The 144179-nt window shown below is 45.5% G+C and overlaps 2 protein-coding genes and 1 long non-coding RNA gene across 3 annotated transcripts; 1 reads left to right on the top strand and 2 right to left on the bottom strand.

Moving 5' to 3' along the window:
- The first annotated feature begins 10183 nt into the window (after window positions 1-10183).
- On the top strand, window positions 10184-10645 carry LOC309390474. The gene is made up of 4 exons (XR_014175137.1): window positions 10184-10350; window positions 10435-10456; window positions 10542-10572; window positions 10604-10645. It is a non-coding gene; the product is annotated as an uncharacterized lncRNA (long non-coding RNA).
- Window positions 10646-11114: 469 nt separating this feature from the next.
- ANGPT4 (angiopoietin 4) lies at window positions 11115-52646 on the bottom strand. Its single transcript, XM_081949727.1, has 9 exons — window positions 52165-52646; window positions 31483-31638; window positions 28607-28728; window positions 23290-23522; window positions 20459-20574; window positions 19474-19575; window positions 18257-18423; window positions 16189-16319; window positions 11115-12624 (listed from the first exon to the last, which is right to left on the bottom strand). The coding sequence occupies exons 1-9, from the start codon at window positions 52477-52479 to the stop codon at window positions 12452-12454; spliced, it is 1515 nt and encodes a 504-aa protein (XP_081805853.1). The 5' UTR covers window positions 52480-52646; the 3' UTR covers window positions 11115-12451.
- An 11570-nt stretch (window positions 52647-64216) lies between these two features.
- RSPO4 (R-spondin 4) lies at window positions 64217-117248 on the bottom strand. The gene is made up of 5 exons (XM_081949803.1): window positions 116525-117248; window positions 72162-72350; window positions 70562-70705; window positions 68707-68892; window positions 64217-67212 (listed from the first exon to the last, which is right to left on the bottom strand). Exons 1-5 carry the CDS (start codon window positions 116613-116615, stop codon window positions 67130-67132), a joined length of 693 nt encoding a protein of 230 aa, XP_081805929.1. The 5' UTR covers window positions 116616-117248; the 3' UTR covers window positions 64217-67129.
- Between the last annotated feature and the right edge of the window lie 26931 nt (window positions 117249-144179).

Below are 144179 nucleotides of genomic sequence, written 5' to 3' on the forward strand. Positions count from 1 at the left end.
CCTCGGAGTTCTTCTAGTCCAGCCCCCTGCTCAAGCAGGAGACCCTATACCATTTGAGGCCAATGGCTGTGGGAACATGTGAGATATATTTGTCCCAGATTTGGGGGCAGGCAACAGAAGGCAGATTGTGTGTTCCCACAATCCTCGCCATCTCCCACTTGGCTCCCTTTATGACGCAAAAGCGTTGCAATCGTGGCAGCCTGTGAATGTTAGAAAGCTGGCTTTCAGACAGCCTGCGCACATGCGTGTATCTCAGTCCATCTGCTTCTCTGGCTGGCTGTGACAATGGTCCAGTCTCCGGCGAGCTGACTCTGCTCCTTGATCCAACAGGCCGTCACAAGTACAGGAAGTCCTCTACATACGACCACAATGGAGCCCAACATTCACATTGCTAAGCGAGACAGTCGTGAAGTGAGCTTTGCCCTGCTTTGCAACCTTTCTTGCCACCGTTGCTAAGCGAATCACCACCGTGGTTCAGACAACCACACGGTCGTTAAGTGAACCCTGCTTCCCCCATGGACTTGAGGATCACGTGAGCCCCGGGACTCAGCGACCGTCGTAAATATGAGTCATGGAGTTTGAATTTGAATCGCGCGGCCGTGGGGATGCTGCCACGGTCGTTAAGTGTGAAAAATGGTCGTAAGTCGCTTTTTTCAGTGCCCACTTGAGCAGTCGCTAAAAAGGAATAGTTATAAGTAGAGGATTGCCTGTATCCTTTTAAGAAGCATTCCGTTCTACCCAAAGGCTGGATTGGCAGTGTTTAGGAAAAAAATTGCCAGAGAGCTTCGAGATTTCTAAATTTCATAAGATATAATAATATTAAAATGGATTCCTTTCCTGGAAAATGCCTCTTTTGGCAGGGCATCTGTCTGTAGATCCAGGAAGAGAAAGCTCAATCTGCAGTCTGTATTCATTTGCAAATTTATGCTGATTTCATAGAGTAATGATGCCTCCTGGGAGGAGGGGGGGCGGTCAGGAGCAGGGGGAAGGGGCTTTAAGAGAGGGAGCGTGGGGGCGACTTCTGGCTCTCCCCCCTCCCGCCAAGGGCAAGGGCAGGGGGCTCTGCTGGGTGCCGGCCAGGCTCTCCCCAAAATGGCAATGGGGAATGCATAAAACGATATGCTGCCATCTTGATTTTTTTTTGTTATCCCACTGAAAAAATACTATTTTTTTTAATCTCCAAAAAGACACCCTTGCCCTATTCTATTCTATTCCATCCCATCCCATCCCATCCTATCTTATTTCATTCCATTCCATCCCATCCCATCTTTCTCCATTCCATTCCAAATCTATTCTATTCCATTCCATTCCATCCCATCTTATTCCATTCCATTCCAAATTTATTCTATTCTATTCCATCCCATCTCATCCCATCCTATCTTATTCCATTCCATCCCATCTTATTCCATTCCATTCCAAATTTATTCTATTCTATTCTTTTGTTCTTATTTCTATTCTATTCTATTCTATTCTATTCTATTCTATTCTATTCTATTCTATATTCATATTCTATTCCATTCCACTCCACTCCACTCCATTCCATTCCATTCCAATTAATTCTATTCTATACTATTCTATTCTGTTCCATTCTATTCTTTCATTCTTATTTCTATTGTATTCTATTCATATTCTATTCCATTCCATTCCAATTAATTCTATTTTAGTCTATTCTATTCCCTTCCCTTCCATTCCATTCTATTCTATTCTATACTCTTTTTAAATAAAATAGTTTGATGTGATTTTGAGGTGGGTTTGATGCGATTCTCCTGCTTGATCAGGGGGCTGGACTAGAAGACCTCCAAGGTCCCTTCCTGCTCTATTCTATTCTATTTGTAATGTCAGTTTGTAATGTCATGCAGCGAAAAAACTTAGAGAGATTCAGACAAGGATTCAAAAGAAGAAAAAAAAGCACCCAGCAACGGCAGCTCTGCTCGTAAACACCAGAAGGAGGGGGGGGGAAATATATCCAATAGGAAGAAAACATACGTAAACAAAAATGAAATCAAAAGAGAGAAAGAAAGAGAGAGAGACACACACATACACAGACTTGATAGATGAGAGAGAGAGAGAGAGAGAGAGAGAGAGAGAGAGAGAGAGAGATACTGCATAGATAGATAGATTAGAATTAGGAATATATATGTGAGTATATGCATAATATTTTATTTATTTTTATTTATTCATTCATATTTTTGTCATGTTTATGTAGTGAATATTGGAGGTGGTGACTCTTGAAGAGCTGTATGCAATGAAATTTCATGTTAACGTATACCAATTAGTGTTACATTCAAAGTGGCAATTAAGTTATTCTATTCTATTTTGTTCTGTTCTGTTCCATTCTATGTTCTATTCTCTTCTGTTCTGTTCCATTCTATTTTCTATTCTATTCTATTCTTACATACATATTCTCTCTATGCCAATTAGTCTAACAATAAAGTTAGGATAGAGATGGATAGATAACAAGCAATGATAGATAGATGAGAGAGAGAGAGAGAGAGGGAGGGAGGGAGGGAGAGAGAGAGAGAGGGAGGGAGGGAGGGAGGGAGATAGATAGATAGAGAGAGAGGGGGGGAGGGAGGGAGGGAGGGAGATAGATAGATAGATAGATAGATAGATAGATAGATAGATAGATAGATAGATGATAGAGAGATAGATAGATAGATAGATAAGTAGATAGATAGATAAGTAGATAGATAGATGATAGATAGATAGATGATAGATAGACAGACAGACAGACAGACAGACAGACAGACAGACAGACAGATGATAGAGAGAGATGATAGATCTGTGGACAGACAGACAGACAGACAGACAGACAGACAGACAGACAGACAGACAGACAGAGATGAGAGAGAGAGAGATATGTGTGTGAGAGAGAGGGGGGGAGAGAGAATAGGGATTGCCCAGCCAGGTGCCAACCTTGGTGCCTTCACCCCCATGCACCCCCTCTTTTATTCTGCCCTTCTCCCAGCCAGCTGCTTGCACAGAGCCCCTGGGGCAAAGGGGTGGGGGGGGTGGGAGGTTTTTTTTTGGGGGGGGAGAAACAAGCCCCGGATCTGGGCTAATGCGAAAGCAATTATGATCTGTCTGTTTCTGAGGCAGGTAATTGCGGGGCGAACAGCTGAGGGCCTCCCCCTCTTTTGTCTCGCTCTCCAGCCGCCCCTTCCCTCCCTCCTTCCCTCCCTCCCTCTCACAAGCTGGGAGGCGGCTCTCCCGCACACAGGCAGCTCGGCTGTGGGGGGAGGCAGGGATGGGGAGGCTGTTGCCATGGCAACCCACCGGGGGGGGGGAGGATGCGCGATGGGTAGGACCGTAGAAGCAGATGCCGAAAATCCATGTGGTTTCCCCAGAGGGCGCAGGCAGCCGGCAAGGCGTTATCTCGGCCTGGACCGGAGGCAACTTTTTGTCCAACGTTGTCCAGATGGAGATGAGATGATGGATCCAGTGGGGTGAAAAAAGTGGAGCAGGGGATGGAGGCCTTGAATTCCTCAGAGCATCTTTTTAGCTTTGGTCCTTTCCCCGTGCAGTTCTCCTCGCTTCACTTGGAATATTTGCATCCAGTTTTGGTCGCCGCAATGTGGAAAAGATGTGGAGACTCTAAAAAGAGTGCAGAGAAGAGCAACAAAGATGATTAGGGGACTGGAGACTAAAACATATGAAGAACGGTTGCAGGAACTGGGTATGTTTAGCTTAAGAGAAAGAAGGACTAGGGGAGACATGATAGCAGTCTTCCAATATCTCAGAGGTTGCCACAAAGAAGAGGGAGTCAAACTATTCTCCAAAGCACCTGAGGGTAGAACAAGAAGCAATGGGTGGAAACTAATCAAGGAGAGAAGCAACTTAGAACTGAGGAGAAATTTCCTGATAGTTAGAACAATTAATCAGTGGAACAGAAGTTGCCTCCAGAAGTTGTGAATGCCCCAACACTGGAAGTCTTTAAGAAGATGTTGGATAGCCATTGTCTGAAATGGTATAGGATTTCCTAACTAGGCAGGGGGTTGGACTAAAAGACCTCCAAGGTCCCTTTCAGCTCTATTCCATTCCATTCCTATTCCTACCCTACCCTGCCCTACTCTATTCTACAAGGCACCTGAAGGCAGGACAAGAAGCAATGGGTGGAAACTCATCAAGGAGAGAAGCAACTTAGAACTGAGGAGAAATTTCCTGACAGTCAGAACAATTAATCAGTGGAACAGAAGTTGCCTCCAGAAGTTGGAATGCCCCAACACTGGAGGTTTTAATACAATACAATACAATAGCAGAGTTGGAAGGGACCTTGGAGGTCTTCTAGTCCAACCCCCTGCCTAGGCAGGAAACCCTATACCGTTCCAGACAAATGGCTATCCAACATCTTCTTAAAGACTTCCAGTGTTGGGGCATTCACAACTTCTGGAGGCAACTTCTGTTCCACTGATTCATTGTTCTAACTGTCAGGAAATTTCTCCTCAGTTCTAAGTTGCTTCTCTCCTTGATTAGTTTCCACCCATTGCTTCTTGTCCTGCCCTCAGGTGCCTTGGAGAATAGCTTGACTCCCTCTTCTTTGTGGCAACCCCTGAGATATTGGAAGACTGCTATCATGTCTCCCCTAGTCCTTCTTTCCAATGTCTTAAAGAAGAGATTGGACAAACATTTGCCTAGAATGGTATAGGGTTTCTTGCCTGAGTAGGGGGTTGGACTAGAAGACCTCCAAGATCCCTTCCAGCTCTGTTATTCTAGTACTTTGTTAACTCGTAAACTCAGGTCAGCAGACTAATACTTTTGCTGTGCTAAGACCGTTTGCAGCAGAATCTCAGCAATGGGGAAAACGTCTCCTTGTTATTTTAAGCCTTTGCATTTCCGGATGATTAAAATGGGTTGCCGGGCAGAGCACCTGGGATCTGCAACGTTGGCAAAACTCCTGTTCAAACCTGCCTTAAGCAAAAACAGCTTGGCCATTCAGAAACAATTAATCACTGCCTTTTCCAGAGGCGTCTCTGAAATTATTTCTACTTCTCCTTATCTGGCCTAGAATTCTGGGATTTCCCGCACTGGCCACTTTTCCAAGCCAGTCATGATTGGCCAATGAAGCCAGGGCAGAGTGAATATAGTTGCATATAAACCCATAAGACACACAAACACACACACACACACACACATACACAGCTCACATTTTAAAAACAGAAATACCATAAAAATGCACCACGGAGAATGTGATGACCCTCATTTTTCATGGGGATTTGGTTAAAAATTTGAAGTTCTGCTTGTTTGCAAAATTGGGGGGGGGGATTTTGAGGGGAAAGGAAGGGAGGGAGAGAGGAAGAAAGACAGATAAGGAAGGAAAGAACGAAAGAAAGGACAGACAGGCAGATAGGGAAAGGAAGGAAGGAAAGAAAGAATAGGTAGGAAAGAAAGAAAGAGAAAGAAAGGGAAGGAGGGAGGGAGGGAGAGAAAGGAAGGAAGAATAGGTAGAAAGAAAGAATGAAAGGAAGATGAAGGAAGGAAGAAGAATGAAAGTGGAGGGAAAGAAGGAAAGAATAGGTAAAGGAAGGAAGGAAGGAAGGAAGGAAGGGGAAGGAAGAATATGTAGAAAGAAAGAAAGAATGAAAGGAAGATGAAGGAAGGAAGAAGAATGAAAGAGGAGGGAAGGAAGGAAGGAATGAATAGATAGATAGAAAGATAGATAGATAGATAGATAGATAGATAGATAGATAGATAGATAGATGATATAGATATAGAGATAGACAGACAGACAGACAGACAGACAGACAGACAGACAGACAGACAGAGGAAGGAAGAATAGGTATAAAGAAAGAAAGAATGGAAGGAAGGAAGGAGGGAGGGAAGAATAGGTGGAAAGAAAGAGGAAGGAAGGAAAGAAGGAAGAAAGAAAGAAAGAAAGAAGGAAGGAAAGAAGGAAGGAAAGAAAGAAAGAAAGAAAGAAAGAAAGAAAGAAAGAAAAAAAGAAAGAAGAAAGAAAGAAAGAAAGAAAGAAAGAAAGAAAGAAAGAAAGAAGCCTTTGCCCCAAGCAGGCAAGCAGGATCATTTTATTTCCCACACACTTTGCAAGGACAACTCCCCCCCCACCCCCCCACCCCTTAACCCTCATTCGGAGGCCTAATGGACAGGAAGCTGGTTTTAAAAGGTTGCCAAATGTTTCATCTGATGGATTTCAGAAAATCAGGGGCAGTTTGCCCTAGACCTGGCCTCTGGCGCCACCTAGGGGGCGAATATTCCCATGGCAACACTTTAATTTGCTTTTTCGGATTATTTCTTATTCCTACAACCAATTTGAGGGGAGCAAAGGATCATGGGCATTCCCTAAATAGTGTTTCTCAATATCCGCCACTTTAAAACACTTGTGGACTTCAACTCCCAGAATTCCCCATGTTGGGCTGAGGAACTCTGGAAGTTGAAGTCTAGATGTCTTAAACTTGCCAAGTTTGGAGATCCCTGCTCTAAAACAACCTGGGACCAACTGATTATCTTTCTGTCCTTCATCTCTGCAGAAATATGATTGGATTGTATCTTCCGGACATTGTAATTATTTATGGGCAATTCTTTAATAAACCTTTTAAAAGTTTCATTAAAGTCCCAGGTTCTCTCATCTTTGGTATATTCTAAATCAGGGGTGTCCAAACTTGGGAACTTTAAGACTTGTGGACTTCAACTCCCAGAATTCCCCAGCCAGCCATGCTGGCTGGGGAATTCTGGGAGTGGAAGTCCACAAGTCTTAAAGTTCTCAAGTTTGGACACCCCTGTTCTAAATTAAGTGTTGATGTGAAGATTGATGGAGATAGAGCGGTGCGGTGGCCTAGAGGTGCTGCTCTTGCCTCACAACCAGGAGGCTGTGAGTTCAATCCTAGGTGGTGGCAGAGATTTCTCTCTCTGGGCACAATGAGACTATATCTGCTGCACAAAACTCTGCATTGGCGACAGGAAAGGCATCCGGCCATCCAAACTCTCTGCTTTCTCCATTCAGTTGCCCAGAATCTGCCCTGACGCAAGGGATTATAGGGTCATTAAATGATGACGATGATGATGTGAAGATTAATAGAGATAGATCTCTTTTAACAAGGCCCCCTCTGATGATCCAGTAACTGCCCAGCTGTGGGAATCTTCTTATGGCTAGAGGTCGCTAAGGAAGTTTCCGGCCGTAGGTCAGGGTTAACTTTGGGGGCCTAGAGAGTTTAGAAGAGTCCAGATGCTACCCAGGTGCCAACCTGATCTCTTCTTTGCCCTCTCTCTCCAAACGCCCCTGAAGACTTCTCTACATTCAGAAATGATTGTGGTCAGTTCACGGTGCCCAAATCTAAAGACGTTGTGGGTTTTTTGGACGCCCACATCTGTTCTAACCAAGACTTCCCAAGAGCATGAAACAAACTCCTTATCCGGACAAAAAAAAACAGTTTATTAATTGGCTGTGAATTCTGCTCATTCACATCCAGCAAAGTCTCTCAAGGGAGGATTTACGGTCACAGACCTTCTCTGGCTTGGAGAGCTGCCAGGCCGATATCTGTAAAACTTGGCCAGGAGTCTGGGAGAGTCACGAACCAATGAAGCGAACTAATGGTCTCCTGCAAACTCCACTCCCCTGTTGCTCCTCTTTTGTTTCCTCTGGGGGGGGCCATTCATCGTCCACCTCTGGCCTTACTCCCAAGTCGACCCCTGTTCTTTAGCTGTTCCCTTCGTCTGGCAACTCTGAGCATGCGCACACTGGGAACAGGCTCCAGCTGTTCTTCTGCCCCACTGATGTCTCTGACTCTGAAGGCAGCTGATAACTGGCATACGGCCCTGGCCCCCTCTCTGCCTCCGACACAGAGCCCTCGTCCGAGCCTTCCCCAGACTCCAGGACTGGCCCATCTTCCTCCCCAACCTCCTCGCTGTCCGAATCTGCTGCCAGCTCTGATGGCTTCTGGCAGGCCACAACAAAATCTTGCCACATCCAATCCTCGGAGCTGCTTTTCATGCCAACTCAGATGGATGTTTTTTTTTTAAAAAGCAGGGAAAATAAAGAAAGTAACACCACGCTTCGAGGTTAACATTTATTTACACTTATCCGTGTGCAAAGTGCTGTACAGAATGTAACATCCACGGCAAGTAATATCGGTCAACCGTTTGGGGAAGTGATCGGTCTTCAGATATTGGTCATCGGCCCTTTCGTTCCACAAGAGGGCGCCCACGTCCTCTGCTAGCCCAAGTGGCTGGGGATGATGGGAGCGGCAGGTCAAATCAGAGGTGGGCAAAGCTTGGAGAATGTGACCCTACAATCTTGGCTTCTACTTCAAGGTGCTTTATTTAAGGTTGCGAATTTCGCCAAGGTCTTCTACAGTTAAAGCAGGAGTGTCCAAACTTGGGAACTTTTAAGACTTGTAGATTTCAACTCCCAGAATTCCCCAGCCAGCTGGCTGGGGAATTCTGGGAGTTGAAGTCCACAAGTCTTAAAAGTTCCCAAATTTGGACACCCCTGAGTTAAAGGAAGGAAGGGGGCGGGGGAAGTCCTACCTTGTCTGTCTGTTGTAGGCAGTTGGGCTCCCATCATACATTTGGAAATAAAATATATCTCGGGGAGGGCTACACAATAGCTGGGGAGACCCTAAGACACCCCCCCACCCTCCTGATAAGGAACAAACGTTTCTTGGTTTTGGTTTCATGCCAGAAGTGTTTCGAGAAGTCGGACATTTTACGAATCAGAGTTTAGCGAAAAGCTTAAGGTGTTTATCCATGGCTTAATGCTGTGTTTCTCAATCTTCACAACCTTTCAGTTGGGTGGACTTCGGTTCCCGGAATTCTACAGCCAGCATGCCTGGCTGAGGAATTCTGGGAGTGGAAGTCCACATATAGGCAGTCCTCAACTTACAACCCTTTGTTTAGTTCAAAGTTTAGAATGGCACTGAAAAAAGTGACCCGTGACTGTTTTTCACACTTGCAGCATCAGTCGTGGCCACGTGATCAAAATTGAGACACTTTTCTTTTGTTTTTTTACCCACCAACACTGACGAGGGAAGCCACTTGTCTATAAACAGAGAGCGCCTTTCCAGCATGGATATGATTACCTAGTTGGGTCGTGAAACGTCTGCAAGAAAACTACCAAGCTCAGAGGGCACCAATGACCCCACACTCCTCCTTCTCCTCCCCCCTCCTCCGCTTCCTCCTCCTCCTCACCTCCACTTCCTTCTGCTCCACAAACTCCACTCCCTTTTAGCACTGATGATGTTACCTAGTTGGGTAATGAAATGCCTACAAGAAAACCACCAAGCTCAGAGAGCACCAAGGACCCCACAGTCTCCCTCTCCCTCCTCTTCATCACCTTCTCTTCCTCCTCCTCCTCCTCCTCACCTCCTCTTCCTTCTGCTCCACAAACTCCACTCACTTGTAGCCCTGATGATGTTACCTAGTTGGGTAATGAAATGCCTACAAGAAAACCACCAAGCTCAGAGAACATTAAGGACTCCACATTCCCCTTCTCCCTCCTCATCTTCCTCCTCCTCCTCCTCTACTTCTTCTCCTTCTCCTTTTCCTTCTCCTCCACTGCACAAACCTCACTCCCTTCTACAGTGGCACTGATGATGCTACCGAGTTGGGTGATGAAACGTCTGTAAGAAAACCAAGCTGAAAGAGCACCAAGGACCCCACATTAAATTAAAGGCCTTTAGACTATTTTAACTGACCATGTCCTGAATTCTGATTTTTGTCTTGTGCAACACCAAACAAATACTCCTTATGATCACCACCCACAATGTTAAAAGACGACTCATGCCTTCGTACCTTGCACCGATCCAATATGCGCTGGCTTCGAACCTTGTGCTAAACCAGGTTGGGTTGCATAAACCACAATGGGTGGGCTCCTACCTAGCTGCACTAAAGTAAGGTTTGCAAACTGAGAAGCTGGTTTCAGGCAGCAGGGGGCCCTCAAACCATAGAAAACCCCATTGTTGTGTGTGTGAACTAAGTCTAGATGTGCTGTTTCAAATACATACTCTACCGAACAATGTGTGAAAAGCTGGCATTGCGTAGCATGCCCAGGAAGTCTATAGAACGTGTGACCTTTTCAGGCAAAGTAATGTTTGTGTTATTGTAATATGCCACATACTTTCCCAAGGCATCGTGTATAGAATATGTCTTATGCAGAATGACAAGTAGACAAAATAGGAAAAGAGGGTCATGAAAAGGGTAAGGATTGGGGTTAGGATTAAAGTTAGGAAGGGTTAGGTTTAGGATTAAGGTTAGGATTAGGATTAGGATTAGGGCTAGGATTAAGGGTTATGGTTAGGGTTAAAAGTTAGGAAGCAATAGGATTAGTATTAAGGTTAGGATTAGGGTTAAGATTAAGGTTAGGATTAGGGTTAGGATTAATGGTCAGGATTAAGGGTTAGGGTTAAAATTAAGAAGTGTTAGGTTTAGGATTAAGATTAGGATTAGGGTTAGGATCAAGGTTAGGATTAGGATTAGGTTTAGCAGTTAGGATTAAAAGTTAGGAAGTGTTAGGTTTAGGATTAGGGTTAGGGTTAGGGTTAAAAATTAATAAGAGGTTTAGGATTAAGGTTAGGATCAGGGTTAGGATCAAGGTTAGGATTAAGGTTAGGATTAGGATTAAGGGTTAGGATTAAGGGTTAGGGTTAAAAGTTAGGAAGTGTTAGGTTTAGGATTAAGGTTAGGATTAACGGTTAGGATTAACGGTTAGGATTAACGGTTAGGTTTAGGATTAAGGTTAGGATTAGGATTAAGGGTTAGGATTAAGGGTTATGACTAGGGTTAAAAATTAGGAAGTGTTAGGATTAGGATTCAGTTTGGGATTTGGATTATGGTTAGGATTAAGGCTGGGATTAGGATTAGGATTAAGGGTTAGGTTTAGGGTTAGGGATAGGATTATGGTTAAGGTTAAAAATTATGGATAGGGTTAAGAGTTAGAAAGAGTTAGGGTTAGAGTTAAAGCTAAAGTTAGAGTTAAGTTTCAGGGGTGAAATTCAGCAGGTTCTGACAGGTTCTGGAGAATCGGTATCAGAAATTTTGAGTAGTTCAGAGAACCGGCAAATACCAGCTCTGGCTGGCCCCAGAGTGGGGAGGGAATGGGGATTTTGCAGTATCCTTCCACTGCCATGCCAACAAAGCCACGCTCACAGAACAAGTAGTAAAAAAAAAAATTGAATTTCACCACTGGTTACACTTAGGGTTAGAATTAGGGTTAGGGTTAGGATCAGGGCTAAATTTAACCTAACTCTAGCCCTGGCCTTAACCCTAACTCTTGATCGAAAAGACGGATACGAAAATAAAAGAAGAATTGCAAAACAAAACACGGGATTTCCTTACAGAAAATAACAAGGGGAAAAGACCAGCATTGTCTGCAACAAGGAAGGCTAGAGGGACCCTTTAGCAGGCGTGTTTTATATTTTGCAGGTTTGCCTTTGGGCGTTGCATGGAACGCCTAGGAAAGGCATAAAATATTAACCGTTTCATACTTCGTTGTCCCATGGTTGGCGTTCTATAGATTTCCTGGGCATTCTGGGACCGTGATGGTGAATACATGGCACGATGCCAGAGGTGGCACTCAGAGACCTATCTGTGGGCACACTCACCGTTGCCAGTTGCTCCTCACGGGTGCTGGAGCAGCAGAAAACGGCCTGAAAATGGCCCAAACAACAGCCAAGAATCAAGTCATTTTTCAGGCTGTTTTCCACACCATTTTCGAGCTGTTTTTCGTGCCCTTTTCAGGTTGTTTTCAGGGCGTTTGGGGGGCAAAAGGACCCAAATAATAGCCTGAAAATGGCCCCCAAACGGCCTGAAAACGGCCCCCAAAATGCCCCCCAAAACAGGCATGTCTGTACTGGCCATCTGGCCTTTGGGTTTCTGGTTCTCCGGGGTGTGCACGCATATACATACACATATAATCTGGCACATACATTCGCCATCAGTGTTCTAGGACATGCCTAATTTCACACATTGACGGAAACATATACACGATCCATCTTGGCCGGCTGTTAGAAACAGATGTGACTTTCTAGATATTTTTTTCCTTTCTTTTGGGTTGGGCAGAAACACGTGTTTCTTGCAAGCCACCTCTGCCAAGGTTTAAATTACACAAGTCACTTTTGATCAGTTTGGAAGATGAGACTGCTATCTTCTCTTCCTTATAGGTCGCAGGCGGCGTCCAGAAACCACTTCGCTGATCTGAAATGTAATTTTCTTCTTGCCTGCTGGTGAGGTCTCCACCCTGGTGCAAAGCAACATGGGCCCTGAAGTCCAATCTTGTCCTCCCATGACAGTGAGAACAATGAACCGGTGGAACTGCTTGCCTCCAGAAGTTGTGGGCGCACCATCGCTGCAGGGTTCGAAGAAGAGATTGGACTGCCATTTGTCCAGAATTGTGTAGGGTCTCCTGCTTGAGCTGGGGTTTGGACTAGAAGACCTCCAAGGTCCCTTCCGACTCTTGTTATTCTGTGCAATCTGACTCGGAGGGAGAGCATCCTGGTTAGTCTCATCACGCCCCTTCGCGACCGCTGGAAGGCCTGATCATCATCCGTGTGGCTTTTAATGAGTATCCTGGGCCTTGGAAGTAATGCCAGCGGACTCCATTCAATTTCCGGATGTTGTGGCGAGCCGGATAATAAATCCCGTTTAGGTTGGATTGGCCGCAGGCGTCAAACCACCAACCTGTTTTACGGAAGGGTTGGAAAAGGGTCAGTCATGGATCGCATACCTACACCGTTATTACATTTTGCCTCCAGAAGATTTTGGGAGAACCCTTCCCATACTATCACCTCTTATAATACTAGACAACGTGGTATCAACAGTAGAGACCTTCAAAGTTCTAGGTTCTATCATATCTCAAGACCTAAAATGGACACCTAACATCAAAAGCGTCATCAAAAAAGCACAACAAAGAATGTTCTTTCTGCGCCAACTCAGGAAGCTCAAACTGCCCAAAGAGCTGCTGATTCTGTTCTGCAGAGGAAGGATTGAGTCTCTCGCCTGCACCTCCATAATTGTCTAATTTGGCTCTGCAACCCAACAAGGCAGACCGAGACTTCAGAAGGTAATCAGAACTGCAGAAAAAAACAATGGCTGCCAACCTGCCTTCCATTGAGGACCTGTGCACTGCACGAGTCAAAAAGAGGGCTGTGAAAATATCTACAGACCCTTCGCATCCTGGGCATAAATTGTTTCAACTCCCACCCTCAAAATGACGTTATAGATCACTGCATACCAAGACAACTAGACACAAGGACAGTTTTCCCCCAAACGCCATCACTCTGCTAAACAAATAATTCTTCATAATGATTCTTGATGAATATATTTTATTGTATTATTTTCTTTTCTTTATGTACACTGAGAGCATCTGCACCAAAGACAAATTCCTTGTGTGTCCAATCACGCTTGGTCAATAAAGGATTCTATTCTATTCTATTCTATTCTATTCTATTCCATTCTATTCCATTCTATTCCATTCTATTCCATTCCATTCCATTCCATTCCATTCTATTCTATTCCATTCCATTCCATTCCATTCCATTCTATTCCTATTCTATTCCTATTCTAGTCTATTCTATTCCTATTCCTATTCCTATTCCTATTCTATTCTATTCTATTCTATTGTTGTAAATGCTCGATTACTGGAAGTTTTTAAGAAGAGATTGGATAACCATTTGTCTAAAGTGGTGTACGGTTTCCTACCTAAACAGGGGGTTGGGCTAGAAGTCCTCCAAGGTCCCTTCTAACTCTGCTATTCTATTCTATTCTGTTCTGTTCTGTTCTGTTCTATTCTCCAAAGTACCTGAGGGTAGAACAAGAAGCAATGGATGGAAACTAACCAAGGAGAGAAGCAACCTAGAACTAAGGACAAATTTCCTGACACTTGGAACAATTAACCAGTGGAACTGCTTGCCACCAGAAGTTGTGGCTGCTCTATCACTGGAGGTTTTTAAGAAGAGATGGGACAACCATTTGTCTGAAATGGTATAGGTTCTCCTTCTTGAGCAGAGGGTTGGACTAGAAGACCTCCAAGGCCCCTTCCTACTCTGTTATTCTAATTCTAATACATCTTCTTCCAGATGAATGATTGGAGAGTTATGGAAATGGAAATGGCTTGCACCCCAAGCTTGTTTCAATTTAATTTCAGAATGTTTCGTTACCAGACAAGGTAACATCATCAGCAAAAAAAAAAAAATGTCCTATTCTCCTTAGTTTATAAATGTCTTGTGCGCCAATTTGGTCAGTTGGTTATGTGATTGGCTGTTCATTTGAAGCTACATTTAAAATTCTGAACAACCAATTGGTTCTCTCGTTAGGGAACTGATTTATAATAATCACAAGAAATTATAATAATTCCGCTTTATGCTGCATAATTGAGGCTGCACTTGGAATCCTGCGTCAAGTTTTGGTCTCCGTGATATTCAGAAAAAAGATGTTGAGATTTTAGAAAGAGTGCAGAGAAGAGCAACCAAGATGATTAGGGGACTGGAAGTTGAAATATATGAAGAACAATTGGAGGAATTGGATATGTCTAATTCAGGCGTGTCCAAACTTGGGAACTTTAAGACTTGTGGACTTCAACTCCCAGAATTCCCCAGCCAGCTGGCTGGGGAATTCTGGGAGTTAAAGTCCACAAGTCTTAAAGTTCCCAAGTTTGGACACCCCTGGTCTAGTTTGATGAAAAGTAGGACTAGGGGTGACATGATAGCAGTGTTCCAGTACAGGTACTCCTCAACTTACAACCAAAATACAGCCCAAAATTTATGTCGCTAAGTGAGAAATTTATTAAGTGAGTTTTGCTCCCTTTTAAGACTTTCCTTCACCCCATTTGTTAAGGGAATCACTACAGTGGGGAAATTAGTCACATGGCTGTTAAGTGGATCTGCCTTCCCTATGGACGTAGCTTGTCAGACGGTCGCAAAAGGGGATCGTGTGACCCCGAGACTCTGCGACCATCATAAAATGTGAGTCTGTTGTGAAGCATCCGAAGGGAAATCACGTGGGATTTTGCAACGGTCGTAAGTGTGAAAAATGGTCATAAGTCACTTTTTCCAGTGTCGTCGTAACTTCAAATGGCCACTAAGCAAACTGTTGTAAGTTTGTCACTTCAGTAACGGCCCTGGAAAAAGCGACTTATGACCATTTTTCACACTTACGACCGTTGGAGCACCAAGATTCAGATGCTTGGTAACTGGCTCATCTTTATGATGGTCGCAGGGTCCCTGGGGTCACACGATCCCCTTTTATGACCTCCCGACAAGCAAAGTCCAGGGGGAAATCTGGATTCACTTAACGACCGCGTTACTCATTTATCAACTCCAGTGATTCACTTAAGAAACGTGGCAAGGAAAGTCTAAAAAATGGGGCAAAACGCACTTAATGAATGTCTCACTTAGCCATAGACATTTTGGGCTGTCATTTGGTCATACGTTGAGGGCTACCTGTACTGGAAGATGGCCAACATGTCGAAAAATGGGAAGAAACTCACGGAACAAATAGCAACAGAAATTTTGCACTCAATTGTGATCATATGTATTCTCTCTGGGATGATTCCTCCCCTCCCTATCCCCCTATTCAGAGAATAGAACAGCATAGAACAGAACAGAACAGAACAGAATAGAATAGAATAGAATAGAATAGAATAGAATAGAATAGAATAGACAGGGTTGGAAGGGACCTTGGAGGTCTTCTAGTCCAACCCCCTGCCTAGGCAGGAAACCCTATACCGTTTCAGACAAATGGCTATCCAACATCTTCTTAAAGACTTCCAGTGTTGGGGCATTCACAACTTCTGGAGGCAACTTCTGTTCCACTGATTAATTGTTCTAACTGTCAGGAAGTTTCTCCTCAGTTCTAAGTTGCTTCTCTCCTTGATTAGTTTCCACCCATTGCTTCTTGTTCTACCCTCAGGTGCCTTGGAAAATAGTTTGACTCCCTCTTCTTTGGGGCAACCCCTGAGATATTGGAACAATGCTATCATGTCTCCCCTAGTCCTTCTTTCTATTGAACTAGACATGCCCAGTTCCCGCAACCATTGTTCGTATGTTTTAGTCTCCAGTCCCCTAATCCTCTTTGTTGCTCGTCTCTGCACTCTTTCCAGAGTCACATCTTTTCTACATCGTGGCGACCAAAACTGGATGCAGTATTCCAAGGGTGGCATTATTACCAAGGCCTTATAAAGTGGTATTAACCCTTCACGTGATCTTGATTCTCTCCCTCTGTTGATGCAGCCTAAAGCATACTTACCGCCAGAGAGCATTTGGGCACATTTGCACATGCAATTGTCGTTATCGGAGTCCCAGGTGCTGAAGGATGTTCCCTGGAATGGCAGCGCGCTTTGGAGACCGGCTGAGCCCTTGTAGCCTCTCAGAGCGAGCCTGAAACAAGAGCGAAAGCAGCGGGGGCTGAGATGAAGCCTTGGAAACGAACCTTTCAATAAGATTGCAATAACAGTAGCACTTAGGGTGCTATTGGGAGGGAAGGAAGGAAGGAAGGAAGGAAGGAAGGAAGGAAGGAAGGAAGGAAGGAGGGAGGGAGGGAGGGAAGGAAGGAAGGAAGGAAGGAAGGAAGGAAGGAAGGAAGGAAGGAAGGAAGGAAGGAGGGAGGGAAAGAAGAATGGAAGGAATAGCAATAGCCCTTAGACTTCTATACAGCTTCACAGTGTTTTCTAGCCCTCTCTAAGCAGTTTGCAGAGTCAGCCTCTTGCCCCAACAATCTGGGCCCTTATGTTACTGACTTTGGAAGGAGGGAAGACTGAGTCAACCTTGAGCCAGTTGGTCAGGATTGAACTGCTGGCAGTGGGCAGAGTTAGCCTGCAATACTGCAGGCAAAACACAAAGAGGGAGGGAGGGAGGGAGGGAGGGAGGGAGGGAGGGAGGGAGGGAGGGAGGGAAGGAAGGAAGGAAGGAAGGAATAGCAACAGCCATTAGACTTCTATACAGCTTCACAGTGCTTTCGAAGGAAGGAAGGAAGGAAGGAAGGAAGGAAGGAAGGAAGGAAGGAAGGAAGGAAGGAATAACAATAGCCCTTAGACTTCTATACAGCTTCACAATGCTTTCAAAGGAAGGAAGGAAGGAAGGAAGGAAGGAAGGAAGGAAGGAAGGAAGGAAGGAAGGAAGGAAGGAAGGAAGGAATAACAATAGCCCTTAGACTTCTATACAGCTTCACAATGCTTTCAAAGGAAGGAAGGAAAGAAGGAAGGAAGGAAGGAAGGAAGGAAGGAAGGAAGGAAGGAAGGAAGGAAGGAATAGCAATAGCCCTTAGACTTCTATACAGCTTCACAGTGTTTTCTAGCCCTCTCTAAATGGTTTGCTGAGTCAGCCTCTTGCCCCCAACAATTTGGGCCCTTACATTACCGACCTTGGAAGGACGGAAGGCTGACTCAACCTTGAGCCAGTCGATCAGGATTGAACTGCTGGCAGTGGGCAGAGTTAGCCTGCGATACTGCATTCTAACCACTGGGAGGGAGGGAGGGAGGGAGGGAGGGAGGGAAGGGAAGGAAGGAAGGAAGGAAGGAAGGAAGGAAGGAAGGAAGGAAGGAAGGAAAGGAAAGAAGGAATAGCATTTAAACCGCTTCACAGTGCTTTCCACCCCTCTCTAAGCGGTTTACAGAGTCAGCCTCTTGCCCCACAACAATCTGGGTCCTGATTTTACCCACCTCGGAAGGACGGAAGGCTGAGTCGAGCTTGAGCCTGGTGAGATTTGAACTGCCAAATTTCAGGCATCCGGCAGTCAGCAGAAGTCGCCTGCAGTGCGCTCTGACCAATGCGCCACCATGGCTCAAAGATTAGATCTGTCTTGTTTGCAGCTGTAACCCATTTCTGGCTGATGCTCCCTGTTAGGGATGTAACCCTAGGCTTGGCTTGGCAATGTATATAAGCTATGATTGTAACAAATGTATCTGTTACTTTAAATGCTTAAGGGATGTAATTGGTTTGTTACCTCAAGCAGCCATAAGAGGGAGCCAGAATGGCTGTTAGCTCTCTGTTTGTTAGACGCTGATTGGTGTATTGTGATGTACTGTGGTTTGCTACTGTTAGCTATAATTTTGTGTGCTAGACTGACTATTTTGATAACTGAATGACTGAACCGTGTATGACTTGGACTTTTAACCGGACTCTGAATACCTCTATATTTCTACATAGTAAACTACTATATTTTTATACTATTCAGTGTCTCTGTATGCTGGTTTGTGCGTGTTCTTCCATATCACTCTCATTGCGCTTCTCTGCATACTCGCTTTCCCAACGGGGAGCTTAATTACTTAACACTCCCTCTGGAATCCCGAACGTTTCCACCAGGAAAAGTGTCTCACCTGTAGCGCTGGCGCTCCCCTGCCAGCCGGACTTTGTCATACTGGGCATAAGCCTGGTTGCCTTCCCAGTCCAGAAGCTCCACCCGTAGAGCGGAGGCGGCCTGGCTGGTCAAGAGATGGATGGCCTCGTTCCCCAGCCAGTATTCCCCAGCTGCAACTCCAAAGCCCTGTGGGGAGAGGAACACAGGCATGGTCAAAGGGAAGTGGGAAGGATGGAAAGGAAGGAGGGAAGGAGGGGAGAGAGGGAAGAAAGAATAAACAGGAAAGAGGGAGGGAAAGTAGGGAGGGAAGCAAGAAAGGGGAGAGAAGCAGGGAGGGAAGAAGGGGAGAGAGGGAAGAAAAGGAGGGAGGGAGGAAGGAATTCTAATTCTATTCTAATTCTAATTCTAATTCTAATTCAATTCTATCTATTCTATTCTAATTATTTCAATTTCATTTCATTTCATTTCTATTCTGTTCTGTTCTATTCCATTCCATAGTCTATTCTATTCTGTTCTAATTCTTATTCTATTCTAATTCTTATTCTATTCTAATTCTAATTCTATTCTAATTCTAATTCTATTCTAATTCTAATTCTAATTCTAATCTTATTCTAATTCTTTCTATTCTAATTCTATTCTAATTCTATTCTAATTCTTATTCTATTCTATTCTAATTCTAATTCTAATTCTAATTCTAATCTTATTCTAATTCTAATTCTATTCTATTCTATTCTAATTCTATTCTATTCTATTCTATTCTAATTCTATTCTATTCTAATCTTATTCTAATTCTAATTCTATTCTATTCTAATTCTATTTCTATTCTATTCTAATTCTAATCTTATTCTAATTCTAATTCTAATTCTAATTCTAATTCTAATTCTATTCTATTCTATTCTAATTCTATTTCTAATTATTTCAATTTCATTTCATTTCATTTCTATTCTGTTCTGTTCTATTCCATTCCATAGTCTATTCTATTCTGTTCTAATTCTATCCTATTCTATCCTATCCTATCCTATTCTAATTCTAATTCTATTCTATTCTAATTCTGATTCTGATTCTGATTCTGATTCTAATCTTATTCTAATTCTAATTCTATTCTATTCTATTCTATTCTATTTCCTATTCCTATTCCTATTATTTCTATTTCCTATTTCCATCCCATCCCATCCTATCCTTGTCCTATCCACATCTGGACATAGCCGTGGTCACCAGAAAACACCAGTAGCAAACCTGTTTATATTCTTTCCAGGTTTTTTGGAAGCTGACACTGCCGTTGATCCGGCGTTGGATGACCGTCCAGCCTCCTCCATCGGTTTCCATGTCGCAAAAGGCCTGGAAAAGTAGAAAGAAGAAGTGATAAAGGGAGAAAAGGAAATAAGGCAAGAAGAAATAACCAGCTTGAAATGTATAGAGTGGTCAACAGGACCTTCGATCGATTGTTGGAAAGAAGGACAGGTCAGCCTGGAGAAGGTTGATCTATGTCAGTGTTTCCCAACTTTACGCATTTTAAGAGATGTGGACTTCAACTCCCAGAATACCCCTGCCGGATGGCTAAGGTAGCGAAATACTGGTCTATGTGGTTGCTCTGTGGTTACATCTCAAGTAGATTGGACAGGGATGGTATCAGGTCTCCTACATTGAGAAGAGGGTTGGACTAGAAGATCTCCAGGGTCCCTACCAGCTCTATGATTCTGTTTCTATGATTCTATGATTCTACAATTCTATGATTCTATGTTTCTGTGCCAGCATTGACCTGATGGCATATGATCATTCATCCATCCATCCATCTATCCATCCCAACTCAACCCAACCCAACCCAACCCAACCCAACCCAACCCAGCCGAGCCCAGCCCAGCCCAGCCCAGCCCAGCCCAGCTCAGCCCAGCCCAGCCAAGGCCAGGCCAGGCCAGGCCAGCCCAAACCAACCAACCAACCCAAACCAACCCAATCAACCAACCCAACTCAACCCAACCCAACCCACCAAACCCAACCCAACCCAACCAAACCAAACCCAAACCAACCAAGCCCAGCCCAGCTCAGTCCAGCCCAACCAAGCCCAGCCCAAACCATCCCAACCCAACCCAACCCAACCAACAAACCAACCAAACCAACCAACTAACCCAACCAATGAACGAACCAACCAACCCAACCATCCAACTAACCCAACCTAGCCCAACCAACCAACTAGATTCATCTAATCTTTGGGTCAACTGACCTTTTTGGGTTCAGTCAGATTGTTAATGTGGAGTGTGTAAACTCCACTGAGGTTGAATCCAGATTGAAGGATGTCCATGCAGTCATGGAACAGCCGGTCTTCTTTTTTCAGATGAACTGTTGAAGAAAAAAAAAACAAGCTCTCTGCAGATTTTTAGATTGAAGAAGGGGAGCATCCATTTTATTGAAACAAAAAGATGAGATGGGTGAGGGGAAAGTTCTGGAACTACTCTGAGGTGGACTATCAATTTAATAAAACCATCTCTTCCAAAGGAGGAGCCAACATCGCAACGGTACGGATGTGCGGTCTCGATGCTGCGAGACCGCCACTGATACTTTTGCCGCTGGGTGGTCCAATCGGACCTAAACTGTCCCGAAGAGACGGTGAACAGGAAGACTATGTCTTGCTGATCTCAGGGACCCCGCAAAGTCCCTGATTGACCCAAGAGAAGGTTTTCAAGCTGGCGACAAAAGGCAGCCTAGACTGATGAAGTTGGGACGGCTCCGGAACAGAAGGAAACGGAAAGAGAAAGTGTGTCCATCTGGTGCGGAATCCTTTCTGTTCTGAAAAAGACTGTCTCCCAAAAAACCTTCTTTTTTTATCCTAAATTAAATCCTTAAGCAGAAGAAGTAAGCTGCGCAATTGACATGCATTGGATTGTTTTGGATAGTATGCTTTTTTCCCCTTTTGTAATTACACTTTGTGGATTGAAGTGCTCGCAACTTTTTTTCTCTCTCCTCTTCTTAAAGTGAATGGACCGGTTTTTCTTCGTCGACTTTTTCTTGCTTTATTTTTTAACTTAAGGATTAATATCTCCTTCTCTATTCTAATAAAAATTTCTATTATTTGCTATTAAACTTCATTTAAGAACTTTGTTTCCCTTAAGCCTAAGACAACATCAGAGAGTGAAAGGAAGCAATACTGCTGCTTGGAGGCTAGAGTTTCTGAAACTATGCCTTCGTTCCTGTTTCTCCTTTGATTTCACTGTTTTTCTACTTCAAAGCTCTGAAATTAAAAGTGATAAGAGCCAAGGGCAGGAATTCAAAATTTATTGGAGGTAACTGGGAGAATTGAGAAGAAGATAGAGTTTATACTAGAAAAAAAACGATGGAGATGGAGCCCCAAAAATTGAAGAGAAAAATGAATACAAAGATAAGAAAACTGATGATTTGATTTGTGGAGTGAAAGTGGTGGAAAGCGAAAAAAATGGGAGTATGGAAAAGGGAATTTGATGGACTGGAACTCTACCCCAAATCTCAAGGCACAGAAGAAGAAAAAAGAGATGGTTTTAAGGAGAGAAATCTTATCAGAAGCACGATTGACAATCAAAGATAAATTAATTAAAGTAGCAAATGGAGGGTGCCGAGATTACCTGAGAGATGCAACAAGTAACAAGGTGTGGAGAGATGTCCATAAAAACTTTACCAAGAAAATAAACAGAAGATTAATTCCACAAATGGCAAAATAAATAAGACTATATGCCTTCTGGAAGGATGAAAGTTGATAATAAAAAAGTAGCTAAGTTTGGTGATTAGTAAGTAGGAATTTAGTAATTTTTAGATTGCTTTGTTAAATAAATAGTTGATAATGGTAACAAGGTACATATTTATGTTGGCTGGAGGTGAGGAATTGGGATACAAATAGCAAACAGTGACTTGGGGAAAAAAGGCTTAGAAATTTTGTTAATTCTTATTTGGAATATGTTATAAAGGTTTAATGTTATTGGATATCTGAAAGTTGATAACAAAAAATTAACTAAGTTTTATAATTAGTAAGTAGTAATTTAGAAACTTTTAGATTGTTATGTTAAATAAATAATCGACAATGGCAATAAGATACACATATGTGTTGGTTTGATGAGAAGAAAATGGATATCAACAATAAAGAATCTTCTGTTAACCAATATTAACTATAACAAATAATAATGGAATGATAATGATAAGGGATACAGTTAATTATATATATGATCATTCATTCATAACACAAATACATACCTATTTCCCTGGCTCAACTGATAAGGAAGAGAGCCCGTGGCTTAGTGGCTAAGACTCCTGCCTAAGATATATACAGCCCAGGTTCAAATCCCAGTAAGGGTATGGCTAGCTGATGAGAGCTAATTAGCTCGAAATAGATCTATACTAGTCTCCCTTTATTTATTTATCAGTACAAATACAACACAAATATAAAAAGGCAACATTAAAAATAAAAATATGGTTTTCTGCCTGCATGGTCTTCTGTGATAAGCCGAAGGACAGAAAGAGGGCGTAGTGACCTTCCTCCCATATTTAGGCATGCCAGGGGTTGTAACATAAATACATACATACATACATACATACATACATACATACATACATACATATATACGTACTACCATAACAAAAGGAACCTGGACAAAATTGTAAACAGTGACTTGGGAAAAAAAGGGGGCTTAGAAACTTTGTCAACTTACCTTTATTTAGAATATGTTATAAAGGCTTAAGGTTATTGGATGATTTTTGTAATAACTAATGAAATGCCATCAGGTGGTTGTGTTTTTAACTATGGATTATTTTAGGCAAAAGGACACTAAAACAACTTCAGTCAAACGAGAACTATGCTATGTTGCTAGTAAGACTCATTAAGAATCTTTGACATTTGATATGAATATAAGTAATGACTTTGGAAGAGATGCACGAAAGCTAATTGTAACCAATTGACACACTTTCTACAAGATGTAATGTAAGATGATGGGGTTTTTTTTTGTGTGTGTTGTTTGTTTAATAAAAATAAAAATTTCTTGCAAAAAAACCAACACAAAAACCACCTCTTCCTTTGGATGTTCAAGAAGGTACCTTTTCCTTCGGAGACTAAGGAGACCAAATTCTGGACGGATTCCAGGAGCTGCAGCTGCTGTTGCTGAAGAAGGCTGGCGTTACTGCTGGCCACATGAAGGGACTTCTCCAGACCTTCAATTGTGTTGCTCTGGTGACTCACCAGCTGGTGGAGCTGGTCCTTCTCGGTCCGAATGTCCTCCAGCTCCTTCAAGTGCTTCGTTTCCATCTGCCGGACTCGGGTTTCCAAGATGCTGCAGAGACAGGAAGATGGTCACCGAGAAAGCTGAGAATGACTAGTCCAGAGGTCTCCAAACCAGCATGGCTGACTGAGGAATTCTGGGAGTTGAAGTACACAAGCTTTGAAGTTGCCAAGTTTGGAGACTCCTTGTCTAGTCTAATGAAGAGAAGGACTAGAGGTGAAGTGATAGCCCAATATCTAAGGGGCTGCCGCAAGGAAGAGGGAATCAAGCTATTCTCCAAAGCACCAGAAGGCAAGAGAAGAAGCAACGGGTGGAAACTAATCAAGGAGAGAAGCAACCTGGAACGAAAATTCCTGACTGTCAGGACAATTCACCAGTGGAACTGCTTGCCTCCAGAAGTTGTGGGTGCTGTGTGTAAGTTTTTAAGAGGAGATTGGACAACAATTTGACCAGGATGGCGTAAGGCTCCTGTCTTGAGCAGAGGGCTGGACTAGAAGATCTCCAAGCTCCCTTCCAATTCTTATTCTCTATCCTAATCAGTGGTGGGTTGCGTACGGTATGCCCAGTTAGGGAAAATATAAATAATATAGATATAAATATAGATATAAATATAGATATAGATATAGATATAAATATAAATATAAATATAAATATAAATATAAATATAAATATAAATATAAATATAAATATAAATATAAATATAAATATAAATATAAATATAAATATAAATATAAATATAAATATAAATATAAATATAAATATAAATATAAATATAAATATAAATAAATATTTGTGTATATGTATGTATGTATGCTTGTGGAGACATTTGGAACTGAGTTTACAATAATTTTCCACGCTTCAATCCCTCCTGTTTTTGCGAATATTTCCAACATGGTTAAGATCGCAGTTCATGCCGGCCAACTAGCTCCGGGACCACAATCCTTGGGAGAAGAAGATTGCCGCTCTTCAGCGCCAGCACGATCTTGGCTTGTTTCACAAGGCCTCCTGCCTGTGCCAGGAAGATATTTTAGAAAGCCGCTGGATGGGGGACCTTCTTTCGCCAAGAGAAGGGAAGGTCAGCCGTGGACGGCAAGGTCTCTCGCCAGTGTCATGTCATTTGGTCGAGAATTCAAATGCCCCCCGAGGATTTTAGCATCCTTATTTTCGTTTCCATAAACAAACAACACTCCTGATTGCAAAGGCCGCCTTTCCCGCTTGTTACAAAGCCGTAACTAACTGCTGGGTGTTGATCAAAATACCGTTTCTTTCTCGGACGGCTAGAGTGACTCAAGGCTTCTCCCATGGATCATGGCCCCAAAACATTTGTTTCCGAGGGAAGGAAGCGGATTGGTAGGAACTGGAGCTCACTTCGTGCTCCAAAACATCACAAGCAAAGCGAACCAGGTTTGTTTACAAACCACCAGCCGGGTTCAGGCAATATGCTAAGTTTGGCCAGATTAAACAGGATGGTTGAGAACACTGTAGAAGCCATTCTGAAGAGTGTCTCTCTGTCTGTCTGTCTATCCATCTCTGTCTGTTTGTCGATCCATCCATCCATCCTTATCTATCTATCTATCTATCTATCTATCTATCTATCTATCTATCTATCTATCCATCTATCCATCTATCCATCTACCATCCATCCATCCATCCATCCATCCATCCATCCATCCTTCTTTATCTATCTTCCATCCATCCATCCTTCTTTCTATATCAATCTATTTTCCATCCATCCATCTATCCATCCATCCTTCTTTCTATATGTATCTATCTATCTACCATCCATCCATCCATCCATCTTTATCTATCTATCTATCTATCTATCTATCTATCTATCTATCTATCTATCTATTTATCTATCATCCATCCATCTATCCATCCATCCTTCCTTCTTTATCTATCTATCTTCCATCCATCCATCCAACCATCCTTCTTTCTATATCTATCTTTCATCCATCCATCCATCCTTCTTTCTCTATCTATCTATCCATCCATCCATCCATCCATCCATCCATCCATCTCCTATCTATCTATCTATCTATCTATCTATCTATCTATCTATCTATCTATCTATCACTTTCATCTATCTTTTTTCCATCCACCCACCCACCCATCTATCTAACCATTCTGTCTGTCTGTCTGTCTGTCTGTCTATCTACCTACCTACCTACCTACCTACCTACCTATCATCTACCTACCTACCTACCTACCTACCTACCTACCTACCTACCTATCTATCATCTATCTATCTATCTATCTATCTATCTATCTATCTATCTATCTATCTATATCTAGTCTTTCTAACATATCTATCTATCTATCTATCTATCTATCTATCTATCTATCTATCTATCTATCTATCTATCTATCCATCTATCTATCTATCATATTCTGTCTATCTATCCATCTGCCTGTCTCTCGATCTATCATTCTCTCTCTCTCTCATCTATCTATCTTTCTTCTATCTATTCTGTCTATCTACCCATCTCTGTCTGTCATCTGTCTATCTATCGATCTATCATCTATGTACCTACCAACCTACCTATCAAACACTGACCTTAGAAATGAGTCCTGTCATTTAAAAATAATAATAATGAAGAAGTTATTATCTGAGGACACTTTCCTAACTTCTAGGTCTTCTGGGAGCCTCTCCCAGACGGTTGAACCTTCCCCAAGGGATCCATTAGTGCAAGGAGCCGTCTCCATCCATAAAAGTGCCACGGCTGAAAGAAAAAACCCAGCAGCTTCACACTCCCGTAGGGAAACAGGTGTAGTGACCTGCTTGTGACCGACCACAGTGCAAATATGTTTGGCTTGTCATGGTTTGACTTTCTTCCGCTGTGTCCCCAAGATGCCTTCATGGCTTTTAGGGAGCACTTGGCTTGTCAAATGTTGAAATGAAACTTTAATTTTAAAAAATATGTTGAAATGAAGAGATTGGACAACCGTTTGTGTGAAAGGGTATAGGTCAGGGATGTCCAAACTTGGGAACTTTAAGACTTGTGGACTCCAACTTCCAGAATTCCCCAGCCAGCCATGCTGGCTGGGGAATTCTGGGAGTTGAAGTCCACAAGTCTTAAAGTTCCCAAGTTTGGACACCCCTGGTATAGGGTTTCCTGCTTGAGCAGGGGGTTGGACTAGAAGACCTCCAAGGTCCCTTCCCTTCTAATCATGTTAAATGTTGACTATATAAAAAATTGAAGGCGTATGTTGCTAATAGAAAACAGATGGAAAAGATAAGTTGGTTCGTTTTTAAAGAGAAGAAGGGAGGGAAATGATATTGTTAATATATATATTAAAAATTAGAAATTGGAAAATAGAAGAAGAAAAGTAATACGACTCAAATGGGAAATAATGTAGAATGAATTATGGGTTAGTGGAAATGTTAAAGGGCGAATCGGGACGACACTGTTCAGAAAAGAATTTTTCATGATGTAACAAAAATTTTAAAAAAACTTTTTATATTAAAAAAAGAAGAAGCATGAATTAGTTGCCAAACGTTCCCGTTCCTATTAGATGACCATGGAGATGCCGCAACAGACACAAGTCTAACAAAGGGTCTTCAGGGCTGCTTCTCCCAATGAATGGACTGCCTATATCAGGGATGGCTAACCTTTTTGTCATTGCAGGCCCACGCCCATAATGCAATGCGCGCATGAGAGACACCCCCTACGCATCCTGCCCCCTGCGCATACGGACACACAACCCCACCCCACACAGCCTGTTTTGGGCCCAGCAGGCCTCCCTGAAGCCTGCTGCAACCAAAAAAGGGGCGTGGGAGGCCTGCTGCCCCCCTGCATCCCCCCTATGCTTGTGCATGGGACCACCCCCCACCCCCCGCACGCATGCACAGACGTCTCCCACATGTGCCCAGCCCCTCACACATGCAGCAGAGACTCGAAAATCAGCTGGCCGGCTGCAGAGCAAGAGGGATGGATGGATGGATGGATGGATGGATGGATGGATGGATGGATAGATAGATGTAGGTAGGTAGGTAGATAGTTAATTAGATGAGGAAGAGAGGTAGGTAAGTAGATAGGTAGAGAGAGATAGAAAGAGAGAGAGAGATAATTAGATGAGGAAGAGAGGTAGCTGGTAGATAGGTGGATGGATGGATGGATGGATGGATGGATGGATGGATGGATGGATGGATAGATAGATAGATAAAAAGCGAGACAGAGAGAGAGAGAAAGAGACAGACAGACACACACATAGATAGATGGTAGGTAGGTAGGGGGAGAGAGAGAGAGAAAGAGAAAGAGAGAGAGATAATTAAATGAGGAAGAGAGGTAGGTAGGTAGATAGGTAGGTAGAGAGAGATAGAAAGAGAGAGAGATAGGTAGATAGGTGGATGGATGGATGGATAGATAGATAGATAGATAGATAGATAGATAGATAGATAGATAAAAAGAGAGAGAAAGAGAGACAGAGAGAGAGAGACAGACAGACACACAGACACACAGAGATAGATAGATAGATGGTAGGTAGGTAGAGAGAGAGAAATAATTAGATGAGGAAGAGAGGTAGATAGGTAGATAGATGGATTGATGGATAGCTAGGGAGGTAGGGAGGGAGAGAGAGAGATAATTAGATGAGGGAGAGAGGTAGCTGGTAGATAGATAGATAGATAGATAGATGGATGGATGGATGGATGGATGGATGGATGGATGGATGGATGGATGGATGGATAGATAGATGGATAGATAGATGGATACAGAGAGAGAGAGAGAGAGAGAGATGCAGAATAAGAACAGAGAGAGATTGTAAATGGTAGATAGTTGATAGAGACAGACAGACAAACAAACAGACATAGTTAGGTAGAAGGAGGGAGGGAGGTAGATGAGAGAAAGAGAGGGAGGCAGAGAGAAAAACAAAGAATATGTTTGGAAACTGTCCATGTGCAGGCGACCCCAACCCCCCTGTGAGCATGCACGCGCATCCCCCACATGTGTCCTGTCCCCGCCCATGCGGCAGAGACCCGAGAATCAGCTGGCTGGCGGGAGGCCTGCACGCATGCGCGGTGGGGCTGAGCTGGGGCAACCGCTTGCATGCCTGCCAAGAGGGCTCCGTGTGGCACCTGTGATACGTCACAGGTTCCCCATCACAGGCCTATATTTCTCCCGCCAGCAGCTCACCTGTTCTGATCCTGGAGTTTGTGGATCTCGCTGGTCTGCGCCAGGAGCTGCCGTTCCAACTTGTTCGTGGACAGCGAATTCTCCAGGAGTTGTATTTCGATGCGGGAGGTTTGGTTCAGCACCTGCGCATGGAGCAACAAAAGAAGCCAAGATCAGGCTTGGAAAGTGAGCTAGAGATCCGCGGTCCTTCCTGAACACCAGAGTAAAACCGGAGAGAAAGGAAGGTGGAGTTCAGCAGCAGAAGGGACTCAACCGTGCATTAAAACCATGGGTAGCAGCCAAACCCCAGCAGCAAAAACAGGAGTGGAATAGAATAACAGAGTTGGAAGGGACCTTGGAGGTCTTCTAGTCCAACCCCCTGCTTAGGCAGGAAACCCTACACCAGACAAAGGGTTGTCCAATCTCTTCTTAAAAACTTCACAACTTCTGGAGGCAAGTTGTTCCACTGATTCATTGTTCTCACTGTCAGGAAGTTTCTCCTCTGTTCTAAGTTGCTTCTCTCCTTGATTAGTTTCCATCCATTGCTTCTTGTTCTGTCCTCAGGTGCTTTGGAGACTAGCTTGACTCCCTCTTCTTTGTGGCAACCCCTGAGATATTGGAACACTGCTATCATGTCTCCCCTAGTCCTTCTTTCTCTTAAGCTAGGCATACCCAGTTCCTGCAACCGTTCTTCATATGTTTTAGTCTCCAGTCCCCTAATCCTCTTTGTTGCTCTTCTCTGCACTCTTTCTAGAGTCTCCGCATCTTTTCTACATCGTGGCGACCAGAACTGAATGTAGCATTGCTAGTGTGGCCTTACCAAGGCCTTATAAAGTGGTATTAACCCTTCACATGATCTTGATTCTATCCCTCTGTTGATGCAGCCTAGAACTGTGTTGGCTTTTTTGGCAGCTGCTGCACACGGCTGGCTCCTATTTAAATGGTTGTCCACCGGGACTCCAAGATCCCTCTCACAGTTACTACTACTGAGCAAGGTACCACCTATACTGTACCTGTGCATTTCGTTTTTGTTGCCTAAATTTCATTAATTGATGTAATTAATTGTTCTGTCAGGAAGTTTCTCCTCAGTTCTAAGTTGCTTCTCTCCTTGATTAGTTTCCACCCATTGCTTCTTGTTCTGCCCTCAGGTGCCTTGGAGAATAGCTTGACTCCCTCTTCTTTGTGGCAACCCCTGAGATATTGGAAGACTGCTATCATGTCTCCCCTAGTCCTTCTTTTCATTAAACTAGACATATTCCCAGTTCCTGCAACCGTTCTTCATATATTTCACTACCTTTTTCTAGGAGTCACCACCTACAAGAGACAGTGTAAGGACTGTAACAGTCCCTATGTAGTCTCAAAGTTGTTTTTCAACAGGAAAGTGAATTCTTTTCTTTTACTTTTGAAGACATTTTGCTTCTCATACGAGAAGCTTCTTCAGTTCTGACTGGAAGGTGGTAAAGGGAAGGATTGATGCTCCCTGCAGACAGCTGGACGTTTGCATCCTTTCAGAGGGTCGTTGAGGTCACTTGGAGCTTTACCTGTGTCCTCAGGGTCACCTGAGGGGTGCAAATGTTTCCTGCATTCTGCCCTTTTTTCCCCTCTGGAAATCCGTTCTTCCTCCCACAGCATTTGATGAGAAGTGAAATGTATTCAAAAAAGAAACAAACAAGAAAAGTCCAGTTGCCTCCTGAAAAAGCACCTTTGGGACAACTGTGACCTGGAGGACGGAAGATCTCCACGGACTTTTAGTCCCTGTGTAGGATAAAGACTGCAGGCCATGTTCATGGACAGTAACTGTCAGTCAGATGATGGAATGAAGTCTCCTTAATGGCACAAGAAGTGGACAGGCGTCACCATAGTTTCAGCTGGGAAACTGGGAGCATCGTAGACCAAGCCAAGGGCAAAAATGCTAGAGAATTCCTGGAAGCTCCATGGGCTTCCTCTTCCTCCTCCTCTTCCTCCCCTCCCTTCTCATTCTCCTCCACTCCACACACCTCACTTCCTTCTAGCACAGATGATGTTCCCTACCTGGGTCATGAATTGTCTGCAAGGAAACCACCAAGCTCAGAGACCACCAAGGACCCCGTACTCATAGTCTCCATCCCCCCTTATAGCACTGATGATGTTCCCTAGTTGGGTAATGAAACATCTGCAAGGAAACCACTAAGTTGAGAGAGCACCAAGTATCCCACAGTTCTCCTCCTCCTCCCTCCCTCCCTTCTAGCGCTGATGATGTTCCCTAGTTGGGTCATGAAATGTGTGAAACAAAACAACCAGGCTCAGAAAGCAACAAGGACCCCAAAGTCATCCTCCTCCTCCTCTTCCTCCTCCTCCTCCTCTTCCTCCTCCCCACAAACCCCCTTCTCTTCTAGCACTGATGGTGTTACTTAGCTGGGTCATGAAATGTCTGAGAGCAAATTACCAAGCTCAGAGAGCATCAAGGACCCCACGGTCCTCCTCCCCCTCCCCCACCCCCCTCCTCCTCTTCCTCCTCCCCACAAACCCCATTCTCTTCTAGCACTGATGATGTTATCTAGTTCGGTAGTGAAACATTTGCAAGAAAACAACCACGTTCAGAGAGCTCCAAGGACCACTCATTCTCCTCCTCCTCCTCCTCTTCCTCCTCCTCCTAACTTAACAAATTGTTGATTCATTCTATTCCAGTGACATTTTAAATACAGTAAATGTGAAGAACCAGAAAGTGCTCTTGTTTTGGTATAAGGGGAACTCTTTTTCCTTAAAGCCAATTCCAAAAACAAACGTCCAGAAATCCAAATGGAATATTGGGCAACGTTTCCTTCCTTGGCAGAGTCAGGCTGAAAATTAAATGCTTCTAAATATGTATAATTTCTCTTTCCCCCCCCTCAAACTGCCCCACCCATGTCATAAATCACCTGGGTCTCCACATCGGTCAGTTTTCGTGTCTGCTCAGCTGTTTGGCTCAAAAGATTGGTGCCAATCTCCAATATGGCAGCTGTCTGATTGTGTACCACATTCTGTTGGATGTGGGCCATTTCACTCTTCATATTCATATGGATGAAATTCTCCAGCTAAAAAGAAAACAGTCACCTCAATATGAGAAGGAAGGCGTATCGGATGCGTTAAGTCATTAAGAAGAAAAGGGGGGGGGGAATAGGGAAAATAATAATAATATATAAGTATACATTCAAAAGTAAGATACAAAGTGGGGGGGAAACATAATCAGGATAGATTTGGGGAAGGAAAGGGAACAAAGAAATGATATTCAATTATTTTTGGGTCTGCGGAAATACCACCCCAAGAAAATAAAAATTAAGAGCGGGAAGAGACAATTAAAAAACAACAGAAAAAGAAAGGAAGAAAGGAAGAGAGAAGAGGAAGAGAAGGAAGATAGAGGCGAGGAGGGGAAGATGGAAGGGAGAAGGAGAGAAGGAGAGAGGGTAGGAAGGGGATGAGGAAGAGAGGAGTAGGGGAGAGGGAAGGGAAGAAGGCAGGGAAAGGAGAGAGGAAGGAAGGAAGTAGAGAAGGGAGGGAGGGAGAAAAGAAGGGACCTACAACAATAGAAAAGGAAGAGAGGAGGAGAGGAGAGGAAGAGGAGGGAAGGAAGATAGAGGTGAGGAGAGGAGGAAGGGAGAAGGAGAGAAGGAGAGAGGGTAGGAAGGAGGAGAGGAAGAATAGGAGTAGGGGAGAGGTAAGGGAAGAAGAAAGGGGGAGGAGAGAGGAAGGAAGTAGAGAAGGGATGGAGGGAGAAAAGAAAGGATCTACAACAATAGAAAAAGAAAGGAAGAGGGGAGGAGGGGAGGGGAGGAAGATAGAGGTGAGGAGAGGAAGATGGGAGGGAGAAGGAGAGAGGGTAGGAAGGGGAAGAGGAAGAGAGGAGTAGGGGAGAGGTAAGGGAAGAAGGGAAGGGAAAGGAGAGGAGGAAGGAAGGAAGTAGAGAAGGGAGGGAGAAAAGAAAGGGAAAAGAAGATGGTGTTACAACAGGCGGAAGGGATGGTAAACGAAGCAGCCCAAAGAATATGTTATAACGCTGCAAATGGAATGACAAATGTATAAGAACGACGAATGTAAAAAAGAATAATAACTATGTGAATGTAGACCTATAATGGTATATAGAGAACAAAAAATAAAAAAAACCTTTCAGAAAAAGAAAATGAGAAGGCAGGGCTTCTGAACTGTCTCCCCCCCCCCCCTCCCGTTTTGGTGGCAACCAACAGTATCCCAATACTGAGAGCTAATTTGGTGCAGTGGCTATAGTGCTAGCTTAGAAACCAGGAGTCGGTGAGTTCTAGTCCACCTTAAGAAGGAAAGCCAGCTGGGTAACTTTGGCCCAATCACCTGGAGATGGAGATTTCTAGTTCTGCCTTGTCTAGCCTATCGAGGAGAAGGACTAGGGCTGACATGATAGCAGTCTTCCAATATTTGAGGGGCTGCCCCGTAGAAGAGGGAGTCAAGCTATTCTTCAAAGCACCAAGAAGCAATGGGTGGAAACTAATCAAGGAGAGAAGCAACCTGGGATTAAGGAGAAACTTCCTGACAGTGAGAAGAGTTGATCTGTGGAACAGAAGTTGCCTCCAGAACTTGTGAACGCTCCATGACGGGAGGTTTTTAATGTTGGGCAAATATTTGTCTGAAATGGTATATGGTCTCCTGTTGAGCAGGGGGTTGGGCTAGAGGACCTCCAAGATCCCTTCCAACTCTGTTATTTTGAGTAGGTGATAGATAGATGATAATTAGATGATAGATGATAGACAGACAGACAGACAGACAGACAAATAGGTGATAGGTGATAAGTAGGTAGATAGATAGATTAGATAGATAGATAGATAGATAGATAGATAGATAGATAGATAGATAGATAGATAGATAGATGATAGATAATAATAATAATAATAATAATAATAATAATAATAATAATAATAATAATAATAATTTATTAGATTTCTAGACCGCCCCCTCTCCCCGAAGGGACTTGGGGCGGTGTACAGGTATAAATTTAAAAAACCATACAAACAATAATATACATAGCTAAAATTAGATTAAACAACCCCTGTACGAATTTATAAAAATTAAAAACTAGACCATAAAACCAATCATAAAAATTTAAAAATGAAACTGAGGTGGGAAAGGTGGAATTAGGCCAGGCCGGCTAGCTGAAACAGGTGGGTTTTAAGTTTTTGACGGAAGGAGCGGAGCAGATAGATGGATGGATGGATGGATGGATGGATGGATGGATGGATGGATGGATAGATAGATAGATAGATAGATAGATAGATAGATAGATAGATAGATAGATAGATATGGTAGATAGATTCATGGATGGATGGACGGACGAATAGACAGATAGTCAGACTGAGAGGGATGGTAGGTAGATGAATGGATGGATGGATAGATAGATAGATAGATAGATAGATAGATAGATAGATAGATAGATAGATAGATAGATAGATAGATAGATAGATAGATAGCAGTGACGTGCGGTGAAGTTTATGACTGGTGAGGCACTGACACAGTGCTGGGTTTCAAATATTTTTAGACTTGTGGACTTCAACTCCCAGAATTCCACAGCCAGGCATGCTCAGTTCCAATTTAAAGCAACAGCATTTGTTTTTCTCCTTTGCTCCTTCTTTCTTTTTCTTTTTCTTCTCCTTCCCCTCCTTCCTCCCTCTCTCCCTTCCTCCCTGTCACGATGTTAAAAGGTTTGCTAGGCCTGAACTGCCTAAACTGACATTCAAGAGTTAAACTAAGAAAGTTTTATTGCGCAGGTCATAAAACAAAATGTTATCTGAAAGTGATTTATTGCGCACGCGTTACACATTCCAAAATTCCTTTCTTCTTTGTTCGGCTGCCAACTTGGCAGACGGAGCTTTCATTATCAAAATGTAACCATTAGTTATTTTCTGTTTCATTTACTTTTATTATTTTATTATTAAAGTTTGTTTATTAATTAGAATACTTTTAAAGACTTTTATTTTTCTCAACATCTCAAAAGATATGCGGAAGGGAATCAGCCACGGTCCATTGATCTCAGATTTCCCCAGGGCATTTTTTTCCCTGACACTCCCCCCCCACTCTCTCTCTCACACACACACACAGAGAGAGAGAGAGAGAGAGAGAGAGAGAGAGAGAGAGAGAAGTTGGATTGGACTATCTCTCCTACCCCTTCCCTCTCTCACTCACTCTCAAACAAACCCCCACACACACAAAAGTTGGATTGGATATCTTTTCCAGTGGCTTGAAAGCAGCTCCTCTGCCATCCCCCCCATTCCCCTGCTGCCTTTCCCAAACACCTCCACCATTGCAAATGCAGCCTGCTGTCTGGGTGGGAAATGCCTGGAACACAATAAAGCCCACCCACCACCTCCTGCTGACAGGCTGGGGTGAGAGGAGAGGCAGAGAAGCCGGAGGGGAGCCAAGCCGAGCCTTCCAAAAGAAAGAGGCTGGGGGGAAGTGTGTGTACTACAGCATGGCTCTTTGCCTGGCTTCCTGCCTCCTCCTGTGGTCTCCTCAGTGCTTGCTTGTGCTCTCCCTCCCCAAGTGTAGTTTGATTGCAGGCGGAGCCACGTTGCCTTTTCAAACTTGTGATAAGTGAAGCTGGGCTAGATTTTTATATAGTTTTATCCAGCTGTGTGTGTGAGAGAGAGAAATGAATGGGGGCCTGGGGAGGAAGTCACTACACTTGGGGAGGGAGAGCACCAGTGAGGAGACCACAGGAGGAGGCAGGAAGCCAGGCAAAGAGCCATGCTGTAGCACACACACCGGCCCCACAACGTGGCTCTGCCTGCAATCAAACTACTCTTGGGGAGGGAGAGCACAAGTGAGCCAGGGTCCTTCCCTCCAGCCTTTGCCCAAAGCCCTGCACAGCACCAGGAGGATGAAGTTTGAATTCCTCCCCCTCCCTCCAACCCACACATACCTTTTCCAGCTTTTTTTAACAGTTAAGCAGAGTCATCCACGGTGAAGCAGTAACTAGCTCAGCTTTTTCCTTTTACTTTTTTTTTTCATGATGAGAGTGGTGAGGCTGTGCCTCACTTGCCTCACCTGACTGCACGTCACTGATAGATAGATAGATAGATAGATGATAGATAGATAGATAGATAGATAGATAGATAGATAGATAGATAGATAGATAGATATGGTAGATAGATTCATGGATGGATGGACGGACGAATAGACAGATAGTCAGACTGAGAGGGATGGTAAGTAGATGAATGGATGGATGCATAGATAGATAGATAGATAGATAGATAGATAGATAGATAGATAGATAGATAGATAGATGATAGACAGACAGACAGACAGACAGACAGAGAAGGGGGGAGAGAGAGAGATGGTAGATAGATAGATAGATGATAGATAGATAGATGATAGATAGATGATAGATAGATAGATGATAGATAGATAGATAGATAGATAGATAGATAGATAGATAGACAGAGAGCGAGAGATGGAGGGAGGGAGAGAGAGAGAGATGGTAGATAGATAGATAGATAGATATATAGAGAGAAAGATAGCAGGGAGAGAGAGAGAGAGAGAGAGAGAGAGAGAGAGAGAGAGAGAGAGAGAGAGAGAGAGAGGGAGAGAGAGAGAATATGCGTGGAAACTATGTGACTCTCCTGGGCAAAACAACACAAGCCTTGATGTAAAAGCCCTCGGGGGGGGGGGGTGTCTCTGCCCTCCTCCGCCCCATTGCTCAACAACTTGGAAATGTCTGCCTGACTCTCCCCGGGGACCCAGCAGCACCCGCTGAAAATGAAAACACGCCGAATGCTTTATGCCCATGTAAGCGGAACCAGGCTGTCTTTCTGGTAAGTCGCTCTGCCCTCTCGGAGCTCTTGGCCAAAGCCTCTGTCGGAGAGTGCCAGTTTTAATCCTCTCCTGGCGGCGGGAGGACTTTGGAGACACACAGCTATGTCAGCCTTTCCCTCTTCGCTTTCCTTCTGGCTGACTAATTGAACAAATTGCCAGCTTCACGGATCTCCCTTCCTTTCCACTTCTCGGAGTCCCCGGCTACGAGCAAAACAGCACAAAGTTCATAGAAAGAACATGCTGTATTTGAGCCGCGGATATGCCACGCAACGGGCACGGGCTCTGCCCTCCAGACAAAACAACTTGCTGGGCAAAATTCTGCCAGCTGGGCTCAGAGGCTGTTGTGGCTTGAATATCACCTGCAGCTTTTCCTTGTGAAGGTTGCGGCCATCAAAACCTTAAAACTAAAATATTTTTTCCAGGTTTTTTTTTTTAATTGGGTATGTCTAGTTTAATGGGAAGAAGGACTAGGGGTGACATGATGGCATCTTCTAATATTTGAGGGGCTGAGACAAAGAAGAGGAGTCAACCTATTCTCCAAAGCACCTGAAGGCAGGACAAGAAGCAACGGGTGGAAACTAATCAAGGGGAGAAGCAACCTGGAACGAAGGAGAAATTTCCTGACAGTTCTAGTCCCGCCTTAGGCGTGAAAGACAGCTGGGTGACTTTGGGCCAATCGCCAGGAGACAGGGAGTTCTAGTCCCGCCTTAGGCGTTTAAGACAGCTGGGTAACTTTGGGCCAATCGCCAGGAGACAGGGAGTTCTAGTCCCGCCTTAGGCATGAAAGACAACTGGGTGACTTTGGGCCAATCGCCAGGAGACAGGGAGTTCTAGTCCCGCCTTAGGCGTGAAAGACAACTGGGTGACTTTGGGCCAATCGCCAGGAGACAGGGAGTTCTAGTCCCGCCTTAGGCATGAAAGACAACTGGGTGACTTTGGACCAATCGCCAGGAGACAGGGAGTTCTAGTCCCGCCTTAGGCATGAAAGACAACTGGGTGACTTTGGACTAATCGCCAGGAGACAGGGAGTTCTAGTCCCGCCTTAGGCATGAAAGACAATTGGGTGACTTTGGGCCAATCGCCAGGAGACAGGGAGTTCTAGTCCCGCCTTAGGCATGAAAGACAACTGGGTGACTTTGGACCAATCGCCAGGAGACAGGGAGTTCTAGTCCTGCCTTAGGCATGAAAGACAACTGGGTGACTTTGGGCCAATCGCCAGGAGACAGGGAGTTCTAGTCCCGCCTTAGGTGTGAAAGACAACTGGGTGACTTTGGACCAATCTCCAGGAGACAGGGAGTTCTAGTCCTGCCTTAGGCATGAAAGACAACTGGGTGACTTTGGGCCAATCGCCAGGAGACAGGGAGTTCTAGTCCCGCCTTAGGCGTGAAAGACAACTGGGTGACTTTGGACCAATCTCCAGGAGACAGGGAGTTCTAGTCCCGCCTTAGGCATGAAAGACAACTGGGTGACTTTGGGCCAATCGCCAGGAGACAGGGAGTTCTAGTCCCGCCTTAGGTGTGAAAGACAACTGGGTGATTTTGAGCCAGTTGCCAGGTGGTGAGTTCTAGTCCTGCCCCAGGCACAAAAGCAGGTGTGTGATTTTGTACCAGTCACCAGGAGACTGTGAGTTCTAGTCTTGCCTTAGGCACAGAAGCAATTAGGTGACTTTGAACCAATTGCCCGGAGATGGTAAGTTCTAGTCCCACCTCCCTTAGGCATGAAAGCTGATTGCGGAATTCTGGGAGTTGAAGTCCATCCATCTTAAAATGGCCAAAGTGGGGAAACACGGACCTACACAGACAGGCTGACTTTGCATCACACCCATATCAATAAAAAGGTAAAGGTAAAGGTTCCCCTCGCACATGTGTGCTATTCATTCCAGACTCTAGGGGGCAGTGCTCATCTCTGTTTCAAAGCCGAAGAGCCAGCACTGTCCGAACACGTCTCTGTTGTCATGTGGCCGGCATGACTCAACGCCGAAGGTGCACGGAGCGCTGTTACCTTCCCACCAAAGGTGGTTCCTATTTTACTACTTGCATTTTTAACATGCTTTCGAACTTGGCAGAAGCTGGGACAAGTCACGGGAGCTCACTCCATTACATGGTGCTAGGAATTTGAACTGCTGAACTGGCCACCTTCCTGATCGACAAGCTCAGCATCTTAGCCCCTGACCCACCGCATCCCGTACCAATACACAGACACCAATGCACACTCCCCGTGCTTGGCATGGCGGTTTAAATGCATGTGCTAGACTTCCAGCTCAGTTAATTCAGGGGGTTGTGTGAATGCAAAAAGGCTCTCTCAGCACTGGCCTGCTTCTCAGGGTTGTTGTTTCAAAAATCATTTCCGGAAGTCGTTTCGAGCTCTCAAAAGAAATAGGGGAAAAGAAATGAAATGAAGGGAGGAAAGAAAGAAAGAAAAAAACTGTGATGACATCTTTCACGAAAGCCATGTTAGGATTAATAAATAAGGTTCCAGGATCAACTGGATCCAGATGATTAAAATCCACCCCCCTCCCTCCTCCCCGGGGCCTTCACAGCCACTTCCTTGGGACAGTGTCCATGTTCCCGCAAGGCAGAAAGTAGACGCATGTTTAGATCAGTGATGAAGCGCAGATGTTCGTCTTTTGAAATCCCCAGGGGAGATGCGTTTCCTGAAGTCCTCTATTTTTAGGAGAGGTCCTTACAACAGATTTGTCTAATAAATTCCAGCATTTTGGAGAGGCTCTGGGAAGCTGGGGCTCCCAACGACAGGTCAGCCTGAGCCAAGGGCTCCCCTTCGGTGGCAGCACAGAAGCTAAGAGCTTCAGCATGAGCTGGGAAGTCAAAATTCAGCAAGGGTAGAAGTCTGTCTATGATTCTCCCATTCTACGATTCATACAATTGGAGAAACACAGAAACATAGAGTCACAGAATCACAGAAACATAGAAATGTAGAATCATGGAATCACAGAATCATAGAATCACAGATATCACAGAACCAGAATCATGGAATCACAGAAACATGGAATCACAGAAGCATAGAAACAGAATAATAGAATCACAGAATCATAGAAACAGAATCATAGAATCATAGAAACAATAATAGAATCGTGGAATTACAGAATCACAGAAACATAGTATCATAGAAACATGGAATCATGGAATCACAGAATCATACAAACATAGAATCATGAATCACGGAATCATAGAAACAGAAGCATAGAATCATGGAATCACAGAACCATAGAATCACGGGATCAAGAACCAGAATCATAGAATCACAGAATCATAGAAGCAGAATCATAGAATCATAGAAACAGAATAATAGAATCGTGGAATAACAGAATCACGGAATCACAGAAACATAGTATCATAGAAACATAGAATCATGGAATCACCGAATCATACAAACATAGAATCATAGAATCACGAATCATGGAATCATAGTAACAGAAGCATAGAATCAAGGGATCAAGAACCAGAATCATAGAATCACAGAATCACGGGATCAAGAACCAGAATCATAGAATTATGGAATCACAGAATCATAGAAACAGAATCATAGAATCGTGGAATCATGGAATCACAGAATCATAGAATCACAGAATCAGAAATATAGAATCATGGAATCAGAGAAACAGAATCACCGAATCGCAGAAACAGAATCATAGCGTTGGAAGGGATCTTGGAGGTCTTTCAATCAATCCCTCTGCTCAAGGCAGGAGACCTTATACCATCCCGGTCAAATGGATGTCCAATCTTGGAATCCTCCAGCGATGGAGGACTCTCAGCCCTATTTGTTTTCCTTTTAATGAAAGGCTCTGCAGGGGGGGCTAAGCTCTCCTCGTCCCGGCTGCCATCTTGACTTTTCTGACTCCCTTGGACAGTCCTGCCTTTGCTGGAATCCCGAGTGCCTGATACTCTCTGAGGGGGATGAATGTTCCCTTTAAGAAACTGCTGTTTAAAAAGAAGAAGGAATAATCCCCAGAATTGACACAGGAAGTGGGCGAAAACTATTAATAATTCTCTGATCTTTTTGGAAAAATAAGTGGAAAGCAGGCCCTTGGGAGGCTAGAACGAGAAGAGAAGAGAACAAAATGCACAAACAGATGCTTTTCTATTGAGGGAGAAGACGTGAAAATACGGGAAATAATTAGCAAACGTACCCTGATTTTGAGCTTAGACCAGTGTTTCTTAAACTCACCCATTTTAAGATCTGTGGACTTCAACACCCAGATTTCCCCAGCCAGCCATGCTGGTTGGAGAATTCTGGGAGTTGTCGTCTACATAACTTTAAATGGCCAAAGTTGAGAAACATTGGTTTTAGACACACGATACTCAGACTTTTCCGAGCTGATGCCCTCCAAGGTGTGTTGCACCACAAGTCCCATCATCCCTGGCTCGCCTCAAGAGACCACTGGATGGGTAAACACCTTCTAGAACAGGGTGGCCAATCCCCCACAAGCCCCCAGGACTGGATTCATTACTGCAGTATTGAGCTGTCTGAAGGACCTGCAACTTACTGAATACTGAATCCAGTTTGGTTGCCACGATGTAGAAAAGATGTGGAGACTCTAGAAAGAGTGCAGAGAAGAGCAACAAAGAGGATTAGGGGACTGGAGACTAAAACATATGAAGAACGGTTGCAGGAACTGGGTATGTCTAGTTTAATAGAAAGAAGGACCAGGGGAGACATGATAGCAGTCTTCCAATATCTCAGGGGTTGCCACAAAGAAGAGGGAGTCAAGCTATTCTCCAAAGCACCTGAGGGTAGAACAAGAAGCAATGGGTGGAAACTAATCAAGGAGAGAAGCAACTTAGAACTGAGGAGAAACTTCCTGACAGTTAGAACAATTAATCAGTGGAACTGTTTGCCACCAGAAGTTAGGAATGCTGCAACACTGGAAGTTTTTATGAAGATGTTGGATAACCATTCAACCGTAAAGTGGTGTAGGGTTTCCTGCCTAAGAAGAGGGTTGGACTAGAAGACCTCCAAGACTTCCAAGGTCCCTTCCAATTCTATTCCATTCTATTTCATTCCATTCCATTCTATTCTACCCCATCCCATCCCAATATTCTATTCCTATTCTTATTCCATTCTATTATTTCTATTTCTATTCTATTCCATATTTTCTCCTCTTCTCTTCTTATTCCTATTCCATATTTTCTATTCTATTCTATTTCATTCCATTCCATTCTATTCTACCCCATCCCATCCCAATATTCTATTCTATTCTATTCTGTTCCTATTCTTATTCCATTCTATTATTTTCTATTTCTATTCTATTCCATATTTTCTTCTCTTCTCTTCTTATTCCTATTCCATATTTTCTATTCTATTCTATTTCATTCCATTCCATTCTATTCTACACCATCCCATCCCAATATTCTATTCTATTCTATTCTATTCCTATTCTTATTCCATTCTATTATTTTCTATTTCTATTCTATTCCATATTTTCTCCTCTCCTCTTCTCTTCTTATTCCTATTCCATATTTTCTATTCTATTCTATTTCATTCCATTCCATTCTATTCTACCCCATCCCATCCCAATATTCTATTCTATTCTATTCTATTCCTATTCTTATTCCATTCTATTATTTTCTATTTCTATTCTATTCCATATTTTCTCCTCTTCTTATTCCTATTCCATATTTTCTATTCTATTCTATTTCATTCCATTCCATTCTATTCTACACCATCCCATCCCAATATTCTATTCTATTCTATTCTATTCTATTCCTATTCTTATTCCATTCTATTATTTTCTATTTCTATTCTATTCCATATTTTCTCCTCTCCTCTCCTCTTCTTATTCCTATTCCATATTTTCTATTCTATTCTATTTCATTCCATTCCATTCTATTCTACCCCATCCCATCCCAATATTCTATTCTATTCTATTCCTATTCTTATTCCATTCTATTATTTTCTATTTCTATTCTATTCCATATTTTCTCCTCTCCTCTTCTCTTCTTATTCCTATTCCATATTTTCTATTCTATTCTATTTCATTCCATTCCATTCTATTCTACCCCATCCCATCCCAATATTCTATTCTATTCTATTCCTATTCTTATTCCATTCTATTATTTTCTATTTCTATTCTATTCCATATTTTCTCCTCTCCTCTTCTCTTCTTATTCCTATTCCATATTTTCTATTCTATTCTATTTCATTCCATTCCATTCTATTCTACCCCATCCCATCCCAATATTCTATTCTATTCTATTCCTATTCTTATTCCATTCTATTATTTCTATTTCTATTCTATTCCATATTTTCTCCTCTTCTCTTCTTATTCCTATTCCATATTTTCTATTCTATTCTATTTCATTCCATTCCATTCTATTCTACACCATCCCATCCCAATATTCTATTCTATTCTATTCTATTCTATTCTATTCTATTCCTATTCTTATTCCATTCTATTATTTTCTATTTCTATTCTATTCCATATTTTCTCCTCTCCTCTTCTCTTCTTATTCCTATTCCATATTTTCTATTCTATTCTATTTCATTCCATTCCATTCTATTCTACCCCATCCCATCCCAATATTCTATTCTATTCTATTCCTATTCTTATTCCATTCTATTATTTTCTATTTCTATTCTATTCCATATTTTCTCCTCTCCTCTTCTCTTCTTATTCCTATTCCATATTTTCTATTCTATTCTATTTCATTCCATTCCATTCTATTCTACACCATCCCATCCCAATATTCTATTCTATTCTATTCCTATTCTTATTCCATTCTATTATTTTCTATTTCTATTCTATTCCATATTTTCTCCTCTCCTCTTCTCTCCTTATTCCTATTCCATATTTTCTATTCTATTCCTCCCTTTGAAGTCCTTGGGATTTTCGGAGCACCGCAAACCTCTTCTCCAGTAACTCTCGTCTAGCACCAGACGCCCAAAATATCCCACTTTGCAGCTTCCTGGGAACTGTCTGGTTTTAGTTGTCTAGGACAAAATGATTTAGCATTTGGGATTGTTCGTTCTTCATCATGGTACCTCACTCCCAAACTGGCCCTTGACGCAAACCCTCCTGGCTTCCGGCCACCCCTGCAAGCACTCACAATACTCCAAGTTCTCCTTCGGCCAAAATTCTTTTCCTCTGCGGTGAAAAACATAGCTGGGTTGCGAAGGACTCTCACCCTCAGTCCTATGGCTTCGTTTTGGATGGAGACAATCCTCGATTTACGACCGTTAAACGAGCCCGCCATTTTGGTCATAAGTCATGATTGTCGTAAATGTGACTGTGACTGATTTCCCAACCTGTATGCTGGTGGTCCTAGCATTACTGTGGCCTTAAGTAATTAAGCCCCTTCTTTCTTCGTCTTCCTCACCATCCAGATTTTCTCTTTTAACAGAAGAACACAGTTACAAGGGACCTTGGAGGTCTTCTAGTCCAACCCCCTGCTCAAGCAGAAAACCCTTAAGATTTCAGACAATCTCTTTTTATACTGACTGGCCCCTTGTTCTGAGTGAGGCTTCCCAAGAGCATGAAGCAAACTCCTATTCCCGACAAAAACCCCTTTTCTTAATTGACTGTGAATTCTGCTCATTCCTATCCAGCAAAGTCTCTCGAGGGAGGATTTACAGTCACAGACCTTCTCTGGCTTGGAGAGCTGCCAGGCCAATATCTGCAAAACTTGGCAAGGAGTCTTGGAGAGTCACAAACAAATTAAGTGAACTAATTGCCTCCTGCAAACTCCACTCCCCTTTCGCTCCTCTTTTATTTCCTCTGGGAGGGGCCCTTCATCGTCCACCTGTGGCCTTACTCCCAAGTTGTCCCTTGTTCTTTAGCTATTCCCTTCGTCTGGCAGCTCTGCGCATGCACACACTGGGAACAGGCTCCAGCTGTTCTTCTGCCCCACTGATGTCTGACTCTGAAGGCAGCTGATAACTGGCATACGGCCCTGGCCCCCTCTCTGCCTCTGACACAGAGCCCTCATCCGAGCCTTCCCCAGACTCCAGACTGGCCCATATTCCTCCCCAACCTCCTCCCCAGCTCCGATGACCACTGGTGGGCTACAACCCCCATGCTTTTTGTTTCATTTCCTCATTCTGTCCTTCTCTTTCTCTCTTCCCTTGTTTCCAGCCATCTCTTTCCTTCGGGATCTGAATCCAAAGAAAACAAGGTTTGTTAAGTGGTTCCAGATGAATTTGTGAAAAGCAGCCTATTTTGGGGAGGCAGAAAGGGGGGGGCGGGATGCAGTGTTTTCAGAGAGGCTCCAGAAAGACGTGGTGGTACCTTCTTCTCCTCCTAAAAGGGACCCGTCATCTTCAGAGGTGAGTCACGTCCCGTTGCAGAGTTGGAAGGGGAAAGCGTTGGCCAACAAGATCTCAAGGAAGAGAGCGGCAACTTAAAACTGATTAAAATAGAAACCCGGCCAAGACTCCAGCGTGGGCAGGATCCCAACTGCCCTGCAAAACTTTTGAATCCACTTCAAATGAGTGTTAGATTTCTCAACAACAAGAATCCAGGCACCCAAGTGCCATTAGACAGGGAGATTTTTCCGGCAAGATTTGAATAACAGAATAACAAGAGTTGGAAGGGACCTTGGAGGTCTTCTAGTCCAGCCCCCTGCTCAAGCAGGAGACCCTTACAGAATAACAAGAGTTGGAAGAGACCTCGGAGGTCTTCTAGTCCAGCCCCCTGCTCAAGCAGGAGACCCTTACAGAATTACAGAATAACAGAGTTGGAAGGGACCTTGGAGGTCTTCTAGTCCAGCCCCCTGCTCAAGCAGGAGACCCTTACTGAATTAGATAATAACAGAGTTGGAAGGGACCTCGGAGGTCTTCCAGTCCAACCCTCTGCTCAGATTATAAGTCGAGGACTGGCTGTAAAGATGCATCTCTCAATAACACATGCTGAACCAAGAGTCTAGAAAGGGAAAGGGAAATTTTTAAAAAATTGATATTCCCCCCCTTTCCCCTCCCCATATTCACAATTCTAACAACTGCTTGGTAGCTGCCTCCAAAGGTCTGCAGAAAATTCACATAAAGGTCAACGTTTCCTAAAATGCACAGCTCGTCAAACTTCTCAGTTGCCACTTCTAATTTTTTTTTTACAGTCATCCTCTTTTCAAGCAGGGCAGAAAGTGTAAACCGAATAACAAAATTGGAAGGGACCTTGGAGGTCTTCTAGCCCAACCCTATGCTTACGTAGGAAACCCTACACGACTTTAGACAAATGGATATCCAACATCTTCTTAAAAACCTCCAGTGATGGAGCATACGCAACTTCAGGTGGCAAACAGTTCCACTGGTTAATTGTCCTCACTGTCGGGAAGCTTCTCCTTAATTCCAGGTTGCTTCTCTCCTTCATTAGTTTCCCTCCATTGCTTCTTGTCCTACCTTCAGGTGCTCTGGAGAATAGATCTACCCTCTCTTTTCTGGGACAGATCCTCCTGGGAAAAGCGTGGTTACTAAGAGTTGACCCTGACTCCTAAGCAGCTAATCAATCAATCAACCAGTGTGAAGGGCTCCTTTGAGAAGTTCATAATATTGGGAAAACTGGAAGGAAAGGAGATGATAGAAGCAAAATAAAGAACAGTTGCTAGAACTGGGTATGTCTAGTCTGATGAAAAGAAGGACCAGGGGAGACATGAGTCTTCCGATATTTGAAGGGCTGCTCCAAAGAAGAGGGGGGGGTCAACCTATTCTCCCAAAGCCCCCGAGAGCAGGACAAGAAGCAATGGGTGGAAACTAATCAAGGAGAGAAGCAACCTGGAACTAAGGAGAAATTTCCTGACAGTGAGAACAATTAATCAGTGGAACAGAAGTTGCCTCCAGAGGTTGTGAAAGCTCCATAACCGGAAGTTTTTAAGAAGAGATTGGATAACCATCTGTCTGAGGTGGTGTAGGGTTTCCTGCGTAAGCAGGAGGTTGGACTAGAAGTCTTCCAAGATCCCTTCCAACCCTTCATAGTGCCTTCCAGCTTCTATTCTATTCTATTTTTCTGTTCTATATTCCTATTTTCTATTCTATTCTACTATACTCTACTGTACTTTATTCTAAATCAGGGGTGTCCAAACTTGGGAACTTTAAGACTTGTGGACTTCAACTCCCAGAATTCCTGAGCCAGCATGGCAGCATGCAATCATTCACATTCATATTCTCTCTCTCTGTCTCTCTCTCTGCATTCTGGGAGTTGAAGTCCACAAGTCTTAAAGTTCCCAAGTTTGGACACCCCTGTTCTAAATATTGTTAACATGAGTCAAAGTTTATGGACTCAGTTACAGCATCAATGAGGGCCTATTCAAAGAGCTAAAAGAACAGATAACCCTGGAGAACATTATTTGCTCTATTTGGTCACTAAATGTCAACAGAGACTTGATGATGCATAATCAATCTCCTTGACCAAGTCCACAATGCCAAGAAAAGTGGAAGGAAACAGAAGAAGACACCCAACAACAAGTCAATTGCAAGTCGATGGAGACACTGCTCAGCTTGGAAAAGTTGAGATTTATGGCTGCTAAGAGGAGACACTGAGTTGATGTTGCCTAATCAATCAATGTTGGGAAAGAGGAAAAGAAAAAGGATGAGCAGAATCAAGGCAGATCTCTCTAGCTACGGTGATGATGGGGACATTATTGGAAGAACTGAAAGACCTGTCCCCAGACCCTCCATCCTTAATCAACGCTTAAGTTGATTGTTAAGAGTCAACAATGAGCACCTAATCAATCATCTAGCTGAAGATAGGGATCCTTTCAGAAGTCCATAATGTTGGGGAAAGCAGAAGAGAAGAGGACAACCAGGAACAAGGGCAGGACAAGAAGAAGCAATGGGTGGAAGCTGCTCAGAGGAAGATCCAACCTCGAAATAAGGAAGAATTTCCTGGCAGGGAGAACAATTAATCAATGGAACAGTTTGCTTTTAGAAGTTATGGGTGTTCCATCATTGAAGGTTTTCAAAGAAACATTGGACAACCATTTGCCCAGGATGTCCCAAAGGTGCTTTTTCCCCAAAAAGACAAGTTAACTTCGTTTTTCCTTGAAGACCTCATTAATAACAACAGAGCTGGAAGGGATCTTGGAAGTCCTCAACCCCCTGACTAGGCAGGAAATCCTACATCACTTAAGACAGATAGTTATCCAATCTCTTCTTGCAAACTTCCGGTGTTGGAGCATTCACAACTTCTGGAGGCAACTTCCACTGATTAATTGTTCTGACTGTCAGGAAATTAATCCTTAGCTCTAAGTTGCTTCTCTCCTTGATTAGTTTCCACCCATTGCTTCTTGTTCTACCCTCAGGTGCCTTGGGGAATAGTTGACTCCCACTTCTTTGTGGCAACCCCTGAGATATTGGAAGACTGCTATCATGTCTCCCCTGGTCCTTCTTTTCATTAAACTAGACCTACCCAGTTCCTGCAACCGTTCTTCATATGTTTTAGTCTCCAGCCCTGTAAATCCTCTTTGTTGCTCTTCTCTGCACTCTTTCTAAAGTCTCCGCATCTTTTCTACATCGTGGCAACCAACACTGGATGCAAATATTCCAAGTGTGGCCTTATCAAGTGATGGATTCCACCATTCATTGGATGGATTCCACCATCCATTCAGAGCTGAAGAAGCTCCTTGGATGAAAAGGCAAAACGTCTTCAAAGAAAAACCCCAAAAGTCCAGTTGCCTCTTAAAAAAAGCAACTTTGGGACAACCACGACCTGGATGACGGAGAATCTCCCTAGACACTTTCTCTGCGGTCACTAAAAGTCAACTGGGAGTTGATGGTACAAAATCAAATCAACATTGTTTGTGTGATTGAGAACTTCCAAGGATGTCCTGAATGCAGCCAATATTTATTCCAGCAGTTGCCAGAAGCTGACATAAACATTTTGTTTTAAACTCTTGTTTCCCAGGATGGGATAAGTACCTTGTTTATATAAAGTGCCATGAGGGGGAAAAGAGGAACAGGCAAGGATGGGATTGCAGTGATCCCCAAATCTCTTCTCAAATTTTCACAAAGTTCCCTCAGGATCAAACCACTCTGTTTTGTGTATTGTTGCTGGACCATCATGTTGTTCTTGTTCTTGATTTATTTTATTTTTTTAAAAAAAAATGTTCTTATTTTTCCCCTGGTTATTCATCCAGGATTGTATTTTTACACTGTGCTTACATTGCGAGCCAACCAGAGCCGTTTGGAATCAGATGAGGCCTAAACTGAAGAATAAATAATAAAATCAAAATCAAATAAAAAATAAAGTGAAGTGAAGTGAGTAAAATAATATGAAATGAAATGAAATGAAGTAATAAAATAATATAAAATAAAATGAAATGAAGTAATATAACAAAATAAAATAAGGTCACTTATCTAAAATGATATGGGTTCTCCTGCTTGAGCAGGGGGCTGGACTAGAAGACCTCCAAGGTCCCTTCCAGTTCTATTCCTATTACTATTCCTATTGTATTGTATATTGTTCTATTCCATGTTTTCTTTTCTATTCTATTTTATTCCATGTTTTCTCTTCTCTTCTCTTCTCTTCTTTTCTCCTCTTCTATTCTATTCTATTCTATTCCATGTTTTCTCTTCTATTCCGTGTTTTCTCTTCTCCTCTTCTATTCTATTCTCTTCTATTCCATGTTTTCTCTTCTCTTCTATTCCATGTTTTCTCTTCTCTTCTCTTCTATGTTTTCTCTTCTCTTCTATTCTAAACTGACGTGAAGTGAAACAATAAAATTAAGTAAAATGATGTGACGCGACTTGACGTGATGTGATGAAGTAATAAAATAAAATGAAGTGAAATGAAATAATAAAATAATATAAAGTGAAGTGAAACGAAATAACGTGACGTGAAGTGAAATAATAAATGAAATGAAATAATAAGAAAAAAAATAAAAGAATACTGAGGGTCAAAAACATCAAAATGGCGGCCATAACCATGAGGCCAAACGTCCTCCAACCCTTTTTAACAGTTGGGGCTTCAATCGTGATTGTGGCTGCCATCTTGACTTTTTTGCACTCCCCTCTCTCTATGTACCCCTCTGGTTGGTTATCCTTCTTAAAAAAAAAAAAATCTAATCTTAGGCAGTAAAGTGATGAAGGCAAAAAGATATTAGGATCAGGAGTCCTTTACGTTTTTTGCCTCATGTCGTTCCCCTATCGTTCTTTTGACTTGAGTGGTCAAGTTGTGGTCAATCCTCCATTTCAGTTTCCCTCAATCTGGGCAATTAAAAAACGTGTGGCCTTCCAGCTCCCAGAATTGTGGTTATTATATTGTGAACTACCTGGATTTAATTGGAATTGAGTGAGGCTTAAACTGAATAAAATGATAAATAAAATAAAACAATAAAATAATAAGCAAAGCAAATAGGGATATTTTTGTCTGGGAGTAAAAAATATATATATCAAAAATCAAAATGGCAGCCAAATTGCTGGCTGGGGAATTCTGAGAATTGAAGTCCACCAACTTACAATACAATAATAATAATACAATAGTAGAGTTGGAAGGGACCTTGGAGGTCTTCTAGTCCAACCCCCTGCCTAGGCAGGAAACCCTTCCCCACTTCAGACAAATAGCTATCCAACATCTTCTTAAAGACTTCCAGTGTTGGAGCATTCACAACTTCTGGAGGCAACTTCTGTTCCACTGATTAATGGTTCTCACTGTCAGGAAGTTTCTCCTCAGTTCTAAGTTGCTTCTCTCCTTGAGGCGGCCAAGGTTAAGAACCATTTTCTCCATGCATTAACTAGGTCAGGAAGTAAATCGGAAGTAAACGCCAGTTCCCAAGCAAGGACATTGGAAATGGAGGCCACAGGATGGTGGGAAATTGCAAACAGCCATAAATGCAGGTGAAAAATGCGACCATGTGGCAAGGAAGGGGGGGGGGGACACTGGAGCCCTGGATACAGATCATCAAAAGCTGGAAAGGTCCGGATGGTTTGATGTTGGAGAAGATTTACGAGAAGACCACGGAGAGACAAAAGAAGGAAGCCATGGATCGTTGGATCAACTGTAAGTTCTCCCTTGAGGATCAACCCAAAGTTCTCACAAATGACAAGACTCATTTTGGACACCCGATGCTGAGGTTGCAAAAAGTGTGCAGAGAAGAACAACAAAGATAGAATAGAATGACAAGAGTTGTAAGGAACCTTAGAGGTCTTCTAGTCCAACCCCCTGCCTAGACAGGAAACCCTACACCACTTCAGTCAAGTGGTTGTCCAACCTCTTCTCAATGTTGGAGCATTCACAACTTCTGGAGGCAAGTTGTTCCACTGGTTAATTGTCCTCACAGTCAGGAAATTTCTCCTTAGTTCCTGGTTGCTTCTCTTCTTGATTAGTTTCCACTCATTGCTCCTTCAGGTGCCTTGGAGAATAGCTTGACTTCTTCTTCTTTGTGGCGTCCCCTGAGATATTGGAAGATGCTATCATGTCTCCCCTGGTCCTTCTTTTCATTAAACTAGACATTCCCAGTTCCTGCAGCCGTTCTTCATATGCTTTAGCCTCCAGGCCCCTAATCCTCTTGGTTGCTCTTCTCTGCACTCTTTCCAGAGTCTCCACATCTTTTCTACATCATGGCGACCAAAACTGGATGCAGTATTCCAAGTGTGGCCTTCCCAAGGCATTGTAAGTAAAGGTTCTCCTGGCACATGCGTGCTAATTGTTCCCAACCCTAGGGGGCGGTGCTCATCTCCATTTCGAAGCCGAAGAGCCAGCGCTGTCCGAAGACATCTCTGTGGTCATGTGGCCAGCATGACTCAATGCCAAAGGCGCATGGAACACTGTTTCCTTCCTACCAAAGGTGGTCCCTGTTTTTCTACTTGCATTTTTTACATGGTTTCGGACTGCTAGGTTGGCAGACGCTGGGACGAGTCACAGGAGCTCACTCGGTTACCCAGCACTAGGGATTCGAACTGCCAGACATTCTGATGGACAAGCTCAGCATCTGAGCCACGCTGTAAGGCATTATAAAGTGGTACTACTATTTCACTCCTCTTGATTCTGTCCCTCTCTTAATGCATCTGTTATCTCTCTGTTCATCCCACTTGTCCCCTTTCCTTTATTTTATTAATAAATAAATATTAATTTATTATAAATATTAATTTATTTTTATTATTTTATTAAATATTACAATACAATACAATAGCAGAGTTGGAAGGGACCTTGGAGGTCTTCTAGTCCAACCCCCTGCCTAGGCAGGAAACCCTATACCGTTCCAGACAAATGGCTATCCAACATCTTCTTAAAGACTTCCAGTGTTGGGGCATTTACAACTTCTGGAGGCAACTTCTGTTCCACTGATTAATTGTTCTAACTGTCAGGAAGTTTCTCCTCAGTTCTAAGTTGCTTCTCTCCTTGATGAGTTTCCACCCATTGCTTCTTGTTCTGCCCTCAGGGGATTTGGAAGATAGCTTGACTCCCTCTTCTTTGTGGCAACCCCTGAGATATTGGAACACTGCTATCATGTCTCCCCTAGTCCTTCTTTCTCTTAAGCTAAACATACCCAGTTCCTGCAAGCGTTCTTCATATGTTTTAGTCTCCAGTCCCCTAATCATCTTTGTTGCTCTTCTCTGCACTCTTTCTAGAGTCTCCACATCTTTTCTATATCAACCAAAACTGAATGCAGTGTTAATATTTATATATAAGTATAATATTATATTTATTATTTTAATAAATATCAATTTATATTTATTGTTTTAATAAATATTAATTTATATTTATTATTTTAATAAATATCAATTTATATTTATTATTTTAATAAATATCAATTTATATTTATTATTTTAATAAATATCAATTTATTGAAATAAATCATATGTATTTTAAATATTGTATAAAATAAAAAAATTATAAAAATTACCTTCAGGAGCCACTGAGTGTTATTTTCCAAAATCCTCTCCAGCTGTTGGACCTTGGGGGTGGGCTGCCCGTCGGGAAAAGGGTCCCCGGGAGAATCCCGCTGCAGGGCGTTGATGCCCAGAGGGTCTCCGGGGGATTGGCAGGGGGGAGGATCCGCTTCGGGGAGGACGAAGGTGTAACTGCAGCGCCCTTGCTGGACGCGGTGGGCGCGGCGGCGTAAGACCCCCTCGCTGGCCCTCCTCTGGCTGCCCTTCGCCCCCCGGGCTGCCATCAGGGCACCGAGGAGGGCAAGGAGAGCCAGGAGGGTGAACTGCATGGCGGCCAGGTGGGGGCCGGGAAAAGCCCACCCTCTCACCCTTATCCCCGGTCCTTAAAGTTGGGTTTTCTCGGCTAAAACTCTCCGCTTGCAGCCAGCGCCGGGGATGCAGGACTGGGGATGATGCCAGCGGGAAGGGCTGCTCTCTTCCTTCTCTGGGTCAGGCTGATTCTCTACCCCCCCCCCCCTTTCTCAATGCATTCACATTCTGTAAAATTAGAACTTCCTCTCTCCCTCTGCCCCTCCCCCTCTTTCTTTTGACAGCCCCCCTCCCCCCCTTCCTCAACCAGTCTGGGTTTTTTTTCTTTTTTCTTTTCTTTTTCGCTTTCTTTAATCATCCGCCTGGTTTCAGGAGGTATGAGGTCAGTCCTGCAAAGAGGAGGGGGGGGAGGAGGAGAATTTGAGGGGCTGCCCCAAGGAAGAGGGGGGCAAGAGGAGGAGGAAGAGGAGGAGGAGAATTTGAGGGGCTGCCCCCAAGAAGAAGGGGGCAAGAGGAGGAGGAGGAAGAGGAGGAGGAGAATTTGAGGGGCTGCCCCCAAGAAGAAGGGGGCAAGAGGAGGAGGAGGAAGAGGAGGAGGAGAATTTGGGGAGCTGCCCCAAAGAAGAGGGAGTCAAGCTATTCTCCAAGGCATCTGTGGGTAGAACAAGAAGCAAGGGATGGAAACTAAACAAGCAGAGAAGCAACTTAGAACTGAGGAGAAATTTCCTGACAGTGAGGACAATTATCCGGTGGAACTGCTTTCCACCAGAAGTTGTGAATGCTATGAAACACTGGAGGCTTTTAAGAAGAGATTAGACAACCATTTGTCTGAAAGGGTATAGGGCCTCCTGCTTGAGCAGGGGGCTGGACTAGAAGACCACCAAGGTCCCTTCCAGCTCGATTCTGATTCTCATTTCTGGTTTTGTAAATCTGGGGATCCTCTTTTCCACGAAATTTGGATGTTTGAGAAATTTCAACACTCAAAACCAAACAAGAATTATTTCCCCAAAGCACCAGAAGGCAGGACAACAAGCAACGGATGGAAACTAATCCGGGAGGGAAGCAACCTAGAATTAAGGAGATAGACAATCTCCTGGCAATTAGGACAATTAACCAGTGGAACCACTTGCCTCCAGAAGTTGTGGCTGCTCCATCACTGGAGGTTTTTAAGAAGAGACTGGACAGTCTGAAATGAAGTAGGGTCTCCTGCTTCAGTAGAGGGTTGGACTAGAAGACCTCCAAGGTCCCTACCAGCTCTATTCTGATTGAAGAGAAGGAGAAGGCGAATGAGAAGGGGAGAGGGGAGAAGTACTATGGGGTCTTGGGTGCTCTCTGAGCCTGGCTGTTTTCTTGCAGGCGTTTCATGACCCTACTAGGGAACATCATCAGTGCTAGAAGGGAGTGGGGTTTGCAGGGAGGGGGTTGGAGAAAATGGAGACAGAAGGAAAAGAAGGAAGGGAAGAGGAGGAAGAGAAGGAAGAAGGATGGGAACAGGAGGAGGAAGGAGGAGAAAAGGAACAGAAAGAAACACGAACTCCTTGGCAAGAATTACACACACACACACACACACACACACACACTCCAATCCTGTTACAAGAGCTCATATTTCAATCTGAAGGTTACACACTCACAACAGGGCAACCCAAAAGTGAGTGGGGTGATATGATTTTTAAAAATCCACATGGAGGGCTTTAAGTCAATGTACACCGTTGGTGGTTTTTGCAGGGAGGGGGAGTAAGAAGCCTGTCAATCTTTGCATGCTTTAGCTTTGAATCCAACTGACTTCTGCAACTGCAAGGAAACCCACCCACCCCACTCCCCACCTCCCTTTAAAAAAAAAGATTGGCTTAACGTTTCTTCGCATGACTTCATTAATGGAAGGAAATTGGTTCTGTTTTCTCTGCGTTTCCTCCCTCCCCCCCCCAATGTTTAAATTAGAAATTAACATTAGAGCAGGCCCCCCCTCCCTTCTAGCACGATGATGTCACCTATTTGGGTCATGAAACGTCTGCAGGAAAACCACCAAGCTCAGAGCTCTCCATGAACAACACCCTCCTCCTCTACTCCGGCACTGATGATGTTACCTAGTTGGGTCATGAAATGTCTGCAAAAAAACCACCAGACTCAGAGAGCATCAAGGACCCATAGTCCTCCTCCTCCTCCTCTTCCTCTTCCTCTTCCTCCTCCTCCTCCTCCTCCTCCTCCTCCTCCTCCTCCTCCTCCTCCTCCTTCTCCTCCTCCTCCTCCTCGGAGCCCATTCCTTTCTAGCACTGGAAGTCTTTAAGAAGATGTTGGATAGCTATTTGTCTGAAACGGTATAAGGTTTCCTGCCTAGGCAGGGGATTGGACTAGAAGACCTCCAAGGTCCCTTCCAACTCTGCTATTGTATTGTATTGATGATGTTACCTAGTTGGGTCATGAAACATCTGCAAGAAAACTACCAAGCTCAGAGAGCACCAAGGACCCCACAGTCATCCTCCTCCTCCTCTTCCTCGGAGCCCATTCCCTTCTCGCACTGAAACGTCTGCAGCAAAACCAGCACGCTCAGAGAGCACCCAGGACCCCTCCCCAATCTGCTTGATGTTAAACTGAGGCAGGCTGACCAGAGTTGGTTCAGAACCGTGAAGCTGAACGGCTTTCCATGGGGAATCTAGAACGCTGTTCTAGATAGCCTAACCAGGGCTCTAACTAAGACAACACAAGGCAATTTGAGTTGGTGGGTCTACTTCCTCGGTCTCTCCCCAAGAGGAGTTCTGTAGCCCCCAAATTTCATAGAACCAATAGCAGTAGTTTTGATGTTTCAACCAAGATCACCTGAAATGTTCATGCCACTTGATAAGGCCTCAGTCAGACCATACTTGGAATAGGGCGTCCAGTTTTGATTGCCGCCCTATAAAAAGGATGTGGAGACTCTACAACAGGGATTGTACCAAAACTGTGTGTGTGTCCACTATCGCACACATGCGCAGGCCCCCTACAGCGCATGTATGAGCGACTTCCATGCGGGGGGGAGATTTTCACCCTCCCCAGCCTAAGGAGGCTTTCCTGAAGCTTGGGGAGAGCGGAAACGGACTCTCCGGGGCCTCTGGGGGACCGGGGGAGGCCGTTTCCACCCTCCCCAGGCTTCAGGGAGGCCTCCATAACCTGGGGAGGGCAAAAAACAGACTCATCATGCCAACCGGATGTTTGTTCCCCGAACTTCTGGTTGGGCCTGTTTTTTTGCCCTCTCTAGGCTCTGGAGGCTTTCCTGAAGCCTGGGGAGGGAGAAAACAGCCTCCCCGGCCCTCCGGAAGGCTGAAAATCAAATTGCCAGTGTGCACATGCCATAGCTTCACCATCACAGCTCTAGAAAGAGCGCAGGGAAGAGCAACAAAGCTGATTAGGGGACTGGAGGCTAAAATACATGAAGGTTGCAGATTGGGTATGGGTATGTCTAGTCTAATGAAGACTATGGCACGCATGCCCTTAGTGGCACATGGAGCCATGTTGCCAGGCACGCATGAGGTTGCCCATTCCTCTTCCAGGTTCCTGGAGCACAGGTGTGCGCCACAATCAGCTGACCTTCGTGTATGTGACAGCGCCGGGAACTGGAAGAGCTAGTCTTCGGTTTTCCAGTGTGAGTACGCACGCCGGCCAGCTGATCTTTGGGTATACATGCGCAGCAGTAACCAGGAAAATGACTCCCTCTATATCTATATCTATATCTATATCTATATCTATATCTATATCTATCTATCTATCTATCTATCTATCTATCTATCTATCTATCTATCTATCTATCTATCTCTATCTCTATCTCATATCTATCTATATCTATCTATCTATCTATCTATCTATCTATCTATCTCTATCTCTATCTCATATCTATCTATATCTATCTATCTATCTATCTATCTATCTATCTCTATCTCTATCTCTATCTCATATCTATCTATCTATCTATCTATCTATCTATATCTATCTATCTATCTATCTATCTATCTATCTATCTATCTATCTATCTATCTCTATTTCTATCTCATATCTATCTATCTATCTATATCTATCTATCTATCTATCTATCTTTATCTATCTATCTATCTATCTATATCTATCTATATCTATCTATCTATCTATCTATCTATCTATCTATCTATATCTATCTTATATCTATCTATATCTATCTATCTATCTATCTATCTATCTATCTATCTATCTATATCTATCTATCAATCTATCTATATCTATTATATCTATATCTATCTATCTATCTATCTATCTATATCTATCTATATCTATCTATCTATCTATCTATCTATCAATCTATATCTATCTATCAATAGATTGATAATCTATCTATATCTATTATATCTATATCTATCTATCTATCTATCTATCTATCTATCTATCTATCTATATCTATCTATCAATCTATCTATCAATCTATCTATCAATCTATCTATATATCTATATTGTGTGTGTGTGTGTGTTCCAGCATAACCCTAGAACGCCTCGACCAATTTTGAGCAAACTTGGTACCCAGATGACTTACTCTCTGGAAAAAAGTACTGAGGGGGTAATACACCCCTCAGTGTGTGTGTGTGTGTGTGTGTGTGTGTGTCTGTCTGTCTGTGTGTTCCAGCATAACTCCGGAACACCTGGGCCGCTGAAATGAAAAGGACTGAATTATATCTATAGTGTCACATCACAGTATCTTTAACAGTGATCGCGTGCATTGTTTGGATTCAAGTTCTGTTAAGATGCAGCCTGTTGTGCCTTAAAATGGCTTCTACTGTACAGCACAGTGGAGTTGCCATGGTAACGGCTTCACAGTACTCCACAAGGGGGCTGCTTCTGGGAAGAAGGGTTGGTTCTTAAAATGAAGGAAGGAAGGGAGGGAGGGAGAGAGAGAGAGAGAGAGAGAGAGAGAGAGAGAGAGAGAAAGAAAGAAAGAAAGAAAGAAAGAAAGAAAGAAAGAAAGAAAGAAAGAAAGAAAGAGAGAGAGAGAGAGCAAGGGGGATTGGTTCTGGGCAACCCTGGATTATCAGCTAGTATTAGTTAAAAGGCGAAGGAAGGGATTTCATAGAGGGCTTTTCCTGTATCACCTCAATGTCCCCCTCCCCAGTCACTCTTCACCAGGGATTCCTCGAAATCCCAGCTTCCTGGAAGCCAAACCTCCTGCCTGCGATGCAAAGGAAGGTGATGCTGTTTACTCTGGGTGGGGTTTTCCTGATCGATACCAGCTGTTCAGAGAAGCAACAGGAAGAGCTCCGGAAGTGTTTCCTTTGTTTTTTGAGGGCAAAGGCATCGCTCAAAAGCAAGGGGGAGCTTCTTGTCAGCTAAAGAGAATTCTTCACATTTAATTCTCCGCACCCCCCCCCCTCTCCTCCCCATGCCCAACTGGCAGGATTAGCTCCCCTCTTGTCTCCTCCTCTGGAATCAAAACTGAGTGGAAAAGCCAGAGTGATGATTTAGGGCCTGTTTAGGACCCATTTGGCCTGCAGCCAGGCAGAGTGTTGCTAGAAAGCTGCTATTTTGGGAAAGGCTCAAAGGCTGCCAGGCTCCCCCACGTGGGAAGGAAGGGGTGGATGGGGATGTTTTCCTAAGGGCACATTAAACATGTTTTCAGAGTCTGTTTGGAACGGGTAAGACAAGTGAAGGGGGAAGAGTCAACTGGCTTTGCTGCAATCTGATCAGCAACTCCAGGACTGCAAGCTAGGAGTTTTTACATCTTCCGAAAGCCCCCAAAGAGATACATTTATTTCTTTAAAAGTCTTTTATATGCACAGATATAAGGGGCATGGTGTGAGTTGGATTGGATTACATTGGATTGGGTAGGGTTGGGTTGGGTTGGGATGGGCTGCATTGGGTTGAGTTGACCTGAGCTGCATTGAGTTGAGTGGATTGAGTTGAGTTGCATTGACCTGGGCTGGGATGGGCTAGAGTGCATTATATGGAGCTGAGTTGCATTGAGTTTGAATTGAGTTGGGCTGGGCTGCATTGCATTGAGTGGATTGAGTTGAGTTGGGCTGGGTTAAGGTGCATTGTGTTGAGCTGAGTTGCATTGAGTTGAATGACTTGAGTTGCATTGGGCTGGTCTGGGCTGCGTTGTGTTGAGTTGAATTGAGTTGAGTGAGTTGGGTTGGGTTGGGTTGCTTTGGGATGGGGTGGGCTGCATTGTGTTGATTTGAATTGCATTGAGTTGAGTGAGTTGAGTTGGGTTGCTTTGGGTTGGACTGGGCTAGGCTAGACTGCATTGTGTTGACCTGAGTTGAATAACTTGAGTTGTGTTGAGTTGAACTGTATTGAGTTGAGTTCACTTGAGTTGAGTTGGGCTGGGCTGGGCTGAGCTGCTTTGAGCTGAGTTGCATTGAGTTGATTGAGCTGAGTTGCATCATTTGATTTTAGTGCCACCCAAAATCAAAGCAACCCGCACCCCATTTTATCCAGTATTAGAACAGACTGAAGAATTCAAATATGTTTAAAGAAAACTCAACACAATAATGATCATGCAGCAACCCTTCTAAAAGATCAAGAATACATTGACATTCATCAGGTTAACCATCTTTTGGATTCACCCAACACACATATGAAGAACGTTTGCAGGAACTGGGCATGGCTAGTTTAATGAAAAGAAGGACTAGGGGAGACATGATAGCAGTGTTCCAATATCTCAGGGGTTGCCACAAAGAAGAGGGAGTCAAACTATTCTCCAAGGCACCTGAGGGCAGGACAAGAAGCAATGTCATCAGAAGTTGGGGGTGATTCCATCACTGAAGGTTTTAAAGAAGAGACTGGACAGCCATTTGTTTGAAATGATATAGGGTCTCCTACTTGAGCAGGGGGTTGGGCTAGAAGACCTCCAAGGTCCCTTCCAACTCTGTTACTCTGTTTTTCTGGAAGGGAAGGGATAGAAGGAGAGAGCGGGGGAGGAGAGGAGATTGGAGGGGAGGGGAGGAATGATGGAAAAGGAAGGAACGAAGAAAAAAGAAAGATGGAAAGGAAAGGAAAGGGGAAGGGAAAGGGAAAGAGAAAGAAAGGTGAAAAGGGGAAGGAAAGATGGAAAGGGGGAAAGGAAACACACCAGTAGAGACACACCAGGCTGCGGAGAACTGGGGTGGGGAGAGGGGGCTGAACTCTGTCATGGAGATCATTTGGATGTCTTTAAGAAGATGCTGGATAGCCATTTGTCTGAAAAGGTGTAGGGTTTCCTGCCTAGGCAGGGGGTTGGACTAGAAGACCTCCAGGATCCCTTCCAACTCTGCTATTGTATTGTATTGTATTGAAAGAAAAGACGAAAGGAAAGGGGAAGGGGAAGGAAAGATTTAAAAGAAAGATGGAAAGGGAGGAAAGGAAAAGGGAAGGAAAGATGGAAAGGAAGGGGAAGGGAAAGGAAAGGAACAATCTTTACTTCCTAGGAGTTAAGAACTTTATCCATCAACCGTGCTTACATTCTTGTTCTCTAGATGGCCCCTTTCCCTGGGAACCCTGCAATCTTTAAATCACTCCATCGTTTGGCATCTGCCACCCTCTCTCTCTCCCCCTCCGCCCCCTCCCCTTCCAGCCCCCAAGCCTGACCAACAAATCCAGCACATGATTAATCTCCTTCTGAGTTCACAGTGCCAGCTTGCTCTCCAGGGCATACCGGAGAGGGGAAGAGGTCCCTGTACTCGCAACCAGTTGCCAATCATAACACAACATGAGTATGAGAGCAGAGACACACCAGGCTGTGGGGGAACTGGGGTGGGGGGAGGGGGCTGATCTCTGTCCTGGAGATCGTTTGGATGTCTTTAGAAGACATCTCCCTATTTTTAGGAAGGGTCTGAAGACCCTGGCTTGGCTTGACCCACCACATGCTTCTCTTGCTGGGCCTGCTGGGATGGGATTAACATTTCCGCCTGATTTTTTTTTAAAAGAAAAATGTTAGCATATTATCTGTGGAAATCACTAGCCTGAAAATGTGGAATTTGTAGAGGGAAAGCTTTTATTTAATGATAATGCCCGGGCTCCTAAATGCAAGATCACACCTGCAACCAATTTTGGTCACCAGGCTACCGAAAAAGATGGAAAAAGTTCAGAGAAGAGCAGCGAAGATGATGATAAGGAGATTGGAGTCTAAAACCTATGACAAACAGTTGCAGGCATTGGGTTTGGCTACTTTAGAGAAGAGAAAGACCAGGGGGAAACATAATAGCAGTGTTCCAATATTTGAGAGGCTGCTGTCAAATAATTCTCCAAAGCACCTGAAGGCAGAACGAGAAGCGACGGATGGAAAGTAAGCAACTTGGAACTGAGGAGACACTTCCGAAGAGTGAGGACAATTAACCAGTGGAACAGAAGTTGCCTCCAGAAATAGTGGGTGTTCCATTACTGGAGATTTTCAAGAAGACAGGGCAATCCCATGTCTGGGATGGTATATTGCAGGGATGGCAAACCTATGGCACGTATGCCAGAGGTGGCATGCGGAGATCTCTCTTTGGGCACGGGCACCGTCGCCAGCTGGTCTTCGCAGGGACCGGAGTGCCAGAAAAATGGTCTGAAAAATGATCCAAAATGGCCTGAAAACAGCCTGAGAACGGACCGAAAAATGGCCCCAAAAACAGGCAGATGTGCACCGGCCAGCTGGTCTTTGGGTTTTTGGCACTCGAGCGTGCACACACACACACACACATGCGTTCCAGTTTGGGCACTTGGTGCTGAAAAGGTTCCCATCCCTGGTATATTGGGTCTCCTGCTTGATCAGGGGGCAGGACTAGATGACCTACAAGGTCCCTTCCTGTTCTATTCCATTCTATTGAAGGGGAATAGTAATAAGGATACAAACTCGTTGGTTTTAATAGAAACATTTGTTTTCTGTAACACGCATATGTTATGCCTTGTATTTGTGACTATAAGCTTGCGTGCTGTAAGTGCCTTTTGTTCCCTGCAACTGACCTCCTGTGGCCCTGTTATTAGGGTCTGTAGAATATCTGGCAAATGTCAAATCCTTGCCATTTGAGCTCTTATCAATCTGCAATCTATGGGTGTAGAACCTATCCTGGAATGGAGCTGTAAAGAGCTGTAAAACTGACACCTTTGATATGTCCCCACCACCCTTCTGCCTGAGAATCTATCTCACCTTTGATCTGTGCCCTTCACAACAGGGGGCCAAATGGCTAATCTGGGAACAGAGGAAAGAGATAATGCTGATAAGGCTAGTGAGGAGTATTGTAAAGCCAGGATGTTATTCTATGATAATTTAACTGTATAAAAAAAGAGGTACACCTTCTCTGAAGGGGAGTTCTTCCCTGCATATCCTTGGGGTAGGTTGGGAACAACTGACCATCATGTCTTTAAACTTTGATCAAAGATGTCTAGTTTAATAGAAAGAAGGACTAGGGGAGACATGATAGCAGCCTTCCAATATCTCAGGGGTTGCCACAAAGAAGAGGGAGTCAAACTGTTCTCCAAGGCACCTGAGGGCAGAACAAAAAGCAATGGGTGGAAACTAATCAAGGAGAGAAGCAACTTAGATCTGAGGAGAAACTTCCTGACAGTGAGAACAATGAATCAGTGGAACAGAAGTTGCCTCCAGAAGTTGTGAATGCCCCAACACTGGAAGTCTTTAAGAAGATGTTGGATAGCCATTTGTCTGAAACGGTATAGGGTTTCCTGCCTAGGCAGGGGGTTGGACTAGAAGACCTCCAAGGTCCCTTCCAACTCTGCTATTGTATTGTATTGTAAAGAAGAGGGAGTCAAACTATTCTCCAAAGCACCTGAGGGTAGAACAAGAAGCAATGGGTGGAAACTAATCAAGGAGAGAAGCAACCTAGAACTGAGGAGAAATTTCATGACAGTTGGAACAATTAATCAGTGGAACAGAAGTTGCCTCCAGAAGTTGTGAATACCCCAACACTGGAAGTCTTTAAGAAGATGTTGGATAACTATTTGTCTGAAGTGGTGTCCGGTTTCCTGCCTAGGCAAGAGGTTGGGCTAGAAGACCCCCAAGGTTCCTTCCAACTCTGCTATTGTATTGTATTGTATTGTATTGTATTGTATTGTATTGTATTGTATTGTATTGTATTAAATGCTGATTGTTATTCAAGCCTCCATTTAAGTCTCATTTTGTTTGACTCATCGTGACTTGGGTGTGTTCTCAAACTTCTATGGGTCTCCACGTATTCTCAAACCTTACACTATCAAGCGATGGAGCAGAAGTTGCCTTCAGAGGTTGTGGGAGCTTCCTCACTGGAGGCTTTCAAGAAGAGACTGGACTGCCATCTGTCAGAAATGGTGTAAGGTCTCCTGCTTGGGGGGGGGGTTGCACTAGATGACCTACAAGGTCCCTTCCAACTCTGTTTAATCTATGAAATGGCATAGGATCTCCTGCTTGGGTGGGGGGAGGGGGGTTGGACTATATGACCTACAAGATCCCTTCCAACTCTGATACTATTCTGTTATTCAGAAATTGTGGGACCTTCCTCCCTGGAGGCTTTCAAGAAGAGACTGGACTGCCATCTGTCGGAAATGGTGTAGGGTCTCCTACTTGGGCGGAGGGTTGGACTAGATGACCTGCAAGGTCCCTTCCAACTCTTATTCTAAGTTGGGGGAGGACAGAAAAGGGATGGCAAAATGCCTCCCCCCCCCAAGGGATAAAAAGGCAGATTGGGGTTAATGTTTTTGAAAATGTCTGTTTATTTTTCCCCATAGCCTTTTCGGAAGGCCCCGGAGGCTGGTCTCAGCTGGACCAAGGGCTGACCCTATCCTTCCCAAGACATTTCACCTCTGGGCTGGGTGGAAATTTGGACGGAGGCCGGTTGCCAAGTTTTGGTGTTGGGCCTCAAGCTTCAGCCTTTCTACTTCCTCCTCCTGAGGATCTGCAGGAGAAAAAAGCCAGATACCCAAAAGATTGGACAGAAAGAATTAAATTCATTTTTTTTGCTCCCATGATTGGATTGTACTGCCATCTCCTGGCAGTGGAAGAGGAAGGCTCTGATGAGGGCTCTGGGTCAGAGGCACAGAGAGGGAAGGAGAAGAAGAATAAAGAGAAGAAGGAGAAAAGATGAGAAGCAGAAGAAGGAAGGAAGATGGAAGAGAAGAGGAGGAGGAGGAGAACTGTGAATCTTTGATGCTCTCTGAGCTTGCTTTCTTACAGACATTTCAAGACCCAACTAGGTAACAAAATCAGTATTTGAAAGAAGTAGTGTTTGCAGAATGGAGGGGGAGGAAGAGGAGGGAGGGAGGTGGACGAGAAGGATTGAGGGGTCCTTGGTGCTCTATGGACTTGATTGTTTTTAGACATTTCATGACCCAACTAGTTAACCTCATCAGTGTTTGAAAGGAGTGGTGTTTGCAGAATGAAATAGAAGGAAGAGGAGGTGAGAGGAGGAGGGAGGGAGGGAAGGAAGGAAGGAAAGGAAGGAAGGTGGACAAAGATGATTGAGGGGTCCTTGGTGCTCCATAAACTTGATTGTTTTCTTAGACATTTCATGACCCAACTAGTTAACCTCATCAGTGTTTGAAAGGAGTGGTGTTTGCAGAATGAAATAGAAGGAAGAGGAGGAGAAAGGTGGAAATGCAGGATTGTGGGTTTGATCTTCTATGAACTTGGTTGCTTTCTTGTAGATGTTTTCATGATCCGGCTAAGGATTTTTTCCTACCTTCCAGCACTGATGATGTTACCACATTTTAGCCCCATGTTTCTGCCAAGCATCCCAAACTGGGGCCAGCCGTCTTAAAGTGAAAACCTGGCCGATATGCGAGGATCTGCCACACACACACAAGACAAAGTGTGAGGTTTTTTAAACAGATGTCTTTTATTGAATACTGAACAAACGTTTACCCTGCTTTTCAACAGAATACAAAAGAAAAGAAATACACAATGTTTTACTCCTTCCTTACTCCTTCGCACTTTCTAGTTCAGCTGGGGACACTGGATGGTGTTGTTCTTGTACTGGCTGGGGAGGATGGGTTCTGCGATCCCAGTACATCAGCAGGAAGATGGATTGCAAAATGCAAGAGTTGATTACAAAATTACTTTGTTTGTTGACTCTTGGGCGCCTCCCCATGGCCATTAATTAAAAAGTCGGGGGGGGGGGACCCACACTTCCCCCCCTCCCCTCCTGGCTAATTTTTCTGCTAAAAATTAAAGCAGAATAAAAGATCTGATGAGGTCTGAGACCCCGAAGGTTATTCACAATGCTTCGTTTTAACAAAAGTCCCCCCCCACCGCAAAATATATATATTTCAAAAAGATATGAAGGATTTTCTTTTAAATACATTGCCCTTCTAGAAATAAATTCTCTATAATATATATAAAATCTATTTATTTATAGAAATAAGAATGTGTTGCTCCCTCTTTCATCCCAAAATACAGAAACTTATCAGAAGTCTGCAGCCTGATGGGGGGGAAATGTAGATTTACATTTATTTTTTTAGTGAATATCTGCTGACATATCGTTTTCACAATTATTTCAGTGAGAAAAGTTTGAAAGGAAATTCTACAAGAATGATATCCAACACAAGGATTATTCCAACTCTGTAGGGGCAGTCCTTGCCTTACGACCAAAATGTTGGAGCAAAATTTCCATCGCTAAGCAAAGTGGCTGTTGGAAGTAATCCACGCTGAATTTTACACTCCTTTTCTGCCACGGTTGTTAAGCGGATCGCACGGTCCTTAAGTGAATCTGGCTTTCCCGTTGACTCCGCTTGTCGAAAGCCGGCGGAAAGTTCAGAAATGATGGTCACGTGACCAGGGAACGCGGTAAGCCTTGTTAACAGGTGCCGCTTCCCAAGTACCCATATTGTGACCGTGTGGGATGCTGAGGATGCATGACGGTTATAAGTGCGAGGACCAGTCGTAAGGGACTTTTTTCTCGTTGCCATTGTCACTTCGAATGGTCAGTAAAGCCATAACTGTAACTCATGGACTAGCTCACAGCCATGGCTTCGTTTAAAAAAATGAATTTAGGATTTTGCAGCAGTAAAAAATTAGGACTCTGAAAAATTAAATACAAATGTCACATTTGAATCCTTTGATAAAGAAACAAAAAAAAAACACCCTCCAACTTTCCCTGTTTTTCTTCTGGTGTTTCTTACACCAACATATTGGAAGCAGCGCACAAATACATCTGTGCAAAAGGTTGGAGAAAGTTGTACACTTAAAAGACAGAATGACAGAGCTGGAAGGGGACCTTGGAGGTCTTCTAGTCCGACCCCCTACTCAAGCAGGAGACCCTCTACCATTTCAGGCAAGTGCCTGTCCAGTCTCTTCTGGAAAACCTCCAGTGATGGAGGAGCTCCCACAGCTTCTGGTGGCAAGCAGTTCCACTGGTTGATTGCTCTCATTGTTAGGAAGTTTCTCCTTAATTCCAGGTTGCTTCTCTCCTTGATCCGTTTCCATCCATTGTTTCTTCTCCTGCCTTCAGGAGCTTTGGAAAATAAGTTGACCCTCTCCTCTTTGGGGCAGCCCCTCCAATCCTGGAAGGCTGCTATCGTGTCTCCCCTTCTTTTCCTTCTGTTCTCTAGACTAGCCAAACCAAATTCCTGCAACTGCTCTTCTTGTATTTTAGCCTCCAAGAACTTCGGATGCCTTGAAAAATTCAATTTTTTATCATTAGCTTGAGCTGATGGCATTCTAGTTTGCTCCAAGCGTGTGATTCTCCATTTGAGGTTGGACCAAGATGTCCCATCCTCACCGTGGCCAATTTGAACTTTTGCTGGAGGAACACGGACAAGATCTGGTGATGGGAACTCAGTGTTTCGAGAAAGCAGAAAGGAGGAACTTGTTGGGTTCACAAAGATTGGCAGATAATCTAGTTGAAGTCAGAAAGTCGTAGCTGGGAGTTCTAGAAATGAAAGGTTCTGCATAGGTTGGTTGTCCATGACCACAATCGTCTCAACCTCTTGGTTGAGAAAAAACGGGGACAACATCTAAATCCCAGTTTAGCTCTTCCTTTCTCTTAAACTCATGTTCGTTGGACAATCTAAATCCCAGTTTGGTTCTTCCTTTCTCTTAAACTCATGTTCGTTGGACAATCTAAATCCCAGTTTAGCTCTTCCTTTCTCTTAAACTCATGTTTGTTGGACAATCGATTCTATTTCTAGAATGAGTAACAGTGAGAAAGATTCAGGAAAACCCTTCTAAGGGGAGGTGGAGGAAGAACCAGGAGACAGCTAGATGAGATCTTGCATTCCCTCCCGAGGTCCATTCCTTGGGGTCTTTAGATAGGACGCTGTGTGGTTCTTCAGCTCTTCTGGATGGTCCATCTCCTCCTCTTCCATAGCAGGTCAAAGAGCAAGAGTTAGTCCCTTCTTATTTGGGTTCCTTCATTGGTTCCTTCAGTGATGATGTCCTAGTTTTCATAAAGTCAAAGGTCCCTATGATGGAGAGGGGGATGGATGAAAGGTGAGGAGATGACGCTACAGACGTCAATATGGGAAAAGATGGTGCATGGGATCTACCTTCCATCTTCTGTTGTCTGACCACGCTGGAGAGAAGGTCAAGAGGTGCCACCACAAACCATCATGGTGGAAGGAGAACTTGACAAGGACAAGCTTGAAGGAGAACGGAGAGCAGGATCCTTGAAAGGCAGGAAGAAAGAGATAGAAACCATCCTAATTTTTATTTAATTTGGCCAGTGATGGAGCTCTTTGTTGGACTTCAATGGGTGTTGACCACCTCCAGGGCAAGGCCACTCGCTCTGAAGCTCATTAAGCCACCTTGAAGGCATCTATTCTTTTCTTCCTCCTCTGCTGCCTTTCCTTCTTGCTTCTCCTCATGTTTTCATTCTTCTCTGCAAGGCAAAGGAGAGGAGTCAGGCTACTTCCTTACCAAAGCGTGAAATCTTTGGCTGGGGGAGCCCCTGTTTGCTATTAGTAAGCCAAATATTTTCTCCCTCCGCCAAAAAGAACAGACACCCCCTTCACATCTGGTTTCCCACTCTCTTTTTCAACACCAGCCCACTGGTTTTATTGGGAGGGGGGTGTTGTGCCAGAATATTGTCAGGGCAAGGAGTGAGAGGAGATGAAAGTTGGCTCGACTTTGGCAAATTTTGCAAAATCAGCTTAATAGCTTCTGAAATCTTATATCTATTATCTCTCTCTCTCCCTCCCTCCCTCTCTCCCTCCCTATCTCTCTATCTCTCCATCCACCCATCCATCCAGGTTGACTCAGCCTTCCCTCCTTCCTAGGTAAGTAAAATGAGGACCCAGATTGTTGGGGGCAAGAGGCTGACTCTGTAAACCACTTAGAGAGGGCTGTAAAGCACCGTGAAGCTGTATATAAGTCTAACTGTTCTTCCTTCCTTCCTTCCTTCCATGGTGGCTCAGTGGTTAGAGTGCAGTATTGCAGACTAACTCTGCCCACTGCCAGCGGTTTGATTCTGACCGGCTCAAGGTTGACTCATCCTTCTCTCCTTCCAAGGTTGGTAAAATGAGGGCCCAGATCGTTGGCCATTTGTTGACTCTGTAAACTGCTTAGAGGGGCCCCTAAAGCACAATGAAGTGGTATATAAGTCTAAGTGCTATTGCTATTTATCTATCTATCTATCTATCTATCTATCTATCTATCTATCTATCTATCTATCTATCTACTGTATCTATCTATCTACTGTATCTATCTATCTACTGTATCTATCTATCTACTGTATCTATCTATCTACTCTATCTATCTACTTATCTATCTATCTATCTATCTATCATCTATCTATCTATCTATCTATCTACTGTATCTATCTATCTACTGTATCTATCTATCTACTCTATCTATCTACTGTATCTATCTATCTATCTATCTATCTTCTATCTATCTATCTATCTATCTATCTATCTCATCTACCTATCTAATCTATCTATCTATCATCTATCTATCTATCTATCTATCTATCTATCTATCTATCTATCTATCTATCTCCATCCATATCTATCTATCTATCTATCTATCATCTATCTATCTATCTATCTATCTATCTATCTATCTATCTATCTATCTATGTGCAGCATGGCAGGCTAACTCTGCCTGCTGCCAGCAATTCGATCCTGACCGGCTCAAGGCCAACTCAGCCTTCCGTCCTTCCGAGGTCGCTAAAATGAGGACCCAGATGGTTGGGGGCCAGAGGTTGACTCTGTAAACCGCTTAGAGAGCCCTGGGAAGCGGTCTATAAGTCTAAGGGCTATTGCTAAGCGCTAAGAAAGGTGGTTGGAAAGTTAGGCCGACAAGACCGTAGGACCTTTTGTAAGGACAGCCCAGGGCAGGGCTCCAGTCACGTGACCTGGCTGCCAACTCTTACCTCCAGGACAATGTCTCTTCATCAGACAGTTCTGGGTCTCGGACAGCGCTGGACACAGAGCCGCCTGGTCCTTCCCGCTCTGGAGTGTCTCCCGGACTCGAACTTTTGAGCCCCACTTGTACCCACACATCCGACCTTGGTTGGTGCAGGGGCTCCAATTGCCCCAGGGGGCTGCCTCACAGTTTTCTGGGGTGGAGAGGGGGAGAAGGGAAGAGAGAAGTAAGACACAATCAGGACTAGGACCTTGTCAGTTGCCAAACTGTAGGGTCCTTGGTGCTCTCTGAGCTGGGTGGTTTTCTTGCAGACGATTCCTGACCAAACTAGGAAACATTGTCAGGGCTAGAAGGGAATGGGGGTTGGGGAGGAGGGTGGAGGAGGAGGAGGAGGAGGAGGAGGAGGAGGAGGAGGAGGAGGAGGAGGAGGAGGAGGAGGAGAGGGAAGTGAAGGAAAGGGAAAAAAGGAAAGGAAAGGGAGAAGAAGGAAAGGAAAAGAAAAAAGGAAATGAAAATAAAAGGGACATAAAGGAAAAGAGGAGAAGGAGAGAAAAGGAGGAGGAGGAGGAGAAGGAGGAAGAGGGAAGTGAAGTGAAGGAAAGGAAAAAGACATAAAAGAAAAGAGAAGGAGGAGGAGAGAAAAGGGGGAGGAGGAGAAAGAGGGAAGTGAAGTAAAGGAAAGGAAATAGAGAAGGAAAGGAGGAAAGGAAAAAAGGAAAGGAAAATAAAAGGGGCATAAAGGAAAAGAGGAGGAGGAGAGAAAAGGAGGAGGAGGGGGGGAGTGAAGGGAAGGAAAGGGAAAAGGACATAAAAGAAAAGAGAAGGAGAGAAAAGGAGGAGGGAGAAGAGGGAACTGAAGTAGTAAAGGAAAGGAAATAGAGAAGGAAAGGAGGAAAGGAAAGGAAAGGAAAACGAAAGGGACAGAAAGAAAAGGAGAAGGAGAAAGAGGACTGTAAGGGGATTGGTACTGTCTGAGTCTGATCGTTTTCTTGCCAATCTTTCATGACCATACTAGGGAACATTATCAGGGCTAGCAGGGAGTGGGGCTCCTGGAGAGGAGGGAGGAGGGAAGAGGCAGGAGGACGACTGTGGGATCCTTGGTGCTCTCTGAGCTTGGTGGTTTTCTTACAGATATTTCATGACCCAACTAGGGAACATCATCTGTGTTTGAAAGGAATGGTGTTTGCAGAATGAAGTTGAAGGAGGAGGAGGAGGAGGAGGAGGAGGAGGAGGAGGAGGAGGAGGAGGAGGAGGAGGAGGAGGAGGAGGAGGACGACGACGACGACAACAACAATGTGGGATCCTTGGTACCCTCTGAGTTTGATTGTTTTCTTGCAGACATTTCATTACCCATCTAGGTAGCATCATCAGTACTAGAAGGGAGGGGGGTTGGAGGAAGAGGAGGAGAAGGAGGTGGTTGAGGGAAAGAAGGAGGGAGGGAGGAAGAAGAGGAGGACTGTGGGGTCCTTGGTGCTCTCTGAGCTTGGTGATTTACTAGCTGACGTTTCATTGCCAAACTAGGTAACATCATCAGTGCCATGACGAAATGCCCGCAAGAAATCCCCCAAGCTCAGACAGCACCAAGGACCCCACAGTTCACTCCTGAGCACCCAACATTCTCTTCTACCAGTTGCCAAGCTCTATGTCCATGTAGCCCAAGGCCCGAATTGCTACCAGGTGGAAGTTTGCCTAGCTGGACACAAGACGCAAGCTGAGTCATTTCTGGGCCCCAATCCAGCTTGTGGCGCAGAGTCAATTCGACACCACTTTTGCAGCAGGTGGTTCAGAACTCTGCTCCCGGGATGCAGTGGAGGGGTGGGGAAAGGGGGTAGGAGGCTACTCCCTCCTGCAGCTTGGCTTACCTTGGCATTCCCAGGTGCTGTGCCAGGCCATGGTGTCCGGAGGACAGGTGTTTAAGCACTTCCCTTTGTGCAGGTAGAAGCGATCTTGGCATTTCATGCAAAAGTCTTTGCTGAAGCAGCTCTCGCAGTTGGGCGACCGGCATTCTAGCACAAAGAGGTTAGAAAAAGCCACCTTTAGAATAGAATAGTTGGAAGGGACCTTGGAGGTCTTCTAGTCCAACCCCCTGCCTAGGCAGGAAACCCTATACCGTTTCAGACAAATGGCTATCCAGCATCTTCTTAAAGACTTCCAGTGTTGGGGCATTCACAACTTCTGGAGGCAACTTCTGTTCCACCGATTCATTGGTCTAACTGTCAGGAAGTTTCTCCTCAGTTCTAAGTAGCTTCTCTCCTTGATTATTTTCCACCCGTTGCTTCTTGTTCTGCCCTCAGGTGCCTTGGAGAATAGTTTGACTCCCTCTTCTTTGTGGCAACCCCTGAGATATTGGAAGACTGCTATCCTGTCTCCCCTAGTCCTTCTTTCTCTTAAGCTAAACATACCCAGTTCCTGCAACCGTTCTTCATATGTTTTAGCCTCCATTCCCCTCATCCTCTTTGTTGCTCTTCTCTGCACTCTTTCTAGAGTCTCCGCATCTTTTTTACATTGTGGCGACCAGAACTGGATGCAAATATTCCAAGTGTGGCCTTACCAAGGCATTATAAAGTGGTATTAACACTTCACGTGATCTTGATTCTATCCCTCTGTTGATGCAGCCTAGGACTGTGTTGGCTTTTTGGGCAGCTGGCTCATATTTAAATGGTTGTCCACTAGGACTCCAAGATCCCTCTCACAGTTACTACTACTGAGCAAGGTATCACCTATACCCGTGATGGTGAACCTATGGCACGCCTTCCACAGGTAGCACATGGAGCCATTTGTTAGGGCAGGTCTTGAGTTCAGGTCAATCATTGGGAGACTGGGAGTTCTAGTCCTGCCTTAGCTATCAAAGTCAGCCGAGTGACTTCAGGCCAATCACAAGAAGACAGCAAGTTCTAATCCACCTTAGGTATGAAAGCCGGCTGGGTAAATCTGGGCCAATCACCAGGAGACTGGGAATTCTAGTCCCACCTTAGGTATGAAAGCCGGCTGGCTGCTTTTGGGCCAATCACCAGGAGACTGGGAATTCTAGTCCCACCTTAGGTATGAAAGCCGGCTGGCTGCCTTTGGGCCAATCACCAGGAGACTGGGAGTTCTAGTCCTGCTTTAGCTGCGAAAGCTTATCTCTAATCCATCCAGGGTCCTTCCAAGTCAGAAGGGACAATAAAGGTGATTTTATCTTACACGATCAATCTTTTTCTTTTAAAATGTGCCTCTTTCTCAAATATTTTGTCCAGTTTGATTTTGCCTTTGTCATATCTTTTTTTGGGGGGGAGGGAAGTTCCTATTTAAATTTGTTTTTTTAATAAATTAAAAAGGAATCAGATAAAGAACACTGAGAAATGAGGATTTCAAAATTGCCCCAAATTGCACGGCCTTCCTTCTACCGGCATGTTTCTACCTTGCTGACACGCTCTCAACTCCTCCTCCCCGAATTGGTTTCCCACAATGCTGGCTACCTACTCATGCATCGGTTGACGTCCATACTTCGCTGCCCGTAGTAGCCCCGTGGGCAGCCGTGGACGCAGGCCCCATATTGTCGGATGCCGTCCCTCCAGATGAGCAGGAAGAGACGCTGCTGGCAGGAGACGCAACCGTTGTCTTCGGAGCACATCATGCAACCAGTGCAGTTCTCAAACATGGCGGCACTCACTGAAAAAAAAAATACAGAATAACAGAAGGGACCTTCGAGGTCATCTAGTCCAGTGCCGCCCCCTCCCCCAATCTTTTGGGGTTTTATGGAATAACGGAGTTGGAAGGGACCTTGTAGGTCATCTAGTCCAACCCTCCGCCCAAGCAGGAGACCCTACACCGTTTCTGACAGATGGCAGTCCAGTCTCTTCTTGAAAGCCTCCAGGGATGAAGCTCCCACAACTTCTGAAGGCAACTTCTGTTCCCTCCTGTCAGAAAATTCCTCCTTATTTCCAGGTTGAATCAGTTTCCATCCATTATTATTCCTTGTCTGGCCTTTGGGTGCCTTGGAAAATAGCTTGACCCCCTCCTCTCTGTGGCAGCCCCCTCAAATATTGGAAGGCTGCTCTCCTGTCTCCCCTGGTCCTTACAATACAATACAATACAAATCATACTTAATACAATACAATACCTTCTCTTCCCTAGACTAGCCAGGCCCAGTTCCTGCAACCTTTAATCATATGTTTTAGCCTCCAGGCCTGCTTTGATCAGATAGATTCATATTAATAGAGTTGGAAGGGACCTTGTAGGTAATCTAGTCCAACCCAAGCAGGAGACCGATGGCAGTCCAGTCTCTTCTTGAAAGCCTCCAGTGACAAAGCTCCCACAGCTTCCAAAGGCAACTTCTGTTCCATCGGTTGATGGTTCTCACTGTCAGAAAACTCTTCCTTATTTCCAGGTTAAATCTCTCCTTGGTCAGTTTCCATCCATTATTATTCCTTGTCCGGCCTTCAGGTGCTGTGAAGAATAGCTTGACCCCCTCCTCTCTGTGGCAGCCCCTCCAATATGCTAGAAGAAGGCTGCTCTCCTGCCTCCCCTGGTCCTTCTCTTCCCTAGACTAGCCAGGCCCAGTTCCTGCAACCGTCCATCTGATGTTTGAGCCTCCAGTCCCCTCATCATCCTGGTTGCTCTTCTCTGCACTTTTTCTAGAGTCTCCACATCTTTTTTATAGTGTGGGGACCAAAACTGGATCCAGTACTCTAGGCGTGGCCTTACTAAAAGCTTTATCGAGTGGTATTAATATCTCACATGATCTTGTTTCCATCCCTGTGTTAATGCAAATTAGGATTGATTAATTAAATTAATTAATTAGTGCCAGGGACTGGTTCCATATAGAGAGGTTTTCCCGAGGCTCAGCGGAGGTGTGTGCGTGTGTGTGAAGTCCACCAATCCACCTCTGGACTGGATAATCTCCTCCAAGACCTTCCAGCCCTATGGTCCTCCTATATACATTTTACAAACAAACCCACAAATATCCATTATTGTTCCTTGCACCAACAGCAAAAGCAAATCAAGAGGCATTTAATTCAATTGGGAAACCTACCCCACCCTACTTTGGGATCCAGCCAAATGCAAAGATGCAAGACAATCCCTAGATTACGATCCAAGTAGGTCAGCTACAGCAACAGACCTCAACTTTTTGGGCACCAGGTCCGAGGGCCAGAGGAGGTGTGTTTTTTTGTGTGCTGCCTGCATCCTGCTTATTTGTGCAGCCCGGTGTTGGTCCATAGACCGGGGACCCACAAACCATGAGAATAAGCGCCAAAAGAAAACACACCCTTTTCTCAGCCATCCAGATATTATAATTTCTGCAGATGGAAGGATGGAGTCTCTCACCTGCACCTCCCTAACTGTCTGGTTTGGCTCTGCAACCCAACAAGACAGACAGAGACTTCAGAGGAGAATCAGAACTGCAGAAAAAAACAATGGCTACCAACCTGCCTTCCATTGGGGACCTATACCTACTGCACGAGCCAAAAAAGAGGGCTGTGAAAATATTTATACACCCCTCGCATCCTGGACATAAATTGTTTCAACTCCTTGTCCTCAAAACGATGCTCTAGGGCTCTGCAAAGCAGAACAACTACAGTTTTATCCCGAATGCCATCACTCTGCTAAACAAATAATTCCCTCACCACTATCAAACTATTTTCTAAGACTGCATTATTATTACTATTAGTCTTCTCATCGTTCCTATCACCCTTCTCCTCCCACTTATGACTGTAACTTTGTTGCTTGTATCCTTACGAATTATATTGATAGTTTCCTAATATGATTTAATTGCGTGTTTGTGCCCTATGATGATCATTAAATGTTGTACCTTATGATTCTTGACGAATGTATCTTGTCTTTTTATGTACACTGAGAGCATCTGCAGCAAAGACAAATTCCTTGTGTGTCCAATCACACTTGGCCAATAAAGAATTCTACTCTATTCCTATTCTATTCTATTCCTATTTCTATTCTACATTTTGTTTTTATTCTATTCCCTTTTATGCCATTCCATATTTTCTATTCTATTCCATATTTTCTATTCTACTCCCTTTTACTATTCCTTGTTCTATTCTATTCAATTCCTTTTTTCCATTCTGTGTTTTCTATTCTATTCCATTCCATATTTTCTACTCTATTCAATTCCCTTTTTCCATTCTGTGTTTTCTATTCTATTCCATTCCATATTTTCTACTCTATTCAATTCCCTTTTTCTATTCTGTGTTTTCTATTCTATTCCTTCTATTCCATTCCATATTTTCTTTTCTATTCTGCATTTTATATTCTCTTCCCTTCCATCTTCCCTATTCCATAATGAGCAACACTTGGCACGCAGGCGCAGAAACACTGTCCCTGCCACACGACCACGTAAAAAGCGAGAGTTACCGACCCATTCATAATTTTTTGATCTATTTTTAGAACCAGGCAAAGGTAGCCCCACCGAAGCGGAGCCTCAAAAAATTAAACGAAACTCATAAATGTTCCTCTCCACGGAAATCTTTAGTAAAAGGCGAAAGATTTATACGATCTGAAGAGAAACCAGAGTATACCTCACTCCCGCCACCGACACCGACCCCTAAGGCGGCGACAGACACCGAGGTTACGGCGTCCCGTGCGACAGCGGCCAACCACGTGCCCGTGGATGAACCAAAAGGCTTTTTCGAACATTCCCGCCGGTTCTAGAATCGGGACTTCCTCATGAAGCGAAACGGTGCATCCCTCACGGGAGAGTCGCGGGTCCTTCCTCTTCGCAAAGCATCACGGTTGAAGCCGATGCAAATGAGGCTACTCATCTCCCCGCCTCCCCGCGACCGAGTCAAGAGCGGCGCTCAGATCGGAGCCACGCCTCAAGTGGGTGCAAAGTGACGTCACCTAAACGAGGCTTTTCTCTCTTCTGCAACCTTTGAAAACGATACGAGACGGATACGGCGCTTTCACCTGCAGCCACGCCACAAGAACCAGAGGGAGGGGGGGCGAATGATTGGCATCTATGGGTGATTGGGAAGGAATTCATGTAGAATAGAAAAGAAAATATGGAATGGAACAGAACGGAATATAATAGAAAATATGGAATGGAATGGAATGGAATAGAGTAGTATAGAATGGAATGGAATAGAATAGAAAATATGCAATGGAATGCAACAGAACAGAAAATATGCAATGGAATAGAATAGAAAAGCAAAGAAAATATGGAATGGAACGGAACAGAATAGAAAATATGGAATGGAATGGAACAGAACAGAAAATATGGAATGGAATAGAATAGAAAAAAATATGGAATGGAACTAAATGGAACAGAATAGAATAGAAAATATGGAATGGAATATAGTAGAGTAGAATGGAATGGTATAGAATAGAAAATATGGAATGGAACAGAACAGAAAATATGGAATAGAAAAGAAAAAATATGGAATGGAACAGAACAGAATAGAATAGAAAATATGGAATCGAATAGAGTAGAATGGAATGGAATAGAATAGAAAATATGGAATGGAATGGAACAACAGAAAATATGGAATGTAACAATAGAATAGAAAAGAAAATATAGAACAGAATAGAATAGAAAATAAAATATGGAATGGAATAGAAAATAAAATAAAATATGGAACAGAACATAATAGAATAGAAAAAATATGGAATGGAATAGAAAAGAAAAGAATATGGAATGGAACGGAAGAGAATAGAAAATATGGAATGGAATTGAATAGAATAGAATTCTTTTATTGTCTAAGTGTGATTGGACACACAAGGAATTTGTCTTTGGTGCAGACGCTCATACATAAAAAGACAAGATATTTTTGTCAAGAATCATAAGGTACAGCACTTAATAGTAGTCATAGGGTAAAAATAAGCAATCAGGAAACCATCAATATCAATATAAATCGTAAGGAAACAAGCCACAAAGTGACAGTCTTGCAGTCATAAGTGGGAGGAGATGGGGGATAGGAACGATGAGAAGATGAATAGTAATGGCAATGCAGCCTTAGTGAATGGTTTGACAGTGGTGAGGGAATAATTTGTGTATCATAGGTAGCCTGGGAGAATCTCAACACGTCAAGGTCGAAGAATGAGAGCCAGCTGAGCCGAGCAGGCGGTTTCCCAAAACAAAGAGATTGTGCTGTATTTTTGGACACTGGACAGCGGATGGCCAAGGGGGGAAATAGGAGATTTTAACTATGCCGCTTTTGCAGGGAAACTTCAGAAATGGCTTTGCTTTCCACTCTGCCTGTATGGATCTATCAGTAAAGTGATAATCTTGGTATAGAATTAACAGAGTTGGAAGGGACCTTGGAGGTCTTCTAGTCCAACCCCCTGCTCAAGTAGGAAACCCTATACCGTTTCAGACAGATGGCTATCCAACATCTTCTTAAAGACTTCCAGTGTTGGGGCATGCACAACTTCTGGAGGCAACTTCTGTTCCACTGATTAATTGTTCTAACTGTCAGGAAATTTCTCCTTAGTTCTAAGTTGCTTCTCTCCTTGATTAGTTTCCACCCATTGCTTCTTTTTCTGCCCTCAGGTGCCTTGGAGAATAGTTGGACTCCCTCTTCTTTGTGGCAACCCCTGAGATATTGGAAGACTGCTATCATGTCTCCCCTGGCCCTTCTCTTCACTAGACTAGCTGTGTCCAGTTCCTGCAACCGTTCTTCATATATTTCAGCCTCCAGTCCCCTCATCCTCTTTGTTGCTCTTCCATAAAGAGATGAGGCTGATGTTGAACAAGGCAGGGAAGGAGAACAAGAGGGGTGAAAATTCAAGTAGTCCTCGGCTTATGACACAACTGAGCCCAACATTTCCATCCCTAAGCAAGACCGTTGTTAAGTGAGCTTTGCCCCCTTTTATGACCACGGTCATTAAGTGAATCACTGCCGTTGTTCAAGGAGCCACACAGTTGTGAAGCAAAACTGGCTTCCCCGATCACATGACCCTCCAGGACACCGCAACTGTCATAAATAGAATCACATCCAAATTTTGCTCACGTGCCCCTTGGGGATGACGCAGCGGTCATAAGTGTGAAAACGATCCTAAGTCTCTGTTTCCGGTAGCTTAGTGACCATTCATAGTTACAATGGATGTACACACTGTTATTTACAATGGTGGTCATAAGTCAAGGACTACTGCATGTAATTTAGCCTTGAGTTGTAATACATGTAGTCCTCGACTTACAACACTCCGTTTAGTGACCGTTCAAAGTAACATCACTGAAAAAAGTGACAGGACCATTTTTCACACTTATGACCGTTGCAGCGTCCCTGTGATCAGAATTCAGACAACTGTCTCCCATTTATGACGGTCGTGTCAATTCATAAAGCATTTGTATGGCAGTTATCCAGTTGCCTTGGTGAGGAAAGCCCGCCCTCCTCCCCACGCATACCTTCAGCTAGAGTCGGATCTCAGATTACTACAGCAGGCTTGGGAGGGGTGCACCTCATTGGAGAATGTGATTAATGACACAGACTGAGGGGAGGGAAGAAACAGGGGCAAAGTTCAGCCATAATTCAAAGGAGGTTTAGATCTGACTGCAATGGGGCATTGCCGAAATGATGTTCCTAACAAATGACTGGATTTCTTTTGCAACTTGGCTGGAGGCTCATGAATGAATTAGGGCACCTTTCGGAAACCTGACAGGTCACATTGTCCCCGGGATCATGTGATCCCCTTTTGGCGACCTTCTCACAAGTGAAAACAATGGGGGCAGCCCGATTCACTTAACAACCGTGTGACTAATTTAACAGCTGCGGTGATTCCCTCAACAAACATGACAAGAAAGGTCGTAAAACAGGGCAAAACCTGCTTAGCAGCTGTCTCACCTAACAATCTAAATTTTGAGCTCCATTGTGGGCGGAAGTTGAGTAATATCCCTCCGAAAACGGGGATAGAGGGGAAAAAACGGGGGGGCAATCGTTGTCTAGGGATATGTATGTATGTATGTATGTATGTATGTATGTATGTATGTATGTATGTATGTGTTGAATTTGTGCTGATAAATAAATAAAGGGAGACTAGTATAGATCTATTTCAAGCTATTTAGCTCTCATCAGCTAGCCATACCCTTACTGGGATTTGAACCAAGGCTATATATCTCCATAAATTGCAAAAAAGAAGAAGAAGCCGAAAGCTTGTATGGAGCAATTGCACATTTTCCAGGCGTCTTGTTTTTGATAGATGCAACATTAGGCAGAGACAGGAGAAAATAATGTGCACTGCAGCATGTGGAAGTCATAAAAGAGCAGATTTCCACGGCTCTCTGGCATCGGACGGGAGTCTGTGACCCAGCGATTAAGGCAAAGAGGCCACAGGTACCAGCAGGAGCCAAAGGAAGAGACGGCCCCTTATTTCGTCAGGCAGAAAATTCCCTTTGATGCCCCATCCCTGTTTGTTTGTTTTTAACAAAAATTATTATTATTTATTTGGGGTGGAGATATTTATTCGGAACAAAACATCCTACTGAAGATGCAAACCCGATCGGAGAGGCAGCGCACAAGAAATAGGAACAATATGTTTAGATCGGTTTGTTCCAATGTTGGCAACTTTAAAAAGGGATGAACGACAACTCCCAAGGCTGCCTGGGGAATTCTGGGAGTTGAAGTCCACATGTCCTATAGTTGCTAAGGCTGCCTGGGGAATTCTGGGAGTTGAAGTCCACATGTCCTATAGTTGCTAAGGCTGCCTAAGGAATTCTGGGAGTTGAAGTCCACGCATCCTATAGTTGCTAGAACTGCCTGGGGAATTCTGGGAGTTGAAGTCCATACATCCTACAGTTGCTAGGACTTCCTGGGGAATTCTGGGAGTTGAAGTCCACAGGTCTTATGGTTGCTAAGGCTGGGGAATTATGGGAGTTGATCTTATAATTGCTAAGGCTGGATGGGGAATTCTGGGGGTTGAAGTCCACTCACTTCTCGTGAACTCTATCCCGTATTTCAAAAGATTACCATCTTTCCTTGCCGCCCAAGCTGGGTGCAATCTATGTTGCGGTGGGAATTCAAGGAAATAACCTTGGAATGTTTCCTTGGAAAACCGAACCACGGCTAATTCTTTGCAAGGCCCATTATCCTAATTGAACAATGGGGTGTTTTCCCTACAACCCCCTACATGGAAATTCGGGGTGGGGTTGGCTGAGGGCTGCGAAAAAGAGGGGGTGCGATAAGGTGACACGGCACCACTGTCTGCCCAAGACTAATAGCCCATTAGACTCTTTGGTGCCTGAAGCTTTCGCCCTCACGGGTGGTTAAAAGGGAGAAAAAAGGTTAATTTTGCAGTTCTCGAACGATGTCTCAACATCCATTGTCCCTGGCAAACCTTACATTCTAGTAAGTGGCTTAAAATGCTACTCCTGATTTGCATCAAACCAGCCTGTCAAGGATTCCTAATGGGTAAATAATTCTTGGACCATAAGGAAGGCTGAGCGCCAAAGAATGGAGGCCTTTGAACTCTGGTGCTGGAGAAGAAGACTCCTGCATTGAGTCCCTTGGACTGCAAGGCCATCCAATCGGTCAGTCCTAGAGGAGATCAACCCTGACTGCTCTTCAGAAGGCCAGATCCTGAAGAGGAAACTCAAAGACTTTGGCCACCTAATGAGAAGGAAGAAGGACTCCCTGGAGAAGAGCCTCATGCTGGGAAGGATGGAGGACAAAAGAAGAAGAAGGGGACGGCAGAGAAGGAGGTGGCTGGATGGAGTCACTGAAGCAGCAGGCATGAGCTTCAATGAACTCCAGGGGATGGGAGAGGACAGAAAGGCCTGGAGGAACATTGTCTATGGAGTTGCGATGAGTCGGACACGACTTCGCAACTAACAATACGGTAACAACAACAAAATTCTTGGATTGGTCTGCTCTCTCGGAGTCATTTTTGCAGCCTCTGTGGGGTGTCCCCCCCCCAATCAGAATAGAGTTGGAAGGGACCTTGGAGGTCTTCTAGTCCAACCCACTGCTGAAGCAGGAGGCCCTCTACCATTTCAGACCAGTGGCTGCCCAGTCTTTTCTTTAAAATCACCAATGATGGAGCATCCACAGCTTCTGGTAGTAAGCTGTTCCACTGGTTAATTGTCATCCCTGTTAGGAAGTTTCTCCTCAATGCCAGGTTGCTTCTCTCCTTGATTAGTTTCCATCCGTTATTTCTTGTCTTCTGCTGCTTTAGAAAATAAGTTGACCCCCTTCTTCTCTGTTTCAACCCCTGAGATTTTGTAACCCTGCTATGATGTCCCCTCTAGTCCTTCTTTTCTCAAGACTGGCCATGCCCAGTTCCTGCAACCATTTTTCACGTTTTAGCTTCCAAGCCTTTACTCCTCTTAGTTGCTCCTCTCAGCATTTTTTCCAAAGTCTCAACATCTTTTTTATAAGGAGGTGACCAAAATTGGCTGCAGGATTCCAGGTGTGGCCTTACTAAAGCAATACTAATACTTCACGTGATTTTGATTCTATGCCTCTGTTTATACAGAGGGGAGAGGAGGAGGAGGAGGAGAAGGAGGAGGGGAAAGTAGTCCTCACTTAGTGACTTCTTGTTCAGCAACCATTCGAAGTTACAACAGGGCTCAACCAGAAGACTTATGGCCGGTCCTTGAAGTTCTGGCTGTCTCAGTGTCCCCCACAGTCACAGGATCACAATTGGGGCACTCAGTTACAATGGTTACAGCTTCCCACAGTCACATCTTCACCCCTTGTGATCTTCCCCGCCAGCTTACAAGAAGTCAATGAGGAAACCAGCCGCCCCCTGATGTTGTGCTTAATGACTGCACAGGATTCCTTAACAACCACAACCTGAACTGTCATTGGTGCGCCAATTGCATCCCCTATTGGACCGGAACGCCCTCCGCACAGTCACCCATGCGCTTGTGACGTCCCGGCTGGACTACTGTAACGCTCTCTACATGGGGCTCCCCTTGAGATGCACCCGAAGGCTGCAGTTGGTTCAGAATGCGGCCGCAAGGGCAGTTTCGGGAGTCGCTAGATACTCCCACGTAACACCTCTCCTGCGCGGGCTGCACTGGCTACCTGTAGCTTTTCGGGTGCGTTTCAAGGTGCTGATTATCATCTTTAAAGCGCTCCATGGCACAGGGCCTAGGTATTTGCGGGATTGTATCCTGCCCCATACATCCCTTCGGCCGATCCGCTCACACAGAGAGGGACTCCTCCGGGTGCCGTCCACTAGGCTGTGCCAGCGGGCGACGCCCAGGGGAAGGGCCTTCTCGGTGATGGGCCCGACCCTCTGGAATGACCTTCCCCCTGATATTAGAACAACCACGGACCTCCGCTCCTTCCACCAGAAACTCAAAACCCACCTGTTCAATTTAGCCGGCCTGGCCTAATCCCAGCTCTCCCACCTCAGTCTGCATTTTTAAATTCTACGGGTTGGTTTTAGGCAGAGTTTTAATTTTTATCAATTTGTACAGGGGTTAAGGTTTAATTTGATTTGAATGGTAATTTATTCTTATGTGTATGGTTTTTTATCTGGTGCCTGTACACCGCCCCAAGTCCCTTTGGGGAGAGGGGGCGGTCTAGAAATCAAATAAATTGAAAATAAATTGAATTGCACGCTGAAGGTCGCATTTAATTCCGTGGTGCAAAGTGCAATGACAATAAAGGAAACTAAACTAAACGACAACCGTGGATTGTATTAGCTTTTTTTGGCTGCCACCACATTCTGATGGCATATTGTCTCTTCTCCTGCCTTCTGCTGCTTTGGAAAAGAAGTTGACTCCTTCCTCTTTGGGGCAACCCCTCAAATACTGGAAGATAGCTATTATGTCCCCACTGGTCCTTCTTTTCTCTAGACTGGCAATGTCGAAATCCTGCAACCGTTCTTCATAGGTTTTAGTCTCCAGGCCTTTGATCCTCTTAGTTGCTCTTCTCTGCACTTTTTCCAAAGTCTCCACATCTTTTTTCATAAGATGATGACTAAAACAGGATGCACTGTTAGAGGTGTTTTCTAAGATTGCACCAGTTAAGTTGAGTAGGGTGTGCACCTATAGAATAATAACAGAATAGCAGGGTAGCAAGAGGCCTTGGAGGTCTTCTTCGTCCAACCCTCTGCCCAAGCAGGCGACCCTGTGCCATTTTAGACAACCTGGAATTAAGGAGAAGTTTCCTGACCGTGAGGACAATTAACCAGTGGGACTGCTTGCCACCAGAAGTTGTGAATGCTCCAACCCTGGAGGTTTTAAAGCAGAGATTGGACAGTCCCTTATTTGGAATGGTGCAGGTAGTCCTCAACTTATAACAGTTCACTTGGTGACCATTTGAAGTTACAATGAAAAAAAGTGAGTTATAATCAGTTTTCAGACTGTTCTGTCCCGTGATTCCAAGGAATATGCAGACACAGGCTTGGCTGTCTGCCACGACTAATTACAGAGATAAAGCCACCCCTTGGTTGGGAGCCTAGAAAGCTATCTTCAAGAACCCAAGATAAAACTTACAGAATGTTTCTGCAACGGCTCGTATAATGGGCTGTTGTTTCCTGCAAAGATTCCCATCCCGTCACTCCACCTATAAACTCTTTGGGAGGGGCCACAACAGTAGCCACCTGTCCCTATTTCCTTCTATGATGTCTTCTCCACAGCTGTTCCGTTCTCTTATCAATTCTAGGCATACGCACATCAGGGACAACCTCCCTCTGTTCCTCCTCACTGCTCCCTGACTCAGATGCCACCTGGTGGCCAACAGGCCTCTCTAGTCCCTGCTCTGACTCCAAACACCCTCCAGAGTCTTCCTCATCCTCCAGAGCAGCCCCACAATGGTCTGAGCTGTCAGAGTCCACCAACACCTCAGATGGCCGCTGCTGGGCCACAACACAGACTAATGACTATTTCAGCATCCCCATTTTCACGTGATTTACCTTTGGATACTGACTCACATTTATGACAATCACAGTGTCCCTGGGTCATGTGAACGTGCTTTGATGAGCAAAGTCACTTAACAACCTTGTTTCTAACTTAGCAACTACAACGATTCGCTTAACAACTGCAGGAGGAAAAGTCGTAAAATGGAGAGGGGGGGGGAGAACTCACTTAACAAATTTCCCACTTGGCAACAGACATTTTAGGCTCCACTGTGACCGTAAGTTGAGGACTACCTGTCAGGGGTCTCCTGCTTGAACGAGAGGTTGGACTAGAAGACCTTCAAGGTCCCTTCCAGCCCTATGTTCTAAGCCACTAAAAGCAGGCTGCCCAAGGTCCAGCTACTGTATATCAGCTGCCGAGGAATGGATGCTCAAAGCTCAACAGATCAAGCCCAGATATGACTTCCCCAGTGTCCCATGTTAAAACAATCTCCTGCAGTGACCCAACATTCCCAGCTAGAAGCTAGAAAACGCCCAACATCTGCGTTCATACAACCAGTAAAGTTATGATTTGCTGAATGATGGCTTAGTAGTGGAATTCCAAGGACAAGAAGGAAGAGATAGAAACAAATCAAGAAGAGAAGCAACCTAGAACTAAGGAGGAATTTTCTGACTGTGAGAACAATTATCCAGTGGAACAGAAGTTGTGGGTGATTCCATCACTGGATGTTTTTAAGAAGGGACTGGGCTATTGATTTGTCTGAAATGGTCGAGGGTTTCCTGCCTGAGCAGGGGGTTGGGGTTAGAAAACCTCCAAGGATCCTTCCAACTCTGTTATTCCATTCTTGTGTTGCAAAACAGGCAACTGGTCTTCTAGGAGGCTGGGAGCCACATCTGTTGCACATCTGCTGGAGACAATGAGGCATAGACATCTGCTGCAACCCGCACCTTGTGGCAATGTTGTGAAGAATGCTATGCGGTCATGGCTTGTGCTGCACAGCTTCCAGCCACAGCTTTACAGAATGACAGAGTTGGAAGGGATCTTGGAGATCTTCTAGTCCAAACCTCTCCTGCTCAAGCAGCAGACCTTACAATCAACCCAGGCAAATGGATGTCCAATCTTTTCACCCACAACTTCTGGAGGCAACTTCTGTTACACTGATTAATTGTCCTCACTGTCGGGAAGTTTCTCCTGAATTCCAGGTTGCTTCTCTCCTTGATGAGTTTCCATCCATTGCTTCTTATCCTGCCTTCAGGGGCTTTGGAGAATAGGTTGGCCCTTATTTATTGATTTGTTTATTTATTGGCATTTGTCAAACAAAAACGAGAAGAAGAATAAGAGAATATAAGTACAATGGCAGGAACGATAGGCAGATTAGTGCACTTATGCACGCTCCATCTACTGACCACTTAAGTGTGAAGTAAGGTCCACGGAAGTCAAATTGTGACCGAAACTGTGAAAATTTGTAGCTGAGACAACTGAATCAGGTAGGGCATTCCAGACTTTTGACAACTCCATTAAAGGTAGAGGTTTCCCTTGCACATATGTGCTAGTCGTTCCCGAATCTAGGGGGCGGTGCTCATCTCTGTTTCAAAGCCGAAGAGCCAGCGCTGTCCAAAGACGTCTCCGTGGTCATGTAGCCAGCATGACTCAATGCCGAAGGCGCATGGAACGCTGTTCCCCTCCCACCAAAGGTGGCCCCTATTTTTCTACTTGCATTTTTACGTGCTTTTGAACTATTAGTTTGGCAGAAGCTGGGACAATTAACGGGAGCTCACTCCGTTAGGGATTCGAGCTGCCGAACTGCTGACCTTTCGATCGACAAGCTCAGTGTCTTAGCCACCGAGCCACCACGTCCCTATAGTCCTATATAGGAAGGTCTGCTAAATGGAGATTTCATTGTAATGAACTTTATTCCTTTCCCCTCTCCCCCTTTCCTTTCCTCTTTCTTTTCCTCTCCTCTCCTCTTCCTTCCTCTTTCTTTTCCTTTCCTCTTTCCTTTACTTTCTCCTTCCTTCCTCCATCCTCCCTTTACTTTCTCCTCTCCGTTCTGTTTTCTCCACTTCCTTTCCTTTCCTTCAATTTACTTTCACTTTCTCTTTTAATCTTCCTGCTCTGAAGCTCCCCGTAGTAGGGGAAGGGCAGGTCCGTTATTTCTGAAGGCTGCCCCCATCATCTTTGTGGCAGCTCCTCAGGTATAATTTATGTATTTTATATTTGTAATATATAAATGTATAAAAGGCAAATTTCCATGGACCCAAAGACCTCCTTCCAATCCTATTATTGTTCTATAATTTTGTCCTTCCATGTCAAGATTTCTCAACCTTAAGAACTTCAAGATAACGTAGGTGGGCTTACTAATTCCCAGAATTTATAGACCTGCCTTGTGCTATACATTCATTCCATCAAAAGTGGGCTTTCTCTTTTTAAAAACAACAGTAACCCCAAAATCCAAAACTTTGCATTTTTCCTAGGGGACGCATTTTCTTTGCGTGTATAAGTGTGCATTTTTATTGTTGGTTTTTTTTTTGCAACTTTGTTCTTCAGAAAAGTTTGCCGACAATTCCCCTATTTAATCCAGAAATGTGGAGGAGGGGGGGTGGGGTTTTTTTTGACCTGTACAAAATTTTTCCAAGCTGAGAAATCGTTCCAGATTTTCTGTACCGCGCATCATAAATTTTATGCTTGTTGGTGTCACAAGAGTTTCCATTTTAGGCAGCTACGTTGTGAAGTTGGAGAAGAAATTAGTAACAAATTTCCCCTTGTAGACAGGACTGAAACCACTAGCAAATTACATGACCGTTAATTTGAACTAACTTGATATTTCTCAACTTCGGCAACTTTAAGACATGTGGACTTCAATTCCCAGAATTCCCAGCCATCTCTCTCCCTCTCTCTCTCTCTCTCTCTCCCCCTCCCTCCCTCATACTGTGTTCCCCCCAAAATAAGACAGGGTCTTATTTTCTTTGGACTCCCGAAATAAGCACTTGGTCTTATTTTCGGGTTTTTAAAATTATTTTTGAAGTGCAGGAGGTGGCGAGCGTGGTCACCTCAGGGCTGCTGCTGTGTTGCAATATTTTCAGAGATGGATTATTTTCAGAGGAGGTCTTATTTTAGCATATATGCTCAAAACCCCGATTGGGCTTATTGTCCAGGGAGGTTTTATTTTGGGGGAAACAGGCTACCTATCTGTCTATCATCTGTAGCAGCTATCTGCCATGTATATCTATTAGCTCTGTATATCTATCAATTACTTGTCTGTCTGTCTGTCTGTCTGTCTGTCTATCTATCTATCTATCTATCTATCTATCTATCTATCTATATCTATATCTATATCTATATCTATATCTATATCTATCTATCTATCTATCTATCTATCTATCTATCTATCTATCTATATCTATATCTATCTATCTATCTATCTATCTATCTATCTATCTATCTATCTATCTATCATCTATCTCTATATCTATATCTATATATCTATATCTATCTATATCTATCTATATCTATATCTATATCTATCTATCTATCTATCTATCTATCTATCTATCTATCTATCTATCTATCATCATCTCTCTCTCTCTCTATCTGTCCGTCCATCCATCCATCCATCCATCCATCCATCCATCCATCTATCTATCTATATTTCTATCCATTCATCCACCTATCCATCCATCCATTCATCCACTATCCATCCATCCATTCATTCACCTATCTACCCACCCACCTATCCATCCATCGCCCTATCCATCCATCCATCCATCTTCTATCTATCACCTATCTCTCTCTCTCCTATGTATGTATGTATGTATGTATGTATGTATGTATGTATGTATCATCATCATCATCTTCCTTCCATCTCTATCATCCATCTATCTATCTATCTATCTATCTATCTATCTCTATCTATCTATCATCATCTATCTATTTTCCTTCCATCTCTATCATCCATCCATCTATCTATCATCTATCTATCTATCTATCTATCTATCTATCTATCTATCTATCTCTATCTATCTATCATCATCTATCTATCTTCCTTCCATCTCTATCATCCATCCATCTATCTATCATCTATCTATCTATCTATCTATCTATCTATCTATCTATCTATCTATCTATCATCTATCTATCATCTATCCATCCATCCATCCATCCATCCATCCATCCATCCATCCATCCAGCCAGCCAGCCAGCCAGCCAGCCAGCCAGCCAGCCAGCCAGCCAGCCAGCCAGCCAGCCAGCCAGCCAGCCATTTGTAGCAGCTATCTGCTCTGTATATCTATCAATTGTCTGTCTGTCTGTCTGTCTGTCTGTCTCTTGCTCCTCCTTAGGCATCAAGGTTGACTCAGCCTTCCATCCTTCCACGGTGGGTAAACTGAGGACCCAGATGGTTGGGGGCAAGAGGCTGACTTGTGAACCGCTTAGAGAGGGCTGAAAAAGCACTGTGAAGCGGTATATATGTCTAAGTGCTATAGCTGTCTGTTGTGGTCCAGCAGGATCCGTTGGAGCTGCTGATGGACTCGGATAGTGAGGAATCATATGAGTCAGCACTGGACGATGTGGAGGACCCTGTGCAGGGTTCAGACTCAGAGGAGGGGCCAGAGGGGCTGGTTGGCCACCAGGAGGCGCCTGAGACATGGAGCAGTGGGGAGGATCAAAGGCAGTTTGTCCCTGATGCTAGATTGAGAAGGGCTGAGAAATGGAAGCAGCAACTCCGTAGGCAGACTCACAGAAGATGATTAAGCACAGGTGGTTGTGGATTGGCCCCTCCCAAGAGAGATTATAGGTGAGCCGTTGGGAGGGGACATTTGCAGGAAACAACCGTTCAAATTAGTAGTTTTAAGAAAATCTATCTGTGTATTCTAGCCGTGTCTGTTCGTTTGGACTATCTGCGTTGCTTCATTATCTAGGTTGCTCTATTGAACGTGAGTTGTCTGGGCCCTCAGCCAAAGGATTCGTTATCTCAGTAATTAAACAGTGGCAAACAGCCAAGCCTGTGTTCTGGTTTATTCACAGGCATGGGGGGGGGGGGGGTCAGAACAGCTATCTATATCTATCTATCATCTATCTATCTACCTACCTACCTACCTACCTACCTACCTACCTACCTATCTATCATCTATCTATCTATCTATCTATCTATCTATCTCATTCATCTATCATCTCCCTCCCTCCCTCCCTCCCTCTCTCTCTCTCTCTCTCTCTGCGGTATTGCAGGCTAACTCTGCCCATAGGCAGGAGTTCAATCCTCACTGGCTGAAGGTTGACTCAGCCTTCCATCCTTCCACGGTGGGTCAAATGAGGACCCAGATAGTTGGGGGCAAGAGGCTGACTCGTGAACCGCTTAGAGAGGGCTGAAAAACACTGTAAATCTGTATGTAAGTGCTATTGCTATCTATCTATATCTTATCTCTCCCTCCCTCTGTCTGTCTGTCTATCTCTCTGTCTCTCACTGTTTCTGTCTCTATCTGTCTGTTTCTCCCTCCCTCTCTCCCCATCCATCCGAATGCAATACTGCATCCATCCGAATGCAGTATTGCAGGCTAACTCTGTCCCACTGCCAAGAGTTTGATCCTGACCTGCTCAAAGTTAACCCATCCTTCCTTCCTTCCAAGGGGGGTCAAATGAGGACCCAGACGGTTGGGGGCAAGAGGCTGACTCTGTCAACTGCTTAGAGAGGGCTGTAAAAGCTCTGTGAAGCAGTAGATCACTATCGCTATTATTTTGTGAGCTTCTGGCAAGAAAAGTCAAAGGGGAAACCAGATTTCCTTTGTTAGATGCGAACGAAAGGCGAGCCGAGCCGTGAGGAGAATTAACCAACTTTTATTAACAGGACAGTTCACAGTTAAATACAGGAGAGAATCAATGCAGGGTTCATCTGACAGCTATTTATACGAAGCTGTCAGATGAACCAGCCAATCCCCAAGCCAGAGTTTCCCCGCTCTCAGCCAGGTCGCGTCTTAGCCAATCAGACGCGACCTGGCTGTTGCTAGCGCAGATGCCGGCAGACGGAGGGAACTCCCTGACGTCATCTGCCCGGACACAACACTCCTTCCCCCCCAGTGACTGCGCATGTGCAAGCGACGCACAAACGTAGTCACGTAAATATTCTGGGCGGCGCCGGACCCGCCCAGAACGCCTCAGTTCGGCAGGAGGCGTCGGAGAGGAAGGTGGTGTCCGTGGAAGCTCCTCCCGCAAGGGAGTGGAGCTCCGGGCGCCATCTTGGAGGCCCACCCCTGACGGAGGAAAACCAGGCCCAGGTAGGCAGGGCCGAGGGGGCGCGGCCGAAGGCGGGCTTGAGCTGGGCACTTGTTGGTAGGCCTGGCCTGACTCGGGGAAGGCCATTTGGAACCCCGGAGGGGGACGCCAAACGGGCGACACCCCCTCAACAATGGACGGCCGGCAGGCGGCGTCCGAGGACGGAAAAACTCTGGGCAGCTGAATCGGGCGGACGTTTTCTGGTGGAAGGGCACCAGGGAACAGAACGTTGGAGGGCTCAGGCGCAGCGACGTTGATGGTCGACCTTGCAGGGGTGTTGTCGCTGGTGTTGGGCAGGCGGCGCCTCAGTTGATCCAGGTGCCGCCGCCATTCGGTCCCATCATGTAGCTGGACCCTGTAAGAACAGGGGCCGGTTATGGCGGTGATGGTGGCAGGCACCCACCTAACCGCCCCTGAGAACGCCTGAGCCCAAACAGTATCGCCCAGGACGAACACGCGGGAAGGGGGCCCCAGGTTGCCAGGCTGTTCACTTGAATAGAGTGGGTGCAACCTATCCAAGGTGGTCCGTAGGCGCCGGCCCATCAGCAGCTCAGCTGGAGACTTCCCGGTCAGGGGGCAAGGAGTGGCATGCTGTACCAAGAGGTAAGCAGCCACCCTTGAAGGCCAGTCAGCCCCATCCATCCTGCCCAACGCCTCCTTGGCCGAGCGGACCGCCCTTTCCGCCCGGCCATTGCTAGCCGGATGGTATGGGGCGACTGGGGCATGGCGGATGCCCTGAGAGGCCAGGAACAGCTGGAACGCGGTGGATGCAAATTGAGGCCCGTTATCAGAGACAACGACGTCCGGCACGCCATGGGTGGCGAAAAGCCTAGTCAATTCTCTGATCGTGGCCTCGGCTGTGGTGGACCTCATGAGAATGAGCTCCACCCAGCGCGAATATGCATCCACCACCACCATGAAGACCTGGCCTCTGAAGGGGCCCGCGAAATCCACGTGAAGACGGGACCAAGGACCACGAGGCAATTCCCATTCCCTAGGACAGGCAGCCGGTGGCGCCGGTCGGGAATGTTGGCAGGAGGAGCAGCCGGCCACCCAGGCGGCTATCTCGTCATCAATGCGAGGCCACCAGACATAGCTGCGCGCCAGGCATTTCATGCGCACTATGCCCGGGTGGCCCTCATGAAGGCGAGATAGCACCTGATGGCGCAGGCTGGGTGGAATGACCACCCTGTCACCCCACAGGAGGCACCCACTGTGCAGTGACAGCTCCAACTGCCTGGCCCTGAAGGGACGAAGGTGCTCTGGCACCGGACCCTCAGGCCAGCCCCTTTGGACCCAAAGGATGACCTGAGAGAGGTCAGGGTCAGCCCTAGACTTTGAAGCCACCTCTCCGGAAGAGAGTGGCAGAGCCAAATCTGCTATGGCCAAAACCGACAGGCAAGGCACTGTCGGGGGGTCAGCAACGGGCAAGGGGCAGCGGCTAAGGGCATCAGCGTGCCCTAAATGCTTGCCCGGCCGGTAGAGCAGAGTATAGCTGTATGCAGCTAGGAACTCTGTCCACCTGGTCATGCGCGGTGACAGTATGGGAGGGGTCGGCTTGTTACCAGCCAAAAGCCCAAGGAGTGGCTTATGGTCGGTAAACAAAGTAAAGTGCCGACCATAGAGGTAGTCGTGGAACCTTTTAATCCCTGACACTGCAGCCAGAGCCTCCTTGTCGATCTGGCTGTAATTGCGTTCCGCAGAAGTCAGTGTCCGGGAATAAAAGGCTATGGGGGCCTCCGAGCCATTGGGCAGCACATGGCTCAGGACCGCCCCCAAACCCACGGGGGAGGCGTCACAAGCAAGAGTCAAAGGCAGCTTGTCCGAATACTGAACGAGGACTGCCTCTGACGTCAGCAAGTCTTTGACAGCCGCGAACGCATGCGCTTCGCGGCTGCCCCAGCGCCAGGCGGCCGATCGGTCGAGCAACCGATGCAGCGGCTCGGCTAGTGACGCCTTATGCGGCAGAAATGGCGCGTAGAAATTGAGCAAGCCAAGGAACGCCTGCAGCTCCGTCTTGGAGGCAGGCGTGGGGGCGTTCCTAATGGCTGCTACTTTTGAAGGAGTGGGGTGAATTCCCTGGGCGTCAATTGTGAATCCCAGGAAGTCAACCCGAGGCACAGCAAATGAGCATTTGCTGCGCTTTAACTTTAAACCCGAGCCCCTGAAACGCTCGAGGACCTTCACCAGTACTTCGATGAGGCCCGATCGGCTGCTAGCGGCGATCAGGACGTCATCGAAGTACGGAACCACGCCAGGGAGCCCATGGAGCAGCCGCTCCATGAGGCTCTGGAAGATCCCCGGGGCTACGGAAACGCCGAATTGCAAACGGCGGCAACGGAAAGCTCCACGGTGGGTGACGATGGTCTGCGCAGCCGCCGCCTCGTCATCCACCGGGAGCTGCTGGTAGGCCTGCGCCATATCCAGCTTCGCAAAGATGCAGCCCTGCCCCAAAGAGTGGAGCAAGTGCTGCACCACCGGAACTGGATAGGGGTTCGCTTGGAGGGCAAGGTTGATGGTGGATTTAAAGTCGGCGCAGAGGCGAATGGACCCATCCGCCTTAACTGGGATGACCAAAGGGGTCTCCCACTTGGAGTAATCCACCGGCTCCAAGACTCCCTGCGCGACAAGCTTGTCCAGCTCCGCATCAACCTTTGCCCTTAAAGCGAAAGGCACCCTACGGGCCTTCAGCCTAATGGGGGCAACCTGGGGGTCTAGGTTCAAGGAGATGGGCGTGCCCTTATACGCCCCCAGCTGCCCATCAAACACATCAGAAAATCTGGCAAGGACGTCGGCCACGTCGGGAGGCGTGGCCACTACTTGTCTAATCCCGTGCACTGATAGGCCCAGTGCCGGGAACCAGTCAAGGCCCAGTAGGGCCGGCAAAGGCTTTTCCACTACAAGTAGAGGAAGGCATCCCGAATAGTCCCCATATTCCACCCGCACCAGGTGACAACCCAGGGTAGGAATTAGAGTCCCCTGGTAGTCCCGTAGGGTTGCGTCTGGAGGGGCCAGCTGGGTCTTTGCGACGCCTGGACAGAGGCGGGAGAACTCTGTCCACGACAAAAGGGATCGGGACGACCCCGAGTCCACCTCCATGGTGCAGGGGGAGCCCTCAATGAGGAGCGACGCCTTGATGCGCTCCGCACCTGCACCCGTGTGGAAGGCCAACTCTGCGGGGTTGGCGTTGAAGTCCGCGTCCACGGCGTAGCAGCCTCCGCGCGAAGGCTGCTGCTGCTGCTGCTGCTGCTGTCGTCCAGCACGGCCTCCAGGTCGCTGTTTAACGGCGGCTGTGGTCGGGACGTCCTCTGCTCTCTGAGGCAAGGGGAACTGCGCTCGGCAGACCTGAGCCAAATGTCCCTTCTTCAGGCAGCGGCGGCAAACAGCGTTTTTAAAGGGGCACCCCGAGCGGTCGTGGTTGCCTCCACAGCCAAGGCAAGCGGGCACAGCTTCCCGGGCTCGCTGAGGAGCGCGTCTTCTGGCGGACTGGCCAATGCGCGCCACCGCTCCCTCCTCCGGATAGTCGCTTGGCAAGGGAACTAGTTCGTCTACCAAGCAAGTGCGGCCTGGCGGGGGCGGCAGATTGAACATCTCCGCCATTGACTCGTCGGAGAGTTCAGCCGCCCTTGCTTGCTCGATGGCCCCAGTCAGCGTGATGTCCGCCTGTGACAAGAGCCGCCGGCGGAGGCGCAGGTCTTTTACGCCGCTGACGAACTGTTCCGTCAGATTGCGATCTAGGTCGGCAAACTCGCACCTCATCGCCGCGGTGCGAAGCGACTGGAGGAATTGGCTCACCGACTCCTCCGGCTTCTGAACACAGCGCCGGAAAGCGTAGTGCCTCGCCACCCAGGACGGAGTGGGGGCGTAGTGGCGCTGCAGGCGTTCGGTTAGTGTCGCCCAGTCCAGAGAATGAACGGGCTGTGGGGCGGCTATTGAGCGAGCGGCACTAAACATTGGAGTGCCGCAACAGCTCAAGAAGAAACTGCACTTCTCGTCGTCTGGAGCGTCGCGACGACCGTTGGCTATGAGGTAACATTCGAAGCGCTCCATGAACGCTTCCCACGTCTCGCCGTCGCAGCCAAAAGGCACAAAGGTTGGCATTGCCGACATGATTCCTTCAGGAACGGAGAAAAGCCGGCCAGGAAGCAGGTCACCGGTGCGATGGTGACAAGAAGACACGCTCGGTGGCTTTCGGTGGGTTAGTGGCTGTATCCCACCTTCGTCGCCAGTGTTAGATGCGAACGAAAGGCGAGCCGAGCCGTGAGGAGAATTAACCAACTTTTATTAACAGGACAGTTCACAGTTAAATACAGGAGAGAATCAATGCAGGGTTCATCTGACAGCTATTTATACGAAGCTGTCAGATGAACCAGCCAATCCCCAAGCCAGAGTTTCCCCGCTCTCAGCCAGGTCGCGTCTTAGCCAATCAGACGCGACCTGGCTGTTGCTAGCGCAGATGCCGGCAGACGGAGGGAACTCCCTGACGTCATCTGCCCGGACACAACATCCTTCACAGCCATATTCCTAGCTTAACAACTGCCGTGAATTACACGTGACAACTGTGGTTTGTTTGTTTGTTTGTTTGTTTTATTGGATTTATATGCCGCCCTTCTCCCAAAGGACTCAGGGCGGCGTACAACATTAAAAAACACACATCCCAAAAGTTAAAAAGAAATTAAATCCATATCCAAAAAACAAACCTAATTTATAGGACAATACATTTAAAAAATGAGATAAAATTAACAGGCCAGGCTGGCTTGCTGGAAAAGCCAACTTTTTAGGGCGTGTCGGAAGGACCGGAGGTCGGGGATTACGCGAAGCTCCGGGGGCAGCTCATTCCAGAGGGAAGGCACTCCCACAGAGAAGGCCCCCAGCCGACACTGTCTGGCCGACGGCACCCTGAGGAGGCCAACTCTGTGGGATGGTACTGGACGGTGGGAGGCTACTGGTGGCAGTAGGTGGTCTCGCAGGTACCCTGGGCCTAAGCCATGGAGCGCTTTAAAGGTCATAATCAATACCTTGAATCGCACCCGGAAAACAACCGGCAACCAGTGCAGGCCGCCTAAAAGGGGTGTAACATGGGAGCACCTAGGTACCCCCATGATAACCCGCGCGGCCGCATTCTGGACCAGCTGAAGCCTCCGGGTGCTCTTCAAGGGCAGCCCCATGTAGAGAGCGTTGCAGTAGTCCAGGCGAGAAAGGACGAGGGCATGAGTGACTGTGCACAGAGCATCCCGATCCAGGACGGGGCGCAACTGGCGTACCAGGCGAACCTGGTAAAAGCCCCCCCTGGTCACGGCCGTCAGGTGTTCTTCTAAACTAAGCCGCGTGTCCAGGAGGACTCCCAGATTGCGAGCCTTCTCTGAGGGGGCTAAAATTTCTCCCCCTATCGTCAAAGATGGAACAAGATGTACAAATTGGTAAGAAAGTTGGCAAAAATGGGTCAGACTAGATTCGGAGGGGGGGAAGGGGGGGATCCTGTTGCTTTAAGAATGGTCTTTGCTATAATGAATGGATTCCTAAAAGTATTAGGGATCTTTTCTTGGCTGACAGGGAAGCCAGAAAAAAAATCTAGGCTACTTAATGAGTAACAGAGAGGGGTGTGCTTGTACCAGCTCCAAAATCCTTCCTCCAAATCATCTCCATAACTTCCTTATTTTTCTTAGAAGAAGACAAAAACTGCAGGAAAACGAGATCACTCTGGAGGAACTAAGGTCCCCAGATTCAGAGGTGGGTTTCACATGATTTTACCACCGGTTTGCCGTGCACCGAAAATCTGAGCATCTGCGTGCCTTCTGCGCATGCTCTTTGCTCACGAGCGCGGCATGCACGCGGCTTAGAAAACGTGGCTGAATAGGACGGCATAGCACCGGAGTGGGTAGGTCTGCACTTCCCAGTTCGCCCAAACCAGTCCGAACTGGCTGAATACCAACACTGGTCAGATTCCAAAGGAATCAATGCTGCAGTGATTTTTGCGCATTGTTGCAGAAAATAGAATGGAGACAAGGTTTTAGTGTTTAGACAGATGCACCTTATATATTTGGTGTATATAATTTGGTACTCGGTAGAAATAAGATGGGGTGCATTTTTTTTTTTAATATATTGACCAAGCAGGAGATAATTCAGAAAAATTTACATATATATATATATTAGGAATGGGCGCCACCCGGAAATCGAGAGGTGCTACAAAGAGGAAGACAAAAAATAGTGAAATAAAAAGTGAAGTGAAGTGGGGTAAGATAAGGTAAGATGAGATTAAAAAAATAAAATAAAGCAAAATAAAATATAAAACATTAAATAAAATCATATATAAAATATATAAAGTATATAAATATATATAAAATATATAAAATAATATATAAAATATATAAACTAAAATGAAAAATGAATAAAAAGTAAAATAAAATATTAAACATTAAATAAATAAATAAATAAAGTCCCATTTTAGGCAGGAAAGCCAGCTGGGTGACTTTGGGCCAATGAGCAGGAGACGGTGAGTTCTAGTCCCGCCTTAAACATGAAAGACATCTGGGTGACTTTGGACCAATCACCAGGAGATGGCGAGTTCTAGTTCTGCCTTAGGCATGAAAGCCAGCTGGGTGATCTTGGGCCAATCACCAGGAGACAGTGAGTTCTAGTCCCGCCTTAAACATGAAAGCCATCTGGGTGACGTTGGGCCAATCACCAGGAGACGGTGAGTTCTAGTCCTGCCTTAGGAATGAAAGCCAGTTGGGTGACTTTGGCCCAATCACCAGGAGACGGAGAGTTCTAGTCCTGCCTTAGGAATGAAAGCCAGCTGGGTGACTTTGGGCCAATGAGCAGGAGACGGTGAGTTCTAGTCCCGCCTTAAACATGAAAGACATCTGGGTGACTTTGGACCAATCACCAGGAGATGGCGAGTTCTAGTTCTGCCTTAGGCATGAAAGCCAGCTGGGTGATCTTGGGCCAATCACCAGGAGACAGTGAGTTCTAGTCCCGCCTTAAACATGAAAGCCATCTGGGTGACGTTGGGCCAATCACCAGGAGACGGTGAGTTCTAGTCCTGCCTTAGGAATGAAAGCCAGTTGGGTGACTTTGGGCCAATCACCAGGAGACGGAGAGTTCTAGTCCTGCCTTAGGCATGAAAGTCATCTGGGTGACTTTGGGCCAATCACCAGGAGACGGTGAGTTCTAGTCCCGCCTTAGGCATGAAAGCCAGCTGGGTGACTTTGGGCCAAAAACCAGGAGACGGTGAGTTCTAGTTCTGCCTTAGGCATGAAAGCCAGCTGGGTGACTTTGGGCCAATCACCAGGAGACAGTGAGTTCTAGTCCCGCCTTAGGCATGAAAGCCAGCTGGGTGACTTTGGGCCAAAAACCAGGAGACGGTGAGTTCTAGTTCTGCCTTAGGCATGAAAGCCATCTGGGTGACGTTGGGCCAATCACCAGGAGACCGTGAGTTCTAGTCCCGCCTTAAGCATGAAAGCCATCTGGGTGACGTTGGGCCAATCACCAGGAGACGGTGAGTTCTAGTCCTGCCTTAGGCATGAAAGCCATCTGGGTGACGTTGGGCCAATCACCAGGAGACGGTGAGTTCTAGTCCCGCCTTAGGCATGAAAGCCAGCTGGGTGACTTTGGGCCAATCACCAGGAGACTGGGAGTTCTAGTCCCGCCTTAGGCATGAAAGCCAGCTGGGTGACTTTGGGCCAATCACCAGGAGACTGGGAGTTCTAGTCCCGCCTTAGGCATGAAAGCCAGCTGGGTGACTTTGGGCCAATCACCAGGAGACTGGGAGTTCTAGTCCCGCCTTAGGCATGAAAGCCAGCTGGGTGACTTTGGGCCAATCACCAGGAGACGGTGAGTTCTAGTCCTGCCTTAGGCATGAAAGTCATCTGGGTGACTTTGGGCCAATCACCAGGAGACGGTGAGTTCTAGTCCTGCCTTAGGCATGAAAGTCATCTGGGTGACTTTGGGCCAATCACCAGGAGACGGTGAGTTCTAGTCCTGCCTTAGGCATGAAAGTCATCTGGGTGACTTTGGGCCAATCACCAGGAGACGGTGAGTTCTAGTCCTGCCTTAGGCATGAAAGTCATCTGGGTGACCTTGGGTCAATCATAAGGAGACAGTGAGTTCTAGTCCCGCCTTAGGCATGAAAGAAGCTGCGGGACTTTGGTCCCCACACAACAATAAACAGTAGTAAAGCCTGAATAAGACAAATCAAATAAACAAAAGGATGAAGCATACATTTTGATGGCATGACTCAAGATCCACCATTTCCTTCCTGTGTCAAAACATTTCCCAAATGTGCGCAAAGCATAAACAGTAACACTGCTGCACATGTTTTGTTATTGGCCTGCCCCCGGGGGATTCTGGGGATTGAAGTCCACGCATCTTAAAGCTGCCAAGTTGGAGGAACATGGCTTTAAACCAGGGGTCCCCAAACTTGGCCACGTTAAGACTTGCGGACTTCAACTCCCAGAATTCTCCAGCCAGCTCTGCTGGCTGGAGAATTCTAGGAGTTGAAGTCCGCAAGTCTTAACGTGGCCAAGTTTGAAGACCTCTGCTTTAGAATAAGCTACGGCACGAAAGACAAGTTTGTTTTCAAGTCCCAGTGCTGCATCTAATGGCAGGATGTGGAGCCCGGAGGAAGCTTTCAATTAAAGTTGCAGGAGGCTTTTGCTGAATGGGTCTCACTTCTGTGAATATGTTTCGCATCAAACGATGAGGACAGCCACAGCATATATAGGCTCATAATCAGCTCCATGTGCACTTCTGTTTTTAGTTTGCTTGGAGATAAAACAACAAAACAACTCCTGGCAGTGCTAAATATTGTCGGCTTGCATCCTTCTCATGCCTAGCACGGAAGACTGTACCTTAACAGAATAACAGAGTTGGAAGAGACCTTGTAGGGTATCTACTCCATCCCTCCCGCCCAAGCAGGAGGCCCTACACCCTTTCTGACAGATGGTATTCCAGTCTCTTCTTGAAAGCCTCCAGGGATGAAGCTCCCACAACGTCTGAAGGCAACTTCTGTTCCCTTTTGATTGTTCTCACTGTCAGAAAATTCCTCCTTCTTTCCAGGTTGAATCTCTCCTTGGTCAGTTTCCATCCATTATTGTTCCTTGTCTGGCCTTCGGGTGCCTTGGAAAATAGCTTGACCCCCTTCCTCCTCTCTGGGGCAGCCCCTCAAGTCTTGGAAGATGCTCTCCTGTCTCCCCTGGTCCTTCTCTTTCCTAGACTAGCCATGCCCAGTTCTTATAACTGTTCTTCAGATAGATAGATAGATAGATAGATAGATAGATAGATAGATAGATAGATAGATAGATAGATAGATAGATAGATAGATAGATAGATAGATAGATAGATAGATAGATAGATAGATAGATAGATGATAGATGATAGATAGATAGATAGATAGATAGATAGATAGATAGATAGATAGATAGATGATAGATGGATGGATGGATGGATGGATGGATAAGCAGAGTTGGGAGGGACCTTGGAGGTCATCTAGTCCAACCCCCTGCCCAAGCAGGAGACCCTACACCATTTCTGGCAAATGGCAGTCCAGTCTCTTCTTGAAAGCCTCCAGTGATGAAGCTCCCACAACTTCTGAAGGCAACTTCTGTTCCATGGGTTGATGGTTCTCACTGTCAGAAACTTCCTCTGTATTTCTAGGTTGAATCTCTCCTTGGTCAGTTTCCATCCGTTGATCCTTGTCTGGCCTTCAGGTGCCTTGGAGAATAGCTTGACCCCCTCCTCTCTTTGAGAGCCCTTCAAATATTGGAAGATGCTCTCCTGCCTCCCCTGCTCCTTGTCTTCACTACACAAGCCAGGCCTAGTTCCTGCAATCGTTCATTGTGTGTTTGAGCCTCCAGTCCCCTCATCATCCTGGTTGCTCTTCTCTGCACTCTTTCTAGAGTATCAACATCCTTTTTATAGTGTGGTGACCAAATCTGGAGGCAGGATTCTAGGTGTGGTCTAGGAATGGGTGCCACTCCACCAGCTGCATTGGGTGCCAGTCGGCTTCCAGGTGCAATTCAAGGTGTTGGTGATCACTTTTAAAGTCCTTCAGGGCATAGGCCCAGGCACCCAACCAGTTTTCATGCCTGAAGCAGGACTAGAACTCACCGTCTTCTGGTGTCTGGCCTAAAATCACCCACCCAGCTTTGATGCCTAAGGAGGAACTAGAACTCTCCATCTCCTGGTGAGTGGCCCAAAGACACCCAACCAGCTTTCATGCCTAAGGAGAAACTAGAACTCACCATCTCCTGGTGATTGGCCCAGACTAAATTTTGCCCCATTTTACGACCTTCCTTGCCATATTTGTAAAGTGAATCAGTGAAGTACAATACAATAGTAGAGTTGGAAGGGACCTTGGAGGTCTTCTAGTCCAACCCCCTGCCTAGGCAGGAAACCCTATACCGTTTCAGACAAATAGCTATCCAACATCTTCTTAAAGACTTCCAGTGTTGGGGCATTCACAACTTCTGGAGGCAAGCTGTTCCACTGATTAATTGTTCTCACTGTCAGGAAATTCCTCCTCAGTTCTAAATTGCTTCTCTCCTTGATTAGTTTCCACCCATTGCTTCTTGTTCTACCCTCAGGTGCTTTGGAGAATAGTTTGACTCCCTCTTCTTTGTGGCAACCTCTGAGATATTGGAATAATGCTATCATGTCTCCCCTAGTCCTTCTTTCTCTTAAGCTAAACATACCCAGTTCCTGCAACCGTTCTTCATATGTTTTAGTCTCCAGTCCCCTAATCATCTTTGTTGCTCTTCTCTGCACTCTTTCTAGAGTCTCCACATCTTTTTTACATCGTGGCGACCAGAACTGAATGCAGTATTCCAAGTGTGGCCTTACCAAGGCATTATAAAGTGGTATTAACACTTCACGTGATCTTGATTCTATCCCTCTGTTGATGCAGCCTAGAACTGTGTTGGCTTTTTTGGCAGCTGCTGCACACTGCTGGCTCATATTTAAATGGTTGTCCACTAGGACTCCAAGATCCCTTTCACAGTTACTACTACTGAGTAAGGTATCACCTATACTGTACCTGTGCATTCCGTTTTTGTTGCCTAAATGTAGAACCTTACTCTTTTCACCATTGAATTTCATTTTATTAGATAGTGCCCAATGTTCAAGTTTGTCAAGATCCTTCTGTATCTTAAGCCTATCTTCTGGAGTGTTGGCTATTCCTGCCAGCTTGGTATCATCTGCAAATTTGATGAGTTCCCCATTTATTCCCTCATCCAAATCATTGATGAAGATGTTGAAGAGTACTGGGCCTAAAACAGAGCCTTGGGGTACTCCACTGCATACTTCCCTCCATGTAGATGCAGTTCCATTGAGAACTACACGTTGAGTGCGGTTGGTCAGCCAGTTACCAATCCATCTGGTGGTGATGCTGTCTAACCCACATTCTTCTACTTTATCTAGTAGTAGGTTATGGTCTACCTTATCAAAAGCCTTACTGAAGTCCAAGTAAACTATATCAACGGCATTCCTCTGGTCCACTAATTTTGTCACATTATCAAAGAATGCAATAAGATTAGTCTGGCATGATCTGTTTTTGACAAATCCATGTTGGCTTTTGGCTATTACTTTGTTTGCTTCTAGGTGTTCGCAAATTCGTTGCTTGATTATTTTTTCCAGAATCTTTCCTGGTATTGAGGTTAGGCTGATAGGTCTGTTGTTTCCTGGATCTAATTTTTTCCCTTTTTTGAAGATGGGAACCACATCAGCTCTTTTCCAGTCCTCTGGTAGTTCCCCGGTGTTCCAGGATCTCTGAAAGATATAATTCAGTGGTTCTGAGATCTCGTCTGCTAGTTCCTTCAGAACTCTGGGGTGTAATCCATCCGGTCCTGGTGATTTGAACTCATCTAGGGTAGACAGGTGCTCACTTACCATTTTCTTCCCTATTTCAATTTGTGTTCCTAATTTTGTGGTGCTGCTTTTGATAGGTTGGACTGTTTTATCCCTTTGTGTAAAGACAGATGCAAAACATGAGTTAAATAGTTCTGCTTTCTCCCTGTTGCTTGTCACCTTCTTGCCACTTTCTCCTAGCAATGGACCAATTGTTTCCTTAACTTTTTTCTTGTTTTTAACATGTTGGAAGAAGCTTTTTTTGTTAATTTTTACTTTTGTGGCAAGCCTTTCTTCATTGTGAGTAGTTAAGTAGTTAAGTTGATAACACAATTGTTAAATGAACCTGGCTTCCTCATTCACTTTCCTTGTCAGAAGGTCGCAAAAGGGGATCGCATGACCCTAAGACCCTACAACAGTCATAAGTACATGCCAGTTGCCAAGCGTCCCAATTTTGAACTTGTAACCATGGGGATGCTGCAATGGCTGTTAAGGGTGGGGAAAAAATGGTCACGAGTCACTTTTTTTCAACGCCGTCGTAACTTTGAATGGTCACTTAATGATCGAGGACTACCTGTACTCTCCCTGGCCCCAAATGGTTAAGAACCCATTGCAGAGGAAACTCAACACATGAATTAAATCCTACAGTTTGTGCCCCTAACAGCATCTAGACCAGAGGTGGATTCCTACAGGTTCGGACCAGTTCAGCCGAACCGGTAGTAACTTGGTGGCCAGGCTCGGTGGAATCGGCAGCAACCTAAGCCTGCCACGCCCCTGAACCGGTTCTCCTACGGGGGCCGCCTCTTGTTTTTTCGTTCTGCGCATGGACAGAACAATTTTCAGTGCAAAATTATTGTTTATTCATCTTTTAAGGTTTTAAAAAATGAACTGGGGTGGGATTCTACCAGTTTGGACTGGTTTGGGCGAACCAGTAGCTCTGACAATCAGCTGGGAGCGAACCAGTTTGCCCCGACGATCAGATGGGCCCAGCCGCCCGCACTATTTCACTACTTTAGTAGATTGCTGCACAAATCAGCTGTGTTACTCCTCCGAAGAAACCCAGAAGTGAAGATTTCTTCAAAGTGCACACACCCGTGAGAAACGCACAATCACCGCACCTGTTGTTAAACCAGGAGGACCCTGCCACTAATCTAGGCTTTGACACGGGTGGAGTTTAAGAGGAAGCAGCAGCTCTAAGTCACCTACTCCAGGTCCCTAGGTACTATTTCCTGTAGGACTTTCCAGTCCAGCTTGTGCACGAATTGTGCAAAAAAGAGCCACGGTCAGCGGCCATCATTACGCTTGCTTGTGTGCAGTGACAATGTGCCATAAACTCTGGGGGGAGAGGGTGGAAGGGAGGAACGCTTGGGGAAAAGCGAAAGTAACAGAAACAACAGAAACAGTCACTCTTTTAATTATGCTATTAACGCGGGAAACTTCAGAGTTGGTTTTCACTAGCAGTGCCGATCTGATGTATTCAATAAACATGTTCTTTGAGGAACGTAACTTCTCGGAGTTCTGATTTCTTTGGATGCGTTACTGCAGCCGCGGCTTTCAGATTTTGTTACCACTGGTTCACTTTTGCTCTCGTGCGCCTTCCTCACATGCGCCCAGGCTCAAAAACATGCCTAAATAGGATAGCATACAGCTGGGGTAGGTAGGCAGACTCACTTGTGATTTTTGCAACCGGTTCGGGCTGCGTTACTCAGTACCAGAGGTGGGTTCCTATTGGCTCAGCCCAGTTCAGTCGAGTAGGTACTAACTCGGCCTGCTATGCCCCCGAACCGGTTCTATTCTTGGTGGCGCCATCTTTATTTTGGGGTCTGGGCATGCGCAGAACAATCTTCATTGCAAAAATGTACGTTTCTTTCCTTTTCTAATGTTCTGCGCACGAACAGACCTTATTAGCTGCAAATGCGCATGGAGCATTTATTTGCACAAAAAAAAAAGGTTGGTGCACCGAGGTAGCAACTTACCCCTGCTCGTAACGCTGACATTATCCCTTCAATTATTATGACAACACCTGTTTGTTTTAATGTCCATTGTATCCCCTTTTTCTGTATCATTCTTGCAGCCTGTCAGTGCTAATCCGCTTTCAGATCAGATCAAGTGAACTCGTTCCTGTTTCACAAAATCTTCTAAACACACCCTGATTATAGAGGCAGAAACTCTTAAAATTAAATGGTTGGGCCACGAGGGAGGGTTACCCCTCGTGGAAATGTGCCCACCAGGTTACCAAGCATTTCACCAGTCCCGGGCCCGGGGAAGGGGCGGTGGGGTAGCAGTGATTATCCGGGAGGACTTAGAGCCGAGGGAGTCCACTGTGCCACAGACGTCCGGATGTGAATCCCTTGTTGTGAAATGGGGCCCTGGGAGGCAGATGGGCCTGCTGATAGTATACCTGGCTCCCCGCCATACATCAGCGACCCTGCCTGAGCTCCTCGAGCTGATCTCATCGGTGGCGGTTGAGACCCCCAAACTTTTAGTGATGGGGGATTTTAACCTGCCGTCGGTGGGAGAAGCATCAGAGGGGGCTCGGGAGTTCATGGCTTCCATGATAGCCATGGACCTGACTCAAATGATTCAGGGCCCGACACACGAGGGAGGTCACACCTTGGACCTTGTTTTTGTCTCTCGCCAGTGGTTGAGTGATCTGGGAGGAGTGAATTTAACCATCACCCCTCTGTCATGGTCAGATCACTCACTCCTCTGACTTGACTTCCCTGGTGCTACCCCTCGCTGCGGGGAGGCGGAACCGGAAAACACTAGATGGTTCCGCCCCAGGCGCTTGATGGAACCAGACAGGTTCCAGACGGAGCTTGGGCCACCTCCTGCAGCCCTGACCCGCCCTCGGGTAGAGGACCTGGTGGCCGCGTGGAATAATGCGACTACTGGGGCCTTGAACCGGGTGGCGCCTTTGCGGCCTCTCCGGCGGCAACGATCCACCCTGGCTCCTTGGTTCACCGAGGAGCTAAGGGTGATGAAGCGCCGCAAGAGATGCCTAGAGAGTCGTTGGAGATCCTCCCGATCCGAATTTGACCGAGCACAGGTACGAGCCCATTTAAGGACGTACCTTGTGGCATTGAGAACGGCCAAACGTCAATATTGTGCCGCTCTCATTGCATCCGCAGAGAACCGCCCTGCCGCCCTGTTTCGGGTGTCCCGCTCCCTTCTGTTTCAGAGGCCACGGGAGGCCCCTTTACAGGGTAGGGCAGAGGAGTTTGGGAAATATCTGCAGGATAAAGTCGCTCAAATCCGGAAGGATTGGGTCCCCTTCAGTGGCCCAGTCGAGACGCCAGTGGCGAGTCTTGAGAAACCTTTTTGGGAGGAGTTTGACTTGGTTGTCATCGAGGATTTGGACAGATTGCGTGGACGACTGCGGCCTACCACATGTTTGCTGGACCCGTGTCCCTCCTGGCTTGTACTGGCATCCTGGGAGGTTACACGCGACTAGCTCCTGGGCCTAGTGAACGCTTCGTTGAGTGAGGGGTCTCTCCCGGCCGCCTTGAAAGAGGCGGTGGTGAGACCCTTGCTCAAGAAGCCTTCCCTGGACCCTTTGGAGCTGGCCAATTATCGTCCTGTCTCCAACCTTCCCTTTTTGGCGAAGGTTGTAGAGAGTGTGGTGGCTTCTCAGTTTCCACGACATCTGGAGGAGAATGATTATCTAGACCCGCGCCAGTCCGGCTTTCGCCCTGGGCACAGCACAGAGACGGCCTTGGTCGCGTTGGTAGATGATCTCTGGAGGGCCAGAGATAGGGGTTGTTCCTCTATCCTGGTCCTATTAGACCTCTCGGCGGCTTTTGATACCATCGACCATGGTATCCTGTTGCACCGACTGGAGGGGTTGGGGGTCCGGGGCACCGTTTTGCGGTGGTTCGGCTCCTACCTCTCCGGCCGGATGCAACGTGTGTTGGCAGGGGAGCAGAGGTCGACCCTAAGCCCCCTTACTTGTGGGGTGCCACAGGGGTCGGTCCTCTCGCCATTCCTGTTCAACACATACATGAAGCCGCTGGGTGAGATCATCCGTGGTTTTGGGGTGGGATATCATCTGTACGCTGATGATACTCAGCTGTACATTTCCACCCCGAACCACCCCAATGAGGCCGTCGAAGTGATGTCCCGGTGTGTGGAAGCCGTACGGGTCTGGATGGATGACAACCGACTCAGGCTCAACCCTTCCAAGACGGAGTGGCTGTGGGTTCCGGCTCCCCGGTTCAACCAGATAATTCCATCTCTGGCCATTGGGGGCATTCAACTCGCCCCCGTGGAGCGGGCGCGCAATTTGGGCGTCCTCCTGGATGCCAGGCTGTCCATGGATGAACATGTGACAGCTGTGGCCAGGGGGGCGTTCCACCAGGTTCGCCTGGTGCGCCAATTGCGCCCCCTATTGGACCGGGACGCCCTACGCACAGTCACCCATGCGCTGGTGACGTCTCGCCTGGACTACTGTAACGCTCTCTACATGGGGCTTCCCTTGAAATGCACTCGGAGACTGCAGTTGGTCCAGAATGCGGCCACGCGGGTGATTATGGGGAGTACTAAGTACTCCCATGTGACACCTCTCTTGCGCGAGCTGCACTGGCTTCCTGTGGTCTATCGAGTGCGTTTCAAGGTCTTGATTACGATCTTTAAAGCGCTCCATGGCTCAGGACCTAGTTACCTGCGGGATCGTATTCTGCCCCATACATCCCTACGACCCATCCGCTCGCACAGAGAGGGACTTCTCCAGGTGCCGTCCACCAGACAGTGCCATGGGGCGGCGCCTAGGAGCAGAGCCTTCTCTGTGGCGGGCCCAGCCCTGTGGAATGACCTCCCCCCGGATATTAGGACCACTACTGACCTCCGCTCCTTCCGTGTTAAGCTCAAGACCCACCTTTTCCAAATAGCTGGCCTGGCTCAACCATAACTTCATAACGCTCCTGATGGGTTTTTTAATTTAGTAATTTTATTTAAGGGGATTTTAAATTGTGTTTTTAATTGTGTTTTTAGTTGTGTTTTTAATTGTCTTTCACTTATAAGTCAACTCTCCTCCATGCACATATGTATATGTCCCTGTTCTTTTTGTATATATGTTTGTCTTATGTGTATTTTTATCCGTTTTGATTGTACGCCGCCCCGAGTCCTTCGGGAGAGGGTTGCGGCTAATCAAATAAAATTATTATTATTATTATTATTATTAAATTTCTGACTCCATTGTTCAAAAATATCCTTCAGTATATAAGGATATTTATATATCCTTATATAAAGGATATATAATATCATAAGGTTGATTATGATATTTTGCTCCATTCTATATCCATAAGTCAAATGCAGGTGGGTTTTTCCCCCCTCCTTTAATCTTAATATTTAGTTCCTTCGGGCTCCCTGTAGTGTTCAAAGTCCAATCCGATCGTGTTTTTAAAGAATTCCAACCAAAAGCATTTCCCATGGGGAGGATAATTAATTCCAAAATCTAATTTCCAATCTACCTAAAGCAATGGTTCTCAACCTTCCCAATGCCGCGACCCTTTAATACAGTTCCTCATGTTGTGGTGACCCCCCAAGCATAAAATTGGTGTCTCGGTTCCTAAGACCATCGAAAATATGTGTTTTCTGATGGTCTTAGGCGACCCCTGTGAAAGGGTCGTTCGACCCCCAAAGGAGTTCTGGCCCACAGGTTGAGAACAACTGACTTAAACCCTTAGTCCAGTGATGGTGAACCTATGGCACGCGTGCCACAGGTGGCACGCGGAACCATTTGTCAGGGCACTGAGTTCACCCTTTTTAAAGACATTTTTCTCCCTCCCCAGGCTCCAAAACCTTTATAGGAGCCTGGGGAGGGCGAAACGAGCCTCCCCGGAGGCCCTCCGGGGGCTTCATGAGCTTCCCTGAAGCCTCCGGAGCGCAAAAAAAACGGCCCTACGGGCAAACCGGAAGTTCAGGAACAGACTTCCTGTTTGCTCGGAGGGTCGTTTTGACTGCTCCGGAGGCTTCAGGGAAGCTTCCTGAAGGTCCCTGAAGCCTCCAGAGGGCTTCCAGGGGGAGCGGGGGAGGCTGTTTTCGCCCTCCCCAGGCTCCTATAAAGCCTCTGGCGCCTGGGGAGGGCGAAAAAAGCATGCAAAAAATGGGGGTCGCGCCTGTAGTGCGCGCATGCGCACTGGGAGGGTCGCGCATTGCGTTATGGGTGTAGCACGCCTGCACACGACCCCCCCTGCGCTCCCCCCACTTATGGCACGCGAGCCAAAAAAGGTTCGCCATTGCTGCCTTCGTCATTGGCAACTTTCCCAAATGAAAGCTCTAATCACCTTCCGCTATTTATTCCATAATAGTCCTTAAAGTTGTTTTTAAAACATCTTTTACTAAGGGTTGAAAGAAGCTCACTCGGTGCAGTAAAACCTGTGAATTCAGTGGGTTTTAACAGCGGAAAAGCATTAAAAAGCAATTTCAAAATGAGATTAAGAGGTGAAATTCAGTGAACGTCCATAAAGACTACATTATGTGATGACTCCTAGCAACTCGTTCACAAGTTAACATAAAAGCCTCAATTCCTCTGGTCTACACACAAGAAGCAGCTGTCCGGAATATATGTGGGCAATCTCATGATCTCTCCTTTTTCCGTAGAGATTTAGCTGGCCGAAAAACACCATCTCCTCACCAATCTCACCATGTTTCTCAGTGGTGGGATTAATATTTTTTTTTACTACTGGTTTGGTGGGCGTGGCATGGCTTGGTAGGCATGGTAGGGGAAGGTTACTGCAAAATCCCCATTTCCTCCCGATCAGCTGGGACTCGGGAGGCAGAGAATAGATGGGGGCGGGGCCAGCCAGAGGTGGTATTTACCGGTTCTCCGAACTACTCAAAATTTCCGCTACCGGTTCTCCAGAACTGGTCAGAACCTGCTGGATCCCACCTCTGACATCTCTGCTCCAGTGGTGGGATTCCATATCTTTTCCTACCGGGTCTATGAGAGCGTACGTTGTTTGCTCACTCATGTGGAGCAGTCAAAGACTGCCCACAATGTCACCGCTGGTGAGCTCAGCTAAAAAACGAAGGGAATATAGGACAGGGAAGAGGGACGCGGTGGCTCAATGGCTAAGTCGCTGAATTGTCAATCAGAAAGATTGACAGTTTGGCCGTTCAAATCCCTAGCGCCGCGTAAGGGAGTGAGCTCCTGTGACTTCTCCCAGCTTCTGCCAACCTAGCAGTTCAAAAGCACCTAAAAATTCAAGTAGGAAAATAGGAACCACCTTTGGTGGCAAGGGAACAGCGTTCCGTGCGCCTTCGGCGTTGACTCATGCTGGCTACACGACCACGGAGACGTCTTCGGACAGCGCTGGCTCTTCGGCTTTGAAACGGAGATGAGCACCGCCCCCTAGAGTCAGGAACGACTAGCACATCTGTACGAGGGGAACCTTTATCTAGGTCAGGGAATGGCGGAGGCAGGAGGGCGGGGCCAGCCAGAGGTGGTATTAGCCAGTTCTCCAAACTACTCAAAATATCCACTACTGGTTCACCCAAACCGATCCAAACCGGCTGAATATCACTTTTGCTCTGCTCCTTCAGAGACATCTAATTCATCATGAAATCTCACCAGAAGTCACAAACTATTCCTTCTGCAAGCAACAATATCTCATAATTGTTGCAACTCATTCAAAGTGCTGTATTGGTATAAGCCAGGGGTGTCCAAACTTGGGAACTTTAAGACTTGTGGACTTCAACTCCCAGAATTCCCCAGCCAGTGGCTGGGGAATTCTGTGAGTTGAAATCCACAAGTCTTAAAGTTCCCAAGTTTGGACACCCCTGGTATAAGCAGACTTGAACTTGTTTATACAACACCTTAGAATACTCCCATCATCACTGACAAAGCACGCCACTTGTATATACAGTAAAAAGAGAGCAAACCCATTCCCTTCTAGTACTGATGATGTTGCCTAGTTGGGTAATGAAATGTCTGCAAAATAACAACCAAGCTCAGAGAACACCAAGGACCATGAAGTCGTCATCCTCCTCTTCCTCCTCCTCTTCCTCCTCTTCCTCTCCTCCTCCGCTCCTCCTTCTCCTCCAGTCTGCAAACCCCATTCCCATCTAGTACTGATGATGTTACCTAGTTCAGTAATGAAATGTCTGCAAGAAAACAACTAAGCTCAGAGTGTACCATCCATCTTGCAATTCTCTCCTCCTCCTCCTCCTCCTCCTCCTCCTCCTCCTCCTCCTCCTCCTCCTCCTCCTCTTGGCAAACCTCACTCCTGTCTAACTCTGATGATGTTACCTAGTTAGCTTATGAAACATCTTCAAGCAAACCACCAAGGACCCCACAGTTTGACCCTGGGCTACCAAGATTCTCTCCTATAGATATGGACATAAAACTAATCCGTCCCAAAAAAAATTATTTTCCAATTCAATGGACATAAGGCAGAACTAGAACTCACCATCTCCTGGGGATTCACCCAAAGTCATCCAGGTGGGTTTCACGCCTAGGGAAGAGCTAGAGCTCACCATCTCCAGGAGATTGGCCCAAAGTTACCCGGCCGGCTTTCATGCCTAAGGTGGGTCTAGAACTCACCGTCTCCTGGTTTCTAGCCTGGTGTCTTAACCACTAGACCAAACTGAATCTCTTTGTCACTTTTCCTTGTTTGCACATTTTGTGCAACTGGCTGTCCAAACTCTTCTTAAAAACTTCCATAGTTGGAGCATTCACAACTTCTGGTGGCAAGCAGTTCCACTGATTAATTCTTCTCACTGTCAGGAAATTCCTCCTTAGTTCCAGGTTGCTTCTCTCCTTAATTAGTTTCCATCCATTTGCTTCCTGTCCTGCCTTCAGGTGCTTTGGAGAATAGTTTGACTCCCTCTTCTTTGTGGCAACCCCTGAGATATTGGAAGACTGCTATCATACCTAGTCCTTCTTTTCATCAAACTAGATGTATCCAGTTCCTGAAGCCGTTCTTCGTGTGTTTTGGCCTCCAGCCCCCTAATCCTCTTGGTTGCTCTTCTCTGCACTCTTTCCAGAGTCTCCACGTCTTTTTTACAATGAGGTGACCAAAACTGGATGCAGGATTCTAGGTGTGGTCTTTGCACCAAATTGATTCTTGCTGAATAGGTCAGATCATCTTGTGGCACTGAGTTCCATAAGCTACGAGAGGAATGGGCAAAGAAAGATTGGGGTTCCCCCCCTCCCCCCTTAAATTGACTGCCAATAAACTCCACTCAGTGAATGAAACATCAAAGTGGACTCTGTTAAAGTTATGTGCGCCGAGAACAAGCATTGTCTGGTGCTTCGTTTTGGGGGACCTTTTCAATATCCTTTTCTACCTCATCCATCTCGCGATGGTGTCAATGACGCATCCATCCGTGGAGGAATGATGGAAACACCGATCCCTTCATTATCCAAGGATAATTAAATTAGCATGGAAAGGATGCTAATGGGCAACTTTCATGGGAAAGATGATGGGCAGAACACGCTGTCCCCCCCCCCCCCCCCCGTAATTTTCCAAGGTTGAATCAGATTTTGATTGCAAGGCTGAAGTCATCGTTTTGGAGCACGAGAGCTGCTGCTTTTTATCAATTAAACTGACCCCAGAATCTCTTTTAAGAAGAGTTTGGACAACTGTTTCTCTGAAATGGTGTAGGGTTTCCTGCCTGAGCAGCGGGTTGGACTAGAAGACCTCCAAGGTCCCTTCCAACTCTGCTATTCTATTCTATTCTATTCTACCCTACTCTACTCTACTCCACTCTATTCCGTTCCATTGCATTCCACTCCTCTCCTCTCTTCTCTTTCCTATTCCATATTTTCTCTTCTCTTCTCATTATTTCAGATTCCCTTCCCTTCCATTTTATTCCATTCCTCTCTTCTCTTCTAATTATTTCAAATTCCCTTCCCTTCCATTTTATTCTGTTTCATTCCTCTCTTCTCTTCTTTTCTCAATTATTTCAAGTTATCTTCCCTTCCATTTTATTCCATTCCATTCCTCTCTTCTCTTCTCTCTTCCCTTCCCTTCCCCTTCTCTATTCCATATTTCCTCTTTTCTCATTATTTCAAATTCCTTTCCTTTCCCTTCCATTTTATTCTATTCCCTTCTCTTCTCTTCTCTTCTCTTCTCTTCTCTTCTCTTCTCTTCTCTTCTCTTCTCTTCTCTTCTCTTCTCTTCCAAGAATAATAGAATAACAAAGCCGGAGACCCGATGCAATCCCAGATGAATGGTTCCATCCAATCTCTTTTTCAAAACCTCTGGAGAGGCAGCACCTACAGCCTCTGAAGCTCTTCCACCGATTATTATTTTCAATTGTCAGGAAATTTCGCCTTAATTCTAGGTTGGTTCTCTCCTTGATTCTCCCAAAGATGCTTTTTCAAGAGGCAACTGGACTTCCTTTGTTTTTCCTTGAAGACATTTTGCTTCTCCTCCAAGAAGCTTCTTCAGTTGTGAATGGTTCTGTAGCCTCTTGAAAAAGCATCTTTTTGACACCTTTGAGCTGGATGACTGAGAATCTCCATAGACATTTAATTTTACATTGCTTCTCTCTATCATTCCAGAAAATGACTGTCTAACATCTTTTTAAAATTCTCCTGTGATTGAGCATTCACAACTTCTGGAGGCACATTGTTCCACTGGCTAATTGTTGTCACTGTCAGGAAGTTTCTCCTTAATTCCAGGTTGCTTCTCTCCTTGATCAGTTTCCACCCATGGCTTCTTGTCCTGCCTTCAGGTGCCTTGGAGAGTAGCTTGACTCCCTCTTCTTTGGGGCAGCCCCTCAAATATTGGAAGGCTGCTATCATGTCACCCCTGGTCCTTCCTTTTGTGAGACTAGAGTAGACCTACCCAGTTCCTGCAACCGTTCTTCATATGTTTTAGCCTCCAGTCCCCTAATCACCTTTGTTGCCCTTCTCTGCACTCTTTCCAGAGTCTAAAATTTTTCTTGGTATTATCGTGAAAAGAATTGGATGCAATATTCTAATGTAAAAGAACTATGATACTTTATAAACTTTGTCTATTGGGTCTAATCTACAGCCAGGCACCAATTATATTTTTCCAATAGGTCAGGGGTGTCCAAACTTGGCAACTTTAAGACTTGTGGACTTCAACTCCCAGAATTCCCCAGCCTGCATAGGATGGGATAGCTGGCTGGGGAATTCTGGGAGTTGAAGTGCCCTTATCTTAAATAGTTAAGTTTGGTCTAGTGAGAAAGGCATCAGGATAGAAAGAGGAGACGGTGAGTTCTAGTTTTGCCTTAGCCATGAAAGCAGATTGGGTGACTTTAGACCAATCACCAGGAGACAGTGAGTTCTAGTCCTGCCTTAGCCATAAAAGCTGATTGGGTGACTTTGGGCCAATCGCCAGGAGACAGTGAGTTCTAGTCCCGCCTTAGCCATGAAAGCAGGTTGGGTGACTTTAGACAAATCGCTGGGAGACGGTGAGTTCTAGTCCTTCCGTAGGCACGAAAGCAGACTGGGTGACTTTGATCCAATCGCTCTGTTTCAGCCCAACCCACCTCACAGGGTTTATTTTCATTGTTTTGGTTTTTTTAAATGCAAAAACAATTTTTTTAGAAAAAAAATCTTTTTTTAAAGTTGCCAAGATGAAGAAACACCGCCTCAGAACAACAGCTAAGCTTACACAACACACAAAACCTTCCACCGCCCCTTAAGGGCTAACCATACACTAACCCACAACAAAAGCTAACCAAGATTAAACTAAGTTTAGAACGCCCACGGGGGTGGGGGTGGGGAATTGTGGGCAACAGGGGGGGGCAATCAAAAGCGTTTGGACGAACCTTCTGTGTTCGAAAAATTCCAAAAGTCGGGGAGAGAAGTGGCCCTGCTTGGTTCAGCCCTTGGGCCCAGATGCAAATCCTGCTCCAAGGTCTCTTAGCCGGCAAGGGGGAACCCAGAGAGTTCCTGCTGGTTTCAGCCTCACCCCTTCTTTCCCTGGGACACCAATTCAAATCATGCTCTGTGGGGGGGGGGGGTCTCTTAAGCTGGCAAAGTGAACCCACCCCACGCAGGTCCTCCTTGCTTCCCGCCTCCCCTTCCCTAGGACCCCCTATGCGAATCCTGCTTCCTGCCAGCCTCTTAGCCGGCGATGCAAACATATCCTCCTTGCTTCAGCCTCCCCCTTTCTTCTCCGGGACCCTGATTCAAATCCTGATCTGAAACCTCTTAGCTGGCAAGGTGGATCAATAAGAGTCCCTGCTCTGTCCAGCCTCCCCCTTCCTTCTCCTGGGACGCTGATGTGAATCCTGCTAAGAAACTCCTTAGCTGGCAACGCAAACCAACTGAGGTCCTTCCTGCAGCCTTCCCGTTTTCCTCCGGGGAGGACTCAGATTCAAATCCTGCTCCACAACCTCTTAGCTGGCAAAGCGAAAGCTCCCCCCCCCCTTAAATCCACCCCACTTTCTTTATTTTTAAAGAAAAGTATTTTTTTTTATTTAACAAATCTTGCATCATTAATCAAACAGTGTGTCATCTGGGTACAATTTTTGTGTCATCATCTAATATTGACTATCATTTTTAATACCTTTTACCTTTCTGTTTCATTTCAATTCAGCTTCTCTCCTATAAACCTGCTTTCCTTCCCAATTTCTTTAATTTTGCATCTCTTGCCTCCATTTATCTCCTACCCAGGGATAAAATCTCCGCCGTATATTATCATACTCCGAATCTTCCTTCCCTTTAGCTGCCAATGTTAATCCATTCATTTCTGCACAATCTAATATTTTTCTTAATTGCCTCTCCCTCTGAAGGGATTTTTTTCCATTTTCCAATTTTGTGCAAATACAGTTCTAGCTGCAGTTATTACAGATATACATTATTTTTACTATATTTCTCTAATACACTATATGCATATCAGACATATACATTCTCTTTGCTATATTTCTCTAATATACTATATGCATATCAGACATATACATTCTCTTTGCTATATTTCTCTAATATACTATATGCATATCAGACATATACATTCTCTTTGCTATATTTCTCTAATATACTATATGCATATCAGACATATACATTCTCTTTGCTATATTTCTCTAATATACTATATGCATATCAGACATATACTTTCTCTTTGCTATATTTCTCTAATATACTATATGCATATCAGACATATACATTCTCTTTGCTATATTTCTCTAATATACTATATGCATATCAGACATATACATTCTCTTTGCTATATTTCTCTAATATACTATATGCATATCAGACATATACATTCTCTTTGCTATATTTCTCTAATATACTATATGCATATCAGACATATACATTCTCCTTGCTATATTTCTCTAATATACTATATGCATATCAGACATATACATTCTCTTTGCTATATTTCTCTAATATACTATATGCATATCAGACATATACATTCTCTTTGCTATATTTCTCTAATATACTATATGCATATCAGACATATACATTCTCCTTGCTATATTTCTCTAATATACTATATGCATATCAGACATATACATTCTCCTTGCTATATTTCTCTAATATACTATATGCATATCAGACATATACATTCTCTTTGCTATATTTCTCTAATATACTATATGCATATCAGACATATACATTCTCTTTGCTATATTTCTCTAATATACTATATGCATATCAGACATATACTTTCTCTTTGCTATATTTCTCTAATATACTATATGCATATCAGACATATACATTCTCTTTGCTATATTTTGCTAATATACTATATGCATATCAGACATATACATTCTCTTTGCTATATTTCTCTAATATACTATATGCATATCAGACATATACATTCTCTTTGCTATATTTCTCTAATATACTATATGCATATCAGACATATACATTCTCCTTGCTATATTTCTCTAATATACTATATGCATATCAGACATATACATTCTCTTTGCTATATTTCTCTAATATACTATATGCATATCAGACATATACATTCTCCTTGCTATATTTCTCTAATATACTATATGCATATCAGACATATACATTCTCCTTGCTATATTTCTCTAATATACTATATGCATATCAGACATATACATTCTCTTTGCTATATTTCTCTAATATACTATATGCATATCAGACATATACATTCTCTTTGCTATATTTCTCTAATATACTATATGCATATCAGACATATACATTCTCTTTGCTATATTTCTCTAATATACTATATGCATATCAGACATATACATTCTCTTTGCTATATTTCTCTAATATACTATATGCATATCAGACATATACTTTCTCTTTGCTATATTTCTCTAATATACTATATGCATATCAGACATATACATTCTCTTTGCTATATTTCTCTAATATACTATATGCATATCAGACATATACATTCTCTTTGCTATATTTCTCTAATATACTATATGCATATCAGACATATACATTCTCTTTGCTATATTTCTCTAATATACTATATGCATATCAGACATATACATTCTCTTTGCTATATTTCTCTAATATACTATATGCATATCAGACATATACATTCTCTTTGCTATATTTCTCTAATATACTATATGCATATCAGACATATACATTCTCCTTGCTATATTTCTCTAATATACTATATGCATATCAGACATATACATTCTCTTTGCTATATTTCTCTAATATACTATATGCATATCAGACATATACATTCTCTTTGCTATATTTCTCTAATATACTATATCAGGGGTGTCCAAACTTGGCAACTTTAAGACTTGTGGACTTCAACTACCAGAATTCCCCAGCTGGGGAATTCTGGTAGTTGAAGTCCACAAGTCTTAAAGTTGCCAAGTTTGGACACCCCTGTACTATATGCATATAGACATATACATTCTCTTTACTGTATTTCTTTGGTTAAATACCCAACCAAAAATACCCTCCGGTTTTAGATCAACACGTTACTGTGTCATCTTCTCCAATTGCATACGCATTTTTTGCCCAACACTTTCTGGCTCCTGCACAACTCCATCCACCCCACTCTCAAGCCCACGCGTGGCGGGGGGACGGGGGACTCCTCACCTGGCTTCTTTTTCCTTGCTCGGGCGAGCATTTCCCTGGAGCTGGCGAGGATCAGCAGCAGCCAAAGCACGAGCCACATCTGGTCTGGCATCAAACGGGGCAAGGGAAGCCTCAAATCCTCCGGGGAGGGGTGGCGGGGCCCCCCACAGTTCTTCCTGCCCCCTCCCAGCGCAAGGGGTGGGGGTGAGGCAAAGGAGGGAGTTTCCAAAGGGGAGGAGGGCAAAGGAAAAAAAACACCCAGAAAAGCTGCGTTCACAGCATCTCCAGCATCTGATCGGCGAGTGGGCACCAAGAGGGCACCCAGGGCGAAGAGTAGGGGGAGCTGTCAGTCTCGGAGACCCCCAGAAGCCCGATGTGGGTGGGGGAGAAGACCCCCTTAGCTGCAGAGCTTCATCCGGAGCGGGTGGTCAGCTGCTGCGGCTCTTTCGCGGCTCACCTGCGGCGGGAGACCCCGGGCGCCTTTGCCAGCCGGGCACAGGCGCCCCCCGCCCAGGGCAGGCGGCCGCTTCGCCTCCTCCGGGACCCGGCCGGGCTGCCTTGTGCCTGGGCTGAACTCCTGCCATGGCTCGGCAACCCAGGTTGGAGGGAAGCCCCGGGCGAAGGGCTGGGGTGGAGTCACGCAGTTAACCGTGTCCCTGCCGGCCAGTCCCGGCTTCCCGTCCACTCCCCTCTCCTCCTGCCCCCCCCCCAAGACCCCCCTCCCGGGAAGACCCCCGCCCGCCCGCCCCTCTAAACCGGCTTTCGGGGGGAGGCAGAGTCCCGCCCGGCCGCGATCCGCAGCGAAGGCAAAAGGCATCAGCAGCGCCAGAAGGACCCTCGGCGTAGCCCCCCGCCGGGGGTCGTTGGGCGCGCCGGACGGGTCCTGGGGTGGGGCCGGAGGGGGGCTCGGCCGGGCGAAGGGCAGAGGGACTCGGCCGGCTCTAGGGAGGGCGCTCACTGCCTGCGAAGCGACCCTCGGAGTCGTTGTTGCGTTACTTTTGTTTCCTTCTTCGGTTGGTTGGTTATTCCTGGGCTTGCTTCTGAGTTTGTTTATTGGGTCAATTGTCTGTCTGTCTGACTGTTTATTTATTTAATGAACTACTGTATTTATCTTTATGGTGGTTAGATTATTTCTTTATTAGATGATTTAATGGTGTATTAGATCATCTCTCTCTCTTTTTCTCTCTCTCTTTATATCTATCCATCCATCCATCTATTGCTATCTGTGTGTGTGTGTGTGTGTGTGTGTCTATCTCTCTGTCTGTCTATCTATCTATCTATCTATCTATCTATCTATCTATCTATCTATCTCTATTTATCTATCGATCTCGATCTCGATCTATCGAGCTATCTAACTATTTCTATCAACCAATCTCTCCCTCTCTCTCTCTCCCTACCTATCTATTTTTCTATCTATCTGTCTAATCTATCACTCAATCTATCTACCTCCATATCTCTATCAATCTATATATAGTTATCTATCCATCCATCTCTCTTTATCTATCTATCTATCTATCTATCTATCTATTTATCTATCTATCTATCTCTAACTATCTATAGATCTCGATCTATCGAGCTATCTAACTATCTCTATTTCTATTAATCAATCAATCTCTCTCTCCCTCCCTATCTTTCTATCTATCTAATCTATCGCTCAATCTATCTACCTCCATATCTCTATCAATCTATAGCTATCTATCCATCCATCTCTCTCTCTCTAACTATCTATCTCAATATCTCTCCCTCTCCCTCTCTCCCCCTCTTTCTCTCTCTCCATCCATCTATCATCAATTAGATTATGTACTTATTTATTTTTATTTTCAATTTACCATTATTACTTTGATAAATCTCAACAAACATACCTGTAATACACCTTCCTCCTCCTATTTTCCCCAAAACAACAGCCCTGTGAGGTGGGTGGGGAAAAAAAGTAACCAATGCAATGTTACCCAGCCGGTTTTCATATGCCTAAGGCAGGACTAGAACTCACCATCTCCTGGTGATTGGCTCAAAGTCAACCAGCCGGCTTTCATGCCTAAGACAGGACTAGAACTTCCAGTCCCCTGGCAATTGGCTCAAAATCTTCCAGCTGGCTTTCATGCCTAAGGTGGGACTAGAACTCACCAACTCCCAACAATTGGCCCAAAGTCACCCAGCCAGCCTTTTTGCCTCAGCAAAACTAGAAGTCACCGTCTCCTAGTGATCGGCCCAAAGTCACTCCTCCAGCCTCCATGCCTAAGGCGGGACTACAACTCACCCTCTCCTGGTGATTGGTCCAAATTGTCCTGGCCAGCTTTTCTGTCTAAGGGAGGACTAGAACTCACCGTATCTTGTTTTCTAGCCCTTTGCTTTAACCACTAGACCAAACCTCTTGCTATCTGATAGCAGAAAATCTTCAGAAAAGACATTTTAAGTTACAAAATACCATCCCTCACCTCATGCAGCCAAATGCTGGAAGCTAAGGAGGATTGTTTCTGGGGAGAACATAGGAAGTCTGTAACACGCTATTTCCTTGCATAACACAAGCGAAAAGGCTGCAGACATAGCCATAATATTCAATTCTGCGGAAATCTCCCCCCGACACCCCCTCGCATCCAGTCCCATTGTTTGTCCTTTGCATCGGGACAAATGTGACTGGTTTTTTTCCCCAGTCCCCTTTCCTTTTTTTTTCCAAAACGAAAAGGTTTACTACTTTACAACCAGAGGCGGGGAGATTCCTCTTAACGTCAATGCAAATTTCAAATTAAATCCGCACCGACATTCCTGCCCCAAATATACGCACGGCCACGCCATTTGCAAATGTAACCTTTTGCTGGGCCTTTTTCCCACAAGCCTGTGAAATTTTGGATCAGGATTTTAACCTCGTTGGCCCGTGTTCGTATGCCTTTTTTTTTTCCTTTTGCATTGCATGAGAAGTTGTGCAATTTTTTAAAACCGGGGATTTTCAGCACCCTCTTTATTTCACTTTTTAAAGCACTTTTTACTATCTATTCGCCTGAACCGGTGGTTTTAAAAAATGCTTTTAAAAGTGGGGAAAAATGGTTCCCATGATCGCGTCTGTGATTGTCAGAATCATTTTTTCCCCCACTTTTAAAGCATTTTTTTTCCTGCCTATTCGCCCGAACGAGCAGGTTAAAAATGTTTTAAAAAGTGAAAAAAAGTTGGCCACGCCTACCCAGTCACATGACACCCCACCACCAAGCCACGCCCACAGAACTGGTGGGCAAAAAAATTAGATTTCACTACTGGGTCTGAATCTCCGATATATTCAGGAGACTGAAGGCCTTCCGTTTCGTTTTAAAATTTGGGGTCCGCGTCTAAACAATAAATAACGGAATGTGGCGGAGAAAGTTTGCATGGACTTACTGTACAATGTAGTACAAGTATCATCTTCTTCTTCTTTTAAAGACCCCATTATCTCTTGCGGAGTGGAGTCTGGGCAGTTAGCAGAGCTAGCAGAATGTTCTAATGGCCCGATGCCTTTCCTGTTGCCAATGCGGAGTTTTGTTCAGCAGATTTATTCTCATTGTGCCCAGAGAAATATCTGCCTCTACCTAGGATCGAACTCACAGCCGACTGATTGTGAGGCGAGAGCTCTACCTCTAGGCCACCGCACCACTCTCAAGTTGCACAAGTACAAAGCACCATAAATCATTTTTCTAGTCCGGATGAGTTTGCTGTAATACAGGTTGTTCTCAACCATTCGTTTAGGGACCGTTCAACAGCGCTGAAGAAATTGAGGACCGTTTTTCACACTTACGACCGTCACTGCATCCCTGTAGTCCACATGATGCAAATTCAGACTGACTCATATTTATGACGGTTGCAATGTCCTGGGGTCGTGTGATCCCTAATAGAAGGTGAAAATTTGGGTGTGTCTTATACACTGAATGTAGCCCTTCCCACCTGCCGGGCCGCACCCTTTGGCCTCTGCCTCCTTGCAGCAAACAGCAAATAGCAAACTGCCTGTTTCTGTTTCAGCACAGCCTGGTTAGCACAAGCAGCTGATTGTCGGTTGGATCAGCCTCCCGACCACCAGCTGTTTCAGGCTGCAGGGATTGCCATTGCCTATTGCCAGCTCAGCATGCCCCATTTTCGGCCTCCACGTGTCCCGTTTTACAATACAATACAATAGCAGAGTTGGAAGGGACCTTGGAGGTCTTCTAGTCCAACCCCCTGCCTAGGCAGGAAACCCTATACCGTTTCAGACAAATGGCTATCCAAAATCATCTGGATTTTGGACTTCCAGTGTTGGGGCATTCACACCTTCTGGAGGCAAGCTGTTAATTGTTCTCACTATACAGGAAGTTTCTCCTCAATTCCAGGTTGCTTCTCTCCTTGATTAATTTCCACCCATTGCTTCTTGTCCTGCCCTCAGGTGCTTTGGAGAATAGTTTGAGTCCCTCTTCTTTGTGGCAGCCCCTGGGATATTGGAAGACTGCTATCATGTCTCCCCTAGTCCTTCTATTCATTAAACTAGACATGCCCAGTTCCTGCAACCGTTCTTCATATGTTTTGGTCTCCAGTCCCCTCATCCTCTTTGTTGCTCTTCTCTGCACTCTTTATAGAGTCTCCACATCTTTTCTACATCGTGGTGACCAAAACTGGATGCAGGATTCCAAGTGTGGCCTTACCAAGGCGTTATAAAGTGGTATTAACCCTTCACGCGATCTTGATTCTATCCCTCTGTTGATGCAGCCTAGAACTGTGTTGGCTTTTTTGGCAGCTGCTGCACACGGCTGGCTCCTATTTAAATGGTTGTCCACTAGGACTCCAAGATCTCTTTTCCACCCAATCCTATCCCCGCTGCCTAGAACGGGCGGAAAATGGAGCACACAGAGGCTAAAAATGGGGCGGAGCCCACCTCTGGGCCTTGACCTGTTCAGAATTGGGCCAAGGAAGTTGGCAGGCAAGCTCATGCACCAACGCATCCACACTTGCGCGAACAACAGGCGAGGGTGTGCATGCATTCTCTATTTGCACAAGTGGCAGGCCTGGGTGCCCACTGCTTGTGAAAATGGAGATATGCGCTTGCGATCTTTTGTTCCCCACGGGGTAAAAAAAAATGCGGAGACTCTAGAAAGAGTGCAGAGAAGAGCAACAAAGAGGATTGGGGGACTGGAGACTAAAACATACCCTGTTCATTCAGAAATAAGACCTCTCTGGATAATAAGCCCTGCCCAAAAATATTCCCTCACAGCAGCAGCCATGAGTTGACCATCCTCGCCACCTCCTGCACCACCCCAAAAATAAGGCCAAGTGCTTATTTTTTTGGGGGGGAGAAAATAAGACGCTGTCTTATTTTCAGGGAAACACGGTATAAAGAACGGTTGCAAGAACTGGGCCTGGCTAGTCTAGTGAAGAGAAGGACTAAGGGTGACAGGATAGCAGTCTTCCAATATCTCAGGGGCTGCCCCAAAGAAGAGGGAGTCAAACTATTCTCCAAGGCACCTGAGGGTAGAACAAGAAGCAATGGGTGGAAACTAATCAAGGAGAGAAGCAACTTAGAACTGAGGAGAAATTTCCTGAAAGTGAGAACAATTAATCAGTGGAACAACCTGCCTCCAGAAATTGTAAAAGTTCAAACACCAGAGGTTTTTAAGAAGAGATTAGATAACCATTTGTCTGAAGTGGTGCAGGGTTTCCTGCCTGAGGAGGGGGTTGGGCTAGAAGATCTCCAAGGTCCCTTCCGACTCTGCTATATTCCACTCTCCTCTCCTCTATTCTTGCCTGCTGCTTGCACAGAAGCATTCCCTCTCCCCCTCCCCAAGTCCACAAAGCTGAAAAGGTTCGGGAACTCTGCTCTACACAACGACTGCGTTGCTATTTTCGGTTTGTTTAGTTTCTGCTGCCACTTGGCAAAAGCGCATAACACGAAGCCTGTCATCATAAATATTATCGTGTCGATCCACCGGATGGCTTTTTTTGTTCTGCTTTTCTCAGTTAGCCAAGCAAAACCTATTCACAGATAGCCAATTATTCTTTGGCAAAGGTCTTATCTGATTAAAACGCAACGTTCTGATGTAGTTTTATTTTTTTCCCGATGATGATGTCATTGCGATTCAGGGGTCTACCGAGCTTCGCAACTTGAAGGCTTGTGGCGTGGACTTCAACTCCCAGAATTCCTCAGCCAGTGCAAGGAATTCTGGGAGTTGAAGTCCACAAGTCTTAAAACTTGCCAAATTTAGAGGCTCCTGCTGCAAAAAAACAACAATGGAATATAGGACAAGAAAGAGGGACATGGTGGCTCAGTGGCTAAGATGCTGAGCTTGACGATCAGAAAGGTCGGCAGTTCAGCGGTTCGAATCTCTAGCGCTGCGTAACGGAGTGAGCTCCCGTTCCTTGTCCCAGCTTCTGCCAACTTAGCAGTTCGAAAGCTCGTAAAAAATGCAAGTAGAAAAAAAAGGAGCCACCTTTGGTGGGAAGGGAACAGCGTTCCATGCGCCTTCAGGGGCGTTGAGTCATGCCGGCCACATGACCACGGAGACGTCTTCGGACAGCGCTGGCTCTTTGGCTTTGAAACAGAGATGAGCACCGCCCCCTAGAGTCGGGGACGACTAGCACATATGTGCAAGGGGAACCTTTACATATAAATCTATAAGTGTAAATCAAAATGCATCGTCCACAAGAAAACCCTAGAAAGAAATTAGATCATATAGAAGGTGAGCTAATTTGCCCCCAACCCTGGAAATAGCTAATCATGTCTACAGAGATTCTCCTAAAAGGTGCTTTTTCAAGAACAATTGGACTTCCTGGTTTTTGTTTGAAGAGGTTTCACTTCTCATCCAAGAAGCTTCTTCTGAATTGTATAAAATAGCATTTCTCAGCCTGGGCAAAATTAAGGTAGGTGGACTTCAACTCCCAGAATTGTAGACGTTTCATAATCCAAGTACAGTACATCACACCTAGAAGGGAGTGTGGTTTGTGGAGAGAAGGGGGAGGAGGAGGAGGAGGAGGAGGAGGAGGAGGGGGGGAGGAGGAGGAGGACTGTTGAATCCTTGGTCCTCTCTGAGCTTGGTTATTTTCTTGCAGACGTTTCATTACCCAACTAGGTAACATCATCAGAGTTAGACAGGAGTGAGGTTTGCAGAGAGGAAGAGGAGGAGGAGGAGGATTACAAGGTCGATGGTACCCTCTGAGCTTGGTTGTTTTCTTGCAGATATTTCACAACCCCACTAAGTAACATCATCAGTACTAGAAGGGAGTGGGGGTTTTCTCTTTCTTTATATACACAGTGACTTGCCCTGTCCGCATTCATGGGAGTAGAGTTTTCTCCTTGCTGGTTCTTTGTTTAAGGTTTTCTGCTTGGTTGTTTGTCTGGTGTCAATCCCTGCTTATCTGGGTGTCAATTGCTGGCGAGGAAGTGTTGGTTCCCTTCTTAGCCTTTTCAATGGTCTCTTTTCCCGAAAGGAAGGAAACCTTCGCCAGACAAAAACTGGAGAGCACCAAGGACGCCACCAAAGGCCATGATTCAGGGCCTGTTTTAGTAGCTTCTCACACTGAGTAGGAGATTGGATGCTCTCTAAGGGCCCTTTCCCCCTCAATCCTCCAGCGATGCTTTGGAAAAGAACCAGAATTGGTGAAGCGGGCATGAAATCAAGCAGCCAAATAGGTGCTCGCTAATTTTAGATTCCGGACAGGAGGGGGGTCCCGCCCACCCACCCCCATCTCAACCTCTCCGGCTTCAGAGGTGGGCCTGCTTGTTGCCTCCCCTCTCAACTGGCCCACATCCATGCTGCAAACTGCCTTAGCTCACCCACCACCCCAGCAGCTGAAGGAGAAGAGTTAATTTCAGGAGTTGTTACTATCCTTGTGGGTCTTTTTTCCTCCCCATCAAGGCATCCTTAATCCTGGGGGGTTGAAGATAAATTGAAAAATGACCCTTCCTGCTGGGCTCTTCATCTTCTTCCCCGCTCTCCCTCTTCTTTCCACAAACAAACCAAAGGCAGTGAGTTTGCTTGATGGCTTGAAAGCTTTTAATTCTAATTCAGGGCTTCCTAAATTGGTTTGAAATGAGAGAGAGAGAGAGAGAGAGAGAGAGAGAGAGAGAGAGAGAGAGAGAGAAGATATAGATAGATGGATGGATGGATGGATGGATGGATAGATGGATGGATGGATGGGGAGAGGGAGGGAGGGAGGGAGAGACAGACAGACAGACAGAAACAGTGAGAGACAGAGAGATAGACAGAGAAGGAGCGGACTCCCCAGGTAGAGTTTGTACTTGGGACCCATCTGGCCCTGCCACCCAGGTAGTCCTCCATGGCCCATCATGCTGTTCATGATGGGCCATTTTTAAGACTTCAATTCCCAGCGTCCTGAGCCAGCCCTCCTCCTCCTCCTCCCTCTTTTTACTCTTCTCCTTATTCTTCCTCCTCCTGCTCTTTCTCCTTCTCTTTTTCCTCTCTCCTCCTCCTGCTCTTTCTCCTTTTCCTCCTCTTCGTGTTTCTCTTTCACCTTCTCTTTCTGCTCCTTCTCCTCTTCTGCTTTCTCCTTCTCCTCCTTTCTCCTTCTCCTCCTTTTCTTCTTTCTCCTTCCTCTTTCTCCTTGTCTTTTTCCTCTCTCCTCCTCCTGCTCTTTCTCCTTCTCCCTCTTCTTTCTCCTCCTTCTCTTCCTCTTTCTCCTTCTCCTCCTCCTCCTAATCTTTGTCCTTCTCTCTCCTCCTCCTCCTCCTTCACCTTCTCATACTTCAAGATTCACTCCCTCACTTTCTTTCCCTTTCAATAATTTAACACTACATAGCTTTCAAAAATAAATAAATAAAAATGGGGCGTATGACCCCAAGTTAAAACCAAAAGCTGAAATCCCATTGTTGGCCGGCCTTCAGTTGGTCACTTAGTTTGTCCAGTTTGTGGACTTCTTCGACCTGTGGATCCTCCTGCAGTTCCAAGAGCAAACACCTTCCTTTCTTGGGATAATCAAATCCCAATTCCCAGGCCGTCTTCCCAGACAGGGTGGGAAAAGCCTTGGGAGGTCCTTGACAGGGCTAAAAAAAACCATCAGTACCAAATTGCTTCCTTTCCTTTCTTATCCTAATTCGAGTCAAAAACTTTGCAGGAATCCTCTTTTCTCGGTTTCTCAAGTTAGCACTTCACTCCTCTATCTCTTTTCTTCGCTCCTGTTTTCTTCCTGCGGTTTTAGAGTTTAAAACGAGGCGACTTTGTGCAAAAACAAAGCCTTAAATACGCATGAAAAACCTAAGAAATATGGACACGTTCCCATCCACGCATCTCCAAGGGATAATTGGTGGACTGCTAGTTCACACCTCCGCTGTGTATTTCTCCCCCCCCCCCTTCTTCTTTCCATTCAATCATATCCAGTTCTGGGAGGGGAGGGGGAGGGGGGAATGGATTGAACAAGTCCCTGAAGTTTTTATGGCTCCCTTGTCTCCTTCCTCCGACCGATCAAATAAAGTCAACCAATTTGGCCCTTTTCTTAAAAAATGAAAGAAAGAAAGAAATACAGAGAGTGGCCCATATCACAGTCTGTTAAATGAGCCAGGTTGTTCCAGTGGTGAGGACACCTGGCAAGGAAGTAGTGAGTTATAGTCCCACCTTAGGCATGAAAGCCAGCTGGGTGACATTGAGCCAATCACCAGGAGACGGAGAGTTCTAGTCCTGCCTTAGGCATGAAAGCCGGCTGGGTCCCTGGTGCTCTCTGAGCTTTCTTGCTTTCTTGCAGACGTTTCATGACCCAACTCAATAACATTATCAGTGCTTGTCACTTTGAAAGCAGCAAATCTTTGTCTGGACATGCCCATTGTTCCCCTCTGACTGGGCCTGGAGACATTCTTCTCCCGCGAAGAGAGGGGCTTTCATTCATGTTTTCTGCATTTCCCTTCTGAATGCCTGCGGTCGTATTTCCACTGTCTCTTTTTTTCTCGGGAAGGGAGAGGATTGCTGGCATGAAGAAGCTGGGCTCCAGCTCTGCTTCCCTGGCTTGGTGACCCTTTGCTCTGAATCATCAGAAAGTTTCTCCATAGCTAAGTCTCCCCCTCCCTCCCAGCCATCGCCCTGCCCAGGGTTAGAAGGGCTGCTCCGCTTGGGGGATTCATAAGAGAGCTTCTCATTCCTTGGTCTTCGTTATAACCACCGTATTTAGTCCCATATGCCAGGAAAGAAAGAAAGAAAGAAAGAGAGGGAAGGAGGGAGGGAGGGAGGGAGGGAGGGAGAGAAGAAAGAAGGAAGGCAAGAAGGAAGGAAGGGAAGAATGAAAGGAGGGTGGAAGGAAGGTTGAGAAAGAAAGAAAGAAAGAAAGAAAGAAAGAAAGAAAGAAAGAAAGAAGAAAGAAGAAAGAAAGAAAGAAAGAAAGAAAGAAAGAAAGAAAGAAAGAGAAAGAAAGTCAGAAAGAATGAGGGAGAGGGAAAGAAGGAAGGAAGGGAAGGAAAGAAAGAAAGAAGAGAGAGAGAAAGAGGGACAGAGGGAGAGAGGAAAGAAGTAAGGCAAGGGAGGGAGGGAGGAAGCCTAAGAAAAAAAAGAAAGAAAGGAAGGAAGGAAGGAAGAAAGAAAGAAAGAAAGAAAGGCAGAAAGAAAGACAGAAAGAAAGAAAGAAAGAAAGAAAGAAAGAGGGAGAGGGATAGAAGGAAGGAAGAAGGAAAGAAATAAAGATAAAAGAAAGAAGAAGGAGGAAGGGAAGGTTGAGAAAGAAAGAAAGAAAGAAAGAAAGAAAGGAAGGAAGGAAGGAAGAAAGGAAGGAAGAAAAAGAAAGGAAGAAAGACAGAAAGAAAGACAGAAAGAAAGAAAGAAGGAGAAGGAAAGAAGGAAGGGAGAAGGAAAGAAATAAAGAAAAAAGAAAAGAAGGAGGAAGGGAATGTTGAGAAAGAAAGAAAGGAAGGAAGGAAGAAAAAGAAAGGAAGAAAGACAGAAAGAAAGAAAGGAAAGAAAGAAGGGGGAGGCAGAGAGGAAGGAAGAGAGAGAGGGGGGGACAAAGGAAGGAAGGAGGGAGGGAGGGAGGGAGCTTGGGAAAGTGGAAGGAAGGAGAAAGAGGAAGGAAGGAAGGAAGTGAGAGAGAGACAGGGAGAGGGAAGGAAGGAAGAAGGAAAGAAAGTAAGTAAGAAAGAAAGAGGAGGGAGCTTGGGAGAGAGGAAGGAAGGACAAAGAGAAAAACGAAGGAGGGAAGGAGAAAGAGAGAAAGGAAGGAAGAAGGGAAAAAGGAAGGAAGGAAAAAAAGAAAAGAAGAACCTCATGACCATCCTTACGAAATCTTCAGAGGCAGACATTCCTCCAAAAGGACACGGCTGGTGCAAACATCTGGAGCAGCCCCAGTAAATGTCACGTTATTAATGGCAACCAGAAGGAAAAGTTTGGCATCGCACAAACACAAACACACACCAAAAGGAGGGGTGAATCAGGGGCTTTTTTTACTTCGTCTATGGAGCCATGCTCTGTGAGTTGAAATCTTCCAAATTCACGTGTGCAACAAAGGCTACAGGATTAGGTTAAAAATGAACTCCAAGTAAATAAAATATAATAATAATAATAATAGGTGCAGCAAAATTTCACAAACTGGCTATCTACAACACCATGATCGTGTTGCTAAGATCATTCACTGGAAATTGTGCCAAAAGTTTGGATTTGAGTACAGCAAAAACCACTGGGACCATCAGGTTGAGAAGGTTTTAGAGAATGAGAAAGTCAAGATCTTGTGGGACTTCAGAATCCAGCACTTGGCCCACAACACACCTGACATAACAATAATTGAAAAGAAAAAAGTATGATTCATTGACATTGCAATACCTGGTGATACACGAATTGAAGATAAACAGCAAGAAAAAATCACAAAATACTGGGACTTGCAAATTGAGGTTGAGCGACTGTGGAAAAAGAAATTGTGTGTTGTCCCAATTGTAATTGGAGCCCTTGGAGCAATACCTAAAGGACTACCTACTCGCTATTTGGAAATCCTAAATTTACCTGACTTGAACATTCTGACTCTACAAAAAACCCTCCCTACTTGGAACAGCTTATAGCCAACGTTACCTTAACAGTTCCTAGGTCCTTGGTTAGGACTCGAGCTGTTGAGCTACCAACCAGCCCCAAAGGCTGTGAATCTCACCAACGATTAACTACATAATAATAATAATAATAATAATAATAATAATAATAATAATAATAATAATAATAATAATAATAATAATAATAATACATCAATTCAAAAGAAAAGAAAAGAAAAGCACAGCGAAAGGCCAAGGGACCACTTAGGTCCTTTTCCTGCCGTCAGTCTTCTGTATTTCTATGTTTCTAGTTCAAACAATTACCCATTGTGTAACACACATCTACCCACAAACACACCCATACCTTCAAAATTAAGTTCAGTCACTGAAAAAGCAGTTGGGGAACTACAGACCGAGGGTACCAGAATTCCCACGGCTAAGCAAGTCGGTTGTTAAGTGAATCGCATGCAATTTCTCAAGCTTTTGGCCCACAGCTGTTCAGTGAATCCCTGCAGTTGTTAAGTCAGCCACCCAGTCGTTAAATGAATCTGGCTTCCCCCATGGTCAGAAGATGGCCAATGGCGATCGCATGAACCCCGGGACAACTGCAACCGTCATAAAGAGGAGCCATTTGCCAAGTGTCTAAATTTTGATCACGTGTTACTGGGGACGTTGCAACGGTCACTAAGCATGAAAAACAGTCATAAGTCTCCTCTTTTTTTAATGCCACTGTATCTTCAAAATCACTGAATAAATGGTCAACGGCTACCTATACATTATACTTGACGGGCAGGGCCACAAAATTGCATCCTGTTTTGGTCACCAGACTATAAAAAAGATGTGGAGACTCTGGAAAGAGTGCAGAGAAGAGCAAGAAAGAGGATTAGGGGACTGGAGGCTCAAACATACGATGGACGGATGCAGAAACTGGGCCTGGCTAGTCTAGGGAAGAGAAGGACCAGCCATCACTGGTATAGATTCTCCTGCTTGAGCAGGGGGCTGGACTAGAAGACCTCCAAGGTCCCTTCCAGCTCTATTCTGATTGATTGATTGATTGATTGATTGATTGATTGACAGGATAGCATTCTTCCAGTATTTGAGGGGCTGCCTCAAAGAAGAGGGGATGGGAAGTAAAGTCTTAATACTTAGGCAAGAAAAACCCAAAGTCCACATATTGACTGGGTGAAACCAGGCTTAATAGCAGGAACCGTGAGAGGGATCTTGGAGTCTTAGTGGACAACCAGCTAAATGGGAGCCAGCCGTGTGGGGCAGCAGCCAAAAAAGCCAATGCAATCCTCAGTTGCATTAACAGAGGGATACAATCAAGATCAAGGGAGGTACTAATACCACTCTGTAAAGCCTTAGTAAGGCCACACCTAGAATACAGCATCCAGTTTTGGTCCACCACACAATAAGAAAGATGTGGAGACTCTAGAAAGAGTGCAGAGAAGAGCAACCAGGATGAAGAGGGGACTGGAGGCTCAAACATACGAAGAATGGTTGCAGGAACTGGGCATGGCTGGTCTAGTGAAGAGAAGGACCAGGGGAGACAGGATAGCATCTTCCTATATTTGTGGGGCTCCCACAGAGAGAAGGGGGAGGCAAGCTATTCTCCAAAGCCCCTGAAGGCCAGAAAAGGAATAATGGATGGAAACTGACCAAGGAGAGATTCAACTTGGAAATAAGGAGGACAGTGAGAACCATCAACCAATGGGACAGAAGTTGCCTTCGGAAGTTGTGGGAGCTTCGTCACTGGGGGCTTTCCAGAAGAGACTGGACTGCCATCTGTCAGAAATGGTGTAGGGTCTCCTGCTTGGGCAGGGGGTTGGACTATATGACCTCCAAGGTCCCTCCCAACTCTGTTAATCTGTTTAAAATGTCCCAGCTGAAGTGATCTCCAAGGCCACCAAGGTCTTCTGGAATTGACATCTTCCAGGAGAAAATAATAATTGAAATTTTCCACTCCTCTGGATAAATGTAAGGGCTTCCTGGCAATCCATTTGTCCCAACTCTTGAGCTCCTGGAAGGAAGTCCCAAGCAGAAATTGTTGCTAAAGGCAACATCCTAAGATTGTTCGAGGCCATTTCCTTTGGGAATTTCCTTACTGCCCGACGGCGTTCTTGCCTTCACGTTTGCAGTAAGCAGTGTGGTTTTTAATTGTAGTGCACCGTGGAGTCCTCGTTACAGCGGCCGTTATTAAAATAAACATTATTTTCTAAGGTGGCCAATGGGGCACGTGAAGAGGGGGCCTCCAAAGACAAAGAAGAAGGGTCAACCTACTTTCCAAAGCACCAGAAGGCAGGACAAGAAGCAACGGATGGAAGCCAATCAAGGAGAGAAGCAACCTGGAACTAATAAGGAGAAACTTCCTGACAGTCAGGAGAATGAACCAGTGGGACTGCTTGCCACCAGAAATTGTGGCTGCTCCAACACTGGAGGTTATTAAGAAGATGTTGGATGACCATTTGTCTGAAGTGGTATAGGATCTCCTGCTTGAGCAGTGGGTTGGACTAGAAGACCTCCAAGGTCCCTTCCGACTCTGTTATTCTGTTCTTCATCCAACGAACGCCTTCAGTTCTTCTCTTGGATGAGAAGCGAAATGTTTTCAAAGAAAAAAGGAAACCAAGAAAGACTTTTGGGGAAAGCACTTTGGGGACTTCCTACGGAGGGAGGCGGTGGAGGAGGAGGAAGAGGAGGGGGGAGGGGAGGAGGAGAACTGTGAAGTTCTTCGAACTCTCTGAGGTTGGTGGTTTTCTTGCAGATTTTTCATGACCCAACTAGGTAACATCATCAGAAGGGAGTGAGCTTTGTAGAGAAGAGGAGGAGGAGGAGGAGGAGGAGGAGGAGGAGGAGGAGGAGGAGGAGGAGGAGGAGGAGGAGGAGGAGACATGATAGCAGTGTTCCAATATCTCAGAGGTTGCCACAAAGAAGAGGGAGTCAAACTATTCTCCAAGGCACCTGAGGACAGAACAAGAAGCAATGGGTGGAAACTAATCAAGGAGAGAAGCAACCTAGAACTGAGGAGAAATTTCCTGACAGTGAGAACAATTAACCAGTGGAACAGAAGTTGCCTCCAGAAGTTGTGAATGCCCCAACACTGGAAGTTTTTAAGAAGATGTTGGATAGCCATCTGTCTGAAACGGTTTAGGGCAGGGGGTTGGACTAGAAGACCTCCAAGGTCCCTTCCAACTCTACTATTGTATTGTATTGTATTGTATTGTATTGTATTGAGGAGGAGGAGGAGGAGGAGGAGGAGGAGGAGGAGGAGGAGGAGGAGGAGGAGGAGGAGGAGGAGGAGGAGGAGGAGGAGGAGGAGGAGGAGGAGGTTGAGCTGGGTGGTTTTCTTGCAGACATTTCATGCCCCAACTAGGTAACATCATCAGAGCTAGAAGAGAGAGTGTTTGTCAAGAGGAGGAGGAGGAGTTGGACTGTGGGGTCCTTAAGGCTCTCTGAGGTTGGTGCTTTTGTTGCAGACTTTTCATGACCCAACTAGGCAACATTGTCAGTGTTAGAAGGGAGGAGGCTTTGTGGAGAAGAAGAAAAAGGAGGAGGATTGTGGGTCCTTGGTGTGCTCTGAGCTTGGTTGTATTCTTGAAGATATTTCATTATCCAATTAGAGAAGTTCGTTGTGAATCCTTGCACTGATGCTGTTACCTAGTTGGGTAATTAAATGTCTTTCAGACCTTTGGAAGAAAACCACCAAGCTCAGAAAGCACCACACTCCTCCCCCTCCCCACAACCCCCGTCCCTTCTACCACTGAAGATGTTACCCAGTTTGATAAAGAAATGTCTGTAAGAAAACAACCAAGATCAGAGATCACCAAAGGCTTCCTTTTCTTCCTCCTCCCCTTCTCATTCTCTTCCTCCACCTCTACCTGGAGGTTTACCGGGGGTCATCTGAATGGTGCCCCATTTTGGTCAGAAACAGGAGGTGGTCACTGCTGGTTTGAAGGCGGGGTCAAAGGGGCCATCTATGTTGAAATCGAACAGCCCTCCCCCAACAGAGGGGGAGGTTTACGACATTGTCTACCTCCAGTTTACAACACAGTCCTTTCAGCAGCTCCAAGAAGGCTCCACACTCATCTGAACCACTCAAAATAAAATAAAAGGATTAAAAAAAAGTTTTGGATTTTGGCAACCTGAGGACAGAGATAAATCTCCAAGTGGCCTCAACGACCCTCTAAAAGGATGCAAATGACCAGCTTTGTCTGCAAGCGCTATAAATCCTTCCAGGCCCCACCATCTAGTCAGAGCGGAAGAAGCTTCTGGGATGAGAAGCGAAACGTCTTCCAAAAAAAAAACAAAAAACAAGAACGGTCCAGTTGCCTCCTGAAAAAAACCACTTTTGGGACGACCACAATCTGATTGACGGAGAATCTTCACAGAAATTTGGTCGTGTAGAGAGGCTCTGATCTTGTGGGATCATTTTCAGGCTGTTTTTCAGGCTGTTTTCTGGCGGTTTTGAGGGGCATTTTCAGAGCTGTTCTTTGGGCCATTTTCACGCCATTTTGTGGCCGATGTTGGCTCCCAAAATGGCCTGAAAACAGCCCCAAAATGGCCTATTTTGGGGGCATTTTCTGGTTGTTTTTCAGGCCATTTTTAAGCTGTTTTGGGGCTTTTCAGGCTGTTTTGGGGCCGTTTTCATGCAGTTTCTTGGGCTGTTTTCAGGCCATTTTAGGGGCATTTTTCAGGCTGTTTCTTGGGCCATTAAAAAAGATGTGGAGACTCTAGAAAGAGTGCAGAGAAGAGCAACAAAGAGGATTAGGGGATTGGAGGCTAAAACATATGAAGAATGGTTGCAGGAACTGGGTATGTTTAGCTTAAGAGAAAGAAGGACTGGGGGAGACATGATAGCATTGTTCCAATATCTCAGGGGTTGCCACAAAGAAGAGGGAGTCAAACTATTCTCCAAGGCACCTGAGGGCAGGAGAAGAAGCAATGGGTGGAAACTAATCAAGGAGAGAAGCAACTTAGAACTGAGGAGAAATTTCCTGACGGTGAGAACAATGAATCAGTGGAACAGAAGTTGTCTCCAGAAGTTGTGAATGCCCCAACACTGGAAGCCTTTAAGAAGATGTTGGATAGCCATTTGTCTGAAACGGTATAGGGCTTCCTGCCTAGGCAGGGGGTTGGACTAGAAGACCTCCAAGGTCCCTTCCAACTCTCCTATTGTATTGTATTGTATTACATTATCAGGCTGTTTTTCGGGCCATTTTCAAGCTCTTGGGGCTTTTCAGGCTGTTTCTTGGGCTGTTTTCAGGCCATTTTGGGGGCCACTTGGGATGTTTTGGGGGCATTTTTCAGGCCATTTTTGAGCCATTTTCAGGCCGTTTGGGGTGCCATTTTTGGCTATTTTCAGGCCATTTTCAGGCCTTTTTCCAGGCTGTTTTAGGCCATTTTCAGGCTGTTTTTTGGGCTGTTTTCAGGCCATTTCTCACCAGATAAACAGCCGAAAGCCCCAAAAACAAGCAGGGGCAAGGACACGGATGGGGGCAGGGGCAGCCGTTGGTCCGATTTGCCAGTTCTCTGAACCGCGCAGAACATCTGGTTTGGGCGAACCGGTTCAAACTGGCATCAGCCCACCGCTTAGCTTCCATTAGTAGAACTAACCCAGGAATGTCGGAGCATCTTCGTTTCCTTATTTGTCTCTTTGGGGGGGGAAAAAGCGTCCCTGCTCTTCACCACCAGTGATGACAGCTGCAGCCAGAGTCAAAGCAATTAAAATTCCCACTGACCACAACATGTGGAATCTCCAACTTTTTTAAAAAAGAAAAAAAGATCTCTTGATATTATCTCAGGCATGACAGTTTCCTATGGAGCAATTTTGCATGCTCGGTTGGACATCGTAAGAAGGGAGGAATTTTTATTATATCCCCCGATTGCCTGACTAATTCTAGATTGTCTGGGGTTGTGGTTTTTTTTTTTTTTTTTTTTTCTCCCCAACACTGTTTTAGAAAAATGGAGGGGGTGGTCTTTGCAATGTTTCCGATCTGTTTAGAAGCATCGGAGATCATCTCCTTTGGGGACAGGAGGCTAAAACATACAGTTCTGATCCAGCTCCCCAAACACCACAAACCCTCCAACGTGAACACAAAAGTTTGTTTTAATTAGAAGCGCCGGCAGCCCCGGGAAAAAGTTTCTCTCATAGGCTAACAAGTCCATCCGGCAGGGAGATGAATAGTTACCTGCCACACCTCTTCATCTCCGCCCCCTGCCTTTGATCCCCAGAGCTAGGGAGGGGCTTTGCTAGCAGAGGTGGCTCTTCCGTCCCAAGGACCGGCCCATAGATTTCCACTGCTCTCCTCTCCTCTGCCTTCTGCGCATTCGCACGACAGGCACTGGACCCAGCTGTTCCTCTTCTTCCTCATCCGTCACCTCCAGACCTGAGGGATGTTGACTCTCCATATGAGGGCTGACGGACGGACGAGGATCTACCTCTCGCTCTGTCTCTCTGCCTCTCTCTCTCTAACAGCTCTATTCCCTCTTCCCCCTCGGAGCTCCCAGATTGCTGACCTTAACTCCCACACCTCCTCCTCCTCCTCCTCTGATTTGGCTTCTGGAAGGGCCGACAGCTGACAGGCAAACAAACACTTACAAAGAATGGTGCAGGAATTGGATAGGTCTCATTTAATGAAAAGGAAGGAAGGGATATGGAAAGAAGAGAGGAAGGGAGGAAAAAGGAAGAAGGGAGGGAAGGAAGGAAGGAAGGAAGGAAAGAAAGAAAGAAGAGATGGGAAGAAGAGAAGGAGGGAGGGAGAAAGGAAAAAGGGAGGGAGGGAAGGAAGGAAAGAAAGAAAAGAGATGAGAAGAAGGGAGGGAGGGAGGGAAGAAAAAGGAAGAAGGGAGGGAAGGAAGGAAGGAAAGAAAGGAGAGATGGGAAGAAGAGAGGGAAGGAGGAAGGAAGGAAGGAGGGAGGCAAGGAAGGAAGGAAAGAAAGAAAGAAGGAGAGATGAGAAGAACAGAGGGATGGAGGGAGAAAGGAAAAAGGGAAGGAGGGAAGGAAGGAAAGAAAGAAAAGAGATGAGAAGAAGAGAGGGAGGGAGGAAAAAGGAAGAAGGGAGGGAGGGAAGGAAGCAAGGAAAGGAGAGAGGGGAAGAAGAGACGGAAGGAGGAAGAAAAGGAGGAGGGAGGGAAGGAACAAAGGAAAGAAAAGAAGGAAAGAAGGAATGAAAGAATAAAAGAAGGAAGGAAAGAAGGAGAGATGGGAAGAAGAGAGGGACGGAGGGAGAAAGGAAAAAGAGAAGGAGGGAAGGAAGGAAAGAAAGAAAGAAAAGAGATGAGAAGAAGAGAGGGAGGGAGGGAGGAAAAAGGAAGAAGGGAGGGAAGGAAGGAAAGAAAGGATATATGGGAAGAAGAGAGGGAAGGAGGAAGGAAGGAGGGAGGCAAGGAAGGAAGGAAAGAAAGAAGGGGAAATGGGAAGAAGAGGGAAGGAAGGAAGGAGGGGGGAAGGAAGGAAGGAAGGAAGGAAGGAAGGAAGGAAGGGGGGAGGGAAGGAAGGAAGGAAGGAAGGGAAAAAAACTCAGGAGTTTTGACATTCAGCACACAGAGGCTTTTTTCCGCCTCAGCCGGAGAGCCTCCCAGTAGCTGCCTTTGAGCCACAGGGAGGATTTCATCTGCCAGAACAGAAGCAAACCCAGGTCTTTGTCACTCTCTCTGGGAGCAGGACCGGCCATGTTGGTTGGGAGAGGAGGCGGGGAGCAGGGGGAGCTGATTTTCCCCAATCTGGCCAAGTTCAGGGCAGCCGCTGATTGCCTGATTACATGTTTGCACCAAGCATTTCATCTCATCAAAAACCAGAATCTTACGCCAGGGGAGGATTTGACCTCCAGCACTCTGGGGTGGTTTTTCTTTTTTTGCAAACACTCCTTTGCCAGTTTCCGGGCAGCTCTCCCGCTGCACCCCTGGCGGGATCCCTTGTGGAAGAGATCAGGTTCCCGGGATCTGGCGGGGTGTCGCTGGAGAGATCCAGCCTCTGGGTCAAGCCGTAGCCCAGAGGAGCCTCAATGGGCCTTCGGAGGGCCTGGGAAATGGGGGGAAAAACAGCCCGAATGGCCGTTTCCAAAGGAGAGCCAGGCCGCCCCTTCTGGGAAACAGATGGCTTAGCGTTTAAGTCCCTTCTCCGGCGAGGCTCGGCCAGGCAAAGCTTCGGAAAAGGCGGCAGGCTCCGTCTCCTGCCACCGCTGGGAAATTTAAGCCTGACGCATTTAATTCGGGAGGGGACAAATTCTACAAAGGCTGGGCCTTCAGTCAGCCCGAATCCAGACCCAGGAGGTGGAGAAAGGGCTGACTGGCACGGGATTTTTTTTAAAAAAAGACGTTTTTAAAGGGAGGGAGGGAAGAGGTGGACGAATGATTGTCGGATCTTTGCTGCTCCATGAACGTGGTTGTTTTACAATACAATACAATAGCAGAGTTGGAAGGGACCTTGGAGGTCTTCTAGTCCAACCCCCTGCCTAGGCAGGAAACCCTATACCGAGAGGGGAGGAAAGAAAGAAAGAAGGTGAAATAGATGGGAGGGAAGGAAGGAAGGAGAAAGAAAAAGATGAGGGGAGAAGGGATTGAGGGAGGGGAAGACAGATATGAGTGGAAGAGAGGGAGGGAAGGGAGGGAGGGGGGAAGAGAGGAAGGAATGATAGAGAGGGGAGGAAGAAAAGAAGGAAGGAGAAATAGGGAGATGGGAGGGAAGGAAGGAAAGAAAGAAAGAAAAAGACGGGAGGGAGGAATGATAGAGAGGGGAGGAAGAAAAGAAGGAAGGAGAACTAGAGAGATGGGAGGGGAGAAGGGATTGAGGGAGGGGAAGAGAGATACGAGTGGAAGAGAGGAAGGATTGAGAAAGAGAGAGAGGGAGAGGAAAGAAGACAGAAAGACGCTTCCTGGGATAATCAACTCCCAATCATCCTTGTGCGTCCATAAGAAAAACAAGCCCCAACCATCCATCCATCCCCCCCCCCCAGGAATGACGCCTGGTGAGATCAGGGCCCCAGATCCCCCAGCCCAGAATCCCAACCGTGAGATTCCCCTTCCCCTCTGCCGCCTCCTTTGCCTGCCCTTCTCCGTGGCTGACATTGACGGGAAGGAGGTTTGGCTCTCTTCTTTTCCGCCTCTCCACCGCCAGCCCTTCCCTGGAGATCGGGAGGGGAGGGGGGCGAAAGCAAGGAGCCCAGGAGAAACGGAGAACCCCCCCCCGACACCTCATGGGGGTCCCAGGCCCAGCCCGGGGGTCTCCCCCCCCCCGCAGGGCCTGCCAAAGACGGTAGCTGAGGGGGACAAGGAGGGAGACTCCGAGGGGACCCCCAAATAATCCCAGGAGCTTTGAGAAGCTGGGCTGATGCTTAATTAGAACAAGACTTTCCTTTTTGCCAAGTGAAAAATCAGAAAAACATCAAAGGGAGCGCTTGAAATCAAAATAAAACACAAAACAAGCCAGCTATTTACGCTGCTCTCTTCCAGGGGCCCCAAGGAAGACATTCTTGGGAGGAGAAAGCCTTGCAAGGAGGACCCCCATGGACGGGATTTCCCCAGGGCAAAGGGAGGGGGGCTGCCTTGGGTGAGAGCCGGCAAACGCTTCTCCGCAGCCAGGAGGGGCCCGGACTGAAGGGGGAGGCGGAGGGGCCCACGGTGAGAACAGGAGCCGCAAGGAAGGATGGTGTGGCAGCCCCTCCCTGGGTCACTGGGGGGGGGATTCCGGGGAGGTTTCAAACACCAGGCCCTTGGGGCGCTGGGCCTATCAGAGAGGAGGGGGCTCTCCTGAATCGTGGGAGAGGGAGGGAGGGGAAAAAGGAAGGAGGAGGAGGAGGGAGAGGGGGAAGGAGAAGGAGGGAGGGAGAGAGAAGAGAGACGTAGGAGGAGGAGGGAAAGAGGGAAGGAGAGGGAGAAGGAGGAGGAGGAGGAGGGAGAAGAGAGAGGGAGAGGGAGGGAGAGAGGGAAAAAGGGAAGGAGGATGAGGAGGGAGGGGGAAGGAGAGAGGGAGAAGGAGGAGGGGAAGGAGGAGAAGGAGGGAGAGGGAGAAAGGGGGAGAGGGAGAGGGAAGGAGGATGAGGAAGAAGAGGGGGAAGGAGAAGGAGGGAGAGAGGAAGAAGTGAGACAGAGGGGATGGGAGAAGAAGAGAGGGAGAAGAGAGAGGGAGGGGAAGGGAGAGGGAGGGAGAAGCGGAACAGGAAGGAGGAGGAGGAGGAGAAGGAGGGCGAAAGGGAGGGGATGGCAGAGGGAGGGGGAGAAGGGAAGAGAGGGAGGAAAAGGGAGGGGAGGGAGGAGAGGGAGGGAGAAGGGGGAGGGGAACCGGAGAGAGGAAGAAGGAGAGGCAGAAGGAGAAGAGAGAGGGAGGGACAGGGAGAGGGAGGGAGAAGGGGAACAGGAAGAAGGAGAAGGAGGATGGAGAAAGGGGGGAGAAGGGAGGGGGAGGGGGAAATGAAGGAGAAGAGCGAGGGAGGGGAAGGGAAAGAAGGAGAGGGAGAGAATAGGAAGGGAAAGGAGGAGGAGGATACGGAGACAGCGATGGGGAGAGGGACAGGGGAAATGAAGGGGGAGAGGGAGGGAGAGAAGATATCAGGAATCGAGTTTTATATCCTCTCCTGATTAAAATACCAACCTACACATCAGAAAACCGTTTGGATGACCTTTGGGTGGACCTTCCTTCTCTCTCGATCCAGCTGACGAGGGAGAGGGACCTTCCAACAAGCAGAGTCCATTGGGGGGGGGAGCCCAATTCGTTTAACGACCGAGTGTCTTAACTGAACAACGGCAGGGAAACAGAAAGGCCAGGAAACGGGGCCAAAACCCGTGCCGCAAGACTGTCTTGCTTAACAACGGAAATTTGGGGCTAAGTCGAGGACTCCCTGCGCTTTGCTTGGTACAGGGGACGCAGATGTCGGGTACCAGGGAGTGAAAGAAAAAATGTGCATTATTCCTAAACGATAAAACCATCGGAAGGCTTCGTTTGAGCCCGGAAGGGAGGCCTGGAAAATGGAAGGTTTTCAGCATCTCCTGGAGGTCTTCCATCCACCTCTCGCCTCTCTAAACATCTGCAGCTGCTGCCAAGCCATCCACAGCCCAGAGAGTGCAAATTTGAGAAGGCCTTCTACCTTCCCTTTCCCTTCCTTTCCTCTGTCTTTCCTTCCCTTCTTTCTCCCTCTCTTTTTTCCTTCTTAAAAAAAAACATGTCAGTGTTGCAGCACTCACAACTTCTGGTGGCAAGCAGTTCCGCTGGTGGATTTGTCCTCACTGTTAGGAAGTTTCTCCTTAATTCAGGTGGCGTCTCTCCTTGTTTAGTTTCCAGCAGGGGGGGGTTGGGCTAGATGACCTCCAAGGTCCCTTATTGTTCTATGTGTATGTGCTATGTGTCACCGGTTGCTTCTCGTCCTGTCCTCTGGTGCTTTGGAGAACAAATTGAAACCCCTCCTCTTTGTCGCAACCTCTCAAATACTGCAATGCTGCTATCGTGTATTCTGAATCAATCATTTAACCAGGATAGAGCTCGAAGGGGCCTTGGAGGTCTTCTAGTCCAACACCCTGTTCAAGCAGGATCCCCTATATACAATTCCAGACAAATGGCTATCCAACATCTTCTTAAAGACTTCCAGTGTTGGGGCATTCACAACTTCTGGAGGCAACTTCTGTTCCACTGATTAATTGTTCTCACTGTCAGGAAGTTTCTCCTCAGTTCTGAGTTGCTTCTCTCCTTGATTAGTTTCCACCCATTGCTTCTTGTTCTGCCCTCTGGTGCTTTGGAGAATAGCTTGACTCCCTCTTCTTTGTGGCAACCCCTGAGATATTGGAAGACTGCTATCATGTCTCCCCTAGTCCTTCTTATCATCAGATTAGACATACCCAGTTCCTGCAACCTTTCGTCACAGCTCTAACCTACAGCCAAGTACCAAATTTACTCTCCCAATAATCTTAGAGCCCTAAAAATCAAGCAAAAGCAAAGAAAATCAAGGAAAAGCAAAGAAAGTCCAGCTGCCTCTTCATTTTAAGTTAAAAACTACCTGCAAAAGTTTGGGCCTTTGGACACATCAGAAAAACAATTCCAACAACCAGCAGTTCTGAAAACTTTAAAGGAAAGAAATGTTGAGTTTTGCTCAGATTTTGCAATTCACTTTTGGAGTAGGTTTTTTTTTTAAAAAAAAACTTGCAAATTGACTCACAAATTTTGCAGATGACTTGGTGTTGATTCTGGCAGCGTTTTTCAAGGGAATTGAAATATGGGCAAATAAAAAAGAATTTTGGTACGTGGATCAGTTTCAAGAGGAATAAACAAAAGAGGAAAACGTGAACAAACATTTGAACATCAAGGATCAAACCGAACGGAGGAATAAAACACGTTTTAAGAGGAAGGTAAATGACTATTGCTATGACAAACACGAACGGCATGTTATTTCAAATGCAGCTAGTCCTCAACGATCATTTAGCAATTGATTGGAGTTGCAACAAGTACAGAAAAAAAAAGTGATTTATATCCGGTCCTCAAATTTATGTCTTTTCCAGTTTTTTTCAGGAAACATGACCAAAAAAAAAAAAAGCAAAAGAAAAAGGGACTTTTTAACTCCCTAGCAATCCCGTAACAGAGATTACAGATTACAGATCGTCCCGTAATTGGGACTGGAAACGCTGTTTGTGAGATGCAGTCACAAAGCAGGACATCACGTCCCAAAAGGGTTTTTTTTCAAAGAGGCAACTATACAATAATACAATAATACAATAGTAGAGTTGGAAGGGACCTTGGAGGTCTTCTAGTCCAACCCCCTGCCTAGGCAGGAAACCCTATACCGTTTCAGACAAATGGCTATCCAACATCTTCTTAAAGACTTCCAGTGTTGGGGCATTCACAACTTCTGGAGGCAACTTCTGTTCCACTGATTCATTGTTCTAACTGTCAGGAAGTTTCTCCTCAGTTCTAAGTTGCTTCTCTCCTTGATTAGTTTCCACCCATTGCTTCTTGTTCTGTCCTCAGGTGCCTTGGAGAATAGTTTGACTCCCTCTTCTTTGTGGCAACCCCTGAGATATCGGAAGATGCTATCATGTTTCCCTTGGTCCTTCTTTTCATTAAACTAGACCTACCCAGTTCCTGCAACCGTTCTTCATATGTTTTAGTCTCCAGTCCCCTAATCCTCTTTGTTGCTCTTCTCTGCACTCTTTCTAGAGTCTCCGCATCTTTTTTACATCGTGGCGACCAGAACTGGACTTCCTGGTGTTTTTTTTTTAAGACAATACAATACAATACAATACAGATGTTTCGCTTCTCATCCCAGAAGCTTCTTCAGCTCTGACTGGACGGTGGGGAAAGGAAGGATTGATACTCCTTGCAGATAGCTGGTCATTTACATCCTTTTTGAGTGATGTTGAGGCCACTTGGAGGTTTTATCTGTGTCCTCAGGGTCACCTGAGGGGTGCAAAATTGCCTTAGTCAAAATTGAGCAGCCCCCCTTAACAGGGAGGGAGGGACACAACATCGTCCATCTCAGTGGTGGGTTTCAAACTTTTTAGTACCTCTTCTGTAGGTGTGGCCTGCTTTGTGGGAGTGGCTTGCTGGCCATGTGACCAGGTGGGACTGGCTTGCCAGCCATGTGACTGGGTGGGCGTGGCCAACTTGTAAAATGTAGTGAAACTCACTTAACAACGCTTTTGCTTAGCAACCAAAATGTTGGCTCAGAAACTCTGGCATTTGAAGCACGCTTAAAGCTGTCAAGTTACAAGACCCTTGCACCCCTAACCCTTTAGAAAAAAACACCCCAGGGGTGTTCAAACTTGACAGCTTTAAGACTTGTGGACTTCAACTCCCAGAATTCCTCCTCCAGTCATGTTGGCTCAGGAACTCTGGCATTGAAGTGTGCAAGTCTTAAAGCTGTCAGGTTACAAGACCCTTGCACCCCCCAACCCTTTAGAAAAAAACACCCCAGGGGTGTTCAAACTTGACAGCTTTAAGACTTTGCGAATACCTAGAAGAAAACAAAGTAATAGCCAAAAGCCAACATGGATTTGTCAAAAACAGATCATGCCAGACTAATCTTATTGCATTCTTTGATAATGTGACAAAATTAGTAGACCAGAGGAATGCCGTTGATATAGTTTACTTGGACTTCAGTAAGGCTTTTGATAAGGTAGACCATAACCTACTACTAGATAAAGTAGAAGAATGTGGGTTAGACAGCATCACCACCAGATGGATTCGTAACTGGCTGACCAACCGCACTCAACGTGTAGTTCTCAATGGAACTGCATCTACATGGAGGGAAGTATGCAGTGGAGTACCCCAAGGCTCTGTTTTAGGCCCAGTACTCTTCAACATCTTCATCAATGATTTGGATGAGGGAATAAATGGGGAACTCATCAAATATGCAGATGATACCAAGCTGGCAGGAATAGCCAACACTCCAGAAGATAGGCTTAAGATACAGAAGGATCTTGACAAACTTGAACATTGGGCACTATCTAATAAAATGAAATTCAATGGTGAAAAGAGTAAGGTTCTACATTTAGGCAACAAAAACGGAATGCACAGGTACAGTATAGGTGATACCTTGCTCAGTAGTAGTAACTGTGAAAGGGATCTTGGAGTCCTAGTGGACAACCATTTAAATAGGAGCCAGCCGTGTGCAGCAGCTGCCAAAAAAGCCAACACAGTTCTAGGCTGCATCAACAGAGGGATAGAATCAAGATCACGTGAAGTGTTAATACCACTTTATAATGCCTTGGTAAGGCCACACTTGGAATACTGCATTCAGTTCTGGTCGCCACGATGTAAAAAAGATGTGGAGACTCTAGAAAGAGTGCAGAGAAGAGCAACAAAGATGATTAGGGGACTGGAGACTAAAACATATGAAGAACGGTTGCAGGAACTGGGTATGTTTAGCTTAAGAGAAAGAAGGACTGGGGGAGACATGATAGCATTGTTCCAATATCTCAGAGGTTGCCACAAAGAAGAGGGAGTCAAACTATTCTCCAAAGCACCTGAGGGTAGAACAAGAAGCAATGGGTGGAAACTAATCAAGGAGAGAAGCAACTTAGAACTGAGGAGAAATTTCCTGACAGTCAGAACAATTAATCAGTGGAACAGCTTGCCTCCAGAAGTTGTGAATGTCCCAACACTGGAAGTCTTTAAGAGGATGCTGGATAGCCATCTGTCTGAAACGGTATAGGGTTTCCTGCCTAGGCAGGGGGTTGGACTAGAAGACCTCCAAGGTCCCTTCCAACTCTACTATTGTATTGTATTGTATTGTACTTGTGGACTTCAACTATCAGAATTCCTCCTCTTGCTCTTCATCTTGATGATGTGCGGACGGGGGGTAGGGGGAGTGTTAGATATTAACATATATCGTAGCAAGTCTCCTCTCTGGTCCGCCGCTACGGCGGGAAACAGGTATCGTTCTGATTGGTCAAGAGGCGTACCCGTTTCCTATAAAAGGGGAACCCTCCGGCCACAGAGCAAGCTGGATCACTACTACTACTAATAAAGAGCTGTTAAGTCACTTCCTGTCCGCAGTCTGTTCTCTCGTTGCCCAGATCTAACATTGGCGACGAGGATGGGATCGAGAGACAGATAGGACAAAGAACGCTACTTCAGAATCTCCGGATTTGATCCAGCCCAGGAATTCGGCAGAAATTCCGGCAGCCATCTCAGGACACCACAGCGCGGCAAATTCAAACAAGAGAAGATGGCGATGCACACTCCCCCCGCTCCATTCGACCCAGCGAACGACGAATGGGAGGCATTCATGATTCGTTTCGAGTGTTTTCTCGAAGCGAACGAAT

The sequence above is a fragment of the Natrix helvetica genome, assembly GCF_964273705.1.
Source record: "Natrix helvetica genome assembly, chromosome: 3".
NCBI classification, from domain to species: domain Eukaryota; kingdom Metazoa; phylum Chordata; class Lepidosauria; order Squamata; family Natricidae; genus Natrix; species Natrix helvetica.

Excerpts from the sequence above, each read along its gene's own strand:
- ANGPT4 (XM_081949727.1), bottom strand. The coding sequence starts at position 52,479 with ATGCAGTTCACCCTCCTGGCTCTCCTTGCCCTCCTCGGTGCCCTGATG. Across the intron at positions 31,639-52,164 it reads ACACTCAGTGGCTCCTGAAG|CTGGAGAATTTCATCCATAT; the intron begins GTAATTTTTATA and ends TTTTCTTTTTAG. Across the intron at positions 23,523-28,606 it reads AAACTCCAGGATCAGAACAG|CATCTTGGAAACCCGAGTCC; the intron begins GTGAGCTGCTGG and ends CTGTCTCTGCAG.
- RSPO4 (XM_081949803.1), bottom strand. The coding sequence starts at position 116,615 with ATGCCAGACCAGATGTGGCTCGTGCTTTGGCTGCTGCTGATCCTCGCC. Across the intron at positions 72,351-116,524 it reads AGCAAGGAAAAAGAAGCCAG|TGAGTGCCGCCATGTTTGAG; the intron begins GTGAGGAGTCCC and ends TTTTTTTTTCAG. Across the intron at positions 67,213-68,706 it reads GAAGAGACATTGTCCTGGAG|AGAAGAATGAAAACATGAGG; the intron begins GTAAGAGTTGGC and ends TTTGCCTTGCAG.